General features: G+C 40.0%; 3 protein-coding genes and 1 non-coding gene across 10 annotated transcripts; 2 read left to right on the top strand and 2 right to left on the bottom strand.

Annotated features, from left to right (window-relative positions):
• Nucleotides 1–13,623: 13,623 nt before the first annotated feature.
• RGCC (regulator of cell cycle) lies at nucleotides 13,624–27,053 on the bottom strand. 2 transcript variants are annotated; one of them, XM_054446843.2, is made up of 5 exons: nucleotides 26,809–27,053; nucleotides 26,098–26,282; nucleotides 17,508–17,616; nucleotides 15,612–15,674; nucleotides 13,624–14,017 (listed from the first exon to the last, which is right to left on the bottom strand). In XM_054446843.2, exons 1-5 carry the CDS (start codon nucleotides 26,855–26,857, stop codon nucleotides 14,010–14,012), a joined length of 414 nt encoding a protein of 137 aa, XP_054302818.1. In that variant the 5' UTR covers nucleotides 26,858–27,053; the 3' UTR covers nucleotides 13,624–14,009. The 2 variants fall into 2 exon arrangements, with proteins under 2 accessions (XP_054302818.1, XP_054302819.1); XM_054446844.2 differs by having other exon boundaries at nucleotides 17,508–17,609; nucleotides 26,097–26,282; nucleotides 26,809–27,050.
• A 40,582-nt stretch (nucleotides 27,054–67,635) lies between these two features.
• On the top strand, nucleotides 67,636–68,262 carry LOC129011634 (tubulin beta chain). Its single transcript, XM_054446781.2, has one exon. It carries the CDS (start codon nucleotides 67,642–67,644, stop codon nucleotides 68,080–68,082), a length of 441 nt encoding a protein of 146 aa, XP_054302756.1. The 5' UTR covers nucleotides 67,636–67,641; the 3' UTR covers nucleotides 68,083–68,262.
• A 7,496-nt stretch (nucleotides 68,263–75,758) lies between these two features.
• Nucleotides 75,759–142,188, bottom strand: NAA16 (N-alpha-acetyltransferase 16, NatA auxiliary subunit). 6 transcript variants are annotated; one of them, XM_054446575.2, is made up of 21 exons: nucleotides 141,208–142,188; nucleotides 135,850–135,934; nucleotides 133,892–133,996; nucleotides 131,990–132,147; nucleotides 129,601–129,735; nucleotides 127,257–127,410; nucleotides 123,704–123,823; nucleotides 122,626–122,652; nucleotides 121,207–121,302; nucleotides 115,794–115,900; nucleotides 97,722–97,794; nucleotides 94,557–94,726; nucleotides 94,077–94,229; nucleotides 90,880–91,008; nucleotides 85,379–85,592; nucleotides 83,750–83,943; nucleotides 80,718–80,826; nucleotides 80,199–80,297; nucleotides 79,267–79,410; nucleotides 78,206–78,303; nucleotides 75,759–77,373 (listed from the first exon to the last, which is right to left on the bottom strand). In XM_054446575.2, exons 1-21 carry the CDS (start codon nucleotides 141,259–141,261, stop codon nucleotides 77,176–77,178), a joined length of 2,622 nt encoding a protein of 873 aa, XP_054302550.1. In that variant the 5' UTR covers nucleotides 141,262–142,188; the 3' UTR covers nucleotides 75,759–77,175. The 6 variants fall into 6 exon arrangements, 4 of the variants coding, with proteins under 4 accessions (XP_054302550.1, XP_054302551.1, XP_063506852.1 ...); XR_008493346.2 differs by having other exon boundaries at nucleotides 77,327–77,373; nucleotides 79,167–79,410; nucleotides 141,208–141,529; XM_054446576.2 differs by lacking the exon at nucleotides 122,626–122,652.
• Nucleotides 98,283–98,385, top strand: LOC129011978 (U6 spliceosomal RNA). The gene has a single exon (XR_008493492.1). It is a non-coding gene; the product is annotated as a U6 spliceosomal RNA (small nuclear RNA).
• Nucleotides 142,189–144,179: the final 1,991 nt, after the last annotated feature.

Below are 144,179 nucleotides of genomic sequence, written 5' to 3'. Positions count from 1 at the left end.
AAATAATCTTAAAATTTCTTTGGAACCACCAAAGACCCAGAACAGTCAAAGCTATCCTGAGCAAAACGAACAAAACTGGGAATAGCGCTGGCAAGATGACCGAATAGGAACAGCTCCGGTCTGCAGCTCCCAGTGAGATTGATGCAGAAGGCGGGTGAATTCTACATTTCCAACTGAGGTACCTGGTTCATCTCATTGGTACTGGTTGGAGAGTGGGTGCAGCCCACGGAGGGTGAGCTGAAGCAGGGTGGGGTGTCATCTCACCCAGGAAGTGCAAGGGGTTGGGGAATTTTCTCCCCCACCCAAGGGAAGCCATGAGGGACTGAGCCTGCTCCTGCTTGTCCCACAGTTTTCGAACCCACAGACCAGGAGATTCCCTCCGGTGCCTACCCCACCAGGACGCTGGCTTTCAAGCACAAAAGTGGACAGCCATTTGGTCAGACACCAAACTAGCAGCAGGAGTTCTTGTTTTCCATACCCCAATGGTGCCTGGAACGCCAGCGAGACAGAACCGTTCACTCTCCTGGAAAGGGGTGCTGAAGCCAGGGAGCCAAGTGGTCTGGCTTGGTGGGTCCCCCCTCCATGGAGCCCAGCAAACTAAGATCCACTGGCTTGAAATTCTCACTGCCAGCACAGCAGCAGTCTGAGATGGACCCAGGACGCTCGAGCTTGGAGTGGGGAGGGACATCCACCATCGCTGAGGCTTGAGTAGGTGGTTTTATGCTCACAGTGTAAACAAAGCCACTGGGAAGTTCGAACAGGGCAGAGCCCCACTGCAGCTCAGCAAGGCTGCTGTGGCCAGACTTCCAGATTTCCCTTCTCTGGGCAGGGCATCACTGAAAAAAAGGCAGCAGTCCCAGTCAGGGACTTATAGATAAAACCCCCATCTTCCTGGGACAGAGCACCTGGGGAAAGGGGCAGCTGTGGGCACAGCTTCAGCAGACTTAAACATCCCTGCCTGATGGCTCTGAAGAGAGCAGTGGACCTCCCAGCACAGTGATCGAGCTCTGCTAAGGGTCAGACTGCCTCCTCAAGCAGGTCCCTGACCCCCATGTATCTTGACTGACAGACACCTCCCAGTAGGGGCCAACAGACACCTCATACAGGAGAGATCTGGCTGGCATCTGGCAGGTGCCCCTCTGGGATGAAGCTTCCAGAGGAAAGATCAGGCAGTAATCTTTGCTGTTCTGCAGCCTCTGCTGGTGATACCCAGGCAAATAGGGTCACAAGTGGACCTCCAGCAAACTCCAGCAGACCAGCAGCAGAGGGGCCTGACTGTCAGAAGGAAAACTAACAGAAAGGAATAGCACATCCACTCAAAGACCCCATCCGAAGGTCACCAACATCAAAGACAAAAGGTAGATAAATCCACAAAGATGGGGAGAAACCAGTGCAAAAAGGCTGAAAATTCCAAAAACCAGAATGCCTCTTCTCCTCCAAAGGATCACAACTCCTCACCAGCAAGGGAACAAAACTGGACAGAGAATGACTTTGACTAACTGACAGAAGTAAGCTTCAGAAGGTAGGTAATAACAAACTCCTCTGAGCTAAAGGAGCATGTTCTAACCCAATACAAGGAAGCTAAGAACCTTGAACAAAGGTTAGATGAATTGCTAACTAGAATAACTAGTGTAAAGAAGAACATAAATGACCTGATGGAGCTGAACAACACAGCACGAGAACTTCGTGAAGCATACACAAGTATCCATAGCCAAATCGATCAAGCAGAAGAAAGGGTATCAGTGATTGAAGATCAGCTTAAGGAAATAAAGAGAGAAAACAAGATTAGAGAAAAAAGAGTGAAAAGGAATGAACAAATCCTTCAAGAAATATGGGACTATGTGAAAAGACCAAATCTATGTTTGATTGGTGTACCTGAAAGTGACGAGGAGAATGGAACCAAGTTGGAAAACACTCTTCAGGATATTATCCAGGAGAACTTCCCCAACCTAGGAAGACAGGCCAACATTCAAATTCAGGAAACACAAAGAACATCACAAAGATACTCCTCAAGAAGAGCAACCCCAAGACACATAATTGTCAGATTCACCAAGGTTGAAATGAAGGAAAAAATGTTAAGGGCAGCCAGAAAGAAAGGTTGGGTTACCCACAAAGGGAAGCCCATCAGACTAACAACAGATCTCTCTGCAGAAACCCTATAAGCCAGAAGAGAGTGGGGGCCAATATTCAACATTCTTAAAGAAAAGAATTTTCAACCCAGAATTTCATATCCAGCCAAACTAAGCTTCATAAGTGAAGGAGAAATAAAATCCTATATAGATAAGCAAAGGCACCACCAGGCCTGCCTTACAAAAGCTCCTGAAGGAAGCACTAAACATGGAAAGGAACAACCAGTACCAACCACTGCAAAAACATACCAAATTGTAAAGAACATCAACACTATGAAGAAACTGCATCAACTAATGGGCAGAACAACCAGCCAGCATCATAATAACAGGATCAAATTCACACATAACAATAGGAACCTTAAATGTAAATGGGCTAAATGACCAATTAAAAGACCCGGACTGGCAAATTGGATAAGGAGTCAAGACCCATCAGTGTGCTGTATTCAGGAGACCCATCTCACATGCAAAGACACACATAGGCTCAAAATAAAGGATGGAAGAATATTTACAAAGCAAATGGAAAGCAAAAAAAGCAGGAGTTGCAATCCTAATCTTGGATAAAACAAACTGTAAACCAATAAAGATCAAAAGAGACAACAAAGGGTATTACATAATGGTAAGGGGATCAATGCAGCAAGAAGAGCTAACTAACCTAAATATATATGCACCCAATACAAGAGCACCCAGATTCATAAAGCAAGTTCTTAGAGACCTACAAAGAGACTTAGACTCCCAGACTTTGACTCCCACACATAATAGTGGGAGACTTTAACTTCCCACTGTCAATATTAGGCAGATCAATGAGACAGAAAATTAACAAGAATATTCCAGGCTTTAACTCAGCTCTGCACCAAGCAGACCTAATAGACATCTACAGAACTCTTCACCCCAAATCAACAGAATATACATTCTTCTCAGCAGCTCATTGCACTTATTCTAAAATTGACCACATAATTGGAAGTAAAACACTCCTCAGCAAATGCAAAAGAGTGGAAATCATAACAAACAGTCTCTCAGACCACAGTGCAATCAAACTAGAACTCAGATTTAAGAAACTCACTCAAAACTGCACAACTACATGGAAACTGAATGACTACTCCTAAATGACTACTGGGTAAATAACAAAATGAAAGCAGAAATAAAGATGTTCTTTGAAACCAATGAGAATGAAGACACAATGTATGAGAATCTCTGGGACACATTTAAAGCAGTTTGTAGAGGGAAATTTATAGCACTAAATGCCCACATGAGAAAGCAGGAAAGATCTAAAATTGACACCCTAACATCAAAATTAAAAGAACTGGAGAAGCAACAGCAAACAAATTCAAAATCTAGCAGAAGACTAAGATCAGAGCAGAACTGAAGGGGGTAGAAACACAAAAAGCCCTTCAAAAAAATCAATGAATCCAGGAGTTGTTTTTTTAAAAAAGATCAGCAAAATAGACCACTAGCCAGACTAATAAAGAAGAAAAGAGAGAAGAATCAAATAGACACAATAAAAAATTATATAGGGGATATCACCACTGATCCCACAGAAATACAAACTACCATGAGAGAATACTATAAACACCTTTGTACAAATAAACTAGAAAATCTAGAAGAAATGGATAAATTCCTGGACACATACACCCTTCCCAAGTCTAAACCAGGAAGAAGTCTAATGCCTGAATAAACTAATAACAAGTTCTGAAATTGAGGCAGTAATTAATAGCCTATCAACCAAAAAAAGTCCAGGACCAGATGGATTCACATCCTAATTCTACTAAAGGTACAAAAAGGAGCTGGTACCATTCCTTCTGAAACTATTCCAAACAATAGAAAAAGAGGGAATCCTCCCTAACTCATTTTATGAGGCCTGCATCATCCTGTTACCGAAACCTGGCAGAGACACGACAAAAAAAGAAAATTTCAGGCCAATATCCTTGATGAACATCGATATGAGAATTCTCAATAAAATACTGGCAAATTGAATCCAGCAGCACATCAAAAAGCATATCCACCACGATCAAGCCAGCTTCATACCTGGGATGCAAGGCTGGTTTAACATGTGCAAAACAATAAACGGAATCCATCACATAAACAGAACCAATGACAAAAACCACATGATTATCTCAACAGATGCAGAAAAGACCTTCGACAAAATTCAACACCCCTTCATGCTAAAAACTCTCAATAAACTGGGTATCGATGGAACATATCTCAAAATAATAAGAGCTATTTATGGCAAACCCACAGTCAATATCATACTGAATGGGCAAAAGCTGGAAACTTTCCCTTTGAAAACCAGCACAAGACAAGGACACCATCTCACACCACTCCTATTCAACATAGTACTGGAAGTTCTGGCCGGGGCAATCGGGCAAGAGAAAGAAATAAAGCGTATTCAAATAGGAAGAGAGGAAGTCAAATTGTCCCTGTTTGCAGATGACATGATTGTATATTTAGAAAACTCCATCGTCTCAGCCCAAAATCTCCTTAAGCTGATAAGCAACTTCAGCTAAGTCTCAGGATACAAAATCAATGTGCAAAAATCACAAGCCATCCTATCCACCAATAATAGACAAACAGAGAGCCAAATCATGAGTGAACTCCCATTCACAATTGCTACAAAGAGAATAAAATGCTTAGGAATACAACTTACAAGGGACGTGAAGGATCTCTTCAAGGAGAACTACAAACCACTGCTCAAGGAAATAAGAGAGGACACAAACAAATGGAAAAACATTCCATGCTCATGGGTAGGAAGAATCAATATCATGAAAATGGCCATACTGCCCAATGTAATTTATAGATTCAATGCTATCCCCATCAAGCTACCATTGACTTTCTTCACAGAACTGGAAAAAACTACTTTAAACTTCATGTGGAACCAAAAAAGAGCCTGCATAGCCAAGACAATCCTTGGCAAGAAGAACAAAGCTGGAAGCATCACGCTACATGGCTTCAAACTATACTACAAAGCTACAGTAACCAAAACAGCATGGTACTGGTACCAAAACAGATATATAGACCAATGGAACAGAACAGACGCCTCAGAAATAACACCACACATCTACAACCATCTGATCTTTGACAAACTTGACACAAAAAAGCAATTTGGAAAATGTTCCTATTTAATAAATGTTATTGGGAAAACTGGCTAGCCATATTCAGAAAACTGAAACTGGACTCCTTCCTTACACCTTATACAAAAATCAAGATGGATCAAAGACTTAAACATAAGACCTAGGGCCATAAAAATCCTAGAAGAAAACCTGGACAATACCATTCAGGACACAGGCATGGGCAAAGTCTTCATGTCTAAAACACCAAAAGCAATGGCAACAAAAGCCAAAATAGACAAATGGGATCTAATTAAACTAAAGGGCTTCTGCACAGCAAAAGAAACTATCATCAGAGTGAACAGGCAACCTATAGAATTGGAAAAAAGTTTTGCAATCTATCCATCTGACAAAGGGCTAATATCAAGAATCTACAAAGAACTTAAGCAAATTTACAAGAAAAAAAGACCCCATCAAAAAGTGGGCAAAGGATATAAACAGACACTTCTCAAAAGAAGACATTTATGTAGCCAACAGACTTGAAAAAATGCTCATCATCACTGGTCATCAAAGAAATGCAAATCAAAACCACAATGAGATACCATCTCTCAACAGTTAGAATGGCGATCATTAAAAAGTCAGTAAACAACAGGTGCTGGAGAGCATGTGAAGAAATAGGAACGCTTTTTTAAATTTTTTTATTTATTTTTATTTATTTATTAATTTATTATTATACTTTAGGTTTTAGGGTACATGTGCGCAATGTGCAGGTTAGTTACATATGTATACATATGCCATGCTGGTGCGCTGCACCCACTAACTCATCATCTAGCATTAGGTATATCTCCCAATGCTATCCCTCCCCACTCCCCTCATCCCACAACAGTCCCCAGAGTGTGATGTTCCCCTTCCTGTGTCCATGTGTTCTCATTGTTCAATTCCCACCTATGAGTGAGAATATGCGGTGTTTGGTTTTTTGTTCTTGTGATAGTTTACTGAGAATGATGATTTCCAATTTCATCCATGTCCCTACAAAGGACATGAACTCATCATTTTTTATGGCTGCATAGTATTCCATGGTGTATATGTGCCACATTTTCTTAATCCAGTCTATCATTGTTGGACATTTGGGTTGGTTCCAAGTCTTTGCTATTGTGAATAATGCCACAGTAAACATACGTGTGCATGTGTCTTTATAGCAGCATGATTTATAGTCCTTTGGGTATATACCCAGTAATGGGATGGCTGGGTCAAATGGAATTTCTAGTTCTAGATCCCTGAGGAATCACCACACTGACTTCCACAAGGGTTGAACTAGTTTACAGTCCCACCAACAGTGTAAAAGTGTTCCTATTTCTCCACATCCTCTCCAGCACCTGTTGTTTCCTGACTTTTGAATGATTGCCATTCTAACTGGTGTGAGATGGTATCTCATTGTGGTTTTGATTTGCATTTCTCTGATGGCCAGTAATGGTGAGCATTTTTTCATGTGTTTTTTGGCTGCATAAATGTCTTCTTTTGAGAAGTGTCTGTTCATATCCTTTGCCCTCTTTTTGATGGGGTTGTTTGTTTTTTTCTTGTAAATTTGTTTGAGTTCATTGTAGATTCTGGATATTAGCCCTTTGTCAGATGAGTAGGTTGCGAAAATTTTCTCCCATTTTGTAGGTTGCCTGTTCATTCTGATGGTAGTTTCTTTTGCTGTGCAGAAGCTCTTTAGTTTAATTAGATCCCATTTGTCAATTTTGGCTTTTGTTGCCATTGCTTTTGGTGTTTTAGACATGAAGTCCTTGCCCATGCCTATGTCCTGAATGGTAATGCCTAGGTTTTCTTCCAGGGTTTTTATGGTTTTAGGTCTAACATTTAAGTCTTTAATCCATCTTGAATTGATTTTTGTATAAGGTGTAAGGAAGGGATCCAGTTTCAGCTTTCTACATCTGGCTAGCCAGTTTTCCCAGCACCATTTGTTAAATAGGGAATCCTTTCCCCATTGCTTGTTTTTCTCAGGTTTGTCAAAGATCAGATAGTTGTAGATAAGCGGCGTTATTTCTGAGGGCTCTGTTCTGTTCCATTGATCTATATCTCTGTTTTGGTACCAGTACCATGCTGTTTTGGTTACTGTAGCCTTGTAGTATAGTTTGAAGTCAGGTAGTGTGATGCCTCCAGCTTTGTTCTTTTGGCTTAGGATTGACTTGGTGATGCGGGCTCTTTTTTGGTTCCATATGAACTTTGAAGTAGTTTTTTCCAATTCTGTGAAGAAAGTCATTGGTAGCTTGATAGGGATGGCATTGAATCTGTAAATTACCTTGGGCAGTATGGCCATTTTCATGATATTGATTCCTCCTACCCATGAGCATGGAATGTTCTTCCATTTGTTTGTATCCTCTTTGATTTCATTGAGCAGTGGTTTGTAGTTCTCCTTGAAGAGGTCCTTCATGTCCCTTGTAAGTTGGATTCCTAAGTATTTTATTCTCTTTGAAGCAATTGTGAATGGGAGTTCACTCATGATTTGGCTCTGTTTGTCTGTTATTGGTGTATAAGAATGCTTGTGATTTTTGTACATTGATTTTGTATCCTGAGACTTAGCTGAAGTTGCTTATCAGCTTAAGGAGATTTTGGGCTGAGACGATGGGGTTTTCTAGATATACAATCATGTCATCTGCAAACAGGGACGATTTGACTTCCTCTTTTCCTAATTGAATACCCTTTATTTCTTTCTCCTGTCTAATTGCCCTGGCCAGAACTTCCAACACGATGTTGAATAGGAGTGGTGAGAGAGGGCATCCCTGTCTTGTGCCAGTTTTCAAAGGGAATGCTTCCAGTTTTTGCCCATTCAGTATGATATTGGCTGTGGGTTTGTCATAGATAGCTCTTATTATTTTGAGATACGTCCCATCAATACCTAATTTATTGAGAGTTTTTAGCATGAAGGGTTGTTGAATGTTGTCAAAGACCTTTTCTGCATCTATTGAGATAATGATGTGGTTTTTGTCTTTGGTTCTGTTTATATGCTGGATTACATTTATTGATTTGTGTATTTTGAACAAGCCTCGCATCCCAGGGATGAAGCCCACTTGATCATGGTGGATAAGCTTTTTGATGTGCTGCTGGATTCAGTTTGCCAGTATTTTATTGAGGATTTTTGCATCAATGTTCATCAAGGATATTGCATTAATAATGGGAGACTTTAACACCCCACTGTCAACATTAGACAGATCAACGAGACAGAAAGTCAACAAGGATACCCACGAATTGAGCTCAGCTCTGCACCAAGTGGACCTAATAGACATCTACAGAACTCTCCACCCCAAATCAACAGAATATACATTTTTTTCAGCACCACACCACACCTATTCCAAAATTGACCACATACTTGGAAGTAAAGCTCTCCTCAGTAAATGTAAAAGAACAGAAATTATAACAAACTATCTCTCAGATCACAGTGCAATCAAGCTAGAACTCAGGAGTAAGAATCTCACTCAAAACCGCTCAACTACATGGAAACTGAACAACCTGCTCCTGAATGACTACTGGGTACATAACGAAATGAAGGCAAAAATAAAGATGTTCTTTGAAACCAACGAGAACCAAGACACAACATACCAGAATCTCTGGGATGCATTCAAAGCAGTGTGTAGAAGGAAATTTATAGCACTAAATGCCCACAAGAGAAAGCAGGAAAGATCCAAAATTGACACCCTAACGTCACAATTAAAAGAACTAGAAAAGCAAGAGCAAACACATTCAAAAGCTAGCAGAAGGCAAGAAATAACTAAAATCAGAGCAGAACTGAAGGAAATAGAGACACAAAAAACCCTTCAAAAAATTAATGAATCCAGGAGCTGGTTTTTTGAAAGGATCAACAAAATTGATAGACTGCTAGCAAGATTAATAAAGAAAAAAAGAGAGAAGAATCAAATAGATGCAATAAAAAATGATAAAGGGGATATCACCACCGATCCCACAGAAATACAAACTACCATCAGAGAATACTACAAACACCTCTACGCAAACAAACTAGAAAATCTAGAAGAAATGGATAAATTCCTCGACACATACACTCTCCCAAGACTAAACCAGGAAGAGGTTGAATCTCTGAATAGACCAATAACAGGAGCTGAAATTGTGGCAATAATCAATAGCTTACCAACCAAAAAAAGTCCAGGACCAGATGGATTCACAGCCGAATTCTACCAGAGGTACAAGGAGGAACTGGTACCATTCCTTCTGAAACTATTCCAATCAATAGAAAAAGAGGGAATCCTCCCTAACTCATTTTATGAGGCCAGCATCATCCTGATACCAAAGCCGGGCAGAGATACAACCAAAAAAGGAACGCTTTTACACTGTTGGTGGGTGTGTAAATTAGTTCAACCATTGTGGAAGACTGTGTGGCAATTCCTCAAGGATCTAGAACTAGAAATACCACTTGACCCAGCAATCCCATTACTGTGTATATACCCAAAGGATTATAAATCATTCTACTATAAAGACACAAGCACACGTATGTTTATTGCAGCACTACTCACAATAGCAAAGACTTGGAACCAACCCAAATGTCCATCAATAATAGACTGGATAAAGAAAATGTGGCACATATACACCATGTAATACTATGCAACCATAAAAAAGGATGAGTTCTTGTCCTTTGCAGGGACATGGATGAAGCCGGAAACCATCATTCTCAGCAAACTATCACAAGAACAGAAAACCAACACCACGTGTTCTCACTCATAAATGGGAGTTGAACAATGAGAACACGTGGACATAGGGAGGGGAACATCACACACCGGGGCCTATTGGGGGTTGGGGAGGGTAGGGGTAGGATAACATTAGGAGAAATACCTAATGTAGGTGATGAGTTGATGGGTGCAACAAACCAACGTGGCACATGTATACCTATGTAACAAAACTTCGTGTTCTGCACATGTACCCCAGAATTTAAAGTATAATAAAAAAATATTTTTAAAAGGACAAAACTGGAGAAATCACATTACCTGACTTCAAATTATACTACAGAGCTATAATAACCAAAACAGCATGGTCCTGGCATAACAACATACACATAGACCAATGGAACAGAACAGAGAACCTAGAAACAAATCCACACACCTACAGTAAACTCATTTTTAACAAAGGTGGCAAGAACATACACTGGGGAAAGGACAGTCTCTTCAATAAATGATGCTGGGAAAACTGGATATCCATATGCAAAGAATGAAACTAGACCCCCTTCTCTCACTATATACAAAAATCAAATCAAAATGGATTTAACACTTAAATCTAAGATCTCAAACTATGAAACTACAAAAAGAAAACATTGGAGAAACTCTCCAAGACATCAGTCTGGGCAAAGATTTCTTGAGTAATACCCCACAAGCACAGGAAACTAAAGCAAAAATGGACTAGATGGGGTCACGTCAAGTTAAAAAGCTTCTGCACAGCAAATGAAACAATCAATAAAGTGAAGAGACAACCCACAGAATGGGAGAAAATATTTGCAAATTACCCATCTGACAATGGATTAATAGTCAGAATATATAAAGAGCTCAAACAACTCTATAGGAAAAAAATCTAATAATCTGATTTAAAAATGGGCAAAAGATTGGAATAGACATTTCTCAAAAGAACACAGATGGCAGACATATGAAAAGTGCTCTACGTCATTGATTAGAGAAATGCAAATCAAAACTACAATGAGATATCATCCCACCCCAGTTAAAATGGCTTTCATCCAAAAGACAGGCAATGACAGATGTTGGCAAGGACGTAGAGAAAAGGGAATCCTTGTACACTGTTGGTGGGAATGTAAATTACTACAGCCACTATGCAGAGCAGTTTGGAGATTCCACAGAAAACTAAAAATAGAGCCTACCATATGATCCAGCAACCCCACTGCTGGGTATATGCCCCCCAAAAAAGGAAATCAGTGTATCAAAGAGATATCTGCACTCCCATATTTGTTGCAGCTCTATTCACAATAGCCAAGATTTGGAAGCAACCTAAGTGTCCGTCAACAGATACACAGATGAAGAAAATGTGGTACTTATGCACACTGGAGTACTATTTAGTCATAAGAATGAGATTTAGTCATTTGCAACAACATGGATTGAACTGGAGGCCATTATGTTAAGTGAAATAAGCCAGGCACAGAAAGACAAACATCGCATGTTCTCACTTATTTGTGGGATCTAAAAGTCAACAGTTAAACCCATGGAATTACAGAGTAGAGGGTTGGTTACCAGAGGCTGGGAAGGGTAGTAGGAGGTCAGGGGGAGGTAGGCATGGTTGATGGGCATAAAAAATAGCTGGAATGAATGAATAAGGCCTAGTATTTGATAGCACGACAGGGTGATTATAGTCAATAATAATTTAACTGTACATTCAAAAATAACTAAAATGGTATAATTGGATTGTGACACAGGATAAATGCTTGAGGGAGTGGACACCCCATTTTCCATGATGTGATTATTACACATTACATGCCCATATCAAAACATCTTATGTGCCCCATAAATACATACACCTACTATGTACCCACAAAAACTAAAAATAAAAAAAAGTTAAAAAGACGACCTAATTTTAAAATGGGCTAAGGATTTGAATAGACATTTCTCCAAAGAAGATATACAAATGGCCAGTAAGCACATGAAAAGACATCATTAGTCACAGAGAAATGCAAAATAGGCCGGACGTGGTGGCTCACACCTGTAATCTCAGCATTTTGGGAGGCCGAGGAGGGCGGATCACGAGGTCAGGAGATCGAGATCACCCTGGCCAACACGGTGAAACTCCGTCTCTACTAAAACTACAAAAAATTAGCCGGGCATCATGGTGGGCGCCTGTAGTCCAGCTACTTGGGAGGCTGAAGCAGGAGAATGGTGTGAACCTGGGAGGCAGAGCTTGCAGTGAGCCAAGATCGTGCCACTGCACCCAGCCTGGGCGACAGAGCGAGACTCCATCTCAAAAAAAAAAAAAAAAAGAAAGAAAGAAATGCAAAATAAAACCACAACGCAATACCACTTCCCACCTGCTAGAATGACAAGGCAGACAATAACAAGTTGGCAAGGATGTAGAGAAACTGGAATCCTCATGCATTGCTAGTGGGAATATAAAATGGTTTTCCAAACTGCTTTGGAAAAGTTTGACAGTTTCTCAAAAAGTTAAACAGAATTAACATATGACCCAGGAATTCCACTGCTAGTTATATACTCAAGAGAAATGAAAACATATGTCCCACACAAAAACTAATACATGGGTATTCATAACAATATTATGTTAGCTAAAAAGTGAAAACAACCCAAATCTTCACCACCCAATGAATGGATAAACAAATTGTGGCATATCCACACAGTGGAATATGATTTGACGGTGAAAAGAAATGAAGTACTGATTCATGCTACACATGGATGAACTATGAAAATACTATGCTAAGAAGCCAGACACAAAAGATTACATATTCCACTTATATGAAAGGTCCAGAATAGACAAATTTGTGGAGACAGAGAAGTACATAGACAGTGGTGATGGCTACAGTACCTGTGTATATGCTAAAAACCACTGAATTGGGTGCTACAGTATGTGAATTAGATCTCAATTTTTAAAAAAGAAATAAAATATTTGAGTTCAACCCAAAAGTTTTCCTGGAAGCTTGAGGAAAAAAGTTAAAGAAAAGCAATTTAGTTTCCCGATTCCCTAAAAAACAGATCAAATATAGTAGATAGCTTTTGAAGATACAAGTAAGATTATAAGTAGTTATGTTTCGGATTTATGTCCTTTAGGAATATAGGGATTCGAGTTTTAAAATAACTTTATTCTGATTATGAAAGTAATGCCCGGTTATTTTAGAGGAGGTTTTAAAGACAGAAAAGCACAGATAATTATGAGCTTTCTTATTTTTATGCCTCTCTCCAGCCCCCACAAAGGCAAGTGGGAGAAGCGGTCAGTGGCTTCTATGTGCAAAGCCCACCCGTCAAACTCTTCGCACCAGAGGTTGGCTGGACATTCCATGAAGACCAGCACCATCAATCTTCCTCCACACACAGATCTTAGAAAAGCACCATCGTTTTCAAGTCTTCCAGCTATCTCAACTTTCCCTCGTATTTAAGTCCTGGTACTTAAATTGTAAGAACTGGTACTTCCCTTAATTCAAAGAAAGAGTCCATGCCACCTGCAATGGTGCCAAGATATGAGAAGGAGGGCAGAGACAGAATAGAAACCTAACTTCCAATGAAATCACAATCCTCAAATTAAAATTTCCCAGCAGCCGTCTGCCAGCATTTCCTTCCAGAGCACTGAATGAGCTAAAGGAACACTTTAAGTTTACTGTCCTCTTGTCTAGTGCAATCAGACAGCACCCAGGGGCCTTGCTAAGGAAACAAGAGGCATGTTACTCCCACTAGAATATTATTTGAATGGAAATATATTTTAAAAAATAAAAAGAAAAGGAAGCAGACTCCAGTTCAAATTTTATTTGTATACAAAAATATATTATCACGGGAAAACTTACTGCTATTTCCAACTATATATAATTAATTACAAATATTTTCATAAAAGCACTTTAAATTACAGGAAAGCTATGTTTTAAGAGAAAATACAATATTAGCATGGATCATCTGTTCTAATACGCTGCAAGCAGGCAAACAAAGTCAGTTTCACTGTCTAAATTGCCCAGAAATGGGATCAAGGGCTGACTTTAAGGTGAGCCTGAGAGTGGCCTGGTAGAAGGTTGAGTGCACGTCTTCATCCCCTCTGGCAGCAGATTCTAGTAGCTGATTTTAGCAGGTCCTCGGAACTTTCTGAAGCTTCTCCCTTATGATGAAAGGACCCAGAACTTCTTGTTTCACATACCTGTAAATGAGAGATAGGTAAGGTTATCCACTCAGAGGCTCACAATTCCTATGCTTAACCACATCACACTGTCTCAGACGTGCATCAAAGCACCAAACTCCATGCCGGGCTTCCCACACGATGAGTGTCTGATTAACTGGAATGACTGGGCAACCCACTGCAATTTCCATGAAGTAGACAGGCTTGTTACATGGGTCTAATACAAATTATGCTGCAATTATAATAATCCCTGTCAAAACAAGCCCTGGTCTTCTGATGTAAGATGGTGCAGTACATAAGAAAAGAGGCAATAAAATCTTCAAGCAAATAGAGATGATACAAGGACTTTCTATCCGATATTTAGGTTTGTCTGCAAGAGTGTTAAGAACATAGTTATTTTTAAATAACCAGCTTTGGATTTAATTTTTCAGAGTTTACCCGGCTCTTTACCAAAGAAGAGCATTAAATACTTCTCATAGAAAATCAACCCTTCCACTGGAAAATTAAGGGGCTGGGACAAAATTTTCCTAGCCCACTCTGTGACTAAACAGGACCCCCCATAGCAGAGTTGCTGAACCTTCCATCCCAGAAGCTGGAGTTGGTCCTCCTGGCTTTTGCAATCTTATCCTTTGGAAATAGAGTGTATAGATAGATTGTGAGGGTCCCTTCTTCTGGGCCCCTATACTGCAGTTATAATTTGATGTCTTCAGTTCTCAACATTTTTGGTCACACAAAACAGGTAACCATTAGTGTAATTCCCAAATAAGAGGCTTGCAAGTATGCATACCTAATCCAGGTCATTCAGTCACTGGCATGGGTCTCTGGCGAAAGGCCCCACAAGCCAATTCTCTCTTTTGGCACCCACATCTTAAAGTTAAATTTCACCCAAACCCTGGATCTAACCTGGGAAAATTACCCTGGCCCATGGGATGAAAGCCTTTTGGCTTGTTGGAGTAATGCACTTGTGGTTAATCAGTTCATTTCTTCTCTGAAAAGCCTGACAGGCCATCATGATGGTAATGCTCCAGTCTTGCTTGCTCTCCATTTCTCAAACAAAATGCCGTTGTTTGCTAGTGAGCTGTTCTCACTGTTTGGAAATGCACATGGTCTACTTTAACACAAGCTTATCCCAGAATTTCATTCCTAGCCACTAGAGTCCTGTTTCTTCTTCTTCTTCTTCTTCTTATTACTATTTTGACAGAGTCTCGCTCTGTCACCAGCTGGAGTGCAGTGGCGCAATCTCAGCTCACTGCAACCTCCGCCTCCCAGGTTCAAGCAATTCTCCTACCTCAGCCTCCCAAGTAGCTGGGACTACAGGTGTGTGCCACCATGCCCAGCTAATTTTTGTTATTTTTTAGTAGAGATGGGGTTTCACCATGTTGGCCAGGCTGGACTTGAATTCCTGACCTCAGGTAATCCACCCACCTCAGCCTTCCAAAGTGCTGGGATTACAGGCATGAGTCACCACCCCATCCTAGGGCCCTGTTTCTAAACCTAAAGAAGCCTTAGGATGAAACTTTCTGCCCCACGGCAAGCTGGTTAACATTACAACACTTTATCAGAAGTGTCTGTTAGTTTTTTGTTTTTTTGTTTTTAATATCAGACATGTACTTACTTGCTAAAGTTTTGTCAAGATCAGCAATGAAGGCTTCTAGCTCTTTTGTGTCTCCTAATTTAGCTGTGAAACAGGAGAGAGAGAGAGAGTTCAGTTTCCATAACAAAGACAGCTGATGACTCCACATTGAGTTTTCCAGGAAGTTGGAACTTCCAGAGTTATAGAATGGATTATTTCTATTTTACATCTACCTCCTTATTTTCAGAGACTTAATTGAAGAGTGTCCTGGGCCAACCCTAAGTGTGTGCTCCAGTGTTTTGATACAGTAAACTCAGAAACTGATTCTGAAGACTAGCCTCAGTGTTTCTTTATTTTTTAGTTCATCACCACCCTCTCCAACCATCCCACCCCACTTCTCCCTCACATAGAAGAGGAATCTTCCTTCACTGTCTTAAATGTTTGCAGGAGAGTGAGGAGCAGGAAGGGAAGATAAAAGGAGTTTGGTTTTTGTATTGTGTAGAATATGAGTTATTAGTCAAAAAATTCAGTAAGCATAGCACTGTGCAGAGCAGACACCTAGATTGTGTCATTCCTGCGGCACTAGCCTTCTGATGCGTTCTTGCTTGTGCTGTCCCCCCAGGGCAACGCTGCAGCCCTCAGAGTTCCTCCAATATGAAATGAATGAAGAGTTCACTGTTTCTTATCAAAATGGTACAGGGAAGGCGCCATGAGTCTTCTGGGTCCAGGACAGCCTCATCCCCTCCAGGTACCCACACAAGGTAACGAGTCCTCATTCTGATTTGGTTCTCTCTAGAGCTTCAGATGTAGAGATTTTTTTCATATAGCTGACTTTATTTCTGTAGAGTTCATCACATCATTCATGCCTTCCCTGAAATGCAGTACTGGACAGTTTTATTAATTAACACCTGCTAGCTACAAATGGCTAATTGTTCTTAGCTTTTTAAGTCAATTTGCCACTACGGGCTTTTTTTCTCTCTTTAATTCCTACCTCTTGGGGATCAGGTAACAAATCTGAGCACGTTTTAAGCTACTTTTTATACTGCTCTGTCTCTGAATTCAACAGATCCATTACAGACTGAGGGCTGGATAGTGGCAGAATTCCCAGTGGGTGCTAATGTTGCTATGTTGAGAGGGGAATTTTAAAATGCCTCTTTTGAAAAAAGAGTGAAGTCCTGTCTTATTGCCAAAGTGAAAAGAGTGATGGAATTGTCATTTCTTTTTAACTATGTTCCATTTTTATTGCATTCTGCAACTATTTTCAGCAAGTATAACTTTTCTGAAGGAAAAAAACTCCTTTTGTTTTCAAAAAGGCACTTGTCCAATGTAACAGAACATTCAACTCTCTAGCTGAAGACATTTTACCAGTTCCAAAAAATAAGAAACTGCTTATGCATCTTTAAAGACATTTTAGGTCTATTAATACCACAGTAGAGACAGGCTGGAGCTGCTATTTTAAATCATGTTAGATCATAGCTTATCTAATAATGACAACCCCATTTAATTGCTAAATTGGTCATCTGAAAGCATTGGTTAAATAATTAATGCACTAAAAAGAATTCTACTATCTGCAAAGGCAAACTGCTGAGTTTTAAATTCTAGAACCAACAAGTCTGGGAGGAGACTCCTAAGAAACACTGTCATTTGCACAGTCTTGATTACATCACATGAGAGAGAAGAGTCTAGTCTCCAAATTTTCTTTTTCCCTGTGACTTCAGGTTTTCTGCCCCAAATTATCTGATTTCATGTTCACACTGATTAAAATCCTGAGAAATAAAAAAATCCACTGTATACTCTACAGTATTAAGACATTAGTCTTACCTATTTGTTTTGTACATTTGAGAAAGATTGTTTAGGGGATAAAAGGGACAGAGAAGGGATTGAGAAGGGGAGAGGAATAAAAAAGCAAAAAACTCAAATTCCAACTAATGACCTTACCTTTCTGAGGAGTGACAGTGGGAGAGAGAAGAGCTGGGGTAGAGTCTGTTGGAGAATTCAGTTTTTCATCACTGAAGCTGAAGCTGTTCCTATAAAGTGAATCTGCACTTTTCAGGAAGGAAAATATACTCATTAGAAATAGTACTCATGAGATTATAGACTTATCACTTTATAGTCTATTGATAACCAACAATTTGTCTTCAAAATAAGCCAAAGCTGCAAATCTATAATAAAGAAAACAGCCAGGCGTGGTGGCTCACGGCTGTAATCTCAGCACTTTGGGAGGCTGAAGCAGGTGGATCACCAGAGATCAGGAATTCAAGACCAGCCTGGCCAACATGGTGAAACCCCTCTCTACTAAAAATACAAAAATTAGCCAGGCATAGTGGTATGTGCCTGTAGCCCCAGCTACTTGGGAGGCTGAGGCAGGAAACTCGCTTGAATCTGGGAGGTGGAGTTTGCAGTGAGCCAAGATCACACCACTGCACTCCAGCCTGGGCGACAGAGTGAGACTCTGTCTCAAAAAAAAAAAGATTAGAAAACAGGTTTATTTCCAGGTTTTATGTTTATGCCCCCAAAATGATTCAAGACGGGGGAGAGAGAGAGTGTGTGTGTGTGTGAGAGAAAGTGTGTGTGTGAGAGTGTTTGGGTGAAAGAGTGTGTGTGTGTGTGCATGAGTGTGTGAGTGTGGGTGTGTGTGTGATAGTGTGTGTGTGAGAAAGTCAGTGGATGACTGTATGAGTGTGAGTGTGTGTGTGAGACTGTGTAAGAAAGTGTGAGAGTGTGTGTGAGATGTGTGCATGTGTGTGGAGTGTGTGTGAGAGTGTGTGTGAGAGAAAATGAGTGTGTGTGAGAATGTGAGTGAGAAGTGTGTGTGGGAGTGTATGTGAGTGTGTGTGGAGTGTGTGTGTGTGGAGTGTGTGTGAGTGTGTGTGTGTGAGAAAGTGAGAGTGTGTGAGAGTGTGAGTGAGAAGTGTGTGAGAGAGTGTGTTTGTGTGTCCAATCAAGTACACCAAAGGCCCTTGCTTCCCTAATACAGGAAGGGGGTGATAGGATCATCATGACCAGTGCTTGGTTGATGGTGGGGCTTGGTGCGGGGGGGTAAGGATTTTAGGCAAAAGGAATCATCTCAAGTGAAATATGTCCCTTCTGCCCTCTGAGCCTCCTAAAATACAAACATCTGGTATCCCATGACTTAAGCCTCTTTCCCTGCTCAAGAGAGATCTTTGCTCTCTTGCTGTCCTATAATTTAATAATCCTCTCTTTTACTTAAGAGAGGTTTTCCTAAGAGTCTGTACTCTTCAGATAAGCCAGAAGGTCAAAGATAAAGACATCTTCTCCTGGAAGTTCATCTATTAGACACTTGGAGTGACTTCATGGCTCCCTCTATTCTCATACCTCCAAAGACTTGAACGACAGCAAGATGAGGCCCCAGAAGTTCAAGGCTGAACTGGGAGTCAAGGAGACCATCCAGTCAACTACTAAGTACTAGGGTGCCTTTGATCAAGACGGTATCTCTGGGCCTAGCTTACTGATCAATAGAATGGGAAGGTGGACTAAACAATCCTTAAAGGCACTTCTAGCTCTAAAGTTCTGAGATTCTCTGAGTCCTGCTAAGGGGAAGGAAACCAACCCACGGTTGGCCCAGCTGTGTGGCTGTGACTCAGAAAGGGGCTGCTGGCTGAGCAGCACTGACTCAAAGGGTGCAAAGGAAAGGCAGGCAGCAGAAGCAGGATGTGGCCCCTGAGGTCACAGGGAACAGCCTTCCTGGTTAAAACAAAACACAAAGCCAGCCACAGCTGGAGCAGAGAAGTGGCTCTTCAGGTATGAGAGGGCAGCTGAATGATGGGGGCCTTACCAGGTCCCCGCCTCCTCGGGATTCTTCCACTTTAAGCCAATTACCCCCAGCTTAGGAGGAGGCAAAAACATCTCTGTTTGGTCCCATTAACTGAAAAGGAATTTGCCTAAGTGACAAGAGATAGGCCCGGTATACAAAAAGTATCAGAGTTTCCGGAAGAAGAGGTTTCTGGTCTCAGGGAAATTCGGCTTTGTCCCTAAGAGGCTGCCACAACTTCTCAGGTGCCTCACCTGGCTCCCTTTCCCCCCACCCTCTCCTGCCCAGGGGCCCACCTGCCCCCTGCTCTTTTTCGCTGACACCACCATCTTGTCCACTTTTCCAAACATGCCCAGAAGATCCTTGAGAGCAACCCTCACAATCTTTGCTTCCTTCAGAGGTCCAGCCCAGCTCACCTGAAACGACCACCATCACTGGGCTTTGAAGATGAACATGGACTGAGATCCAAAACCCTGGACCTGATACCTACATTTCCCCAAAAATACATTCCTCAGAAGGCTGGTCCTCCGAGGGCTGTGTGATCAAGTACACCTGAGAAACACCAAACAGCCTTGGTCATTCCCGTGGGTATGTCCACTTCCAACATCCTGAAAAGACTTGTGGTTAAACAAAACCAGACCCATTTCCCCAGTGTACCTGACCACGGGACACTTTTTTGTGGTGCTTCTGCTACTACTTCTCAGGACCCTTGGACTCTGTGGATCCTTTCTCGGGAAGCCCTCCTGCTGGCTCCCTCAAATGAGCCCACCTCCAAAGGAGCTCTCCAATTCTCCCAAGGGAAGCCCTTTCCCCTTCACACAGGAAGCTGGCCACACCCACTGCAGACCTGCAAGGGAGCCTTACTGTTGTCACCATGCAGTCACCAGGAGAATCGCCACAAATACAGCCTGAGAAACTCATGGGGAGAAGATAAGGCAAGATTTAGGGGCGAGAAAACCACAGAGGGTCCTGAGGAGGCAGGCCTCATGCCTAGACTCTGAGCCAGAAAATACGAGGCCCTTGGCACATTATCTGTGGCTATGAAGGATACCTGAGAGCTTCGCCCTCCTCCCTGGCCCAGAGGCTGGCTGGCCCAGATCACAGGGACCACACCTCCGCTCTCTATCTCCCACAAGCAGCTGGCCTGGGAGAGCAACTTTCCACGCCACTGTTCACTCCACCCACCCGGCATGCACCACAGGCCCTACCCTGACTTTGAACTTCAGCTCTCTTCTTCCCCTACTCTCTAGCAAGTTTCCATCCACGTACACTCCTCTGCAGGGGAGAAAGACACCACAATTTTTTCACCTCACAGGCAAGGAGGCCAAACACTATTGAATGTTGGGAGAAGGAACAATCTAGATATGGAAAGGCCATTACAAAAGAGGATGGTAGCAGGAGAAAAAAGGAATCCAGCAAAGATTCAGGAAAAGCTCAGCGTAACTCATGGGGCCTGGAGAGAATCTGTAGAGAATGAGCCATAGATCCGGAATATTGCCAGGACTGCCCTCTGATCCTTTAGGTTCACAGGCTAAATGCCTTCTTGACGTGAGAATTTTTCCTTAACTGAGAAAATATACAGACAAACTGACAGCCACTCCCACAGTGAGGGAGGAAGAGGAGGAAAAATACTAGTTACAATATCTACTTATATAGAAACACACACACACAGAGGCATGGCAGCACAGCTACACTCACTTCCTCCTGCCCGCCCCCGCCCTGGCCACCACACACACACACACACACACACACACACACAGACACACATTAGCTCACGCCCCAGCTCATTGCCACACCATGACTTCACTCCCTTTCCATGAGGTGTACAATCTGGGACAGACCCAACTCCAAGTTTTGAAATGTTCAACCTTCGACCATCAAGAAGAAGCTGACCGCCAGCATCCTTGAGCCAAACCTGCTGCAGCTGAGGCACACCCTGTGATGATATTTACACATTGTGTATGGCACAGATGAAAAGAGAGCCCTCAAGGCCTCAAAGCTACACCACTGGCGAGTGGGCATCTAGCATCTATGCCACTGTCGAATGGGTGTCTAGAGGCCATGTGAAAACCGCATGACCCTGTAGAGTCACTCCGTTTCTTCCTTGTTAGAAGAAGAACAATAACCTAGGTGCTCTGTGTATAATGCCTGTGGTTTTAATGATTGAATTCTAAAGTTCCTAGCAAAGTGTAGAATAGCACTCCTGAGAGGGAAAAGGTAATCACAGAGAATAAACAGAATCAAGATTCTCCCTCTTCTTGAGAGAGAGCAGCAACACTCTTAAGAGATCTTTCGCTTCGGTGGCATCCTAGAACAAACCTCCCAAGAACAAACCCTCAACACAGAAGTACCCCAAGCTCTAGACCTCTCTTTACCCTTAACCAATAAAATTTCTTTCCACAGAGTTTTATTAAGAATATACAATGGGCAAAATCTCACGCAAGACAGATTTCAAGGTAGGCAAAGTCGGACATCCTGTTCTTTTCCCTCCCCTGGAACTCTATTCCTTGCAAAAGTAATAGCCAGTTAGTCTGATTAAATGACAGCAATGTATTGCTGGCTGATCACATATTCATGTATTATTACCCTGCGTAGGTATCAGGTGCTGCTATTAATAGGGGCTCGAGGGACCTAGAACAGTGATGATTTGGGGAACCCTGACAGGTGGTAAGGCTGGATATTTGAGGGCCTTACAACATCGGCTTCAATCAGCTCCGAAGCACCATCTCACATGTATCTCAAATTCCCATTAGAAACATCCCTGGCAAGTCCAGTTAGTGTACTGAAGTCAGGAACCTCAAATTCCGGGACCGCGTTTTCTAAGGCACCATCAAAAGAAAGAAAAGCATACAAAATATACAACTAACAGAGTCTGAGAAACTCTGCTGCAAAATAGAGGCTTGTTTAAAAGGTAGGTGTGTTTTTTTAGCTCGGGGGGTTGGGAGAAAGGTAATTTAGGGTTAGCGCATGTCAACGTGCTGCTCCAGGGGGAAGTAAAACCACAGACAGTAAACCTTACCCAAGGCTCCTGTAAATATAGAACGATCCCACACACGTTTAAAGCAAGCAAACTATAGTAATTAACTGAGAAAAAGAAAGCTTTGGACCTACCTCCCTTTTGCCACAGGGAATGGCTGCGGGTGTGGGTTGAATTCTCCTCCTGAAAATCTAAATTCTGATAGCCTCGCCAAAGGGGGGCAAAATAAGAAAGAGCGTCTTTCCTCAACTTCTCCACCGTTGTCCCAGCTCCCTTTCTGGGACCGCACTGTCCCTCTATATGCCTTGCCAAGCATCACAAGACCTGTCACCCATGCAGAATTGCTAACACAGTACCAGGGAACCCTGAAGGCTCCTCACTGGCCTCATTCTCTCACAGCTTGAACAAGTTCAGGTTCTACCTCAGTGGCTTCTAAGCCACATAAGCCATCTGTCATGCTGGTTCTCCAGGGCCCACAAGGTCCCCTCTCCCAGGGCCAGGCCAGAATAGTCTAGGCAAAGATATGCAGGTGTTCTAAGTCTTGCTGATGATAAAGCAGCCAGTTCCTCATTTCCTAAATGGTCCTACAATATCATAATAACCCTAGCATACACAGTAGACTTCAGACCTTTTCTATTGAGCAGCAAAACACTTCCCACCTCAAAGGAAAAATTATGTGAAACCCCAATACATTAAAGATATAAGTGCATACCACCTTTTAAAGTTTAAGTTAATATTATAAACTTCTTATAAAGTCAACACACTGATTAAAACTTGAAACATAATGAGTTGAAATTTCATTTAACACATTTGAGAAATCATGGTGTACCTTTTACAGTTTTAAAAATACTGAAAAGAAGATATATTTCTAAAAATAAATTCAAACCAAAGGTAGTCAATTTCTAAAGCACCTCTGAGGATGAAGTTTGAGAAACACTACCCTCTTAATTGCATTGCCCTTTTCCTGCTGAAGTTAAAATCACTCCCACTAAAGTGCCTGATTTTTTTACATGTTGGAATCAAGTCTAAAGGAAAGTAACAACTCTATTTTGATCAACTACATTTGAATTCCACACCCCCCATCCCACCATGTGAAGTTATACTGCAATTGTTATTTTGGTCCTCTTCATGTCTTAAGAGGCCTCCCTGAAAGTGGGAACAGGAAGGAGTATTTCCTTATTAAATATCTGTTCTTCTTTCCTATCTGAGTAACTTTTTCTTTCAGTACAAGGAATGGCTATTTTTTGCCTTCGGGTGCAAGCAACCTAAATTTTTTTTTAATAATAATGAAAAAGTATTCTTCAAAGAACAGGATTGCTGTTTGATCTTCCTTGTAAGGTTCGTGCACCTTCAGACAGAGCTGTAAAAACTAGAGCAAAAAACAAAGGTAACATTGGTTTACAGCTTCATCCAAAATATTTTCATGCAAGACACTGGCTCCAATGTATCTATATGGTATGGCACAGCATGTACATTGTAATGATATCTTGAAAGCATTCAACAGAGCAAATATTTTCTCCCTAATAGCACTATTAAATAGCATCCTTTCAATTTCACAGCTAGAGAAAGTAAATCCCACTCATCACCCAGGGCCTTGACAAAGCTCAACCTAGGCTCCTGCCAGATGACCACCACCTCAAAGAGACACCTTCATAAACAGCCATCATTGACAAACAGGCACGTGATCTGGGCTCAAAAGGACTTCAGTCTATTCGTGAAGACACAGTTCCCATTCTAGCTAATAAATCATCATCATCATCATCATAGCAAGTGTTTGCTAAAAGTAAGCTGCTGTTATTATCCTTATCCTGGTGTGTCTCCCTCTTGATGAGCTAAATTTCAGTAGTATCTACCTCTCTTAAGCATTCTCTCCCATAGAAAAGCATTAAACAGACAAACGAGGATAACAAATGTCTGTACTCAATTCTTGGCAGCAATTAAGATACACATATTATGCTTCCTTAAGAAATTACTATTTAGATACACACAGCTTCTGCCAACAATATTTCTGACCAGCCTTGTGAGAGAAAAACTACACATTTAAAGCAAAGACAAATGTCATCTGAGCTTTCTTTATGTTCTTCCCATCACTTCTCTAACCACCAAACTAAGGGTTAGTCCGTTAACAACAAAAGCAGAAAACAGACACATATAACCTAAGCAAAACTACAAACTATCCCAGCTATCTCCCCTGAAACTGTTAAGAATGTGTTTCTATGTCTTCTCTTTAAGGCATCTGAAAACAGATCCTAGATCTGAAATCCCACCCAGTGGAAGTTGAAATCAGCCATGAATGGGCACGCTCAGACCTATTCTAGCAGAGTGAAGCTGTTGCTTAGAAAGGAGCTGTTCTTTGCCACAGAGCAGCAGTGACACACTGTCCTAGCTTTCTTTTCCATGGGAGAATCTGTATTTGATGAATAACTTGCTCCAATGCCCCAGTAGGAGGAGACATATTTAAGTTTGGCCTTAGGAATTGAGACAAATTTCAAAAATGTTAACACTTTGCTTTGAAATTGAAAATGAACCTATTCATTAAGAACAAAGTCCAAAAATTCTAAGTGGAAAAGTAACAGTACTTTCTTCCGTCCCCTTTCACCTCAAAAGCTGCAGCTTGGTCTAACTCTTTGGCAGTGCTACCAAGGAAACAAGCTGGAACTCAGCTTTCTGAGTCAAACCCTGACCAGGGTGGTGAGCGCATTCATCACTTTGCAGAAGCGCAGCTCATGTTCAAGTCTAGCCCTGAATCTTAGCCCAGGAACAAGGAAGAGCTCCAGGTTTCAAAATAAGAGAATCACAAGGAAAGGCCATTACTTTCACGTCCTGAGTCAAGGGCAGCAAAAGGAGTGACATTCATGCCTGTAACCCATCTAAGGATTAAAGCCTGAAGAATAACACAGAAGAGTTTAAAATTGGCTTCGCACTTTGAAAAACAATAAGTAATTCTGGATTTAAACCAACAATCATGTAATACTAAAAAGGCACCTAATTTGCTGTTTGAGGTACCTGTAATCCTCCCAGGACATGTGAGTTCCTGGAAAAAGCTGTCTCTTTTGTTGTTGTTGTTATTTTGTTGTTGTTGCTGTTGTTGACAAAGTTGTTCAGGACAAAGAGACCCTGGGGTAGTCTCCATTGTGAAAAAGGTCACCAGAAAGCACCTTCATGCCCATGTGCTCTCTGGCTCCCCCTCCAGCCTGGTGGAGGACCTGGCTGAAAAATACTTGAACTCAGCTGTGCCAAAGGTTTTCATAACTGCATGCAATGGAGCAACAAGTCTGAGAGCTAACGGCCAGAAGAAAATGCAAGCAGTTATTTCATAAATCCCAAGAACAGCAGTTTGGGCTTATGAAACCTTTCCTGGTTTCATGAATATTTCCGTTCTGCGCCCTCCCATGTCCCCACTGTACCCCCTCATTCCACTGGCGCTTGTGCCGCGTCTGCAAAGTTACAGCTGAGAGGGGAGAGGCACGGAAAGGAGGAGGGAAACTGTGGAAAGGCCTGCTGCAGGTCCAGGGAGTTCTGTCTGGCTGAGTCAGGACAAGCTGCTTAAACTCGCCTGCCTGGTGACACACCTGTGGGCGGCAGGTGAACCAACCTGCCCTCCAGCGACCTTTCCCGTGATTATCGTCAGGGGCCCCGCCACCACTCGGCCTACTGCGTTGAGCTTCAGGAAACCATTCCTCAGTTTACTGATAAGAAAACTGAGGCCGCAGTCTTCGCGGGCCAGGTCCTGGGAGCTGGGAGATCCCGGCGCCATCCTAGCGGGGGCCGCACTTACTCTCCGAGTCGCTGAAGCCACTGCTGTCGCTGACGCTGGCGCTGCTGCGCCGCTTCATGCGCTCCAGGTGCTCCTCGTAGTGGAAGTGGCGCTCGTGGAAGGGCGACGCGAAGTCGGCCAGCACCGCGTCAAACTCGCACAGCGCGTCCGACAGGTCCTCCGCGGCCGCCGAGTCCAGGGCCGGGGCTGCGGGCAGGGCCAGGGGCTCAGTGCACGGAAGTCAGAGGGGCAGCGGGACCACCTCCCAGGGCCAGGAGGGGCCGCCACGGTTGCCGAAAATAACTGACACTTGGCGCCTCTGCCAAGTGACAGCCACGCAGTCGCTGTTACCTTGTAATCTTCTCCACCACCCCCGAAGTGCGTTCTATTACCAACTCCGTTTTACAGACAAGAAAACTGAGCCTTCGCCAGGCCCAGCGTCACCCAGCGACTTGGCGCGGCCAGACTCCTCCCCAGGCGCTGCGGATTACCTGTGCCCCCCGCTCCCCCCAACTCCGGGCGCGCGCGGAGCTGGTGGTGGCGGGAAGGTGGGACATGGGGGCCAGCCCGGGCCAGGAAGGAGGCTGCAGCCACCAGCGCGGGAAGACCGGGGACAGGTTCCCACCGGGGAGGATGGAAGGGTGGGGGGTGAAGGGACGACATGGGGCCCCTCCTTTCTCACCCGACATCTGCAGAGCCGGGACTTCAAGGGGACCCCAGATCCCGCACTCACCTGCGGCCGCGGCGGCCGCGGGGCTGCCCTGCGCCGCGGGCGGCTTCATGAGGCGGCTCAGCTGGGTCCGGCGCGCGTGGCCTTGGGTCCTGCGAGGTGGCAGCCGGGGCTATTCGGGGGCTTGCTGTCCCGCACACTCCCGCCCTGCCAGTCCCTTTGGTGCTGCGCTCCAGCCGCGCCGCTCCCAGCACGGTCCGCGCCCGCCCTCCCACCGGCTCCGGCTCCGGCTCTGGCTCCTAGATCTTATAGCCTTCCGCGGCCGGAGCGGAGGCGGGGCCGGGGCGGGGCGGCGGAGGCGGGGCCGGGGCGGGGCGGCGGAGGCGGGGCCGGGGCGGGGCGGCGGAGGCGGGGCCGGGGCGGGGCGGCGGAGGCGGGGCCGGGGCGGGGCGGCGGAGGCGGGGCCGGGGCGGGGCGGCGGAGGCGGGGCCGGGGCGGGGCGGCGGAGGCGGGGCCGGGGCGGGGCGGCGGAGCCGGGGCGACGGGTCTGTCCCCGCCGCCCTCCGAGGAGGCCCCTTCCCCCAGGCACCGCCCTCGCCACGCGCCCGCCCTGGAACCGCGGTGACGAGGAGTCGCCGGAGCCCCGGTTACAGCCCCAAATATTTACCCGCCTCTGGCCCGCGCGCCCTGACAACCCGGCCCACGCGGTGTCCTCGGCGTCACCAGAGCTGACTGCTGGGCGCGAGCTCCGCGGCTTCCCGCCTCGTGCCAGGCACCTCCGCCGGCCGCAGTTCCCTCGGCTGTGAAGTGGACGTGGGCATGCAGAGCCTCCCTGGATGGCGGCGAGGGACGAAGGAGCCCTCGGCCGTGTCCCAGTCGGGTGTCGGGGACGCGGAGGTCCCCTCCGCATTGTCCCAAGGGGACTTCCGAGATGGTGGGCGGGCGGAGTGGAGAGGGTCGGGGGCGAGAGGTGCAGGAGTTGGGGGAGTCCTGAACTGTTCCCACCGCGGAGCGCGGGAGCCTGAACTACGGTCCAGGGCGCTCCCGCCAGCCTGACTTTATCTAGAAGGGGTTTATTATGGGAAGAAACTACCGCGTCCACGCAGAGCGAACAGGACGCCTTGCAGTGTTCACGGAGTAACGAGCCACCCTGCCCCGCGGCCTGCGGGGGCGAACGCCCTGGACTGTGTGCTGAGCTAGGCGCTAGCCTCTCGCCTCTCGCCACAGACGGCTAATTAAATGTAGAGCAATTAACATGCAACGGAGTGAAACATTCAGCCTCCACTCCCAGCTAGTTTTTGTATTTTTAGCAGAGACGGGGTTTGTCCGTGTTGGCCCGGCTGGTCTCGAACTCCCGACCTCAGGTGATCTGCCCACCTCAGCCTCCCAAAGTGCTGGGATTACAGGCGTGAGCCACCGCACCCAGCCAGGACTTGTTTTCAGAATATAGAAAGACCCAAAATAGGCAATGAGCAAAACATTGAAACATACACCTCACAAAAGAGTATATATTAATGGCCAATGATCATATGAATAGTCCTCCTCTCTTGTCTGCTCTGGGTGGCCTAGGGATATGCTTGTCTTGCGGAGGCGCAAGCACTGTGGGCTCAAGAGTGGGGAGCCTCTTTCCCTGGTAAGGGGAGGACACCACTGGGATCTCTGGTGCCATCTCCTGCAATGGATCTTCTGATGTTGGGTCCAACAGAACTTCAGGAGTTGATTTCCCTGGGTGGGTGGAGCGGGATCTTTCCTTAGCTATCTGTCCCTTTGCAACTAGTATTGCTGCTGCCTGCCCTCTTAGCCACTGTGGGGGGGGGGGGGTCTAGCACCAGCTGTCACCAAGTGTCTGTGTATGGGAACTGGTCTAGGTATCCTTTACCAGTTACCTTGTGCCACACCTTAGAAGCAAGGGACCCGTCCAGGCTTCCTTCTGATGGCCAACCCACTTCTAATGGTGGGCAATCTATTTCCCACAAGGTTCTAAGTTCCCCTGGTGGTCTGGTGCTTAGGATTTGGCGCTCTCACCGCCACTGCCGCGTTCGATTCCCGGTCAGGGAACCAAGAAATGGAGCAGGACGAGCTGCGGACAATACTCCTCAGACAGCGGATTAACGAAAGGAGGTTTTTTTATTCTGCTGGGAGCTTCGGCAGACTCGTGTCTTAAGAGCCCAGCTCCCTGAAGGAAGACAGAGTTCCTGGCCCGTTTAAGGGCTTACAACTCTAAGGGGTTCCACGTGAAAGGGTCATGATGGATTGAGAGCACATGTGCTTAGAGTGGGGGGGGAGTTAATCTTTTCACCTCAGGCCGGCTCATCAGTGCCACCGGCTGGTCTTGACACTGACTTCATTCCTGTTGTTTTCCAACTTTTACTTCCTCCTCTTCAGAGACAGGAGACGTTAGTGAAATGGCTTCTCTCCTCAGGGCGACAGGATAATATTACTCCCAATATCGCAGGGGGTGTACACACCCCTATGAAACTCTTCTACTATCCAGAGGGAGTGAGGATGATATTACTCCCAATAGCACAGGGGGTGTACACAGCCCTGTGATACTCTTCCTAATATCCGCAGGGAGAGAGAATGATATTACTCCCAATATCGCAGGGGGTGATACACAACCCTGTGATATTGTTCCTAATATCCAGAGCAAAAGAGGATGATATGACTCTCAATGTCGCAGGGGGTGTACACCCTTCCTGTAATATCGTTCTTAATACCCTGGGAGGGAGAGGATAAGATTACATTGAATATCGCAGGGAATGTACACCCTCCCCCTCTGATACCCTGCCTAATATCCAGAGGAAGAGAGGATAATTTACCTCCCAATATCGCAGAGGCAGTACACCGCCCCCCCCCCCCCCCGCCGGTGATATTGTTCCTAATATCCAAGGGAGGAGAGGATGATGCTTCTCCCAATAAAGCAGTGGGTGTACCTTACCCTTGTGTTATTGTCTCTAATATCAGGGGCGCGGCGGGGGGGAGAGAGGATAAGATTCCCTCAAATTTGGCAGGTGGTTTGACGCCCCTTGTGGTATTGTTTTTAATATCCAGCGGGGAAGACAATAATACTACTCTCAATAGCACAAGAAATGTACATCCCCCTGTGATATTGCTACTAATATCCAGGGATAGAGAGAATGATGTTACTCCCAATATCGTCAAAGTGTCCACCCCCCCCTTTGATATTGTTCTTAATATATGGAAGGCAAGTATGATATGACTCCCAATAAGAAAGGGGGAATACACGCCCCTGTGATATTGTTCGCAGTATGCTGTGGAGGAGAGAATGATATTACCCCCAATATCGCAGGAGGTGTACACCCCTCTGTGATCTTGTTCCTAAGGTTCAATAGAAAAGATAATCTTACTGGAAATATGGTAAATACACTGTGTATCCACAGTGGCTGCTAATATGCAGGGAGGGACGGGGGTTGATAGTACTCTGCGCATCAGCGGGGGGTGTCCATGCGCCTGTGATGTGGCTCCTAATATCCATGGGGAAGGGGAGTAGATATTACTCCCCGCATCACTGGGGGTGTCCACCCCCCTGCGATGTGGCTTGTAATATCGGGGGTCGGGGGGTGATATTTCTCCCCGCATCACGGGGGTCGCCCTCTCCCCTGCGATGTGTATCGTAATATCCAGGGAAGGAGAGGGGCGTGATATTACTCCCCGCATCGTGGCGGAGTCTATCACAGGTCGGGATACTATACACCCCCTGGGATATTGGGAGTAATATCATACTCTTCCCCCCTGAATATTAGGAACAATATCATGGAGGGAGTGTTCACCCCCTGCCATATTGTGAGTCATGTCATTTTCTCTACCCCTGGACATTGGGAACAGTATCACAGAGGTGGTATACAACCCCTGCGAAATTGGGAGATATATCTTCCTCTCCACTTTTGGATATTAGGGACAACATCACAGGGGAAGTCTACATCTTCCGGATAATTGGGATTAATACCGTCGTCTCCCAGCCTGGATATTAGCAACAAGATCACAGAAGGGATGTACACCCAGTTCGATATTTGGAGTAATGTCATCGTCTACCCCTGGCTATCAGGAACAACATCACAGGGGGCTGTACATTTTCTGCGATATTGTGAGGAATGTTGCAATATTACTTATCGCAATTAATAATATCAACTATTAATTGATACTAATAATCATCAATATTAATAACTGATAATATAATTTTTAAAATCAATACTGATAATAATCATAATTAATATTAGTTATACTAGCGATAACAATAAATGATTAATATTAATGATTAATGCCTGATATTGTGATATTGATCTTATTCATTAGAAAACAGTAATAATAGCTCCTAATAATTAATATTATTAGTAATCTGAAAACTTTTTATTAGCAATTATTTAATATTAATATTGGTAATTCATATTCATGTTAATAATCAAGGTGTAATAATTCATACTAATATTACTCCTAATACCACAGTGGGTGTACACCCACCTGTGATAGTGTTCCTAATGTCCAGGGAGGGAGAGAGCATGATATTACGTTCAATATCGCAGTAGGTGTACACCCACCCGGTGATATTGATCCGAATATAACATCCAGGGGGTGGAGTATGACGTTACTCCCAATATAGCAGTGGGTGTACATCCACCCGGTGATATTGCTCCTAATATTCACGGAAGAAGAGAATGCTATTCTCCCAGTATCGCAGGAAGTGTACACCCCTTCTGTGATATTGTTCCTAATATCCGGAGGGGGGAGAGGGTGATATGAGTCCTAATATCCCAGGCTGTGGACACCCACCCTGTGATATTTTTCCTAATTGCCAGGATGGGAGAGCACGATATGACTCCCCATACAGCAGGAGGTGTACACCCACCCTGGTATATTACTCCCAATATCCATGGAGAGGAGAGGCTGATATGACTCTCAATATCGCAGGGGGTGTACATCCATTCTGTGATATTGTTCTTCATATTCAAAGGCGGAGAGGTTGATATTACTCCCAATGTCACAGAAAGTGTACAAACCCATGTGATATTGTTGCTACTATCCAGAAGAAGAGAAGATGATATTACCTCCCATATCGCAGGAGGTGTACACCCACTCTGTGACATTTTTCCTAATATGCAGGGCGGAACAGGATAATATTCTTCTTAATAGCACAGGGTGTGTACAGCCACCCTGTGATATTGTCCTTAATATTCCAAGTCGGAGAGGATGATCTTACTCCCAATACCGCAGAAAGTGTACACCACCCCAGTGATATTTTTTCCATCATCCAGGAGAGAAGAGGATGACATTACTTTCAATAGCGCATGGGGTGGACACGCTCCCAGTGATATTGTTCCTAATTTCAACGTGGGAGAGGATGATACTACACCCAATGGCGCTGGGGGTAGAAACACTCCTGTGATATTGTTCTTCATATCCAGGGGGAAGAGGATGATATTACTGCAAATAGTGCAGAGGACGTACACCCGTCTGAGATATGGCTGGTAATTTCCAGAGGCGGAGGAGATATTACTGACAATAAAGTAAAGAGGCTGTGTGACCACCGTGGCTCGTAATACCCGGGGGGGACAGGGGGGTGATATTACTCCCCACATCGCGGGGGGTGTCCGCCCCCCTGCGATGTGGCTCGTAATATCCAGGGGAGACGGGGGTGATATTACTCAATTACTCCTAGGATGTTGTCTCTACTGCCACACTTGGTTAACACCCTGGGACATTATTTTCCGTATTCTAGCAAGATGCCACTACTAAAGTCACAGCGGGTATACACCCTATGATATTATTCGTAATATTGTAGGGGAATGTTAATCCTGATGTCACAGGACTCTACACACTGTGTTATTATTCCCAATATCCTAGCGGGACATTAATAATAATGTCACAATGTGTGTACACCTTGTGGTGTTATTCTTAATCTCCTAAGGGGAGGTTACTTTTATTGTCACACGGGGTATGTTCCCTTTGATATTATTCATAATATCCTAGAGGGATGTCACTCCTTATGTCACAGGGTTTGTACACCTTGTCAAATTACTCGCATTATCCTTATAAGATGTCATTCCTCATGTCACAGAGGGTGTACACTCTGTGATATTATCATCATATTCTAGTTAAATGTGACTTTTAATGTCACAGAGGGTGTACACCTTGTGAAATTATTCGTTATACTTTTGTTAATGTCACACGAGTGTACACACAGTGATATTACATGCAATATTCAATAGAAATGTTACTCATAAATCACAGGTCCTGTACACCCTTTAATATTCTTCGTAATCTTCTAGGAAAATGTTACTACTAATGTCACAGGGCGTGTAGACCCTGTCATAAAATTCCTAATATCCTAGCGGGAGATCACTACTAATTTCACAATGCGTGTACACCCTTTGATATTATTCGTATTATCCTAAAGAGATGTTACTGCTGATGTCCCAATGCAGGTACATTCTCTGATATTCTTCATTATATCCTTGGGGGATGTTACTTCTAATGTCACACAGGGTGTATTCCCTGTGTTCTATTTCGTAGTATCCTACGGCAGTTTTACTTTTAATGACACAGAGGGTGTACACATTGTGATATTATTCGTGATATTCTAGAAAGATGTTACTCCTTATGTCACAGGGGTGTACACCCTGTGATAGTATTCATAATTTCCCAGGGGTCTATACTCCTATTGTCACAGAAGATAACACCCAGTGACATTATTCGTAATATTCTAGCGAGATGATACTCCTAATGTCACAGGGGGTGTACACCCTGTGATATTATTCTTCCTATTCTAGGGGGATGTTACTCTTAATGTCACAGGTGTGTTCCTTCTGTGATATTATTGAAAATATGCTAGCAGGATATTACTACTAATGTCACAAAGCGTGTACACTTTGTGATATTATTAGTAATATTCAGGGGGGATGTTACTCCTAACGTTACAGGGGTGTACACCATGTGATATTGTTCTCAATATTGTAGGGGGATGTTACTCCTAATGTCACAGGGGGTGTACACCCTTCGATATTATTTGTAATCTTATAGAGAGATATTACTTTAAATATCACAGTGGGTGTACACACATGGGGTACACCCACTGGGATATTATTTGTAATATCTTCAAAAGATACAACTCCTAATATCACAGTGGGTGTACCCCATGTGTGTACACCCACTGTGATATTATTTGTAATACCCATGGTAAACATTACTTCTAGTAACCCACAGAGGGTACACCCTGTGATATTTTTCATAATATCATAGGGAGATATTGCTTCTAGTAACACAGTGGGTGTACACCATGTGTGTACACTCTGTGATATGATAGCTTATATCCTAGGGAGATATTCCTTCTAATATCACAGTGAGTTTGCACCCTGTGATATCATTCATAATATTCTAGAAAGATGTTGCTGCTAATATCACAGAGGGTGTGCCCCCAGTGACATTATTCGTAATATCCTAGGGAGATGTTACTCCTAATGTCACAGGGGGTGTACACCCTGTTATATTATTCGTAATATTCTAGGAGGGTGTTACTTTTAAATCTCTGAGTTTCTGCAAGGTGGACAGCTGGGCAGCCAGGAGGAGGAGGAAATAAAGCAGAGAACCCAGGTCCTGGAAGCAACACGGCAAGTCATCTGCAGCTTTCATTTTGTCTTTTCCTTCCCTTTTTCTTTATCCCCTTTTACATTCTTTTTTTCTCTCTCTCCATCCCTCATTCTCTTCGACCTGCCCCTGGCACCCACTGGTGATGCCTCGAGCTAATAGACCAGCAGCCAATCTGGGAGCTGAGGCCATGAGGCTACCTTCAAATGCAGCTCTCCCTCTGGCCAGAGCTGGGGTGCAGGGAAGTAGATATCCAACCCAGATCTTGCATGATGGCTCAGGGTCCCTGTCAGCTAAAGAATCAGTCGAGCTGATCTTCAGAGGAGCCTACAAAACAGTCCCATCTTTAACAGCTGCTATAATTTACCAAACAAATGAAGAAGGTCTTTACCCAGGAGAGATTGGTTGGCTGCTGTCAGCTGCACCCCACTGTAAGGGAACGTGCCCACACACTGGGGAGATGGCTGGGCAAGGGGCCCGGACTCAAATGGAGTGTCACCACCTCTAGAATGAGTGTCACTTTGATTCCAAAGGACTAGTACCCTCTCTCTTTCCTAATTATAAATATATTTTAATATATACGAAAACATAGAGATTGAGTAATACTGTGTGTACCCACCACCAAGAATTAACATGTTAACAATTTGTCATGCTTGCTTCCGATATTTTTGAGACCTAACTTAAACATACAATAAAGTACACAAATCTTGAGTGTAGAGTTTAATAAATGTTTACTTGTGTAAACACCTGTGTAATTACCATTCAGATGAAGATGTAATATATCATCATCACCCCAGAAGGGTCTCTATGCTATTTTCTAATCAGTAGCACCCCATAATGAACCCTTATTCTGAATCCTGTCACTAGGAATTAGTTTTGCCTATTGTAGAGCTCCTTAAAACAAAATTACATTGCATGTAATCGTTTATGCCCGGCTTCTTCTGCTTAACATAATGTCTATGAGATTCATCTGTGTTATTGCAGAATTAATGCATCCTCCTGAGGGTGGACATTTGAGTTGTTATTTTGTTGTTGTTGTTGTTGCTGCTGTTGTAAATAGTGTTGCAATTAATAATCTTGCACCTGTGTTCTTGGGTACATGATTAAGACTATCTAACATCTATATCTAGAAGTAGAATAACCAAATTGGTTTGATTAGTCACTGGCTAGTATAAAGCTGCTATGAACATCCTTGTACATTTATTTTGGTGCTCATGTATACTCACTTCTCTTGGGTTTCTATCTAGGGGCAGAATTTCAGAATCACGGGATAGGCATATGTTTCACTTCCACAGATACTGCCAAACCGTTTTCCAAAGTGCTTGAATGAATATACGCTCCCACCAATGTCTAAGAGTTCCAGCTGCTCCATATTTGTGCCAACATATGATGTGTTAGACTCATTAATATTAGCCATTCTGGTGAGCGTGTACTGGTATCTTACTAGGATTTTTCTTCTTCTCCTCCTTCCCCTCCTATATTTATGTTTCCATAAAAAACCTACAGAATTTCTTTCTGTGGTTTTTCTAGTTTACATAACTGCTTTCATGCTGCAACATGCTTTATTTTCATTCAGTATTGCTTTTGCACCTATTGAGATACACACAGATCTAGTTTATTCATTATCTGCCAAATAGAAGTCCATTGAATGCCTACAGCATGATTTATTCATCTACTCTCCAGTTGATAGGCACTTGGGTTATTTCCAGTGTTTCTCTCTCACAGATAATGCTACAGTTACCATCCTTGTACATATCTCCTGTGCCTGCATGTGAGTCCCCTTCTGTATGCATCTTGATTCCTTCCCTAGAAGCAGATAAAAGGCAAAGCTTAAACTCAGCCCCTTTTCTGTCCCAGGGCCTCCTCTGGTCCTCAGCCACCTGACCATAGTGACAGAGATGATGAGTGACCATCTCATCCCTCACTGAGAAGGGACAGGGAGTTTTCATCAGCCCTGAGCCTAAATCTTTCATTAGCCCTGAGCCTAAATCTTTTATTAATTTTTATTTATAATTAACATATAATAACTGTATATATGTATGGGTTACAGTGTGATGTTTCAATATATGTTTACATTGTATAATGATCAAATCAGGGTAGTTATCATAGCCATCACTTTAAACATTTATCATTTCTTTGTTGTGACATTCAAAACCTTCTCTTCTAGGTTCTTGAAATGTATACTGCGTTGTTATTTACTATAGTCACCCAGCTGTGTGATAAAACACCAGAACTTACTCTTCCTGTCTAACTGTAACTTTGTACCCATTGACCAGCCTCTCCCTGTTCTCCCCTCCTCCCTACCCTCCCAGCCTCTGGTAACCACTATTCCCCTCTACTTCTATGAAATCAACTTTTTTAGATTCCACGTATGAGTGAGACCATGTGGTGTTTGTCTTTCTGTGTCTGGCCCTAGGCCCAAATCAACCATCACATCCTTATAGTGGGATTTACACACATTCTAAGTTCCAGAAGGTCATTCGGTCACACAGATCTCCTTCCAGAGAAAGATGAGTTAGACTTTGATTTGAAACAGGACAACCACAGCTTCTTGTATTTTTAAAGACCAGTTCTTTTTCTTAATTGGCATCTGTGTTAGTCCACTTGTGCTGCTATAAAAAAATACTGCAAACTGGGTAATTTATAAAGAACACAAATGTCCTTGGGTGTGGTGGCTGATGCCTGTAATCCCAACACTTTGAGAGGCCGAGGCAGGAGGATCATTTGAGGCCAGGAGTTCGAGATTAGCCCGGACAACATAGCAAGATGCCATCTCTACCAAAAATTTTTTTAAGAAAATAAATTTTAAAAAAGAGATGTATTTCTCACCGTTCTGGAGGCTGGGAAATCCAAGAACAAGGCACCAGCATCCAGGGTCTGGTGAGGGCCGTCTTGCTTTGTTCTCACGTGGTAGAACAGACAGAAGGGAATGAACCCACCCCCTAAGGCTATTACACTGGCAATTAAGTTTTAACATAAGAATTTTGGAGGACAGTGGAGACAATAGCAGCATCTCTTCCCCCGCACACTCCTGACCACTCTCTCCTTGAAACCTGTCCTGAGTATCCAGCTCCTGGCCTCATCATTCTTCTTGGGCCCCTGCTGAGTCCTCCTTCTTTGTGTGATCATTAATGTCAGTGGTTCCCTACTTGTCCTTTTCTTCCCACTCTACACTCTCTTCAGGCCATCTCCTCCCCTCTCAAAATCTTACCTAACATGCAAGAGCTTTCAAGTCTCTATTTCCAGAACTGACTTTTTTTAACTTTCAAGTCTCTTATACCCAATCACCCGATGTTCCTCCACAGACACTCTGTGGGAAAACTTCTAGTTGTTTCCTAATATCAGGTCTCTCCATCCTGTTTAGTAATGAATAGGTGGACCCATGAATTCCTGAAATAAAGACTATATTCCCAGCCTGTTTTGCAGTTAGCTGTGGTAATGACTCAATTTTGGACAGCAGGCTGTAAGCAGAAGTATCCTGTGAAACCTCTGGAATGCCTCCTTACGGGAAGGGGACAGGCACCCTCATCCTTGCTTCTTCTTGTTCCATGAAAGACAGACCTGAAGCTAGATTTCTCATCATGGGATGGAAGTCACTTATTGAGGATGGCAACAAAAGGCAAGAGAATCTTGGATCCCTGATGCCGTGAAGTTGCTATACCCACTGTTCCTGGATTACCAACAAGAGAAAGGTAAAATAAAATGTCCACCTTGTGGGCTGGGCACAGTGGCTCACACCTATAATCCCAGCACTTTGGGAGGCTGAGGCAGGCGGATCACCTGAAGTCAGGAGTTCAAGACCAGCCTGGCCAACATGGTGAAACCGTGTTGCTACTAAAAATACAAAAAATTAGCCAGGCGTGGTGGGGTGTGCCTCTAATCCCAGCTACTTGGGAGGCTGAGGCAGGAGAATCGCTTGAATCCTGGAGGCAGAGATTGCAGTGAGCTGAGATCATGCCATTGCACTCCAGCTTGGGCAACAAGAGTGAAATTCCGTCTTAAAAAAAAAGTCCATCTTGTGTAAGCCACTATTTAGGGGATTTCTGATCTTTACAACTGAACCGAACCCTGATACCGAATGCCTCAAACAAATCCCATCTGGAATCTCTCAACCCTGGAATTGTGAGTTTAATAGACAGTCGTTTCTTTATGGCTTAAGCAAGGATGAGTCCTGTTTCAGTGACTGTATTCTTTTGCTAGGGCTGCCATAGCAAAGAGTCACAAACTGGGTAGCTTAAAACAATAGAAAGGTTTTCTCTTACCAACTTTTGAAGGTTAGAAGTTCAAAATCTAGGTGTTGGCAGGGTTGGTTCCCACTGAAGTCTCTAAGGGAGAATCTGTTCCAGGCCTCTCTGATAGGGTTTGGCTGTGTCCCCACCCAAATCTCATCTTGAGTTGTAGCTCCCATAATTCCCACATGTTGTGGGAGGGACCCACTGGGAGATAACTGAATCGTGGGGGCAGTTTCTCCCATACCATTCTCGTGGTAGTGAGTAAGTCTCACGAGATCTGATGGTTTTATAAGGGGAAACTCCTTTCACTTGGCTCTCATTCTCTCTCTTTACTGCCGCCATGTAAGACAGCCTTTTGCCTTCCACCATGATTTGAGGCCTCCCCAGCCACGTGGAACTGAGTCCATTAAACCTCTTTTTCTTTATAAATTACCCAGTCTTGGGTATGTCTTTATCAGCAGCATGAGAACAGACTAACACACTTTCCTAGCTCCCGGTGGTCTGCTGGCAGTCTTTGGCATTCCTTGGCTTGTAGATGCATCACTGCCATCTCTGCCTCCAGCTTCACATGGTGTTCCCCATGTGTCTTTAGCTGTGTCTTTTCTCCTCATTTTAGGAGGACACCAATCATATTATATTAGGCCCACCCTAATTCAGTATGACCTCATCCTAACTTGATTACATCTGAAAAGACGCTATTTCCAGGTAAGGTCACATTCACAGGTACAGGGGTTAGGATTTGAACATGTCTTGTGGAGTGGGACACAATTTATCCACAATAGTGAAATAAACCCCAAATTGACCTATAGTAACTAAAATCATATTAAAGAAGGATAAAGTTACCCTACGTGGTTTCAAGACATACTATAAAGTTACAATAATTAAAACAGTGTGGTATTTGCCAAGGACTGGCCAATGGACCATTGGAACAGAATAAAGTCCAAAAATAGTTATATACATATTTGATTAATTGATAAATAAAACTGTCCATGAAATTCAATAAGAAAAGAAAAGTGTTTTTAAAAAGTGGTGCTGGAATAACTGGCCATCTGTACAGAAAACGTTTTACTGTAACATCTACTATATACCCCCCACAAAAATTAATTTAAAATAGATCATAGACCTACATGTGAAAGCTAAAACTATAAAACTTTCAAAATAAAACAGAAGAATATCTTCATGACCTTGATGTAGTAAAACATTTTTTTAGACAGGTTACAAAAAGCACTAATTATTTTTTAAAATTTGAGAAACTAGACCTTATCAATATTAAAAACTTTCATTGATCCAAGACACCAATAGAAAAAGACAAGCCACAGACTGGAAGAAAATATTGCAATACATATATCTGACAAATTATTCATTTATTTATTTATTTTGAGACAGAGTCTCACTCTGTTGCCCAGGCTAGAGTATAGTGACACGATCTTGGCTCACTGCAACCTCTACCTCCCAGGTTCGAGTGATTCTTACGCCTCAGCCATCCAAGTAGCTGGGATTACAGGCATGAGCCACCACTCCCAGCTAGTTTTTGTATTTTTAGCAGAGACGGGGTTTCTCCATGTTGGCCAGGCTGGTCTCAAACTCCCGACCTCAGGTGATCTGCCCACCTCAGCCTCCCAAAGTGCTGGGATTACAGGCGTGAGTCACCACACCCAGCCAGGATTTGTTTTCAGAATATAGAAAGACCCATCTACAAAGTAATCACAAATAGACAACCTGGTAAAAATTAAAAATGGGCAAAACATTGAAACATACAACTCACAAAAGAATATATATTAATGACCAATAATCACATGAATAGTCAAATATACAATTACCCTATAAGCTAGCAATTCTCCTACATATTTATCCTCAAAGAAATGAAAAACAATATAAAAAGGAATATTTATTCATAATAGCCAAAAGCTGGTAACAACGCAGATGTTCATCAAAGGAAGAATGAACTCACAACGGTGGTGTATTCATGCAATAGAATACTGCTCGGCAATAGAACGAACTACTGACACACACAGGGATAAATCTTAGAAACAGTATGTTTGCAAGAGTGCTGCGGTAGGTGGAATAATGTCCTCTCAAAGATGACTATCCTAATCCCTGCAATCAGTACGTTATCTTATCTGGCAAAAGGGACTTCATATGATGAAGATTAAGGATCTTGAAATAGGGCAGTATGCGTGGGTTATCCACGTGGGCCCAGTCTAATCACATGAGTTCTTAGAAGTAGAAAACCTTTCCTGGCTGTGGTCGGAGAGAGAGATGGCTACAGAGGAATGGTAGAGATGCAACATTGCTGGCTTTGAAGAGAGGGGAAGGGGCCATGGGCCAAGAAATTCAGGTGGCCTCTAAAAGCTGGAAAAGACAAGAAAATAAATTCTCCCCTAGAGCCTCCAGAAAAGGACACAGATCAGCAGCTACCTTGACTTTGGTCCACCAAAGTCCAACTCTGTTGGACTTCTAATATAAAAAACTTTACTGTTTATTAAATAATATGTATTTAAATGTGTGTTATTTTAAGCCACTAAATTTGTGCTAATTTGTTACAGCAATAACTAGAAAACTAACAGAAGTGCATACTATATAGTTCCATTTATATGGATCCAAAGTCCAGATCAGTAAAATTGATCTGTGGAGCTATGTGTCAGATCAACGGCTGCTTCTAGGGAAAGGTGCTCCCCAGTGGAAAAGGGCACAAGGGAAATTTCAGAAGTTCCACCTTGATTTGGGTAATTGTTATATGGTGGTGTGCCTTTGTCAGAATCCATTGAACTGTACAGTTAAGATTTATTATGCACATAACTGTATATAAATATACCTCAGTAATACTTTTTTTAAAAGAGGGGCAGCTATGCAGTTTGCCTCCCCTGATTATCAGGATTTTCTACCCATAAGCTCTATTCTGTTTCCCTTTTCAAAAGCAAGCACATCTGAGTCTTTGCATCGAGACCCACGAAATCACCATCTTCAAGCCAAAATGCCACCGCTCTAACCATCCTAAAAAGTCCCAGAAAGCCTAGGATTTCTCTGGCAAATGGGTGTCCCTGGCACAGTCTGTAGGAAGGAGAAGCCATCCTGGCACCTGACACATATCAGACCCTTCACATTCACCCTCTGTCCATCTGACGAACCCATGATATCAGTATTAGGGTCTCCACTTTACAGGGAAGAAAATTGAGTTATATTTCAAAAATAGCTAGAAGAGAGGACTTAAAATGTTCCCAACACATAGAAACAAATACACAAGGTGACAGATACCCTAAATCCCCTGACTTGATCATTATACATCCTATGCACGTAACAAAATATCACATGTACCCATAAATCTGTATAACTATTATGTATCAATTAAAACTTTTTTAATTACAAAAAAATGAAGAAAACTGAGGTTCAAACAGCAAAGAACCCACCTGACATGATCCAGCTAATGGGATACCATGCTTTGCACCCCATCTGTCTGACTCCTTAGTTGACCTCTTTCCATGACCCCAAGTGACCTTCCTCCTACACTGCCTCCCTAACTCCTGCTAATTGCCTGCTTCCTAGCAGGGACCACCAGTGATTTATAATAAATGAGGGACAAATGTAAGCAGAATGTTCCAGAGGTAAGAGCCCTCCTTAAAGAAAGCCTAGCATGGCTGAGAAGACGGGACTTTTTAGAGAATGAAAAATATCTGTAATTTTTTTTACAGATTTCTGTGAATATAACTGACTACAACAAACATAATTGGATACATTCACAAGGTAGTGAACGTAACCAACTCCCTGCTCTATTCCCTTCTCACTCTTTCCTGTCCCCTCCCCATTCCCAGGCAACCGATGATCCATTCTCTGTCACTATGGATTGATTTGCAATTTTTAGAATTTTATGTAAATGGAATCATGCAGTATGTACTCTTTCTATAATTAGTGTTTGAGATTTCTCCATGTTGCTGTATATATCAATAGTTCACTCCTTTTTTATTGCAGAATAATATTCCATTGAATGAATACATCACAATTTGTTTATCTACTCACCTGCTGATGGACATTTGGGCTGTTTCAACTTTGAGCTATTACAAATACAAGGACAGGCAGATGCTATTGTTTTCTCCTGGGTAAATACTTAAGATTGGAAAGGCTGGTCGACGTTTTAACTCTTAGAGAAAGAAGAGCACTTTATTTTATTTTATTTTTTTTTGAGATGGAGTCTCACTCTGTCGCACCCAGGCTGAAGTGCAGTGGTGTGATCTCGGCTCACCGCAACCTCTGCCTCCGGGGTTCAAGCAATTCCCCTGCCTCAGCCTCCCAAGTAGCTGAGACTACAGGCATGTGCCACCACGCCCGGCTAATTTTTTTGTATTTTTAGTAGAGATGGGGTTTCCCCATGTTCACCAGACTTGTCTCAAACTCCTGACCTCAGGTAACTCAGGTATCTCAAACTCCTGACCTCGGCTTCCCAAAGTGCTGGGATTACAGGTGTGAGCCACCATGCCCAGCCTAAGAAAAGCACTTTCATGTGATTTTAAGCCAAAGCAACCACAGCACTTCTTGAGCAGCCTCAAAACAGGAGTTTCCCCAGAGCTGGGTTTTACAACTTTCTGCTGCCACCATCTGGGAATCAAAAAGACAAGTGGTGTCCTCAGGATCCACTCCCTGGACCCAAGGTCTACTCTGCCCTCTCTGCTCTCTCCAGCAGTGCTGCCCCCACCCCACCACACCCACAGCCTGCAACCCAAGCCTGCAACCCACTCAAAGACCATTTAGCTGACTTGGTTACTGGTGATGAATTTCTGAGTGGTTCAGCCACACCCATAATCAATGGGAAGAAGGAGAATACGACTTAAACCTTTTTAGTCCTAATGTGACAGAGGAAAAAAAATATTCCAAATGCTAGAAATAAGCTAGCACTACCTTTGCAACCCAAACCAGCTTTGCAAATTGTGATCTATGTCACTGGTGTTTTTGTACCCTGGTGCCTGCCACTTGGTAAGTATTTAATTTACATTTGTTGAATGGATGAATGAGTGAACGATCACCACACACATGTCTCTAATTAGCAACAGTAAAGGTGCAGTTGGTTCCTAATAAGAGCACTCTGAACTAAGGGTCAGAAGACCTGGACTCTGATATTTGCCTGGCCCATAAACTAGCTATGTGCCAGGACGTGCAACCTTTCTGAGCCTTGGCTTCCTCACATGTAAAATTAGAAAACAACCTGGCGACTTTAGCTTTTGGGAACATTTAAATAAGAGCCACAAGCAAAAATCCTTTATTAACTATCAGTGTGTCACAAATGTACAATATCAACATTTACAAATGTATTTACAAATGTATTCACAAATAAAAATAACTATACAACATGTCTTTTTACATTGTCTTCTGAAAACACAAATCTGTCTCATACATTTAAGGCTGTGTTGTTCATGAGTTAAGGAAGAGCAAATTTATGCCACCTCTAGTAAACCAAGACATGGATGCAGAGAGGTTAATTGAGTCTCTGAAGATCACCCAGGGAGTCATTTTTTGGGCAAATTTGACTCTGTCTCTCCCTTCTGAAGATACACATTCCTCTTTCTCTCCACATTTCCAGTAGCATTTCTCTGTACTGATGTCTCTGACACTGCTAAATGTGGAGATAGACTTTGTAAGACTAAGTGGAAAGCAAATGCGAATTTCTTCCTTGCACCAATGAGGATGGTTCATTAATTTTATAAATGGTGTTAATTAAACTTTCTCAGATAAAGACCACCTAGTTCCAATACATAGTCCAGCACTATTAGACTACAATAAAGCTAACAGACTGTCAGGCCTCTGAGCCCAAGCTAAACCATCATATCCCCAGTGACCTGCACGTATACATCCAGATGTCCTGAAGCAACTGAAGACCCACAAAAGAAGTGAAAATAGCCTTAACTGATGACATTCCACCATTGTGATTTGTTTCTGCCCCACCCTAACTGATCAGTGTACTTTGTAATCTCCCCCACCCTTAAGAAGGTTCTTTGTAATTCTCCCCACCCTTGAGAATGTACTTTGTGAGATCCACCCCCTGCCCCCAAAACATTGCTCTTAACTCCACCGCCTATCCCAAAACCTATAAGAACTAATGAGAATCCCACCACCCTTTGCTGACTCTCTTTTCGGACTCAGCCCGCCTGCACCCAGGTGAAATCAACAGCCATGTTGCTCACACAAAGCCTGTTTGGTGATCTCTTCACACGGACACGTGAGACACAAACTATTAATGCAAGAGATTATTTTCACCACTGTCAGAAAAAAAAAATGATATACAGAAATCCAAAATTCTTCAGAATGGGCCAAATTCTCATCTGACCCTTATTTGTCCTCGTCTGCTCGCACCCCCACATTGCCCATCTGCTCTACGCAGAGCTTATTTTAGATGAACATCTGCTTTGGTTTGGAGTCGAGGTTGGGAATGGAGCAGTAAATCATGACTTTGTAAGGACCAGGCAGTGGAGTCTCCATCTTCTGCTATCTCACAGCCCTGTTTTGTACATTCCAGTGTGATTACTTTACTCTTCCCTGTGTTCTAACACAGGTGCTCACGGGGTAGAAATGATTAAATGAACACACACATAAACTAGGCTGACACACTGCCAGCATCGTGTGAGTGGGGAGAAGTAGAAGAATGCAATATTCCTTGCTAAGTAGCATCTTTTTCCAGATTCTTCTGGTAGAGAAAACTTCAAGATGATCACACTAATTGCAATGAAATATGAATAGGGTAATGATCATGTTTTCAATAATAAGAAACAGACCAGCTACAGGGGGTCCCAGGGCTGTGGAAGCAGCACCCCTCATGACCCCATCCTGTCAGGCTTAGAGTGGGGGAGAGGAACCCACTCATTGTACAGCTAGCCTCATGGCTTTCTGAATGAGGTGTTTATCCTCTTGATTTGCTCTTCAGAAAGATGACCTTCTTGAGAAGGAAACATAGTTAACTTACTAACTTCTTAAACATTTAGAGTTTGGGTAACTTTGCATGAAAAAGAAACAATGAAATATTAACCTCTATGTTGTCAAGGTAGTAGAAAATCTTAGTGTTGAATAAAATCTACCATAAGTAAAGTTGAATATGGTAACTTATGTTAAATGCAAGGGGGAGGTCAGTGTGAGTATAGAACTTTTAAGCTCTCATTAAATGTGGCCCAACATGAGCAGCTGTTCTTTGGATCATCCCTAATACATGTGAGCATCACTAGCACCAGGAATTTGTTCTCTAATTTCACTAAAAGGAAAAAAGACTCCCTGGAGAGTAGCAGCTGATTGAATGTCTTAGAGAAGGAAAAAAGATTACTTTGAAACTGGAATATCCTATTGTTTCCAGAAAGCAAAGATGTTTTTTGAAAATGTCTGGAGTACAGCAACTTGGGGTAGGCTCCATCTGCCATGTAATGACAATTTAAGTATCATCATCTTTATATGCAGTGGAAATCAGTGATTCTTAAACCTGAGAGAGTGTCAGAATCCCCTGGAGGGGTTAAAACACACACGTGGCTGGGTCCACTGCCGGTTTCTGATTCTGTGGGTCTGGAGTGGGGCCCAGGAATCTGTATTTCTAACATGTTCCCAGGTGAAGCTGCAGCTGCTGATCCAGGGTCCACATTTTGAGAACTGGTATCCTAATTGAATTGAATGAGTATAAAGTATCCTAATTGAACTGAATGAGTCTGTGAGCACCTGTAAGTTCATTATGATACTCAACAGAGAAGAGTCTATATAAAAGTTACAGAAAGATAGCTATAAAAACATTATTACATATGTTAATATATTTGGAGGTTTGTGTCTCCTCTTAAGTACATGTTGGCTTATAAAGCATAGTTCTTCTGGAATCTGTGTAAGCAATAAATGAACACACACACACACACACACACACATATAAATCCACAAGTTAATGAAACAATTCCAGGAAAAGCAGAAATTTTACCAAAAACAGAAATCTAATCAGCACCAGCTGTACACTTATAATAAGGTAGAAAGGGATCCAGTTGTCAATCAACACATATTGCATAATAACCAATCAAAATCTTTGTATTCCAAAATGATTAACTAGCCAAATGGCCCAAAGAAGAGAGCTAACTGAGTTCCTCTTCTCCTGGAAAAGAAAACCTCCAAATGATTCATTGTAATGAGATACTCACAAGGCAGTAAAGTGTTTTCAATTAAAACATCAAACAAGGTGAATACATCATAATGGCAGAACAATGAGTTTGTCAAAGCCATTTGAAACCCAAACCAACATAATTTCTGAGAAATATACCAAATTTCAACAAACCAAAATCTGTGAGAAAGTCATCGACTTAAAATTCCCATTGATTAAACAAGGGGCAACTTAAGTATAAAAGGCACTTGGCTAATGACTCAGGTTTTGCCTTAACACTGGACTATGAAATCAAATTGAGGTCTCAACCAAGAACCTCACAGATCTTGAAACTGCAGAAGATCTAATTTTTGTTTTGTTTTATTTTTACCTTTATAATCTGATAAGATTATTGCAACTTTAGGGGGAGAAACAAATAAAATTGGATCAAATTGCTGTAATTTCAAATATGTAACTGAGAAGGCATAAGGATAAGAATAAGAACAGAGTAAGAATAAAAGCCTGTATATCTGCACAAAGCTAGCTAGCACATGAATGCCAACAGTCGCTATTTATAATAACCAAAAATTGGAAACTACCCAAATGTTCATCAACAAGTGAATGAATAAGAAACTTGGGGTATATCCATAGTATAGAATACCACTGAGCAATAAAAAGGAATGAAGTGTTGATACATGCAGAAACACAGATGAATCACAAAAATATAATAAGCAAAAGAAGCTAGACATAAAAGAGTATTGTAAGATCTTTGTGCTATTTAGTATCTGATTAAGTAGTTTTTTAGGTGTTTAAAACATTTATGAGAAGCTTGTCTGCTGGACTGATGACTTAATCAAATATTTAGAAACATTTATAAGGTGACTTTTAGTCAATATTGATAAGTATGAGGGATTATAATTGGTAAAAATTCAAACATTTTTATTTATTATTGTGGAAGTCCTGTATACATATGTAAGGGAGTATAAACTTTAATGAATAGAGGAATGCTAATTGTTTAAAGTGTTTATAGGAATATGCATTGTTACATTAAATAAGGCATAATAGAAGAGAGTGGTCCTCGCTTGCACAAAAGCCTCTTACACATTCAATAATGCATCAACATACATCAGTACAATTCACCCCCAGTCTTTGTCAGTATAGGCACATGCATATGGCAGGGCTGTAATCAGTGTTTATAGACCATCTGTGGTCTGTTGTGTCCACTTAATGATTCTTCACATATATAATTTGACCTGTAGCATCGCCCACAGCATTGTCAATTTTTGAGATATTGATAAGGCATTCCTAGTATACCACAGTTTGACAGGCTTTTTCTCCACCATGGGGCTTAAGTTCAAAAGCATGGAAGATTTTTGTTACCAACCGTTTCTTTCTTGCATTGTGCACTAGTGACAGCCAGACCCAGCTCAGAATCCCAGCTTCACCCTGTCATAGCCATGTGACCTTGCCCACCTGGCCTTTCCCAGCTTCACTTATCCCAGGGTTATGGAGAGGATTACAGAGGCACTGCAGCGCCAGGCACATAGTAGCCAGATGTGTTGAACCCTAGATCTAACATAGTTTTCAGATGTTCTTCATTCTCACTGAATATGCTCTTAAGGGCAGCGAAGCCTTTCAATTTGAGTGTAATATTAACATAGCTTCTGTTTAGGTTGCTTTTTATATTCTAGACGTAATCTGCTTTTCTTCTTTGGGAGTTCATTCAAGCTTACATTTTTCATTCCTCAAACCAGTATTTTCCCCACTTTTTTGTTTTTGTTTTTGTTTCTTCACTCCTATGCTTGCCACCTCTGCTACTCCTTCCTGTGGACCTTCTAATCATTTGTGCTGTCTTTTCTATTGGGTACATATCTTTTCAATGTTTTCTTTAGGCATAGATTAGTGTATGTGTTTTAAACAGAGTTGTATTTTATATACTGTTTATAACCTGTAACCACATGATCAGTTTCCATGTCTTTAAATATTATTTCTCATCATTTTAATAGGTATGTGGATAAACTGCAATTTAATCAGTTCTCCATTTTTTAACATTTAGATTTTTACTTTTTCACTATTGTAGATATACTCTGATAAATATTTTAAGAGCTATATTTTTAGACTCATCTATGATTGTTTCCTTAGAATAAATTTATAGATATTAAATGGCTGGGTCAGAGAAAAATATAAAATTGTAAGTCTTTGAGTGTGTATTTTCACATTACCTACAGAAAAATTATACCAAATTATGTTATAGCTTTCCACAGAAAACATAAGGCAATCTTACCATGTTGATGAATTTTGTGTGTACACTCTTATACTGATCAATCTTTAGAAATATTAATATTTTCAGTAAAATATTAACATTATTTCCTGAATACAAATAAAATGCTGAGCTCACATTTTACCAATCTGATACAAAAAGAAGTGAATACTGTCTGAAACGTCACCTTTATTAAACCAGTGCTCTGTAAGGGCACCTTACAATGTGGTACCTGGTGTTTGTTTTTTTAACTTTTTAAATTGATACATAATATTTACACATATTTATGGGGAGACATGTTTCATAAAAGCTCATTCAGTTGATTCGGAGATCAGTGTGTGCAGTGACCTGGGGGCATTCCTATCCCCTTGTTGCTCTGATTTGCCTGAGCAATGCCGAATAAGCACTTTGTTTCAACCACAAGGGTCTGGGCTCTGCATAGCTATACCATGCCTTTTAGATTAAATCTGATTTCTTCCTTCAAGTGAATGCTTTACTCTTACAGCCAACAGGGCACAGAGTTCAGAGAAAGAAGATCATGTTCTATAGTGTTTATTAATACCTTAAAAGCATGTACCCATCTGTTTCCAGTTTGAAAGAAATCAAAGGCTTATAGAAAATCAGGCACTGTGAATCAATCAATTAATTATTGTTGAGTGTTGACAATGTGCAATAATAAAATTCTTGTTATTACATAAACAAAATCAGAGGGTAAACTTAAAATACATTGGTAAATATTCTACTTTCTTTTAGGTTTACTTACTTTTTCTGGAATATTGGATGAATGCTGGTTGAATTTTTTTTCCTAGATGCTTATTTTCCCTTAACCTGGAGTAAGAAGACCATAAAATATCCTGTTTTTCCTCAAAAGATACTTTTTAAAATGATGAAATTAAGTGTCTCATCATATAAGTATTGGCCTTATGTGCTTCTTCTGTGAAATACCAATTTATGTATTTTGCGTATTTTCCGGTTGAGTTGTGTTCTTATTGATTTATAGGAGTTCTTAAAATTATTTTGATATAGAATTTTTGTTAAATGTGATACATCCTCTCTGTTTGTAGCTTATCTTTTGACCTTATTTAACACGTTGTTGATGAACACAAGTTTTTAATCGTTACGTAATGAAATTCATCACACTTCCATTTTACAGTGGGCTTTTTTGGTGTCTGATGTTTAAGAAAGCCTTCCCTACCCTCAAGATCTAAAGATATTCACCACTTTTTCCTTCTGAAAGTTTTAATTGCTTTTGATATTTGAATGGTTAACCCATCCAGAGTTGATTTGCATGTCTGATGTAAGATAGAAATCTAATTTACTCTTCATACGGATAGTAACTTTCTCCAGTGCCATTTATTGAACTCCTGATAAATAACTCTGGAAATGCAAATCAAGACCATAAAAAGATACCAATTTACATCCATTTGATTGGCAAAAATTAAGTCTGGCAACACCAAGTACTAGAGTGGATAGATGAATAAGATAGCTTAAACATTGCTGGCAAGAGTATAAATTGCTACAACCGCTTTGGAAAACAGTCTGGCATTATCTTGTGAAGTTTTCATTCACACATCCTACTACTAACCCAGCATTTCATTCCTTGGTAGAAACCAAGGAAGACTCTGGCATGTGTGCACAAGGAGAGAGAGCCCCTTATGAGAATGTTCACCACAGTGATGTTGATTACAGCAACACATGGTAAAGCCTACATTCTGGAGTCAAGAAGGCCAGATTAATAAATTATGGTATATTCACACTGTGGAATACTATGTAGCAGTGAAGACGAATGAATCACAGCTAACCACAACAATATGAATGACACTTCGTAACAAAAAAACATTAAGTGGGGAAAAAGTCCCAGAAGATTATATATGGCATGATATCTGCAATGGACTAAATTTTTGTGCTTCCCCTGCTGCACCAAGAATTCATATGTTGAAACGCTAATCCCAATGTGGGCCTGTGGGAGATAATCAGATCATGAAGGTAGAGCCCCCTTGGATGGGATTAGTGCCCTTATAAGAAGAGGCCTGAGAGCTAGATAGTGCTCCTTTCACCTTTTGAGGATACAACAGGAAGATGGCAGTCTGCAACTCAGAAGAGGGTCCTCCCCAGGGCCCCACCAGGCTGGCACTCTGATCTTGGGCTTCCAGCCTCCAGAACTGTAAGAAATAAATTTCTATTGTTTATAAGCCACTCAGTCTACAGTACTTTGTTATATCAGCCCACACTGACTTTAAAAAATCTTTTTTATAAAAGTCAAAAGCAATTAAAATTAATCATTATGTTATTGACATGCCTATATGTGTGCTAGAAATATATTTTAAATCAGCAAGTAATAAAACCACAAAACTCAGAATACACTATGTCAGGTGGGCAGAGGTGGAGGGAGCCCAGAACTTGGGGCTCCCAAGCAAGGGCTGTGACGTGCTATAACGCTCTCTTTGGGGCTCTGCAGTTCCTGGCGTCTCCAAGCTTTCAGGCACCACTGCTTTCCACCTTGTCCAGACACTAGTCTGGAAGCAGAAGCCGCTTGTAGTATGTCTGGTCCAGCCGTAGCCTCGCACGAAGCCATTGCCTGTGCCGGTGCCTGGAGCTGCCCACCTTGCTGCAGATGGCACACCTGGCTGTGGGCAGTGGCCAGACCCCGTGATTGCTCATTCACATACTCCCTGCCTCTCTGTGCTTGGCTTGACTTTGGCAGGAGTGGGATCCAGGCTGGTAGCACAAGCCAAGCTCAGCCTGACGGGCCGAGTCAGCAGAACAAACCCAGTGGGTGCAAGCAAAACCCAAGCAGAGGTGCCACTGGCCACAGAGGTTTCCGGCTGGTGAAGCAACATCCTAAGGATCCTGTGATAATCCCAGGAGGCACCAGAGGGGAGCCGGAAGTGACTGTGAAGAGAAGGAAGCTGGTACAGAGCGCCTTACTGAGCACATTACCACTGTGAGAGGCTGGGCCTGAGCTCAGGTAGGAGACTCTGGGAGCTGCTGTGGAGCACTCAAGGCTATCCCACCTGACAGGCTGGGAAGCTGGGGTGTTCATCCTCCAGATCTCCTTTGTCATCCACCGAGGGCTGGTCCCAGGGCATTACCTCCCTGTCCCTCGTCTCCCTCACACTCAGGCAAAGGGGAAGCTCTCTCGGGGACAGACGTGTATTTACAGTCAGACACCCACCAGCATGTCCTGATATGAGCACTGCCCATAGGAGGTGGGTGGGGCACTGAAGCCTCTCCGCTACCAGGCAAGTCAGGACACGTCCACTTCATTGCTTCTGTCAAAATTGAAGAAGGCGCTACTCAAGTTGTCCACAGATAGATGATTAAAAAGGCGTTTGATGGACATCACTCCATAATTTTTGGCATAAAATTAAGAAAAGTTTTAAATTATTGAATGATGTTGATATACAAATTCTAATCTTCTCTGCCTTTTTATTGATTGATTGATTTTAATATATACTTAAAAATTTTTTTACTGCAGATATTTAAGGTTGACAACATGGGATGTTTTGATATAATGAAGTGGTTACTACAGTCAAGTAAATTAACATAGTCATCATCTCATATAGTTACCTTTTTTGCATATTTATTGGAATTAAGTTAATTAATATATATTGATTACAGCTATATCTCTGTAAAAATAGAGATAATAGGAATAAGTGATAGTCATCAGTATGTAATATTTAATCATTGGATACATGAACTAAAGGTTTAAAAGGCCAATAAAATTGTACTTTTATGTTGAATATTTATGAAAATATGTGGTATATTTAACTTGTTTTTAACATGCTTAGAGTCTTATGGTCACTGAAAATTTTTAAATTTCTAATTTCAGTTTACATGGGAATTTTCATTCTGGAGAACCATGTAATTGGCATCAATTAAACAAATGGAGAATTTGGAGTGGAACTATAGGTTTAAGGAGAAACCTATAATTATGTATTATAATTATGTAACCTATAATTATGTAACCTATAATTATGTATTATATATTATATAATTATGTATTATATATAATATATAATATGTATTATATATTATATATATAATTATGTATTATATATTATATATTATATATAATTATGTATTATATATAATATATAATACATAATTATGTATTATATATAATATATAATATATAATTATATATTATATATTATATATAATACATAATTATATATTATATATTATATATTATACATAATTATGTATTATATATTATATATAATATATAATTATGTATTATATATTATATATTATATATAATTATGTATTATATATTATATATATTCAATATATATAATACAGCTGTTAAAATAAAAGTACTAAGCAGATATAATGAAGCTCATAGAGTACAGAAGTGCCCAACTAATATAATATTCAATATATTATATTGAATATTATATACAATATAATATAATATATTATATTGAATATTATATACAATATAATATAATATATGTAATGTATATTATAAATGAGATATGTATTATATATAATATATAAAATATAAATATCAGCCTGGCATGATGGTGCACACCTGTAGTCCCAGCTACTCAGGAGGCTGAGGTAGAAGAATCGCTTGAGCCTGGGAGGTCAAGGCTGTAGTAAGTTGTGACGGTGGCACTGTACTCCAGGCTGGGTGACAGAGCGATATCCTGTCTCAAAAATAAATAAAATAAAATAAAACTAGATTATGGTGATGGTTGCAGAACCCTGTGAATATGCTAAAAAACATTGAATTGTGCACTTTAAATGGGTGAGTTCTATCTTAATACAGCTGTTAAAATAAAAGTACTAAGCAGATATAATGAAGCTCATAAAGAGAGTACAGAAGTGCCCAAAATGCTGGGAAACTCTGAATTGGAGCATGACATTCCTCAGGGCATCTCGTGTACCTCTCTGGAGACAAACTGTCTGTATGTGTTTCCTTTCTATTCTCTGTTGTGTTACTCACAGTCACAAGCCTGATCAACATGGTGAAACCCCATCTCTACTAAAAATACAAAAATTAGCCAGCCGTGGTGGAGTGCGCCTGTAATCCCAGCTATTCAGGAGGCTGAGACAGGAAAATTGCTTGAACCTGGGAGGTGGAGGTTGCAGTGAGCTGAGTTCATGCCACTGCACTCTAGCCTGGACCACAGAACGAGACTTCATCTCAAGAAAAAAAAAAAAACAACTCTCTTAGGCACATTGATTTGCAGAGATACTTGAGGGTGCCAGCCATGAGGCCAGCCCGCACTGCTTCTGTTTTTCTCTGCGCACGGTGAGAAGCAGATCAGGCTCTGTATTTACAGATGGGAACACTCAGAGCATGAAGTGGCACATGATCCTCTCTCATAACATAAATTTCCTCCTTCCATTCAGGCACTGGTCCAGCGTGTATTTTAGATTCCTTCTTTTGCATCCATCAGCACCTCTACCACTCATTTCATAAGCCAACCTATATTTTGCTCTTATATTTTTGATCTGATTGAGTAATACAGCTACTAGTCTAGGCCAAAATTGGATTGATTTACTTGTGACTATGAGTAACACAACAGAGAATAGAAAGGAAACACATACAGACAGTTTGTCTCCAGAGAGGTACACGAGATGCCCTGAGGAATGTCATGCTCCAGTTCAGAGTTTCCCAGCATTTTGGGCACTTCTGTACTCTCTTTATGAGCTTCATTATATCTGCTTAGTACTTTTATTTTAACAGCTGTATTAAGAAGAACTCACCCATTTAAAGTGCACAATTCAATGTTTTTTTAGCATATTCACAGGGTTCTGCAACCATCACCATAATCTAGTTTTATTTTGTTTTATTTTTGAGACAGGATATTGCTCTGTCACCCAGCCTGGAGTACAGTGGCACCATCACAACTTACTACAGCCTTGACCTCCTGGGCTCAAGCGATTCTTCCACCTCAGCCTCCTGAGTAGCTGGGACCACAGGCATACACCATCATGCCAGGCTGATATTTATATTTTTTGTAGAAACAGGGTTTTGCCACATTGCCCAAGCTGGTCTTGAACTCCTGGACTCAAGCCATCCACCCGACTCAGCCTCCCAAAGTACAGGCGTGAGCCACCTTGCCCAGACCATAATCTAATTTTAGAACATATTTATTCCGCACAGAAGAAAGTTCGGATCATTAGTAGCTGCTCCCGATTCTTCACACCCCGTTCTATACACACACCCCTCAACTCTGAGGAATAATTAATCCACTTTTGTCTCCATAGATTTGCCTATTGCAGATATTTCATACAAATGATTCATATGATTTGTAACAGGCTTCTTTCACTTAAATAATGTTCTCAAGATTCATCCGTATTTTAGCATGTATCAGAACTTCATTCCTTTTTATTGCCAAATAATATTCTATTATATGGATATATCACATTTTATTTATCCATCCATCAGGTGTTGGAAACTTGTGTTATTTCCACTATGCGGTTATTATGAATAATGCTGCTATGAACATTTGTGTTCAAGTTTTTCTGTGGACATATGTTTCATTTCACTAAGAGTGCATTTACTAGGTTAAATGATCACTCTTTGACTAACATTTTGTGGAAGTGCCAAACTGTTTGTCAAAGTGGCTGCACCGTTTTACATTCCCACCAGCAATGTATAAGGGTTCCAGTTCCTCCACAGCTTTGCCAATACTTATTATTTGTCTTTTTTATTACAGCCATCCCAGTTGTTATGAGGTGGCATCTCATTGTGGTTTTCATTTATTTCCTTGAAGACTGGTGACATCAAGCATCTTTTAATATGATTATTGATTAGCCTTTTGTATATCTATCTTCTTTGGAGAAACATCTATTCAGATCCTTTGTCCATTTGTTTTGTTTTTTGTTGTTGTTGTTGTTTGTTTGTTTGTCTGTTTTTTGAGATGGAGTCTCGCTCTGTCACCCAGGCTGGAGTGCAATGGCACTATCTTGGCTCACTGCAACCTCTGCCTCCCGGGTTCAAGTGATTTCTCCTGCCTCAACCTCCGGAGTAGCTGGGATTACAGGTGCATGCCACCATGCCCAGCTAATTTTTTGTATTTTTAGTGAAGACGGGGTTTCACCATGCTGGCCAGGCTGGTTTCGAACTCCTGACCACGTGATCCGCCCACCTCGGCCTCCCAAAGTGCTGGGATTACAGGCATGAGCCACCATGCCTGGCCTTTGAACCCATTTGTTAATTGAGTTATTTTTCTTTTTATTATTGAGTTGTAAGAATTATTTATATATTTGGAGTACAGGTCCCATATTAGATACATAGCTTGCAAATATTTTATCCCATCTTATGGGTTGTCTTTTCATTTTCTTGATGGCATCTAATAAGGTTTGGCTCTGTGTCTCCACCCAAATCTCATCTCAAATTGTAATCCCCATGTGTCAGGAGAGGGACCTGGTGGGAAGTGATTGGATCATGGTAGTGCTGTTCTCATGATAATGAATGGGTTCTCACAAGATCTGATGGTTTAAAAGTGTATGGCAGTTCCCTCCTTGCTTTCTCTCTTTCTCTTTCTCTCTCTCTTTCTCCTGCTGCCACGTGATATGTGCCTTGCTTCTCCTTTGCCTTCCCTTATGATTGTAAGTTTCCTGAGGCCTCCCCAGCTCTGCGGAACTGTGAGTCAATTAAACTGTTTTCTATATAAATTACCCAGTCTCAGGTAGTTCTTTATAGCAGTATAAGAATGGACTAAAACAGGATCATTTGCACCACAAAAGTCTTACTTTTATTTATTTATTTATTTTGAAACAGAGTCTCGCTCTGCTGCCCAGGCTGGAGTGCAGTGGTGCGATCTCGGCTCACTGCAAGCTCCGCCTTCCGAGTTCACGCCATTCTCCTGCCTCAGCCTCCCAAGTAGCCGGGACTACAAGCGCCTGCCACCACGCCCAGCTAATTTTTTGTATTTTCAGTAGAGACGGGGTTTCACTGTGTTAGCCAGGATGGAAAAGTCTTACTTTTGATGAAATCCGATGTATACATTTTTGTTGCTTGTGCTTCATATATAAGAAACTGTTGCCTAACCCAAGTTCTCGAAATTTACTCCTATGTTTTCTTCTATGAGTCCTAATAGTTTTAGCTTATATATTTGGATCTAATTTTGAGTTAATTTTTGTGTGTGATATGAGGAAAGAATCTAACTTCATTCCTTTACATGTGGTTATCTAGTTAACCCAGTACTATTGGTTGAACTTATACTTTTATATACCTAATTTTTCCTTAATTCAACTAATCTTTTTTATGTAAGAAATATTTTGAAGAAAACTTTGTAGCACTACTATAAATGTAAATGAATATAATATGCCATAAAAAGAAGAGAATATAAATACTAAAAGACAACAACAACACTCTGGCCTGGGATGGTGGTTCATGCCTGTAATCCCAGCACTTTGGGAGACCAAGGTGGGCAGATCACTTGAGCCCAGGAGTTCAACACCAGCCTGGGCAACATGGCAAAACCCTGTCTCTACCAACAAAATACAAAAATTAGCCAGGCGTGGTGGCGTGCGCTTGTGGTCCCAGCTAATTGGGAGGTCGAAATGGGATGATTGCTTGAGACTGGGAGGTGCAGGTTGCAGTGAGAAGAACAAAAAAACCACTTTAAGATTTTAGTTAGAGTTGCAAATGTGGAAGGCCTACTTTCTTTGTTAAAAAGGGGGATCAACAACAGTTAGGGAGGCATTAGGGATATACTATCACCAAACTAAGATATTTCCAGTGAGAAGGATTGAAAGAGGGGATTAGAAAGGATGCTTGTCTCACTAAATGATTTCATGTGAATTAGGGCCAGGTCCCCATGGCACTAAGCATGGGTCCCTCCTTTTGGGAAACAATTCTCTGTAACACTGGCATGTGCACTAAAGGAAAGAGCCTGGGCTGGAGAGGGGGCCCAGCATGGGTTTGAATCTCAGGCTCGCCACTTATTGTCTGAATCTAGGCAAGTTTCTCAGCCTCGTTGATGTTTGCTCAGCATAGACAATTGTTTCCTAATGGGTGGTGTGAGGATTCTGTGCTACAGTAGACAGAAGGCAGGCCAACATGGGGTAAGCATACGGAAAAGTCAGTGCCCTCTGGGTGTTCTTGCTACTTCAAGAGAATCTGATGCACAAGCAGTGCTCCCCAGAATATGGATGGAGGCCTGAGCCACATAAGAATACCCTGGGGGAGATACCCCCTTCCAATTTGGTGACTACGTTGCACACAGTTTGGCAACCACTCCCATACACCTGCTGTGGGTCTCAATGGCTGTCCTGACAGATCGGCCTTGGCAAATTTTCCCAGCAGAATCTGAATCAATTCCACTCCTGAAGACACCACCTCTGACAACCACTTCCAAATTTCTCTCAAAGCTTGGAGAATTTGGTTTTATCCATAATAGGAGAAAAAAGCTAAAAGCACAGAAAATCCAAACAAAAAAGCTGAAAGCATGGAAATCCAAACACATCACTAAATGATCAGCCTTCCCAGAGGCAGTATGGCGGCTTCAGCCTGTCCCACTGTCTTCCCCTCCCCAGCCTCTGCTGGTAGATACTTTCTGCAACCAAGGCCATCCTGGGCTGCAGAAAGGAGGGAATGGGAAATCCTCACCAAGAGTAATCTCCCTGAAAAATCACAAGCCCACTCATGACATGAAGAACTACTGAGCCCCTCCCATGGCCACAGTGAGGATGTTGAGGGGTATAGATGCATGAGGGGATCCAAGAAACTGCATCTAGAACCTCACTGCCTGGCAAGGGAGAGGAAGCACACATCAAGCTAAGCATTTCATGAGAGAGGCTTCCTGAGGCATGACATCTGATATGGTTTGACTCTGTGTCCCCACCCAAATCACATCTTGAATTGTACTCACATAATTTCCATGTGTTGTAGGAGGGGCCCAGAGGGAGATAATTTGAATCATGTGGGTGTTTTCCTCCATAATGTTCTCGTGGTAGTGAGCAAATCTCACGAGATCTTATGGTATTGTAAGGGGTTTCTTCTTTTGTATCTTCTTCATTTTTCTCTTGCTGCTACCATGTAAGAAGTGCCTTTCACGTTCCATCATGATTCTGAGGCCTCCCCAGCCATGTGGAACTGTAAGTCTAATTAAACCTCTTTTTCTTCCCGGTTGTTATATATAAAGTTTCAGTGCCACAAAGAAATAGCACTCAAATATAAAATTTTCTTTTAATTCTCAGCAGGGCAAGGTACTTCTATAGAAGGATGTGCCCTTACAGATGGAGCAATGGTGAGCACATACCTGGACAAGGAAGGGGAAGGGGTTCTTATCCCTGATGCACGTGGCTCCTGCCGCTGTGTCGTTCCTCTATTGGCTAGGGTTAGACCGCACAGGCTAAACTAATTCCAGCTGGCTAATTTAAAGAGAATGACGAGGTGAGTGCTTTGGCGGGAGTCAGGGCAGCGCAGGTAGCAATTGGAATGAGTTAGGGTGGAGCTGGTGATCTGAATGAGTTAGGATGGAGCTGGTGATAGGAATGAGTTAGGGTGGAGCAGGTGATCAGAATGAGTCAAGGTGGAGCAGGTGATCGGAATGAGTCAGGGTGGAGCAGGTGATCAGAATGAGTCAGGGTGGAGCAGGTAATCAAAAAAGCTTGTTTCACGAGGAAGTAGAGATAGTAAAACCCCATCTCTACTAAAAATACAAAAACTAGCTGGTAGTCCCGCTACTTGGGAGGCTGAGGCACAAGAATTGCTTGAATCTCGGAGGCAGAGGTTGCAGTGAACTGAGATCACACCACTGCACTCCAGCCTGGGCGACAGAGTGAGACTCTGTCTCAAAAAAAAAAAAAAGAGAGAGAGAGACGGCTCCATAGCCCATCACCAAAGTCCCCAACCCTCTAGCTTCAAATATCTCAAATGTGGGTGTTCACCATTATAAGTATTCTGTACTGTTCCTTCCCACCCTGACCCCTTTTCCTGTGGGAAATTAATGGAGATCTCTCATGTGTTCAGCCAAGAGTCAACATACCCATTTGCTGCTGGCAGCTGGAAATCAGCCAGGTGTGCGGTATTTATAGCACAAAACCAGCAAATTCTCCCTAGCAGGGCTTTCTCACCTCCCATCCCCTACACACCCCCAGAGTCAGTTATTAAACATTTACCAGGCTGGGCATGGTGGCTCATGCCTGTAATCCCAACACTTTAGGAGGCTGGGGCAGAAGGATTGCTTGAGCCCAGGAGTTTGAGATAAGCCTGGACAGCATAGCAAGACCCCATCTCTACAAAAAAAAATTTGTTTTAATTAGCTGAGAGTGGTGGCATGCGCCTATAGTCTCAGCTACTCTGTAAGCTGAGGCAGGAAGATTGCTTGAGTCCAGGAGGTCGAGGCTGCAGTGAGCTAGGATCACGCCACTGTGCTCCAGCCTGGGTGACAGAGCAAGACTCTGTCACAAAAAATAAAATAAAAAATTACCAGTATATGAAACTGGATCCCTTCCTTACACCTTATACAAGAATTAATTCAAGATGGATTAAAGACTTAAATTTTAGACCAAAAACCATAAAAACCCTAGAAGAAAAGCTAGCCAATACCATTCAGGACATAGGCATGGGCAAAGACTTCATGACTAAAACACTAAGAGCAATGGCAACAAAAGCCAAAATTGACAAATGGAATCTACTTAAACTAAAGAGCTTCTGCATGGCAAAAGAAACTATCAATCAGATTGAACAGGCAACCTACAGATTGGGAGAAAATTTTGCAATCTACCCATCTGACAAAGGGCTAATATCCATAATCTATGAAGAACTTAAACAAATTTACAAGAAAAAAACAAAAAACTCCATCAAAAAGTGGGCAAAGGATATGAACAGACGCTTTTCAAAAGAAGACATTTATGCAGCCAACAGACACATGGAAAAATGCTCACCATCACTGGTCATCAGAGAAATGCAAATCAAAACCACAATGAGATAGCATCTCACACCAGTTAGAATGGTAATCATTAAAAAGTCAGGAAACAACGGATGCTGGAGAGGATGTGGAGAAATAGGAACACTTTTACACTGTTGGTAGGAGTGTAAATTAGTTCAACCACTGTGGAAGACAGTGTGGCGATTCCTCAAGGATCTAGAATGAGAAATACCATTTGACCCAGCGATCCCATTACTGGGTATATACCCAAAGGATTATAAATCATGCTACACTAAAGACACATGCACACGTATGTTTGTTGCGGCACTATTCACAATAGCAAAGACTTGGAACCAACCCAAATGTCCATCAATGATAGACTGGATTAAGAAAATGTGGCACATATACACCATGGAATACTATGCAGCCATAAAAAAGATGAGTTCATGTCCTTTGCAGGGACATGGATGAAGCTGGAAACCATCATTCTGAGCAAATTATCACAAGGACAGGAAACCAAATACTGCATGTTCTCACTCATAAGTGGGAATTGAACAATGAGAACACATGGACACAGGGAGGGGAACATCACACACAGGGGCCTGTCGTGGGGTGGGGGCCTGGGGGAGGGGTAGCATTAGGAGAAATACCTAATGTAGGTGACAGGTTGCTGGGTGCAGCAAACCAACATGGCACATGTATACCTATGTAACAAACCTGCACATTGTGCACATGTACCCTAGAACTTAAAGTATAATAATAAAAAAAATTACCAGCATATACTTCTTCTTGTATATACTTCTCTACATTTTTTCTCTACACTGCCCTTTACCATGAACATTTTACTCGTGAGAAATGCCAAGCAAAGACACTAAGTGATTATACAAGACTGAGTGTAAGTCACAGCCTTGCTCTTGTGACTTCTTTCCTCTACACCGCATGCCCTGACTTAAGCCGCCTCCCCCCACCCACACCCCTAGTTGTGATCGGCGCTCCTACACTACTTCTCACCTTTCCCCTTCACCTCTTCCAACTAGATTTTTTTAATCTTTTAAAAAAATAATTTAATTTGTAATTATTATGAGTACATAATAGTTGTACATATTTATGGGGTGCATGTGATGTTTTGATACAGGCATACAATGTGTAACTAGATTTTAAGGGCAAGAAAGCACGGCACAAGAGATGAGGTAGGTACAGCTACCTACAGCTACAGCTAGCTACCTCATCTTTTGTGCCATGCTTTCTTGCCCTTAAAATCTAGTTACACATTGTACACCTGTATCAGTGCAGCAGTGGAAGTGGAGCTAGCTACACCATTTTAAAAATATACTTTTTAAAAAGTAGAGAGCAAAAGTAGCCTATGTCCTGCGGAGCCACACTTGTAATGGTCCCCATTATGAATCAGGACCCTCCAAGCTCATTTTGAGGATTTCATAGTATGTACTGAACAGGGTGAATTTGGACAGTGGTAATGACAATTCTGAAGACTAGCAGGAAATGAGAAACGAGACCGAGCGCAGTGGCTCCTGCCTGCAATCCCAGCACTTTGGGAGGCCAAGGCGGGCGGATCCCTTGAGCCCAGCCTAGGCAACATAGCAAAACCCCATCTCTACAAAAAATGAGCCAAGCATGGTGGCGTGCACCTGTGGTCCCAGCTCCTTGAGAGGCTGAGACAGAACGACTGCTTCAGTCCAGGAGGTCGAGGCTACAGTGAGCTGTGATTGTGCCACTGCACTGCAGCCTGGGTGGCAGAAGGAGACCCTGTCTCAAATAAATAAATAAATAAATAAATAAATAAATAAATAAATAAATAAGAAAGGAAAGAAGTATTATAGTAGCAATAGATCATTTATATTTCATATTTCAAACAACAGAGACTATAGGTATGAGAGAGCAACAGACTAGATTTTTACCTATTTCCCCATATCTCTGAATCTGATTTCTTTTTTTTTATTTTCTGAGCACCTAAGTGCTATGAGAAATCTAAAGATACAAAAGCTTAGAATGCCTGGCTTGAAGTTTCCAGACTGCCTCTAGTTTTAGGTGATCAAATTTTGTGTCAAAATATGAAATATGCACATCTTTGCATTAAAATAAAATTATGGTCAGGCACAGTGGCTCACACCTGTAATCTCAGCATTTTGGGGGGCTGAGGTGGGTGGATCACTTGAGTCCATGAGTTTGAGACTAGCCTGGGCAACACAGTGAAACCTCATGTCTGTAGTCCCAGCTACTCCAGAGGCTGAGGTGGGAGGATCACCTGAGCCCAGGAAGTCGAGGCTGCAGTGAGCTGCAATCGTGCCACTGCACTCTGGCCTGGGCTACAGGAGTGAGATCCTGTCTAAAAAAGAAAGAAAGAAAGAAAAATTATGAAATGTTACCTAAAGCCATTGAATTTTTATCTTTATCTTTTTATATAAACACTTACAATTTTTTTTAGAGATGGAGGTCTTGCTATGTTGCCCAGGCTGGCCTTGAACTCTTGAGCTCAAGGCTTCCTCTCACCTCAGTCTCCTGAGTAGCTGGGACTACAGGTATACACTACCGCACCCAGCTTAAACATTCATGATTTTTCATATGCTTTTTGAGGTTTAGTCTGGCTCTTTGGTCTTTGGTTCAGGAAACACTGTCAGGGGTCTTTGGGGCTGTGGGAGGACCCATCTGGAGCCTCTGATTGCAACATCCAGCCCATAAACAAATTGCTTGTAAGATGCAATTGCCTCCTTGGGCTCAGAAGGTTCTAACCAGCTACCTTTCAAATAAATAAATAAATAAATAAATAAAAATTTTTAAAAAGAGGCTCAAATGCTTACTAAACTAAGGAGAACAGCTCCTAAGTACAGAGTGCTGCCAGATGGACTACAATCAGACCAAATTCTAACTGCATCACCCAGGAGACACAGTAGATAAATGACTTGCCCAAAGTTATCCAACTTGAAGGGCAGCACCAAACCCATCTTACTCCAAAACCCATGTTCTTTCCTCCATGCCCTAGTCTCAGATCATGTGCTGGGAAGAGATTCAAGAACTAGGAAGATGCTGCTTTCAAATACAGCAGTGAACGGTCTCCCTTGATCCTCCCGCTACTAACCCCCAACCCAACACAGCCTCTCCACCCTCTGCAAGCTCTTCATCTCCTATCTTGTCACCTCCCAGAGAAGAGAGTCTCAGTCCCAGCTGCACATTAGAATCCCGGAGGAGCTTTAAACACAAACTACACCCAGGTCCCACCCTGGTCAGATCAATTGAATCAGAATATCTGGAGGGAGAGTCCTGAGCATGATGTATATTTTTTAACTCACTTCAAGAGATTAGAATGTGCAGCCAGCATGGAGAATCACTGTCCCAGAGCCAAACATTTGTTCTCTGCCAGGGCCACACTGGTTTTTAAAAGAAATGTCATTGCCCAGTTTCTATCCCAGGCCAAGTAAATCCAAACCTCTGATCATCATCTTTTAGAGTATTTCTCTCTACAGTTTAATGTAGGGTGTTGGTAGAATTGCCAGACTTTGTAAACCTGTTTTCTTTAGTTGGCTTATGGAATATAGTTAGACCATTACTACACACTGATAATTAAGAAAAAAAAAATAATCTCTGTGAAGGGCCCGGTTATGGGTTTCTTAAGCTCCCGGAGATGTTCTCACAGCATTCAGTTTCCTTCCAGGTATTAGAGCCCTGGAGGCCTCAGAGGTCCCAGGAGAGGGGCTAGCCACGGAGTTCCTATTGTCTAAAATAATAATAATAACTCAAGGAACAATGGAAAGCCACCTTGATCTGTAGAATCCATTAGGATCCCAAGTCCTTGTAGGATGCCAGAGCCCTGGCAAGGTGAGGTGGAGATACAAAAAGAATAATAACAATGATGATGGCAATTGAAGTGCTTTACATACGTTTAGTCCTCACTGCAGTCCTATGAAGAAGGTACCACTGCCCTATTTTGTAGATAAGGAAACTGAGGCATAGAGATGTTAGAGGCGTTTGAACCAGAGCGACTCCATCTTGAGCAGGGGCTGGGTAAAATAAGGCTAAGAGCTGCTGGGCTGTATTCCCAACCAGTTTGGCATTCTGAGTCACAGGATGAGATTGGAGGTTGGCACAAGATACAAGTCATAAAGACCTTGCTGATAAAACAGGTTGCAGTAAAGAAGCCAGCTAAGACCCACCAAAACCAAGATAGTGACGAGACTGAACTCTGGTCATCCTCACTGCTACACTCTCACCAGCACCATGACAGTTTACAAATGCCATGGCAACATCAGGAAGTTACCCTATATAGTCTGAAAAAGGGAGGCATGAATAATTCACCCCTTGTTTAGCATATAATCAAGAAATAACTATAAAAATGGGCAACCAGGATCTCTCAGGTCTCCTCTATCTATGGAGTAGCCATTCTCTATTTCTTTACTTTCTTAATAAACTTGCTTTCACTTTACTCTGTGGACTTTCCTCAAATTCTTTCTTGTGGAAGATCCAAGAACCCTCTCTTGCGGTCTGGACCCGGAACCCTTTCCGGTAACAGAGAGATTCACTAACATGCCAAAATCACACCTCTGCTAAGTGGCAGAAAAGGAATCCAAAGCCAGGCAGTGTCGCTCACCCTGGCTCAAGGAGCTTACAGTCCAGTCGCAGTGATAAGACATGAATCCAGATAATGCCCCAGCAAGTTAGTGTGCGGGAAATGAGGTATATAAGTGCTGTAAGGTAGCTCAACACATATGTGAAGCAGATTAACTCCATCAGAGGCAGCAGACCAGCCTTGAAGGTTTAATGCAGTGGTCCTCAATCTCTGCTCCTGGAGGGTCTGGGGAGGTTTTCAGCTAGATACAAATGTTTGCCAGTGAAATGGAATAATGGCAGCCTTACTCTATTGGTGGGAAATAAGCAACTAATGATGTTTTTTTCCATTTCGACTTTTTCTGCCACAAAATATTCCTGAAGCTTTTATTCCTGCTACAGTGTATGTGCTCATAAATGAGGGGAGAAAAAAGTACAAATTAATATTACTGGAAGTCACCAACAGACAATCTTGCTTAGTTCTCTTGTTTGTTGTCAATGGTTGCCATTTCACATTATGTAGATAAGGTAGTTATCATTTTTTCTTTTTTAAAAAAACTTCTTTTTTATTTCCCTGTTTGGAAAATACAGTTATCATTTCTGCTAACGAAATGACGCCTCTTGTAAGTAGAGATAAACAGGGGAAACCTAGAACCCCCATGTGCAGGATAACTGTTGGAAGCTAAATTCACATATACAGGGTTGCCATATTCTTCTATGTGGAACAAGTCACACTGCTGCATTAAAAGGCTTGGTTCCCGTTGTCCCATATTCAAAACTCCCATTGTCTAAACACAGGAGCCCAGGATGAGGGCTGAGATGACTAAACGGTGCCCAGAACCATGACTGGTCCTACTCCTTCAGTTAGGAGATGGCTGCTCAGGCGTAACTCTCGGGGATTGTGATTTTGTGAAATATAAATATAAATAGTGTTCTTTGTTCTGTTTCCTGGCACACAGTCCCTAAAACTCTTGAAATCTCTGAAGTGTTGTGTCAGTGTCTTCTTTATGCTAATGACATGTCTGGTGGGTGGGGAACACTGGTTATCAGCCATGTGATTAGAGGGCTGGAACTTTCAGCCACCCTCCACCTCCAGGGATGGGGGAGGACTGAAGATTGAGTTAATCGGTAATGCCAAGGATGTGATCAATGATGCCTAGTAAAGCAGCCTCCAAAAAACCTAAAATGACAGGGTTTGGAGAGCTCTCAGGTTGCTGAACACTTGGAAGTGTTGAGTGAGGCACCCAGAGACGACAGGGAAACTCATGCTCCTTCCCGCACAATTCACTCTGTGCATCTCTTCATCTGTATCTTTTGTAATATCCTTTATGATAAATGGGAAATATAACTGTTTCCCTGAGTTCTGTAAGCCATTCAAGCAAATGATGGAACCCAAAGAAGGAGTCATGGGAAGCCGTGATTTATAGCTGGTCGGTCAGAAGGAGCAGAGGCCCGGACTTGCGACCGGCATCTGAAGAGGGGGCGGTCTTGTGGGACTGAGCCCTTCACCTGCGGGGTCGGATGCTGACTTCAGTTAAACAGTGTCAGGATTCAGTTGAATTGTAGGACACCCAGCTGGTGTTGGAGAATTGGTTCGTGTGTGGAAAACACCTGCACATCTGGTCACAGGACTGTTCTGTGTTGGCTCAGTGAACTGTGGCAGGGCAGGGACTTGTGGGGTAACCAAAATGGGTCTGACACAGTCTTTGACTCTCAGAGCCTTCTGGTTTGTGGGTCCAGAATCATGGGATGCTGTTACCTAGATAACCCTCCTCACGCTACAGGCGAGGAACAGGGGGCCAGGGAGGGCGTGACTTGCCTGCGACCAGTCCCCATTCTTTCCGCTCTTGTATCAGGGCCCTCTCCCACACAAAACTGCACTCAGACACATTGGCCAGATCATGGGCTTTACACATAGCAAAGGCTGTATCTGGGATTTTTAACCTCTGCAGAAGGCAATGATCAGGACATATTGGATTAGAAATCTATATATTACACAAGGAGGAAATACAGACACTTCCAACACACGGCAACAATCTCATTTCCCTGAGACAATTAAAACAAAAAACAACTCTGGCCAATGTACAGTCCTTCTTTTCATTCTCAAGAAATCAGAAAAGTAAAATTTGAGTTGGAAAGTTGCCCTCCAGTGGAGAAATAATGAATTAACCACACACTTCAAAGTTTCAGAAAAACAATTACCATATGCTAACCAAGTGTTAACTGGAAAATAAAAAAAGTATAAATAAAAGCCAAGGAAAGAATATGAGTACCTGCTGTGAGCTTAGCCTGGACCCTGCCTTTAGAGAATCTCTTTTTGAGAACATGATGGCTGCCTGTGACCCCCGCCACGGCCGATACCTCACCGTGGCTGCTGTCTTCCATGGTCGGATGTCCATGAAGGAGGTCGATGAGCAGATGCTTAATGTGCAGAACAAGAACAGCAGCTACTTTGTGGAATGGATCCCCAACAACATCAAGACAGCTGTCTGTGACATCCCACCTCGCGGCCTCAAGATGGCAGTCATCTTCATCGGCAATAGCAAGGCCATTCAGAAGCTCTTCAAGCGCATCTCAGAGCAGTTCACTGCCATGTTCTGCCGGAAGGCCTTCCTCCACTGGTACACAGGCGAGGTCATGGACGAGATGGAGTTCACCGAGGCTGAGAGCAACGTGAACGACCTCGTCTCTGAGTATCAGCAGTACCAGGATGCCACCGCAGAAGCGGAGGAGGATTTCAGTGAGGAGGCCGAAGAGGAGGCCTAAGACAGAGCCCCCATCACCTCAGGCTTCTCAGTTCCCTTAGCCATCTTACTCAACTGCCCCTTTCCTCTCCCTCAGAATTTGTGTTTGCTGCCTCTATCTTGTTTTTTGTTTTTTCTTCTGGGGGGGTCTAGAACAGTGCCTGGCACATAGTAGGCGCTCAATAAATACTTGTTTGTTGAATGTCTCCTCTCTCTTTCCACTCTGGGAAACCTAGGTTTCTGCCATTCTGGGTGACCCTGTATTTCCTTCTGGTGCCCATTCCTTCCATCTGTCCAGTTAATATTTCCCTCTTAAAAATCTCCAAGAAGCTGGGTCTCATCCAGATGCCATTTAGAACAAACCAGGTGCTGAAAACCCATGTAGATAATGGCCACCATCCTAAGCCCAAAGTAGAAAATGGTAGAAAGTAGTGGGTAGAAGACTCTATATAAAGAAGGGGATGTGATTTTCCATTCTAAAAGTTTTGGAGAGGGAAATCCAGGCTATTAAAGTCACTAATTTCCAAGTATGTCCATTTCCCATCCCAACTTCAAGAGAGGTGTCAGCAGTATTATCTCCACTTTCAATCTCCCTCCAAGCTCTACTCTTTGGAGGGGTCTGTCCCACTCTGTCAAGTGGAATCCTTCCCTTTCCAACTCTACCTCCCTCACTCAAGCTCCTTTCCCCTGATCAGAGAAAGGGATCAAGGAGGCGGGGGAAAGAGTCCAGCCTTGGTCCCTAAGCCTCCAGAAATGTCCTCTTAATCCCCACTTTTTCTTACCCCCTAAAAAGAATGAACATCCCTGACTGTGGAATGGTGTATACTGCCACATCAGTGTTTGAGTCAATCCCCAGAGGACAGGGGAACCCTCCTCCATCTTTTTCGCAACATCTCATTTCTTCCTTTTGCTGTTGCTTCCTCCCCCACACACACTTGGTTTTGTTCTATCCTACATTTGAGATTTCTATTTTGTGTTGAACTTGCTGCTTTTTTTCATATTGAAAAGATGACATCGCCCCAAGAGCCAAAAATAAATGGGAATTGAAAAAAAAAAAAGAGAACCTCTTGTTGAAGAAACAAGACTTTAAACACACACAAGGCCAGGAAAATGAGTAAGACACAGCATGATTACTGAGCATCTGACAGACAGGAAGGAACACTCAATTCAAAATTAGAAGGAGTGAGTTTGGATCCTGCTTTGTACTAAGAAACTGTGTGGCCCTGAGAGAAGCTTACATCCTATCAGCTGAGTGTCATGGAAAATGGAGATGATAATACGACCTCTTTCACAGGGTAATGGTGAAGGCAAATGAGAGATCAGAGAAAATACTTAGTGAGTGTGAGTGTTCATCAATGACATTTATGAATATTTATTTTGCGCTGAGCTCTGTGATTCATACTCAAGATAGACATGGTTGGAGACTTTACAGAACTTACAATCAAGCTAAGTAAGTGGTCATCACAGGGCACCCAAATAGCAGGCAACTGCTAGCCCACATAAGTCCTTGCAAGATTTGAAAACAAACTGCAAAACGATGCCCTTTCTGAACATGCTTAAAATGCTCATGGAAAGAAACCAGTAGAGAGGAAGAGACTGAAATGGTACAGGACGTGATCAAGCCAAGTAAGTACCCTAAGACCTGAGGGAAAGAAATTCAGAACACAGGGAAAATTACCCTTTTGGGGAAGAAAAATGTGACAAGATGGAAGGAGGAAAAAATTCTGCAATCGGAAATAAGTTTATAGATTTAGTACAAGGAAGATTAAGAATTTGTATCTGACGGCTTCTATTTTTTGTTTAAATGGGAAGTAAGGTTATAATTTCCTTATCAATTACCCAGTCTGTGGTATTCCATCACAGCAACAAAAGAACAGACTAAAACAGATGGAGATGAAAAGTATTGATACCAGGGAGATCAAGAAACTGAGAGGCCAGAGTGTTGAGTGGGTGCACTAAATAGTTGCTGAAACCACCTGGAATTTCAGCATGATTGGAGAGAAGGGAAAGTCTGTGAGTCAGAGAGGTGTATAAATGACAGCAACAAAGAGGTGTCAAGAGTAGAGCCCAATAGCATTATCCTCAAAGGAGCATGGATTTGTTTGTACAATGGTGGAAGAGTGATGGGCTAGAAATGGTGGAGAGTGAAATGCTCTGAATGCTCTTTCCAGGGAGATGGTGAGAGAATCAACAGTCTCCACTTGAAAGGGCTGCATAATGGATAGAGATCTGTTACAATTTTCAGTTAAAATTAAAAGATAAGGGGAAATGGTGAAGGCAGAGAAAGAAGATGTATGGAACTGTGAAAACATAGATTTAGTACAAGGAAGATTAAGAATGTGCATCTGCCAAAGCCATGCAGTAGAATATTTTTAGAGGGTAAATTGCAAAGAACACAAGGAAAGAGTATAGAGAGGGGCTGACCTAAGGAAGAGAAAACAACAGATGGGGATGAGAGGATGGGAGAGGAAAGAGAACCAGAGAGCGCTTACGCCTTGAGTGGAACTCAGAGATGGTTACAGGTCTGCCAGAAGTATGAGTCCCTACAGATCCCTGGTGGATTAGGAATAGGGGGTAGAGGATAAGGGATAGGGGAGTAGTCCTGAATAAGCTACGGGGTGGGTTGATCATATGGCTGTAGGTTCACAGGCTCCCAGAGGCTGGGATTGAGCCAAAGCCAATATATGATCCCGTTCAGGGGCTATGAAGCCACTTTAGCTACTTTAAGATAAAGAACTTTCACTTATCACAACGGCTATCCTAAAGATATAAAGTCACAAAGTGCTGCTAAAATATTAACAGACACCTGTGTTCTAGAACTAACATCTACACATTCTGGGAAAGAAGAAAGGGCTAGTAGCCTTTTCCTACCATCAGGGATTAAAGTAATTTTCTTTAACAAGCTGTTAACCAAATCTATTAATGAGACTATCCTCAATAGAAAAACTCAGATCTCATGACTATCCTCTCAGAGAACAGGAGCCAGGAGGCACTGAAATCCATTGTAATTCTTATACTAAGCTTCTTAGTTACTTAAATTTACTGTCCAAATGTTTTCATTCTACTGCCTATTAAGGAACTTAAAAAGACACACTGCAGGCCAGGCGTGGTGGCTCATGCCTGTAATCCCAGCACTTTGGGAGGCCCAGGAGGGAGGATCACGAGGTCAGGAGATCAAGACCATCCTGGCTAACACAGTGAAACCCCGTTTCTGCTAAAAAATACAAAAAAATTAGCCGGGCATGGTGGTGGGTGCCTGTAGTCCCAGCTACTCGGGAGGCTGAGGCAGGAGAATGGCGTGAACCTGGGAGGCGGAGCTTGCAGTGAACTGAGACCGTGCCACTGCACTCCAGCCTGGGCGACAGAGCAAGACTCCGTCACAAAAAAAAAAAAAAAAAAGACACATTGCAATAGTAGATATGGAAACAACCCAAGTGTGCATCAACAGATAAATGAATGAAGAATATGTGGCATATATATCAATGGAATATCAGCCTTAAAAAAGAATGAAATCCTGCCATTTATGCCAACATGGATGAATATGGAGGACATTATTCTAAGTGAAATAAGCCAGTCACAGGACAAATTCTACATAATTCCACTTACATGATGTTATCTGTAATAGTCAAGCTCATAGAAGCAGAGAATACAATGGTTGCCAGGGGTTGGGAGTGGGGGAAGTGGGGAGTTGTTCAATGGGTTAAAGTTTCATTTATGCTATTGATGAATAAATTTGAGAGATCTGCTGAAAAACATAGTGCCTACAGTGAACAATACTATATTATGCACTTCAAATTTTTTAAGTGTTAAGAACACTTCATGTTGTGTTGTTACCACAACGAAAAGGACACAAGGGAACTTTGGGAGGTGCTGCATGTGTCTATTTCTTTGACTGTGGTGATGGCATCGCAGTGTTTGCATATGTCCAAACTTAACAAATTGCATACACTTAATACGTGCAGTTATTTGAATATGAATTATACCTCAATAAAGCTGTAAAAAAAAAGTGACACATTGCCACCAGGTCACCTATTCTCATCTCAAGACCTTTGCCCCTCCTAGTCCTTCTGGAACACTCTTCCCCTAAATATCTGATCTGCAAAGCTGGCTTCATTTAGATATCTGTTCAAATTTCATTTCATTAGACAGGCCTTTTTGGACCATCCTACTGAAAAACAGTAAATTCTTTCAATCACTCTATTTTGTGTAGAGGTTTTAGTATTTTATTATTTTTATTTTTAATTATGATTAAACAGATGGGGTCTTTTTAGATTTGAACTGTTGGGGCTCAAGCGATCCTCCCCCATCAGCCTCCTGAGTAGCTGGGACTCCAGGTGCGTGTGCCCACATCCAGCTTGTGTAGACTTCTATATAAATACTAGCTCAAGCTAATTGTACTGTCTTCAGCAACTCTACTCTCTGCTTCGTTGTTGTCTGCTTTATCTTTCAGTTGAGAGGGAAAGGGGCGTATTAAGATCCTCAACTACATTGTTGGCATTTCTATTTTTGTCTTCAGTTGTCTGTTTTTGCTTGATATACTTAACTTTGTGAAACATGGTCTCATTCTGTCACCCAGGTTGGAGTGCAGTGGCACGATCACAACTCACTGCAGTTTCAACTTTGTGAGCTCAAGTGATCCTCCAATCTCAGCCTCCCAAGTAGCTGGGAGTACAGGCATGAGCTACCGTGCTCAGCTAATTTTTATTTTTTGTAGAGACAGGATCTTGGTATGTTGCCCAGGCTGGTGCTTGATATACTTTGAGGCTGCAAGTGCATGTAAGTTAATGATGGTTTGTATCTTTTGGTTTTTGTTGTATTTTTTAAAACCAATGTATAATGTGTCATATTTTGCATTAAATTCTATTTGGACTATTACCTCAGCTTTATTCTAGTTCGTATCAGCCTTGTGTTGCCACCCTTTTATTTCAATTTTTGCTTTCAAGTATGCATCTTGTAAAGAATTTTTAATACAGCTTGAGAATCTTGAGTCTTAACTGGCTAACGTCTAATTAACATTTATTGTAACTAGTGCTACATCAGAATTTTTGCCATCTTATTTTCTAATTGTTGTATTTAACATTGCTCCAAAAGTATTTTCCATGAAGATCTTGGTATGTCAAATCTTCTGAGACTTACATGCATAAGAGTATTTTTAACGTGCTGTCACAGTCTAAAGCTAATTTAATTGGATTTAAATCTTATTTTTCTTCAATGCTTTTTAAAAACCTTCCATTTTCTTTTCTTTTTTTCTTTTGAGATGTATTTTCACTCTTGTTGTCCAGGCTGAGTGCAATAGTGCAATCTCGGCTCACTGCAACCTCCGCCTTCCGGGTTCAAGCGATTTTCCTGCCTCAGCCTCCCGAGTAGCTGGGATTACAGGCATGTGCCACCATGCCTGGCTAATTTTTTGTATTTTCAGTAGAAATGGGGTTTCTCCATGTTGGTCAGGCTGGTCTCAAACTCCCAACCTCAGGTGATCTGCTGGCCTCAGCCTCCCAAAGTGCTGGGATTAGAAGTGTGAGCCACCGCTCCCAGCCTGAAACCTTCCATTTCCTTACGTTCAATGCTTTAGATAAATCTCATGTCACTGATTCTCTTAGAGAGTAATCTTCTGTTACATTTTTAGACGGTTGATATTCTTGAATTTCACTATAACCACATTACTATCTATACTCATACTCTGCTTATCTTCACAGAAATGATTACTGCTTGATATTATATATTTGTTTCCCTCTCACCCAACTGGAATATAAACCCCAGGAAAATAAGGGCCTAATTTTGTTCATTACTGTATCTGTCATACCTAGAACAATGTCTGAAATATAAGTACTCAACAAATACAGACTGAGTGAATGATTCTTTCCCTCTTATCACAATAGAATGTGAGCAATTCCAGTGATTTTGTCAAATTTTTCACTGTTATCCTCGACATATAGGAAACCACCTGGCATGTAAAAGGCACTCAGCAAAACACCTGTAATCCTTATCATATAGAAAAGTACCTGGCACATGAAAGATACTTTGTTAGGATGAACATACTGAATAAAAGGAGAGTTCTATAACCTAGCAAAAGTGTGAAGATGCTTGGATTAAAATATATACATAAAATTCATCCTGGCTTTAGGCAGGAAAAAAATGGAATTCACAGGTTATTTCTAATATTTCACTTTGCACAAACTTTTGTAGCTTTAGGGCCCACAAACTACAGCCTAGCCTGAAAGTCAAATCTGGCCCATACCTTATGTTTCTAAATGAAATTTTATTGGTAAACAGTCATACCCATTAGTTCTGGCTAGGCTGCTTTTACAACAGCAGAGTTGAATTGTGACAGAGACCAGCATGAGAGCTTCAAAGCCTACATATTTACTGCCTGGTCTCTTACTGAAAGTCTGCTGGCCCTTGTTCTAGCTAACAACTCAATCCAAGATCTACTATGGTTCTTGACTCTGTAGACTCTTGCCCATTAAATTCACTCAGTTCCTCAAAAACAAATCACAGGAAACCTGAAGCCAAATTCTTAAATTATTACCCTATGCCTGGAATCTTTGTGCCTTCTCCTATCTGTTCTGGTAAACTTGACTGGATCACCTGTAACAAACTTTTGTTTTTCTCGTGAGACTAAAGACTTCTCTAAGTGTCTGGCTTTCAGATGCTTCTCCTTTGGGGTTGGCCTATTCTCCTTTAACTTTCTGGAGACTAAAAAGGCCTCTCCCAAGGTTGGGGGAATGGTAAAGGTACAGGGTGGAGAGACACGACACAACCCGCCTTCCTTATCCTAACGAAGATTCCTGCCCATGTCCCAGGTCTAGGATGTTTATTTTATACTGGAAGTGGAATGCAGACAGGAAGGAGAATGGAACCAGTATATACTGACCAATACACTACTGTTTTCACTAATTTCAGTGTCCCTTTACCTTGCCTCCCATACATGTACCTCAAATTTTATTACTCACATCTCAACTGCATCTGCCCCAGAACTCTCAAACTCTAAATGACTCCAGTAAAATACTTTTTAAAAGGCTGTTGCTGAAAGCACAATTTCCACATTATGAGTGGCATATTTTATGCAAATGTCATTTTGCTGAAAGTAACATGAATTATGTATGTGTCAGGATACTTCATGACAAAGATGAACTACAGATGTTCCTCGACTTATGCTAGGGTTATGTCTCAATAAACCTGTTGTGAGTTGACAATTTCATAAATCAAAAATGCATTTAATATACCTAACCTGCTGAACGTCATAGCTTAGCCTCGCCTACCTTAAATGTGCTTACAACACTTACATTAGCCTACAATTGGGCAAAATCTTCTAACACAAAGCCTATTTTATAATAAAATATTGAGTATCTTATGTAAAAGTACTGTATTGTACATCTTAGTCCAGGAAAAGACCAAAATCCAATACTCGAAGTACAGTTTCTACTAAAGCATATCACTTTCGCACCATGGTAGAGTTGAAAAATCCTAACTCAAACTATCCTAAGCCAGTGATCATCTGTAGTTACAAAATTATTAAAATACTAAAAGACAAGCTACTGCAGCACAAAAATATACTTTGTAGGTGGTTACTGAGAATTACATTTTTATAAAACTTGAAAAGATTAAGGTGATTAAGTTTTTACTTCCTCAAAGAACATTTTGCAGAAAATACTGGTAGTGTAAAACAGTAACAAAACACAAACATAAATAAGCAACTGTGTACAAAATAATTTATTATAGCATTATCTACGTTGGCATTATTTTACAGTGAGTTTTTCCCGTCTCAATAAGTATGAATCTAAATACATTAGGGTGAAAAGAAAATGTGTGTCTAAATAAAATCTCCCTTTTTGAATGTATATTTGTCTTAATAAAGGGAAGCATTAATATTACAGACATATTTACAAGGTTCTGAACATGAATGATTCCATTACTGTTTTCTGTACAAGATAGAACAAAAAGCTACCCACCCGCCCCCCAAAAAATACTGTTTAACAACACTATGTTTTAAGAGTTAAACTAACGAGTTTCAAATCTCATTTTGCTGAGATACAAAAATGCATTTAATGGTCAATGCATGGCTATAAGAATAACAATGTTTCATTTTAATTTGTTTTCTGCCCTATAATGCTCCCTTGAAGCACACCTCAGTATAAGCTACTTCTTAACACTCGAAGTAACTTAGTTAAGAAAGCATTAATTCTTGCCTGTGGGCTTTTAAGACTGGGAGAGAGAGATATGCAACAATTTTACCAGTGAATTTCCATGACTGAGAGGCAAACCAGCCTTCACATTCTGAAATCATCTACATAAAACTAGAGTACCCTTATTCAACCAGAAAATACCATTTTCATGAATACTACAAAGGAAACAGTAAACCATGAAATATTACAATGAAAAAAGGAGGAATTAAATTTTAAAATAAACTTCAATATCTGCCAAGAGGAATTCCTTTTTTTCGAGATGGAGTCTTGCTCTGTCGCCCAGGCTGGAGTGCAGTGGCGTGATCTCGGCTCACTGCAACCTCCACCTCCCAGCCTCAGCTCCTGAGTAGCTGGGATTACAGGTGCATGCCATCACGTCTGGCTAATTTTTGTATTTTCAGTAGAGAAGGGGTTTCACCATGTTGGCCAGGCTGATCTCGATCTCTTGACCTCAGGTGATCCGCCAGTCTGGGCCTCCCAAAGTGCTGGGATTACAGGTGTGAGCCACCACGCCCAGCCTCCATATTGTTTTTAACATATAGTTAACACTTTAAAACTGATGTGCTTTAATTAAAAAGCAAGCAAATAAGCAATAAAACAAACAGACAAGGAATCAAAGCACAGATCCTGAAATCAGAATCTAAAGAAAATAATACAGTGGGGTTGTATACAACTTAGCTTAGTAAGAAACTGTAATTATACAGAAGCAATAGGAGCTACCACAAAACTATAAGAATAAACAGGTAATTTTAACAGATGGTTATGTAAACTGGCAGGTCAGGTAAAGAACAAAATAAGCTTACAGAATATGCCATTTAAAAATCCTAACCAAATATTTCATTTCATACGTATATTAAAATGCACCCTGGAAAAGAAACCCTGATCTCAATTCAGCTTTGAGTCTATAGGAGTCTACTTTGTAGAAGATTTCAAATTTCATTTGCCAAGACATCATAATTAGCTGTATGGTTCAGTGCCACATTAGGATTGTTGACTTCATTCACAGCAGGCAAGAAGGCAGATGTAAAAGGAAGCAGGTTATGACAGGCCATCCTATATTCTTCATATTGGGAACTACAGTTCCCAAAGCCGCCATCAAGCAGTGCTTCAGAAACCTTTATTAATGTCTAGTGAAACAAAACGAAAACACAAATTATTTAAAAATAATAAGCTCGCAGTTAATAACCACTTTAATCAAAAGATGCAATGTGTTAATCAAATTGAGAAAGCTGCCTCGGTCTAAAATAACGCCTTACAATCTACACAGTAAGCAATCACCTCAAAAAAGGCACATTAAAAAATCAACCCCGAAAAAGGCAGTAAAATTCTAATAACTGAAAAAGAGAACATTTTAAAACTGTGATCACTAAAAATCAAAGTGTCCTTTACTAACAACAATAGCCCACATTTACTGAGTACCTAACAATGTGCCAGGCACTAAGCACTTCACGTTTTATTATTTCAGTTAACTCTCACATGGATTCTGTGAGAGCAGTAGTATTTTCATCCTCATCTTAAAAATGAGGAAAAAGAAGCTAAGAGACATAACTTGCCTAAAGTTACATATCTCATAATTGATAGAGGTGGGATTAACATCCAGGCGTAATTCTGAAGGCCTATTTAAGAATTATGCTGTATATTCTCACTCATAGGTGGGAATTGAACAATGAGAACACATGGACACAGGAAGGGGAACATCACACTTCGGGGACTGTTGTGGGGTGGGGGTAGGGGGGAGGGATGGCATTGGGAGATATACCTAATGCTAGATGACGAGTTAGTGGGTGCAGCGCACCAGCATGGCACATGTATACATATGTAACTTACCTGCACATTGCGCACATGTACCATAAAACGTAAAGTATAACAATAATAATAAGAAGAAGAAGAATTATGCTGTAAAGACAAGTTTTGTTAGATCACTGTGTAAGCATAAATCAGCCAAAGAAAAAAACTTACCTTTACATCTTTATCTTTTATAGTTTCATCTAGTCTAGTGGCTATAGCAATTGCTTTCTCCTGCCTTGACTTGTCCAGAAAATACATCATTTTAGCACCTGAAATACCAAGGCATTTCAAAATGAATAAACACCTATACTTTACATTTTATGTGGTATCAACTGGCCAGTGACTTAAAATATGGTTTTAAGTGTTTAATCAGTGGTAAGCTGGAGCTGGCTCCTACCAGCTCAAGAGAGCCAAGTGTGACATTTCTTCCCTGCCTCCTATTCAGTAGCATCCCATTGACAGGCCATGATCAGAGTATTTATATCATGAAAATACACTATAAATCAGAGCTTTTTCCTTCACAAAAAGATGGTTATTAAACATTTATCAGATGAACAGTGACTTAACAACTTCCTCCCCTTAGAAATAAAATTCAGAATGTAAATATGGACTGCCCTGTGGCATCAATCAGTATTTCAGCCAAAACTATAAAAAAAGATATTCTAAAATAAAACATCTAAGGAATAAATTACTGTCACAGAGGAGGAGAGTAGGGGCAGGGAAAACAGGAAAATGTTTGCATATTCAAAAAGAAAGTAAAATTTTAAAAAATGAAACACAGTTTATATTTCTCCTATAAATTAGAAGAAAAAACATACTCCAGCCTGGGCGACAGAGTGAGGCTCCATTTCAAAGAAAAAAAAAAGAAAAAAGAAATCATTTATAACCACACACCCCAAATCAACATTAAAGCTTTCGTAGACACTTCCCTTCAGTCTTTTTCCCATGCATAGTTGAGATTATAATGTATGTTCAATCCCGCACATTTATTATAAAAGTATTTGCCCCGTTATTACAAACCCTCTGAATAAACATCACTTTAAATCTGGTATTACATCCTATGAATCCATCCCTGTTTCCCCTATTATTGAACATAACTTAAATTTGTCCACATTTCTCTCCCCATACTTACACACAGTACTGTTCATTTGCTTTACATTTTGGGGGTGTCAAAGCTTTCTCTTTGTTCGCTTTTTCCGTAAGTATTTTAACCCTGGGGGCTACAAACAAACCTGAAAGTAGATGCTGAAGAGAGGTAGCGTTACGTTTCAGAAAATCCTCATTAAAACTTTCCAAATCCTTGTTGACAAATATTTTCTGCATTTCTTGAGATAGAACTTTGCTCACAATGTCTGGAAGATTACTATGATTAGACACTATAAAAACAAAAACATTTGGATTTTTTGTTTTTGATCTGTCCTTTGAAAAAAAACCTATTGAAAACCCTTTATGGCTGGGCGCGGTGGCTCACGCCTGTAATCCCAGCACTTTGGGAGGCTGAGGCAGGCAGATCACTTGAGGTCAGGAGTTTGAGACCAGCCTGGCCAACATGGTAAAACCCCATCTCTACTAAAAATACAAAAATTAGCCGGGCGTGGTGGTACACAACTGTAGTCCCAGCTACTCAAGAGGCTGAGTCAGGAGAATTGCTTGAACCCGGGAGGTGGAGGTTGCAGTGAGCCAAGATCGTGCCATTGCACTCCATAGCCTAGACAACAGAGCAAGACTGTCTCAAAACAACAACAACAAAAACCTTTATTATTAAACTTGATTTTACATAGTACAATTATTCTTCTTCTTTTGGAATATAAATACATCCTAGCCTAAAAATGCACTAATTTCTACCATCTCTTGGCTAACATGTTTATTTTATAGACACATGTTCATTTAACTACTATGTAAATTATTATTATTTTGCTTTACATTATTGCAAATCTCTTTAATGTCCACCAGCTTAATGTAAGACAACTTATATTTGCTTCTCTCAGTGGCATCCCACTGACAGCTTGGGCCATGATCAGAGGATCTGTATCATGAAAATACAAATCAGGGCTTTTTACTTCACAAAGAGAGGGTTATTAAATATCAGATCAACAGAGATTTAACAACCTCCTCCCCTTAGAAATAATTCACAAATGTAAATATGGTCCTTTTTTATACTTACCAGATTTAGAAAATCTAATTAAACATTCATGTAACCATGGGTTATTACTGTTGATGGCAAAAGCTCGTTTGACAGACTGCAGCATTAACAGAAACTTTCCTGTGTCAGAAAAAATACAAAAGTAATAGCATTAATACTTACACAGTATTTTCTTCACTTTATTTTAGTCTCACTTAAGTTCAACAACAAAACACTACCTTTTTTATAACACTCGTAAGCAAAATTAAAGTTGACTCTGGCTATCAAAGTCAACTATGGCTTTCTAAAGGAAAGCTTGAAAAATCAAAAAAATTGCTTCAGGTAGACAATCTGTATGGTTGTTCAAACTATTCTTATACTGGATTTGATAGTACTAAATTTATTACCCACCTAAGTTTTGAGTAGCCAAGGAAAAGAGCCTTTGTAGAAGGCTAAAATGAAAATCTAAGAAATAAAAATAGATCTAACTGACAAAGATTACACGGAATATGGTCACAAATATAATTAAAGATTAAAAACTGAACTCAAACTATTTATTACCTTTTCTAAAATATATTTCAAATGCTAACAGATGAGTGTCAATGTTATCAGCAACAAGGTTCTTAAGAGGTATAAGGAACTTAACGGCTTCCTCTAATGGATTTTCTACCTATTTTGAAACAGAAAGGAAAATTATTTAAAAAACATCAGCACAAGTCAAATTTCCCCTAAAATTTTATATTAACATATGTCTAAAGTAATTTAGACAGCTTTATAAAACCAAATAACAAGAAAACATTTAAAAATCATCTGTAAATAAATTCAAAGTACACAATCAATACTTTTCAAAACAGAAATAGCTTTTTTTCTGGTTACAAAATCAAGATCATTTTATTAAAAACAAAAAAATACATAAAGTTATTCCACAGACTTAAAGAGATGGTACATCATGTACTGACAATCCCCTATCTACTATAAACATTTAAAGTAAGGAGACAAATAAAATGGCATCAAATAGTAAGGAGATGGTAATAAAATTTAAAATGCTTATAATACAGTTGACCCATGAACAACATGAGCATTAGGGGAGCTAACCCACCCCCTGTGCAGTTGAAATCTATGTGTAACTTCTGACTCTCCCAACTTCACTACTAATAGCCTACTGTTGACTGGAAGCCTTACCAATAACATGAACAGCTGATTAACACATATTGTGTATGTTACATGTATTATATACTGTATTCTTACAATAAAGTAAGCTATAGAAAATAAAATGTTATTAAGAAAGTCATAAGGAAGAGAAAATATATTTGCTACTCATTAAGTAGAAGTGGATCATCATCCTTATCTTCATGTTGGGTAGGCTGAAGAGTGAGGGGCTGGTTTTGCCACCTCAAGGATGGCAGGGGTGAAGGAGGTGGAAAGGGAGGCAGAAGAGGCAGGCACATTCCATCTAACTTTATGTAAGTACAATTTTTTTGCTTTTTCATTTATTTAAAAATGTTTCTGTCCAGTACCAATCTTTCCACTGTTTGCTTTGGTTTCAATGCCTGTATCATAGAAGGGTCCATGTCATAAAAGTCAAAAAATAGTCGTGAATAATCGGAACCCTTCTGCCAGAATGTCTAATGTCCATCTGTTTTCTGGCACTACTGCTTCTATGTCTTCTTCCTCATCATCTGGCAATGGTTTGGAAGCACTCATCTCCATCAAGTTGCCTTCTATTAATTCCTCTGGTGTGGCATCTATTAGCTCTTGAATTTCTCCAGGTTCCCTAATCTTGAAGCCCTTTATCGCCATCTCCACTTTTTTTTGTTTGTTTGCCATATCCACAATCTCTTTTATGATTTCCTTGATTGGCTCTGTCATAAATCCTGTGAAGTTGTACACAACATCTGGGCACCAGCAGGGATTGTTTCAGGCTTGATGGCTTTCAGGGCTTTTTCTGTTAACAATGATGGCATCCTCGATGATGTAATCCTTCCAGACTTTCATAATGTTCTACTGGGGTTCTCTTCCATAGCGTTGAAAATCCTTTCCATAGAGTACCAGGCGTAATGAGCCTTAAAGGTCCTTATCACCCCTGATCTAATCTAGAGGCTGAATTAGAGACATGTTTGGGATCAGGTAGGCCACTTCTACACTTTTGGAGTTGAACTCATGAGGTTCTGGATGGCCAGGGGTTCTGTCCAGTATCAAAAGAACTTTAAAAGGCAGTCCCTTACTGGCAAGGTACTTCCTCACTTCAGAGACAAAGCATTGATGGAACCAATCCAGAAAAAGTTTTCTCAGTGTCCAAGCCTTCTTGTTGTAAAACCAAAAGACTGGCAGCTGTTATCTTCTCCCTTCAAGGCTCAGGGGTTAGTAGCTTTATAGATAAAGGCAGCCATGGTCATAATCCCAACTGTATTTGCACAAAATGGTACAGTTAGCCTATCCCTTCCTGTCTTAAATCCTGGTGTTCGCTTATTTTCCTTACTAATAGATGTCCTTTGTGGCTTTTATTTTTTCCTGTGATAGAGCACTTTTTTTCTACATTAAAAACCTGTTCAGGCAAATACCTCTTCTCCTCAATGATTTTCTCAATGGCATCTGGAACTTCTCTGCCAGCTCTTGGTGAGAAGTTGATTCTTCTGTTAAATGGACATTTTTTAACCCAAACATCTTTCTAAAATTATCAAACCATCCTTTGCTGGACCCTCAAAATTCAAATCTATGTTGTTCAAAGGCCAACTGTACTAGACTTACAGTGAATAAACCAGAAAACTAAATATTTCCTTAAATCTGATCCCAAAACAACTATTAACACTTGAGAAAATCCTGGAGGTGCTATCTCTTTGTAGCTAAAACATTTCTAGTAAGACATATAAGGTAAAATGATTCCATATGTAATGGACGATTGTACTGCTGCTGTAACAAATTACCAAATAGTTATTGACTTAAAACAACACACTTATTATGTTATAGTTCTTATAGGTTAAAAGCCCAACACAGTCTCACTGGGCTTACAATCAAGGTGTCAGCAGGACTGCATTCTCCTTTGGAGATTCGAAGGGGGAATCCGTTCAATGCCTTTTTCAGCTTCTCTAGACTGCCCACATTCCTTAGCTTGTGGCACCCCCCTTCCATCTTCAAAGCCAGCAACAGCAGGTTGAGTCCTCCTCACATTGCATCATTCTGACCTCTGCTGCTGGCATCCTCAACTTTTAAGGCCCCTTTTGATGATATTAGGACCACATGGACAATCCAGGCTAATCTCTCTATCTTGAGGTCAATTCATTACAACCATAAATTCCATCTCCCACCTTAATTCTCCCTTGCCATGTAAGGTTACATATTCACAGGCTGGGGGGATCAGAACACAGAAACCTTTGCAGGGCCATTATTCTGCCTACCACAATTGCAATTCTATGTATAACTTGCATTAGCCAAAATTTGTATATTGTCTCTCAAAGATAATTGACAGCTATTGTAAAAACCTTGAAATATTTCAAATGGCTTCTTACAGATTTAAATAAATCACGTTAACTGTCAGAACAGAACCAAATAGCATAAATTTTACCAAATAACAAAGATAGTAAAACCCATCTCACCCTTTCTAATTTTTCAGGTATAAGTTCTTCCTTAAGGCCACTGGCTTCTTCTTCTTCTTCATCTCTTTTTTTCTTTTGATTTTTCTGTTGACGTTCTCTTTCTGCATGCTTTCTTTCTTCTTCTAGTTTAGCCTTTTTCTGAGCTCTTCTCTGCTTGCTAAGCATTTTCTTCAATTCTTTGGCTGACAGGTTTTCTATAAATATTCAAATGAACAAAATTCTGAGTCAATGTTTGCATTTTCCTCTTATTCTTCTGTGATACATACTGTTAGTATGGTTGTCCCTTGGTATGAGTAGGGGATTGGTTCATGACCCCCACCCCCCCAAAGTCCACTGATACTCAAGCCTGTGATATAAAATGACACAGTATTTGCATACAACCTATGCACATCCTCCTGTATACTTTTAATTAGATCAGCTTTAAATCTTTCACCTTTCTTTTGCTTTAAGTTGCATATAATGACTTCACTTTTTCATAAATTATATTATGGTCTATAGGTATGCCTAAAATAATGTAAATGCTATGTAAATAGTTGTTACACTGCATTGTTCAGGAAATACTATAATGACAAGAAAAAAAGTCTGGACATGTTCAGTACAGATGCAATTTAAAAAAACATATTTTTGATTTGTTCCACCCATGTGGAACCCACAAAAATGGAGGGCCAGCTGTATACTTTTTTTTTCTGTTTTTTGGCTGGGCAAGGAGGGATGCAGGGGCAACCCATATGAAAGTTTTTAGAAAGTGTATCCCCAGTGACTAGCACAAAATTGGGCACACAAAGGACAGCCAGTAAATGTTGCATTAACTAAAATTGACCAACTGTAGCCCAGTTCTGCCTCCTACATAATACATGACTCTAGGCAAATCACTTTGTCCTTCTCAGTATCAAGTCTTTCAAGAATAAGTGAGATAATACATATAAACACCTGTGATCTCTAAACACTATATAAATATTAGAAATGAACAGTTACCTAGGAATATCTGAGATAGTTATCTAGGCCCATTTCATGATAACTATTTCTCAAATATTCCTAGATATTAACATTCTAGTGAATAAAAACCTGTACAGATATTCTCACTGATAATCTTATTTTTAATAAAGTAGGAACTAGAAATTTTAAGATTATATATTTTTCCCTAAGGAGCGCAAAGCTATTTTCAGTTATAATTTTTTTAAAAAGAAAGAAAAAAACTAGTCTACAGACATTTCTGTTTCCTAAACTCGTCTTTTTAAAATTTTTGTAGCAACAGGGGTCATGCTATGTTGCCCAGACTGGACTTGAACTCCTGGCCTCAAATGATCTGCCTGCCTTGGCTTCCCAAAGTGCTGTGATTACAGGCGTGAACCACCATACCTGGTTCTTAAATTGGTCTTTCTGAAGATAAAAATAAAAAAAAATTCTAAGTTGTTCCATTAAAGTAATTTAGAACCATCAGCTACAGAATATCATCCCACTTTTTTTAACTCTCTCTGCAACATTTTTGTTTTTTGGCATATGAGTTATCTAATGTTTGTCTTCAACTCCAACAGACAATATATTAATATTTTTCTATGTATTGTTTACACTAATGGCATTCTGAAATTTAGTGTTCTTTTAAAATCTTTTAAGTTCCTATTCAGTTACCTGAGTTTATTTCTTGTTGTTTGCTTTCATTGGTTAAGGGATTATCATACAATTTCAAGTATATTTCAATCGCTGATCTAGCAGCCTTGAAATAAAAGGCATGTCTTCTGAGTATATCTTCTAATCTCAAAAGGTCAACATAGGCACGAAGGGTCATCTTTCTCATGCAGTATGTATGGAAGTCGAATTGGTCATCAGTTATCTCAAAAAAATGCTTAAAAACAAAAATCACAAAATTAACCTTTACATTTATGTCAATAATGTCTACCTTTTGAAAAAAAAAATTGTAAAAAGCCCAAAAAACAATTTAAACAGTCACAATTTTCACTTAGCTGCCCTCTCCAATGTTTTACACTATAAAGGATATGAATTTTTTTTGGCTTTCAACTTGAACTTTCTCTTCCTACAAACCATGCCCATTCCCTACAAATCATGTTTTGTGATGATACTCAACTTCTATATAAGTCAAAAGATCAGGTTATTTTTTAAACCTGAAAATTAGTATATATTAATATTTTAGTTTTAATGAAATATTCTTCCTCCATATTCCCTAAAAACCAGCATGGCACAGTTAAACAGAGCTCTGAATGAAGACTAAATATGTGTAGGTTCACACTAAATATTTACAAATCTGACTGCTCTACTCAACTCAAGGGCAATCCTTACCCACTGCCTGCCACAGGGCCTAATACATAGCAGACATTCAATAAGCACAGTATTTGCCCACTCAAGAGATAAGCTTCTTATTAGGGATGTGACCTTGAATAAGCCTTTTAATTTCCTAGACAATTATTTAATCTAAGTTAAGAATAAAGAAATCCATACAGCCAATTTCTTAAGGTTGTTAAAGGATCAAATAATATATTTTAAAGTTCATTTTCAACGGTAAACTGTTATATAAATACAGAACTTTATGGTTTTCTCTTACTCTATCTACATTCCATTTTAGCAGAAGTTCTGAAACTGGAGTCTTATGTATAAACAAGCATAAAAACTTCTTCCTAAGGAGAGAGCTCAAAGCTTTCATCCAATTTTCAATGGATCCATGGCCAAAAGAGGTTAAGAACTAATCCCTTCCATGAAAGGTGAACACTAACTCTCTGCCCCTCCCCCAACAAAACAATCTTGTACTTATACTGTTTCCCCTGCATGCATTTCCATCTCTGACTTCTCTTTTTTCATACTTTAGTTTTTCTAAAATCATATAGAAAAATGAGTGATTCTATATTTACACCAATATCGATCAAGCTTTCCTACTAGTTCATGTTCCCTCTGTCCTGGGGATAGTTAAGTCACTCTGCAGAGGACATATTAGTAATTGTCCATAATCATCTGATAATTATCTTGGTAATTAGAAACACACTATATACAGAATTATATTAAGTACCTGAGACTTTAAAAGAAAAATTATAAGAATAAAAGTACATAGTATGGAGGGCAAGAAACAGAAAAAGTGAACATTTCACATTAGTTTATGACTAAAAAGCCATGCTTTAATGATGTTATATTTGAAAACTGCATCTTTCCCACCAATAAAATCAAATCGTGAATATTAACATGAACTTTTTTTTTTAAATCAAAGGATTACATATTTCATAAAGTTGTTAGTGGTTTCTCTTAATGTAAATCAAGTTATAACTAGCACAAGAATATTTTAAAAATTCAATACAGTTAACTAAGGAAAAATGGCGGCGCTAAAAGTGCTGGAACACATAATCAGATGAAAACATCTAAGAGATGACAGGACATTCTTTTAGGTTGAGAAACATCTGAAAAAAGGCAGATGACAAACTTCAAAAAATATTCCTAGCAGCATTAATAGAGATTTTAAGTCTTGGAGGGGGCCGTATGTAACCACAAATATTTAAGCCACCACTTTATCAGTAACAGCCCATAGGCTGCCTCTCTCCAGTTAATGTCTTCCGTAAATTGGGTGACCAACTTACCCTAGTTTGCCAGAGGCTCTCTCAGTTTTTCCACTGAAAACACTGTGTCTTGCGAACCCACTCAGCCTCAAGCAAACCTGGCTTGTTAATCACTCCATAATAAACTAATGGTGATAGACAGAATATGGCTAAATTAAAAACAAGTGGGATACTGCAGCTACAGCTGATTGTAATATTTGCTTTTGGAAAAAACAGTGTATTGCACAATACTATATAGAAACAACTAAATAATCTTGGGTTGAATTTTTTTTTAACTTTTTGTTTTGGGTTATAGATACAGAGGAAGTAGCAAAGGTCCTGTATACCCTTCCCTCAGTTTCCCCCAAAGGTTACAGCCTACATAACTACAATACAGTATCAAAACCAAGAAACTGACATTGGTACAATGTGTATATAGTTCTATGTGATTTATCATTTGTAGATTCATTTAACCACTACCATAAGAAACACAGAACTACTCCATCACCATGAAGCTCCCCCTTGGGTTGATTTTTTAGTCTCTAAATTTGTAAAACACAAAAATATGCTACACAACACCAACAGATAAAGTTAGTTCCCCTGTACCTTTTGGCCAAACATGAAGGGCATGACAAAAATCACTTAGCTCACTGCAGAAAACTACGTATTCAAATCTTAACATACAGCTCATGCCCTTAACTCTCTCCCCGTAAGCAAGAATTAAGAAAAGCCGTTCACAGCTTTAGATTGTAGTGTTTTTATTTTTTTAAGGAACTCCTTATTAGGCCCTCTCTTCTAGACCAGATTCTCCTTCCCACTACCTCTGAGTTCCCGGATGTGACTAGTAAGAGCTTATACAGAGAAAGGCAACAAAAACCTCTGGATTTAAAAAATAATAACTAGGTCAACTAGGAAAATAAGCAACTCAATTTACTTAATAGAGAATCTGTTGTTATAAAGCATGTTATCAATTTGATAAAGATTAAGATACAATAGAAGATAAAGTTATGATCTTCCTATAGTTTAGATCTATCAGAAGTCCTAGGTCTTATCAAAGAGTTAGAAATATATATATCGTTTCCCTGTTTCATATCTAAGTCAGTATTCTAAAATAATGATAACCCAATCACCAGAAGTCTAATAGTAAAAGAAAAAAATGGAAAGAAAGAAAACTCAATTCTTGAAAGATAAAATAGATTAAAATGTTATTCTGAACACAGGTTTAAATCTAATATTTTGAAGAAGGTTGTTCTGTTTGTTTTAATAAAAGTCAAGTTTCAAACATCAGATTGGGTTGGACTACAAAATCTTAAAATATAAACCCTAAAATCTTATGGGGGGGGGGGGCAAGATGAAAACAGAAAAGATACTACACTAGCTTATTCCAGAATTCTAACTTTTCAAATCCAATTACTAAGAGCTCAAAGCAGTATGTATCCTGACTGAAACTGCCTTCAACAAAAGAACTCTTGAATGACTTCTTCAAAGCAGAATAAAGACCTAACCCTTATTTGAACTTATTTCGCAATTCACTAACCTTCTATTTAGAAGGTAAACTGCAAAGTTTTATTTCTGAGAGGTGTCCGTGTCCTTATTAAAATATTTAAAACCCAGGCATAAGGTAACTCATGTAGATACCTATTATAATAAGTCTGAAGCTTGTAATTACTCCTAAATCCTTCCAATGATATCATTAAGAATTTTAGATATTAGAAAATTTAGATATTAAAAATTAAGAAGCATTAATCATTCCATCAACCTAGTCACCCTATTTATACGAAACACATTTCTACATATAACCACACATGTAGAATATACATAATAACTATAAAAGAGTTGTCTTATTTGCTTTTAGTATAGATATATTCATTTTAGACTAGCATACAATTGGCATAAGAGTAGGTTCTTTTCTTGTTTATGTTTCTACTTCTTTCTAATCTCAAATGTTAACAGTAAACCCTAAAGTTTCTAGTGATAGTAATTATGTAACATGACCAGAGGGTGATGATTTCTGCCATTTTAATCTGTGACAACCAATGATTTTCCTGTAATTTCTTTCTTCAAAAATGCTTTTTACCAATTAATTTCTTGAACTATGTCAGTAGATTTTCTGACATTACAGATTTTTTTTCCATGCAACTCAGCCAAAATCACTAAAAATTTAAGGGAAAGCATAATCTAAATGAAACTTAGTAACGGAAGATCCACTTATCATATTCTAAAAATTCTCAAAAATTATTTTAAAAAATAAAGCAATATAGTCATCAATGTTAGAAGAAATGGAATTTTAAGTTCAAGAAGTTCACAACTATAATGATCCTTAGGATATTCAAATTTCATTTAAACAGAAAATTTGGTAAGTTTCTAGTTATGGTCTTGCTCAAATTACTAATTCGTAAGTGCCTAGCAGCCTCTTCATAAGGGAAACAATTTACCTCTCACTGAGAATGTCCTAGTTAATGAAAATGTATCTTTCCTTAATAACAAGCAGAATGCTCTTAAAATAATGGTCCTCTAGGGAGTGTAACAAGCTAGTGATCTGTGGTTTTATGAAGGAAACAAGAGCCTGATTTAAACTAGAACGCTTGGGCATTTCACCTATCATCCCAAGGGCTTTATATTTTTCAAGGAGAAGATGAGGAGGATTTTCCCCAGAGATAAAGCCATCAAGCCCAGGCTTAAAAGGGCATGAAAAACAAACAAACAAAAAACAAAAACAGAGCAAAAATTAGGTTATTTCTAAAAATGCTTGGGTATAATCCTAATTCCAGTCCCCATCAAAAGCCACCCCCTAAAATTTAGCCTTCCTTGTGGGTAATCTCAGAAGTTTCACATGGGAAAAAGGCCAAAGTGACTGCCACGGTGCAGACATCAGGCTCACCTGACTACGATGCCTGTGGTTCTATACTGCGTCAGGATGGGAACAGTGGTGCCGACTGCCCCCACAACTGAGGGCTGCTGAGGACTGCCTCAGGGGTGCATTTGCGGCTCTTTTCCTCCTGTGGTCCATGTGGAAGGAGAGTGCTTCAGAGATGACAAAGAACAGGAAAACAAAAATTCACACAAAGGAAAAGAAAAGTCCCCTCACTAAGGCACATCACACACATAATCCTAAAAGCAAGCAATAAAATAAGCCTGCAAACTGGCCATAGATTGTTATACAGAATACTGAATGTGAGAGCAAATATCCTGGGAAGACAAACTGGAGAGAGGCTGACTGCGGACCAGATCCTGATGTTTTAAAGGGAAAAGAGGTTGCCATCAGCTGTGTGTCCTCTTAGGGTGGTGATGAATATCAAATAATGGCCTAATTAGGGAACAGAAATTTTCAATTTATGTTAATAGCAATAACCATTTACTAACAATCTTTTTCCTTCAGACAAAAATATATAGACATGTCAAAAGCATGATCACTTGAGGATCAATAAAGCAATCCATTGTTTACAACTTCTGAATGTAAAGAAGGTTAAAGATCAAGAATTTTTTTCACAATGAAGCTCCCAGAGAAGTTAGAAGAGGCAGATGATCCTGTGTAGAAATCTACCTGCTTTTTATCACCTTACAGAGAAAACTGAAGTCGAAATTCTAACAACTTACCCTTTCTACTTCATGACATTTTTTCAAGGCATCCCCGTATCTCCCCAGACGCTGATAAGCTGAAATGCATTCTGTCTGAAACCACATACACTGCATTTCATTTAGATTTTCCATGGCAGATGTTCCTTCCTGAAATGGAAGCATTCAAAACTATAGAGAGCAAACAATGAAACAGATCCTAAAAATCATTTCCTCTTTACAACTAGGGCTACAGTACTATTATGACAATAGCAGCAATTAGCAAATATATCAGTATGTTTCCAAACATGGTTTTATATTACAATAGTCTCTCCTTATCCAAGGTTTCACCTTCCATGGTTTCAGTTACCACAGTCGACCATGGTCTAAAAATATTAAAGGGAAAATTGCAGAAATAAACAATTCATACATTTTCAACTGCATGCCATTCTGAATATTGTGATAAAATCTTGCACCATCCCACTCTATCCCACCCGGAATGTGAATCATCCCTTTGTCTAGTACATCCACACTGTCTGCTACCTAACTGTCACTTAGGAGCCATCTCAGTTATCAGATGGAAAACACACATATACATAACGTCTTATTTACCCAGCTCTGCTGGGGTATTCAATACTCTTCACAAAAAAGACTCCAAATTACTAAATCTTAGTTTTTAAACACCAAAGTTTTTATTTCAACTATTTAAGAAAGCAGTCATACGAAGTATTGTCTATCTTCTGCCTTTCAAGCAAAAGCTATTTCAGCCTTCCTTGCTGACTCGGGGTCACTGTTATGTATATTCAGTATTTGTCAAATCTGTTAGTAATAGTTGCAGGTCTGTTTTTTGGTTTCCCAGTGTCCCTCCTCCATTGTCACTTTCTTTGTGCCCACATGTCTGCTTCTATCAGCATCACCTGTTTCATGCCGACTCTTCTACTTTAATATTTCTCCTTTGCAGTCGGCTGACAAAACCAAATAACTGAATTTGTTAATTCAGGCTCAATAAAAATTCTGAGAGGAGTGTGAGACATAAATTAACGAATTTTAAGTGCAAGGATACTCAAGTTTTGTCACAGTTTAGAAGAGACATTTAAAATATATTTTATATGACCCCAGGAAAGGATGGCAAAGGTACACTTACATAAATGATTTCAGTCTACAGTTTTTACTCACATTTTGTGTATCAGTTCAATTTTCAGAACACATTAAAAGTCTAAAAACTAGTTAACTCTGGGTGAACAGAATTATTGATATATTTTCTGTCTTCATTATGGTTGTGTTATATTTTCCATTTTGTTAATGGTCACACATTTTTATAAGAGGAAATCTGTATTACTTTTCATTTCAAAAAGTTTATCAACTAGAACTATCCCACATGCATCAGCAACTTTGTACAACAGTTCTAAACTGAAAAATCTGCGAGAAGGAAATATGCGCCCTACACTCATTTATTAGCAAGCAGATATATCCTGATTATTCAGGGTCATTTGCAGTTTTCCTCCCCTGCCTCATTATGTTGTTCACCACATATTATGGATTTGCCTGGCCAACAAACTAGTGTGGATAAAGTGAACAAGCTTGCCATACAACATGGCAACTTGTCAAAAGTGGATGATCAGAGGCAGTTATGATGAGCAAGCCGAGCCACAGATTTTGGTGACTACTCTCCTTAAATAACCAACTCCTCTCACCTTCTTTCTCATTCTCCTGTGCCTTTAAAGACGCATTCCAGTGTCACTGGGTTTTTTGTTTTCTTAAAAATCACTGAACTTCTTTAAGTTTTGCATAGATTTAGTATCGCTTATCAGAAATGTCTGGAACCAGAAATGTTGCAACGCTTCTCAATTTTGGAATATTTGCATTATACTTACTGGTTGAGCATCCCAAACCCAAAAATCCAAAATCCAAAATGCTCCAATGAGCATTTCCTTTGACCATCATACCAGTGCTCAAAAAGTTTCAAGTTTTGGAGCATTTTGGAATTTGGATTTTAGATTTGGGATGCTCAACCTGCATACTTCATATTTAATTGCATTTTATTTCCTATCGCTACCTTGGCCTTCCATGTGGTACTTTTCTCTGAAAACATAATTGGTTTTATGTTTATTCCTTATACTCTCTTCTTAATTTCAAACCTGTGATATAGTGGAAAGGGCATTGAAGACTTTGAACCTAGTGCTATTTACTATGTGGTAGCTGGGACTATAGGCACATGCCACCATGCCCACCTCAGTTTTTCTTTTATACTTTATGCTTTTGGTTTCAAGAAATGCTTCCTACCTCAAGCATAAAGAATGCTTCTTCATCCTAAAGATAAACTCCTATATATTTTCTTCTATAAGTGTAAGGTTTGCTTTCCATATTTGATCTTTAATCCACTTGGAACTGATTCGTGTACAGTGAAATTTTCTATTATATTAGATTATATTATAATTAGTTGATCCTAAAGATAAACTCCTTTATATTTTCTTGTATAAGTGTGAAAGGTTTGCTTTCCATATTTGATCTTTAATCCACCTGGAACTGATTCGTGTACAGTGACAGAGAGGGATATTGGCAGCTTTTTCCCCAACAGGAGTAACTAATTGTCCCAGCAATACATTTTCATCTCTGATTTTTACAGTTATCTCTGGGTATATCCCATTTTCCAAATATGTGTGAAATCTGTTTCTGAGCTTTCTACTCTGTTTCATTAGTCTACTTATATTTTTAACCATAAACATGTATTATAACAGAAAGTCTGTGGAAAAGGATATAAAGGGATGGTGACGGAGGGAAAAGGGATGGATGTGTAGCCCATCTCAGGAAACTTAAATTCCTGAATGTCACAGAGACTAGTTCTGAGCAATTAGTTCTACAAAGAAAGAACTCTATGAGCAAGTTAAAAGTAAGACAGAATTAAAAAGCAGTCACAAATTATTAGGGGGACAAAGGATTTGAGATATAAATCAAATTTTACACGTAAGTGCTAAAGTATAGCATACTGTTTATATATGTACCAAGATATTTTGCTCTTGCTATTGTTTTTTAACTATCCCCTACCAGAAACACATACACAGATACACAACCACAGTAAGAAACCATTCTTAGGATATGGGTTAAATGGGATTTAAAAAATAATAAAATGAATTTTTATGAACTTCCACTGAAGTTCTTCACAAACTGTCTTAATTTAGACAAACTTCACAAATTGTCTTAATTTAGACAATTACATGCTCATGCATGCTATTTCCTACCCTTGTGAACTTGGAGCACATTTCCTCTGCTTCTTTTATCATATTTGCTCGAAGCATGTATTTTGCACATTTGGAATTGATGAATCTATCAGCTGTGTCCAAAGACTGTGCTTCATCCATCCACTTGGCAGCTTCTTTGAGATTACCTATATGCTATAAAAGATAATTAAAGGAACCACAATTTATAATCAAGAGAATATGAGTACAATAAAATGGAAAATAATTTACACTGACAAAAAAGAAATCTGTCACCATTTGTCAAATTTATTTAGAAGTCAAAATTACAGTTCACATTTACTAAGACCTCAATCAAATGATTACACATCTAATTACACATTGATTATAACATGAAACTACACAGAATTACTAGAAAAAGATTATCAGGGTGCCCTAGAACTTGTTTCCACAAAGAAAAAACTCCAAGGATTCTTAAAGTAGCTGAATTCTTCAACTACTCAAAAAACAGGATTCAGATTTTACCTTGTAAATTTTTGCTTTCATATAGAATAATTCTATTAGAGTTGGAGTACTAGCAATTGCAGCATTAATATAATCCAAAGCCAAAGAATACTGTCCAAGTTTATCAAAGTGCTGTGCCAGGAAATACTGAACCCAGAGTAGTGTTGTCGGGGGTTCCTTCTCCCCATTCTCTGCAATCAAACAAATATTAAATTATTATAGGAAGAATGTAAAGCAAATCACATATTTTCTCTCTCCTAATTCATAATGAAATGACTATTGCAATAATAATAAGCAAGAAAAACTCAGCAAAAACTACTAATTTCAAAAGAAAAAGGTATGTCTTCATGAAGTTCAAAAAGTGGCAGCCATGTAGAGAAATAAGATTGTACTTTGACGGGCTTCTAACCCCAATCTCACTCCAAAGAAACAATGCTGGGGAAAGGACATACATCAAACTAATTCTGTGAACTCTCAGCCTGAAAGCAAAAGGGCAGCAAGACCAGGAAAAGTCAAGGAAAATAACTTGGCAAAGAGATTTCCTAACTACCACTGCAAGATTTCGGCAGAGGCAAGAACTGCCAAACCGTTGTGGCTTACCATTTTCCAGGCCTCAATACTAAATCAGGGATACCCAAAGTTGAAGACTATGACCTATAGGAAGAAGATACACCTGACAAAGTAGAAACAACCCTACCATCTGACAAAAACCTAAGTAGAAAAAACACAGCCCAGTCCTCTTAAAAAAGCAGTCACATATATACACTTACCTGAGTTCTATCCTGTTCCCCATCCTGTACCCTCTAACTACAGAGGAGTAGAAAAGAAATACCAAGCTCTCAAAATGGATTTCAGAAGGGAAGACATACTGGTGTAAAAATGAGGAGGAAAGAGTGAATATACCCACACTACATCAAAACAAACAGGTTTCCTAGCGTAGCTGATCAAATGACATGCAAACATACTATAGCACACATTAAAACACAAATAATAAAATAAAGGCAATGAGTTAAGCATCTATTCTGTTCCTCTTATATAAACTATATTTCAAGGGAACCAAGTATTTCATGAAGGAAAGTTCTTTATAAGAAAAATTCCAGCTAACAAATGCAGAAGAAATTATTAGAATCAACAAGGGATCTAGGCAATGATCTTCAATTGCTGAGAGGCCAATGAGGAATTTTTGTCTTGTTCTGTCACCAATGCTGGAGTGCAGTGTGGCATGATCATAACTAACTGTAGCCTGGAACTCCTAGGCTCCAGTGATCCTCATGCCTCAGCTTCACAAGTAGCTGGGACTACAGGTGAGAACCACCGAATCTGGCTAATATTTTAATTTTTTGTAGAGACAGGGTCTCACTTTGTTGCCCAGGCTGGCCTCCAAATCCTGGCTTCAAGAGATCTTTCTGCCTCAGCATCCCCTACAGTGTTGGGATCACAGGTGTGGAGCCACCGTGCCCCCATGCCATCATGGACCTTTTTAATGAGTATAACAGGCTGACAACATCTGAATCTTTATCAATCTTAACATCAAAAAAGAGAGACAACCAGAATGTCTCAAGCTTCCTGATATGACACAACACGAAGCACAAAGCACCACCCGTATTTAAACAGAACCTGAACCTAATCCAGCAGGTAAACCTAACTATAACCTAAAAGAAGTATGAATGACAGTGAAATACAGCAAATGATACCATGAGAAAGGCAATCAACCAAATCTAGAATATGGGATATGTAAGACAAATGACCTTTCAACAAATGACTGTTTTTTTGAAAGGGAGGGGAGAGTTATTGTTCTAGATTAAAATAATGAGACATAACCATCAAATTATGGAGATATAACAACCAAATATTTTGTGTGAACCTTAACTGGATCTATACTCAAATAAACCAAACACAAAGACTTCTTTTGGATAATGGGGGAAATCTGAATGCGGACTGGGTATCAGATATTATGTTATGAGGTTTTGTGTGACATGGCACTGCGATGACTTCTTCTGTTTAAGTGTTTTAAATAGAGATGCACACTAAGATATTTACAGATGAAACAGTAAGTCTGGAATGTGCCTTAAAAAAACTCATAGAGGGTGTGGCAGCTGATATCTGTAATCCCAGCACTTTGGGAGGCTGAGACAGGCAGATCGCTAGAGCTCAGGAGTTCAAGACCAGCCTGGGCAACATGGCAAAATCCCATCTCTACAAACCTCCCCCAACCCCCCACGCGCGTGCACACACACACACACACGCACACACAATTAGCCAGGCATGATGGCACACGTCTGTAGTCCTTGCCACTCAGCAGGCTGAGGTGGGAGGATCACTTGAGCCCAGAAGTTCAGCTTGGGCAACACAGTGAGATCCCATCTCTTAAAAAACATCAGAAAAATACTCAGAGTAATGACATGTAAGAGACACATAAGGAACCCGCAAGTTACTACGTGCACAACTGAAAACATTCTAGTGTTTTCTAAAGTAAGTTGCCTTGATTTAAATATGCTCCTACAAATATAGAAACAAAGGACCAAACTAAAAAGGATTAAAAGTAATAAGAGGGTAGAAAAAGCAGAGAATTTAGGGATTCAGGAAAAATAGGTTCCAATATAAACTAACTACATGGTCTTAGGCAACCCATTCAACCTCTCAAGTCTGTTTCCTTATGTTAAAACAAGGTTAAGCCCAGGTGTGGTGGCTCACGCGTGTAATCCCAGCACTTTGGGAGGCCGAGGCGGGTGGATCACGAGGTCAGGCATTCGAGACCAGCCTGGCCAACATGGTGAAACCCCATCTCTACTAAAAATGCAACACTTAGCCAGGAGTGGTGGCAGGCACCTGTAATCCCAGCTACTCAGGAGGCTGAGGCAGGAGAATCAGTTGAACCCAGGAGGCGGAGGTTGCAGTGAGCCAAGACTGTGCCACTGTACTCCAGCCTGGGTGACAGGACGAGACTTCGTCTCAAAAAACAAACAAACAAACAAAAAAAACCGCACAAGGTTAACTCCCATCTCACAGGATTATGGAAAATTTAAATTAAGTAAGATTGAAAGTGCTCTCATTTCATTCACCAATTTGAAAGCCATTTATTAAGTAGCCATTAGGTAGCACACACATAATATACATAAAAGAGCATTACTGTGATTAAAAATGAAATGAGTAATCAAATTCCAATTCAATCTAATTTAAACTTACCATATGGGCTAAAAAAGTCACACGTTTTAAGAGAGGCTTCATAATTAGTAACAAGTTCCTGGATTATAGAAACCTGTTAAAGAAACATATTTTTAAAATTTAAAAATATCTTATTGAAGGTATTTTTACCTATTATGGTTTAAATTACATTTGGAAAATATACAGCTTATTTCAGAACTATAAATTAATTAAAATACTAGGGTATCTACTTTGTCCCCATTCCTAACATGAATATTTCTCCCCTTTGGAGAAGGGGTGGAAAAAAAAAATAATGGACATTGCTATATATATGGACCACTCACAAGACAAAAAAAAAAAAAAAAAAAAAGGACCACTGCTATAAGGGACAAATTATCCATTATATAAATATTCAGATTTTCTAAAATGTCATGCATTACAAAAAAGTGAAATGATTCAAGGTTTGAAAATAAGTGAAATTAAAAATGACTCTTTTGCTTATTATTGTTAGCAATTCTACAATATAATAATTGTATTGTACTTGCTATAATTACGGGGTTTCTTAACCAATTTACTTATCTACCTACTACAAAATAAGGTCTGGTGCTCACTTCAGCAGCACATATACCAAAATTGGAACAATAAGAGATTGGCATGGCACCTGTGAAAGGATGACACACACATTCATGAAGCGTTCTGTATTTTAAAAGGAATATTTCTTCACTGTTTTGTGAAAACTGCGGCTTTGACATCTTTATTTTCAGAAAAACAATTATATTTCTCTTATCTCCCTACACCTCTTTACAAACTAACCAAAATTCACTATGGTTCCCCTGACACTGAAGTGGTCATGTGTCACAAACTCAACAGATTTTTGAATATATGGCTACAAAAGAAACCTCTTCACGCACACCATTTAATATCAGAAGGTATAATTTAATTAGCTTTATTTTGAATCCAGATTACTCCTCATGCCACAAAGACACAGGACAGTGATCATCCTAGACACTAGTCAAAACACAAGGCCAAATTGTAACACTTTTCAGGCCTATATGATAGCTTTCTCACATGATGCTGCAGTATACGGCAGGATCTCTAGTAGAGTTCAATGGACAGACAATGCGGAAATAAGGTAGGACTATACATTAACAGTAAGGAACATGTGTAAATAACAGAAAAAGCAGAATGTGAAAAAAATTTACACATACTATGACTTCACTAAAACATGTATGTACAGATACCACATACTCAATGAAAATATGACCAAAGACATTAGGGTAGTGGAAAATGGGTATATTCTTTTTTTAAAAAAAACAAAGATTGTTTAATTTAAAAACAGTGGTTCTGAAAGTGTTATCTTCAGATCATTAATAATACTGTCAAACATTAGTGTCACCATCACGTGGCAATCTGTTAGAAATATTCTGTACAATCTGTTTTGGGGTGTGTGTGTGTGTGTGTGTGTGTGTGTGTGTGTGTGTGTAAGAGACAGGGTCGCCCTCTGTCACCTAGGCTGGAGTGCAGTGGTGTGATAGTCGCTCACTGTAGCCTTGAACTCCTGTGCTCAAGCAATTGTCCTACCTCAGCCTCCCAAGCAACTAAGACTACAGGCATGTATTACCATGCCCTGATAAATTTTTTTTTTTTTTAAGAGACAAAGTCTCACTATATTGCCTAGGCTTGTCTGGAACTTCTGGGCTCAAGCGATCCTCCCGCCTCCACCTACCAAAGTGCTGGGATTACAGGTGTGAGCCACCATGCCTGGCCTGTACAGTCTGTTTTTAACAAGCCGTCTGTAAATTCTGATACACAATTAAGAGTTTGAGAACCACTGATAAAAAAAATTGCAAAAAGACTTTTATTATAAAGCAAAATTAAAGTTAACAGACATTTTTAACCCACCATAACCTCCCAACCAATCTCACCTAGAATATCTCAAACTTAAAAACCTTTTCTACAAACTTAGAAATTTAGTACTCAAGTTGTTAAACTTATAAAGGCAAAGTATTTTTTCAGGAACTTGCGCCATCTACTGGTAGTTGCTAAAACTGCAACCAGAGGTGGCTTTTAAAAGGGCGGACCTTTATGCATCTCTAGGGTGAAACCTATGTGGGTTTTTTTTTTTTTTTTTTTTTTTGAGATGGAGTCTTGCTCTGTCACCAGGCTGGAATGCAGTGGCGCAATCTCTGCTCACTGCAACCTCCGCCTCTCGGGTTCAAGCAATTCTCTGCCTCAGCCTCCTGAGTAGCTGGGATTATGGGCACCCGCCACCACACCCGGCTAATTTTTCTATTTTTAGTAGAGATGAAGGGGTGAAACCTATTTTTAAAGAAGTCAATTTTAACAGTAAAGGGTACCACAAAACATACACTGAAGTTACATATAATCCTTCATAAAAGAACATAAATACTTCTGAATAAAACAGATCTCCAGATTCAGAACTTCAAAACAAGATCTGATTACAGGTGAAAAAAGATAATGGAAAATTCATAGGAAATCTCCTACATTTAAAAAAATAACAAAGGGGACTGACCATTCTGGTTCATTAGGCATACTTCTTGAATATATTTTATATATATATAAATTTTTGTTTTTTTGAGACCAAGTCTCACTCTGTTGCCTAGGCTGGAGTGCAGTGGTGTGATCTCAGCTCACTGCAACCTCTGCCTCCCAGGTTCAAGCAATTCTCCTGCCTCAGCCTCCTGAGTAGCTGGAACTAAAGGTGTGCACCACCATGCCCGGCTAATTTTTGTATTTTTAGTAGAGAGGGGGTTTCGCCATGTTGGCCAGGCTGGTCTCCAACTCCTGACCTCAGGTGACCCACCCACCTCGGCCTCCCAAAGTGCTGGGATTACAGGCGTGAGCCACTGTGCCAAGCCAAAATTTATAGTTACTTTATTTCTTGAGACGGGGTCTCACTCTCTCACCCAAGCTGGAGTGCAGTGGTGTGAACTCAGCTCCCTGCAACCTCCACCTTCCAGGCTCAAGCCATCCTCCTGCCTCAGCCTCCTGAGTAGCTGGGACTACAGGCATGCACCACCACACCTGGCTAATTTTTGCATTTTTTGTAGAGACGGGGTTTTGCCCTGTTGCCCGGGCTGGTCTCAAACTCCTGAGCGCAAGCGATCTGCCCACCCTGGCCTCCCAAAGTGCTAGGATTACAGGCATGAGCCACCACCCCCGGCCTTATGGTTACTTCTCATTCAGTAATTAAGTGAACAATTTTCTAAATTTTCTATGAAAGTTAATCTAAGAAGTTTTACTCAAGTATAAGACTTATTTTGCTCAAGTTTATTTACCATTTATATTTAATTAGGTAGTGTGTAATATGACGAATTAATATGTAATAGCTATTCTTCTTTAAAATGGTGTTTTGCCTCCATTATTTTAAAATCAAGAAAGCCAATCCACTTAAGTACCTGAGATCGCAACAAAAACATAAATGGCCACCTTAAATTTTATGGCCCACATTTTTCTTACAATGTGAAAAATTTTCCAAGTTCAGCCACCTTCTCCTGGTTTACTTTCTTCTAACAGCTACATTAGGTCAGGATGGAAGAAGCTTTTTATCTTTGTTAACAAAATCTAACCTAAGATAATACTGTAACTGTTATAATTTCCTAAAGTATGTCCTTGGTGACCAGCTTTGCTTATGTAAGAGTTAAAAGAACTCTTTATTAAAACCTTAAAGACAAAGTCCCACAACATCATATCCGATACACATTTTTTTCACAATAGAGACAAATCACAGGTTTAAAATGTCACTGCAATATGAAAGTTACTAAATTAAGTACACTAGTTTATCAACAAGAACCAAAATTGCTGAATTAGGTTCTGATATAAGCGCAATTACTAGTGATAATTTTGGTACTAAAGGGGCTAGTTACAGAGGTAAACTGTCCAAGAACAATGACAATAAAATAAAAGTAACTACAGAGATGAGGTGTGAGAAGGGTGGGACTTACCATCTAATTTAGAGAGTAAGGGAAAATTACCATTTCTTGAACATATTCAAACCAAGTACTTTACAAACTTTATCATTTAATTAAAACACACACCAATGCTTTATGTATTATTTTCCCCAACTTTATGAAAATACAAATATTCATATTCAAAGCACATGAGCACTGATGTCCAACTTCAATGGAATCAAAGTGTACCAACCTAGGCAAACCTGGATGTTGACTCATTGAACGTCTTCACTTAAGAGCCTGACACTCACAAACGAATGGCTAAAAAACAAGTACTTTCTAACAGTGAATATGGAAGTCCCAAATTAATGTACACCTCTTCTTAGAGCCTTTAAACATTTTGGGGCTGGGTGCGGTGGCTCATGCCTATAATAATCCCACAGCACTTTCGGGGGCTGAGGCAGGCAGATCACTTAAGCCCAGGAGTCCAAGACCAGCCTGGGCAACATGGTAAAACCCCATCTCTACAAAAAAATACAACAAAAAGTTAGCTGGGTGTAGTGGCCCGTGCCTGGAGTCCCAGCTACTTGGGAGGCTAAGGCAGGAAAATCCCTTGAGTCCAGGAGGTGGAGGTTGCAGTGAGCCAAGATCGTGCCATTGCGCTCCAGCCTGGGCAATGGGAGTGAAACTCTTATCTTAAAAAAAAAAACAAAACTGGCCTGGCGCGGTGGCTCAAGCCTGTAATCCCAGCACTTTGGGAGGCCGAGGCGGGTGGATTACGAGGTCAGGAGATCGAGACCATCCTGGCTAACATGGTGAAACCCCGTCTCTACTAAAAAATACAAAAAAACTTAGCTGGGTGTGGTGGCGGGCGCCTGTAGTCCCAGCTACTCGGGAGGCTGAGGCAGGAGAATGGCGTGAATCTGGGAGGCGGAGCTTGCACTGAGCCAAGATTGCGCCACTGCACTCCAGCCTGGGGGACAGAGAGAGACTCCATCTCAAAAAAAAAAAAAAAAAAACTGATTTCCTTTTTTGGCCAGGGAAGCGGGGAGACAGGGTCTCGCTCTGTTACCCAGGCTGGAGTGCAGTGATGCAGTCTAAGTTCACTGCAGCCTTCACCTTCCAGGCTCAAGTGGTTCTCCCACCTCAGCCTTCCAAGTATCTAGAATGCGCCACTGTACTTGGTTGATTTTTGTATTTTTTTGTAGAGACACTGCCTCACTACATTGCCCAGGCTGAGCTCCTGAGCTCAAGAAATCCTCCTGCGTTGGCCTCCCAAAGTGCTGGGATAACAGACATGAGCCACCACGGTGGCCTGGCACATTTTGGTTTCATGTTTGACTTTTTTTTTTTTTTTTTTTTTGAGATGGAGTCTCGCTCTGTCACCCAGCTGGAATGCAATGGTGTGATCTCAGCTCACTGCAACTGCCCCCTCCTGGGTTCAAGCGATTCTCCCGCCTCAGCCTCCCAAGTAGCTGGGATTATTCCACCACGCCCAGCTAATTTTTTTGTATTTTTAGTAGAGATGGGGTTTCACCATGTTGGTCAGGCTGGTCATGAACTCCTGACCTCAGGTGATCCACCCACCTCAGCCTCCCCAAGTGTTGGGATTACAGGCATGAGCCACCACAACCGGCCATGTATGACATTTTAAAAAGTATACAGACTGTTACCTTTAGTTGGAACAAAAATTAAACCAAATTAAACTAATTTTACTAATTATCTTTTTGAATAAATACACATTTTGATCCTTCAAGAAAACCTGTTTTTCCTCACTAAATCAGCAAAATAAAAGACAAACATATGTAACACATAGCACACATAAGAAAAAAAAAAAAAAGGACCAGGCACAGTGGCTCGTGCCCATAATCCCAGCACTTTGGGAAGCCTAGGTGAGAGGATCACTTGGGCCATGAGTTTGAGATCAGCCTGGGCAACATAGCAAGATCCATCTCTATAAAATAAAAAACTTAGCCAGGCGTGGTGGTACATGCCTATAGTCCCAGTTACTTGGGAGGCTGAGGTAGTAGGATCACTTGAGCCTAAGGGTTTGATGCTACAATGAGTTACAATCTCGCCACTACACTCCAGCCTGGGTGATAGAGCAAGACCCAATCTCTAAACAAAGATTTAAAAAAGAAAAAGAAAAAAAAATTAGAAAAAAGACCAAACTAAACCTAAAACAAGCAAAAGGACACAATAAAGTGAAAATTAATGAAATAGAGGAGGAAAGTCAACAAACCCAAAACTTGGCTCTTTAGATCAAGAAAATTGGCAAACCTTTAGCTAGACTGACAAAGTAAAAAACAGAGAACACTCAAAATATTAAAACCAAAAATGGTAAGAGGGGATATTACCACTGACTTTATAACAATAACAGACTATGACACACATATGCCAATACTGTATAACATAGATGAAGTAGACAAATATCTAAAACCATGAATTTCCAAAAGCCAGTCAAGAAGAAATAGAAAATCTGAATAAACCAGTGATGAAGAGTTTGAATACATAATAAAAACTACCCACGAAGAAAAGTCCAGGCCCATATGACTTCACTGGTAAATGGTAAGTTCTACCACACATTTAAAAAAGTAATAATACCAATTCTCACAAACTCTTCCCAAAAAAAAAAGGAGAGAACACTTCCCAATTCATTATGAGGCCAGTATCACCCTGATAGCAAAATCTGATAAAGACATGAAAAGAAAACTAGACCTTTATCTCTTAGGAATATAAATGCAATATCCTAAACAAAACACTAGCAAATCGAACCCATCAATATAGAAAAAGAATTACCCATCATGACCAAGTAGGCTTTCACCCAGCAATGCAAGACTGGTTTAACATCAGCCAGGAGTGGCAGCTCACGCCTGTAATCCCAGCACTTTGAAAGGCAGGTGCATCACCTGAGGTCAGGAGTTCAAGACCAGCCTGTCCAACATGGTGAAATCCCGTTTCTACTAAAAAATAGGAAAACTGGCCGGGTATGGTGGTGCACGCCGGTAGTCCCAGCTACTTGGGAGACTGAGGCAGGAGAATAGCTTGAACCCGCGAGGTGGAGGTTGCAGTGATCCGAGATCGTGCCACTGCACTCCAGCCCGGGTGACAGAGTGAGATTCAGTCTTGAAAAAAAATAAAAAATTGGTTTAACATCTGAAATCAATTAATGTAAATATACCATATATCAATAGATTTGTTTTTTAAAAAAAACCTACATAATCTTCTTAACACAGAAAAAGCAAGTGACAGAACTCAGTAACAGACTTTCATGATAAAAATGCACAATAAACTAGGAGTTGAAGGGATCTTCCTTGACATTACAAAGGACATATATGAAAAACCCACAGCTAACACAATACTTAATGGTGAAAAATCTAGATGCTTTTCCTCTAAGAGCAGGAACAAGACAAAGAACTCTCACCACTTCTAGTCAATATCGTACTGAAGGTACCCAGGGCAATTAGTCAAGAGAATGAAATAAAAAGGGTATGGATTGGAAAGAAAGAAGTAAAACTTTCTATTTGCAGATGACATGATCTTGCACATAGAAAATCCTAAGGAATCTATTAAAACATCTATAACAACGAATAAACAAGTTCAGCAAGGTTTCAGAAGACAAAATCAACATATAAAAATCAACTGTATTTCCATATACTAGCAAAGAATAATCCAAAAATGAAATTATAAAAACAATTTCATCTAGACTGCCATCAAAAAGAATGGCATGCTTAGGAACAAATTTAACATAAGATGCACAAGACTTGTACAATAAAAATTACAAAATACTGGTTGAAAGAAATCAAAGACCTAAATACAAAGAAAGACATCCCATGTTCAAAGATTGACTTAATATTGTTGAGGATACTTCCAAAATGATCTGCAGATTCAACAAAATCCCCATCAAAATCCCAGATGGCTGCTTTGCAGAAATAGAAAAGCCAATCCTAAAATTCAAATGGAAATAAAAGGAACCCCGAATAACCAAAATAGTCTTGAAAAACAAACATAATAAAAAAATAGTCTTGAAAAACAAAGTAGGAGGAGTCACACTTCCTGATTTCTTTTTATTTTTTTTTTTATTTTTTGAGATGGAGTCTCGCTCTGTTGCCACGCTGGAGTGTAGTGGCTCAATCTCGGCTCACTGCAACCTCCGCCTCCTGGGTTCAAGTGATTCTCCTGCCTCAGCCTCCCGAGCAGCTGGGACTGTAGGCGCTCACCACCACGCCAGCTGATTTTTGTATTTTTAGTAGAGGTGGGGGTTTCACCATGTTGGCCAGGATGGTCTTGATCTCTTGACCTCGTGATCCACCCACCTCAGCCTCCCAAAGTGCTGGGATTACAGGCGTGAGCCACCGCGCCCGGCTCACACTTCCTAATTTCAAAACTTACCACACTGCTACAGTAAGCAAGACAGTATGGCACTGGCACAGATGGACTTTCAGCTTTTCTTGTATACTGATGTTTAACATGTTAAAGAACATTTGTAGCTATTTGAGAAACTGTCCCTCCAGGGTCTAGCCAATTCTTAAAGATAACAAAGGGCCCAGCTAGGAGTATGTCTTTAATATGCAAGCTATTCAAAATCCAGAGCCATATCTCCTCTATCTGGCCCTTATACCCCAAGAGGCACTATTCCTCTGCCTAATCATCCCAGGGCCAGGTGACAGGCAACGAGACCACCCCGCCAGTCTAAAGTATGCCAAAATTATTCAAACTAAACTGTTCACCCTGCCCTACCCTAAGGAAACCTCGATGAAGGCAGTAGCCTAATCCTTCCCTCCCTCCTAACCACCCTAGTGTCTTCCCCAAGTGGCCCAGCATGGCATGGCACAGCATGCCTCTTGTCTCTAGGACCTGTATGATAAACTTTGTTTTTTCCTGAGCCTCTCCAGTGTCTCCTATTGTGGTTGAACCTGAATAACAATCTCATAAAAGAATAATACAAAACAATAAAGACAGTCATACACATCAGTGGAACAGACTTGAGAGTTCAGAGGTGAACCCTCGCATTTATGGTTAATCTTTTTTAGACAAGGCTGCCAAGATCGTTCAACAGGGAAAGAACAGTCCCTTCAACGAATGGTGCTGGAAAACTGGATAGTCACACACAAAAGAATGAATTTGGTCTCCTACCACACCATACACAAAATGAACTCAAAATAGAGTGAATGCCTCAATGCAAACTCTTAGAAGTAAACATGTTTATAAATCTTCATGACGTTAGACTTGGAAATGGTTTTTAGATAAAACACAGAAAGCATGAGCAACAAAAGGAAAAAAAAGATAAGCTGGACTTCATCCAAATTAAAAATTTTTGTGCATCAAATGACACCATTAAGAAAATGAAAAGACAACCCGTAGCAGAACAGAAAATATTTTCACATAATATATCTGATGAGAGATTTGTATCTGGAATATATTTTTAAAACTTCTGGCCCGGCGTGTTGGCTCACGCCTGTAATCCCAACACTTTGGAAGAGTGAGACGTGCAGATTGCTTGAGTCCAGGATTTTAAGACCAGGGTCAGCAAATGGTGAAACCCTGTCTCTACAAAAAATGAGCCAGGCATGGTAGCGCATGCCTGTAGTCCCAGATACTCAGGAAGTGGAGGTGGGAGGATCACCTGAGCCCAGGAGGTCAAGGTTGCAGTGAGGTGAGATCACACCACTGTACTCCAGCCTGGGTGACAGAGTGAGACCCTGCCTCAAAAAAACGAACAACAAAAAAACCTAAAAAAACCCCACAAAAACAAAACTTCCTTAAACTGAACAGTAAAAAGAGAAATAACCCAATTTAAAAATAGGCAAAGAAAATGAATGACATTTCCCCAAAGAACAGATACAAAGGCCAATAAGCACATAAAAGATAATACCAACGGTAACCAGGAAATGCAAAGCAAAACCTCAAGAAATTACCATTTCACACCCACTATGATGGCTATCATCAATAATAACAAGTGTTAATGAGGATGTGCAGAAATCAGAACCCTCGTATACTGCTTGTGGGAATGTAAAATGGTGGAAGAACTTTGGAAAAAGAGTCTGACAGTTCCTTAAAAGTTTAAACATAGAGTTACCATTTGACTCAGCAATTCCATTCCCAGATACACACCTAAGAGAAATGGAAGCATGTCTACACAAAAACTTGTACACCAAAGTTCACAGCAGCACTATTCAAAATAACCAAAAGGTAGAAACAATCAATGTGGTATATCCATACAATGGAATGTTACTTGGTCATAAAAGGGAATGAAGTACTGATTCATGCTACAATTGCAGATAAAAATATTAAATAAAAGAAGCCAGACCCAAAAAGACTATACATTAGGTAAGTCCATTTATATAAAAGGTCCAGACTGGGAAATCCATAGACAGAAAGTAGGCTAATGGTTGCCTATAGCTGAGAGGGACATGAAGGTTGTGAGAGAATTACAGCTAAAGGATATGGAGTCTCTTTGGGGGATGACAAAATATTACATTGCAGTGATGACTGCACAACTCTGTGAATATACATTGAACTGTATACTTTTAATAGGTAAATGTTATGATATATTAATTATATCTCAATAAAGCTGTTACCAAAACAAAAATACTGGTGGGGAAGCTACTGACATCTTGATAGTAGAGGCCAGGGAGTTTGCTAAACATCCTACAATGCACAGGACAGCCCTACATTACAAAGAATTATCTAGCCCAACATGTCAACAGTAGAATTATTTGTTAGGAAGGCTGTCCCGTACCTTGTGGAATATTTAGCAGCATCCCTGCCTCCACACACTGGATGCCAGTAGCACACCTCACCTCACTGCAGTGACAATCAAAAACCTCTCCAGACATTGTAAAATGTCCCAAAGGGAAAAAATCCACTCCCCAACACCCTCATTAAAAAGTGCTGCTCTAAAGAGGACTTTCCAAGATGGTTTTAAAACAAGAGATGAACTTCCATAACAGAAATAAAAATCACCAAATCTGGTTCCACTAAATTTTTAACATTTCCATGTTAAAACAAAAACAGAAAAACAAACACAAGACAGGAAATATTTCAGGCACACTGCTAGTGGGAATACAAATTGATATTTACAACCTTGTGAAAAACTAATTTATCTGTGTTTATCAAGAACCACAAAAATGTTCATGTCCTTTACCCACTGAATGACTCTGAGAGAAGAAAACATGAGAAGAAAATAATGCTAAGCAAAGCTAGTATAAAGATATTTAATAATAATAATAATAACTTGAAAAACCAAATTCAACAATGGAGGGATGGTTCTAAAAGGTTATGTAATAACTAAAAAGGATAATGAAGATTATATAACAACACAGTAAAAGCTTACGAAACTGCGGGGGCAGGGAGGTGTGTGTAGGTTCACACCTACAATTCTCAGCACTTTGGGAGGCCAAGGCAGGCAAATCTCTCGAGTCCAAGATTTTGAGACCAGCCTGGGCAACACAGTAAGACCCCATCTCTATAAAAAAAATTTCTAGGCCGGGTGCAGTGGCTCACGCCTGTAATCCTAGCACTTTGGGAGGCCAAGGTGGGCAGATTGCCTGAGCTCAGGAGTTCGAGACCAGCCTGGGCAACATGGTGAAACCCTGTCTCTACTAAAATACAAAAAATAAAATAAAATTAGCCGGGCGTGGCGGTGTATGCCTGTAGTCCCAGCTACTCGGGAGGCTGAGGCAGGAGAATCACTTGAACCCAGGAGGCGGAGGTTGCAGTGAGCCGAGATGGTGTCACTGCACTCCAGCCTGGTGACAGAGCGAGATTCCAAAAAAAAAAAACCCAAAAACAAAAACAAATTTTTAAAAAGAAACTGCTAGGGGGAAAACGAAGAACAAAATTTATGGTCAAAATGACTACATACACCACAATTAAATTCACAGTAAAAAAAAAACTGTAAAAGGAATTACATTTAAAATGCTCTTAGAGCTAGGCGTGGTGGCTCACACCTGTAATCGCAGTGCATTGGGATTCTAAGGCAGGAGAATCACTTGAGCCCAGAAGTTTGAGATCAGCGTGAACAATACAGCAAGATCCCATCTCTACAAATTAAAAAATTAACCAGGCATTGTGGCACGCATCTACTCAAGAGGCTGAGATGGAAGGATCACTTGAACCCAGGAAGTCAAGGCTACAGTGAGCTATGATTGGGCCATTCATTGCTCTCCAGCCTGGGAGACAGAGCAAGATGCTATTTCATTTATTTATAAAATAAATAAATAAATGTGTAAATGCTCTTAAATTGTATAGTCACGTGGCAGTTTATAATTGGGTTTTGTTTGGGCTTCCCTCCCATTTTTTAAGATCTTTCCTCTGTTTTCCAAATTTTCTATATTGTAATTATAGCACTTTTTTGATGAAAAATTACTTCTAAACTTTTGTGCCAAGTTACTCAGCACTTTTACTATTTGAGAACATGGAAACTGATGGAAGAGTGCTACAAACTTACACAAATGCCAATAGAAAAGTGAGGAGGTAAGATTCCTTATAAATATCATCAATGTGAAAAGGTAATACACAACACACATTAGTTGTGTACCATATGAAATGGCTGGTCAAACATCTAACTCACTGTCCCACTGGACAACTTATCTATGGGCGTTATAGAAATAATTTGTTGGCATGACGACTCAGACCACCAGCAGACTATGATACATGTAAAATCTTCTCATTAAACTGCTACAGATGTTGTGAATACTGTTAGTTGTTTGTTTCTAGTTTTGATTTTTTATTATTGCTGTTATGCCAACTCGGGAACAGAATGATTCTGAGACCCAATCAAAAAGATTACTAGGCAAGGTTCTTTATTCACACTTCGAAGAAATGGACACTAATTTATAGAGCCAGTAAGCAATTATTCATAATAAAATTTGGCCTGGGCCGGGCGCGATGGTTCACGTCTGTTAACCCTGGCACTTTGGGAGGCCAAGGATGGCGGATTGCCTGAGCTCAGGAGTTCAAGACCAACCTGGGCAACACGATGAAACCCTGTCTCTATTAAACTACAAAAAATTAGCCAGGCATGGCAGTGTGTGCCTGTAGTCCCAGCTACTCGGGAGGCTGAGGCAGGAGGCTCGCTTGAACCTGGGAGGCGGAAGTTGCAGTGAGCCGAGAGCGCGCCACTGCACTCCAGCCTGGACGGCAGGGCAAGACTCTGTCTCCAAAAAAAAAAGAGAGAGAAAGGCCGGGTGTGGTGGCTCACGCGTGTAATCCCAGCACTTTGGGAGGCCAAGGCGGGCAGTTCACGAGGTCAGGAGATCGAGACCATCTCAACGAACACAGTGAAACCCCGTCTCTACTAAAAGTACAAATAAACTACCCGGGCATGGTGGCAGGCGCCTGTAGTCCCAGCTACTCGGGAGGCTGAGGCAGGAGAATGGCGCGAACCCAGGAGGCGGAGCTTGCAGTGAGCGGAGATTGCGCCACTGCACTGCAGCCTAGGCAACAGAGTGAGACTCTGTCTCCAAAAAAATAAATAAATAAATAAATTTTTTAAAAAAAAGTTTGGTCTGATACAATATGTGAGAGACTACAATACAAAGTGACAGATGAAAACATCTGTGCACTTCAAGGTCTTAACAGTTATTCTCTAAAAGTAGGAGGTGTTCTTATTTTTTTCTTAGACAGGGTCTCAAGTCTGTGGCACAGGCTGGAGTGCAGTGGCCTGATCACAGGTCACTGCAACCTTGACCTCCAAGGCTCAAGAGATCCTTCCACCTCAGCCTCCCAAGCAGCTGGGAGTGCAGGTACATGCCACTATGACCAATTGTCTTCATTTTTTGCAGAGACGGAGTCTTGTTATGTTGTCAGGCTTGTCTTGAACTCCTGATCTCAAGCGATCCTCCCACCTCAGCCTCCCAAAGTGCTGGATTACAGGCATGAGCCACCACGGCTGGCAAGTTGTCCCCTTTTTCTTGTAATCACTCATAAGAAGAAAACAGTACATATTACCAGAACATTTAAAGGTGGTTATTACCTATAAATACACAACTGATATTTTCAACGAGATGATATCCACAAAAAATTAAGTTAGAAATATTCTTACCATTATCTTCATTAAAAATGATACTATTTCAGTGAAGCATGAAAGATACTGGAATCCCTATGATATATATAGCAATCTAAATATCCAGGAGTTGAACTCATCTCTGTACCAAGCAGACCTAACAGACATCTACAGAACTCTCCACCCCAAATCAACAGAATATACACTCTTCTCAGCACCACATCGCACTTATTCTAAAATTGACCACATAACTGGAAGTAAAGCACTCTTCAGCATTTTGTAAAAGAAAACATATCACAACAAACTGTCTCTCAGACCACAGTGCAATCAAATTAGAACTCAGGATTAAGAAACTCACTCAAGCTGGGCGCGGTGGCTCACGCCTGTAATCCCAGCACTTTGGGAGGCCGAGGCGGGTGTATCACGAGGTCAGGAGATCGAGACCACGGTGAAACCCCGTCTCTACTAAAAAATACAAAAAAAATTAGCTGGGCACGGTGGCGGGCGCCTGCAGTCCCAGCTGATCTGGAGGCTGAGGCAGGAGAATGGTGTGAACCCGGGAGACAGAGCTTGCAGTGAGCCAAGATCGCGCCACTGCACTCCAGCCTGGGCGTGATAAGAGAGACTCCATCTCAGAAAAAAAAAAAAAAAAAAACTCACTCAAAACCGCACAACTACATGGAAACTGAACAACCTGCTCCTGAATGACTACTGGGTAAATAACAAAATGAAGGCAGAAATAAAGATGTTCTTTCAAACCAATGAGAACAAAGACAAGACATACCAGAATCTCTGGGACACATTCAAAGCAGTGTGTAGAGGGAAATTTATAGCACTAAATGCCCACAAGAAAAGCAGGAAAGATCTAAAATCAACACCCTAACATCACAATTAAAAGAACTAGAGAAGCAAGGGCAAACAAATTCAAAAGCTAGCAGAAAGCAAGAAATAACTAAGATCAGAGCAGAACTGAAGGAGATACAGACACAAAAAACCCTTCAAAAAAATCAATGAATCCAAGAGCTGGTTTTTTGAAAAGATCAACAAAATGGACAGACCCCAAAGCCTCACTCAAAGACTGGCAATTTTTTTTAAGTACTTTTCAAAACAAGTAAGCAAATGTATATCATCTCAGCAAGTTATCTGTTATGGACAGGACACCTATATTCGAATGGTTAATAAGAAACAAAACAATATTAACTTTAACAAAATCTAACTTAAAAGGGATATAAATATATTTTTAGTAACATTTTGTTCTTATTTACAAAAGACAAGAACACCTTGATATCAGAGTTTATAGAAGATTCTATTTCAACATTAAAGAAAGCTGGGAAAATGAGAATTTCTCGAAACTTTTCTTCACCAAAGATTTCTCCAAAACCTCACTGACAAAAGTAAAATGAGTGCCATTTCAAATACCTACCTATGTTTTTAAAAACCTTATGGAACTTAATCGGGCGCAGTGGCTCACGCCTGTAATCCCAGCACTTTAGGAAGCCAAAGTGGGTGAATCACCTAAGGCTAAAGTTCAAGACCAGCCTCGTCAACATCATGAAACCCTGTCTCTACTAAAAATACAAAAAATTAGCTGGGCATGGTGACAGGCACCTGTATTCCCATGCTACTTGGGAGACTGAGGCAGGAGAATCGTTTGAACCCGGGGGGCGGAGGTTGCAGTGAGCCGAGATCGCGCCACTGCACTCCAGCCTGGGCAACAGAGTGGGACTTCATCTCAAAAAAACAAAAACAAAACAAACAAACAAAAAAAAGTTATGGAATTTGTCTGACAACCACTCATTGCCTTCCACTCTACCCAAACTCTAGTTTGCCAAGAAAATTTAAATGCTGGAGACATTTAAGAAATACATTTTTTGCAGCTGTACTACATTCTAAACTAACTTCAAAAGACAATTTCATTTTCATGCTACCAACATGAATTACTCTTTAATATTTGGAAACTTACAAACAATAGCTGTTTATCATACTTCACCTCCTTGAAATCCTTCCTCGAAAGTTAAAAATCCAGCTAACTACTAAAAACAGGTCTCACTGCTAGTTAGAAATGTGCAGTTTTTAAAATGGTTTCGGGGTGCAGTACACACTGCTCAGGTGATGGGTGTACCAAAAATCTCAGAAATCACCGCTAAAGAACTTGTCCGTGTAACCAACCACCACCCACTCCCCAAACACTATTGAAATAGTTTTTTTGAAACCACAAAAAAAGTCAAACACAAAACTTACAAAATTTAATTGAAAAATAATTAAAAAATAAAATAAATAAAATGGTCTCATGAGCAATCACAGATACATGTGGCCACAATTATTTGAGAAACAGTTCTTAGACTTGCAAAGTTTTTCTCACTATACTAAATTCAGATAACTTGAGCTCAATTTTCTGCAGTTTAATTCATTTTGCAAACACACTTGGTCTTCTGGCATTTCTAATAAAATAGCATTCCTGTTGCTTGCTTTAAAATTAACACTAAAGAGATGGTTCCTATATGAATTAGTGTATTCTCAGTGCCTTATTCAAAAATATAATTTTCATGCTTTATATAAAATACCAAAAAAAGTTTAGCATTTTTGTAATGGCAACTTTGGATCAATATTAGAAGAATTTTTAAAAAGTAAAAAGCCTATGCCTGTGAACAACACCCTGTGAAAGCCCCATGATGGCTTAAGAGACACAAATCCTTTAATGTCCACTGTAGTCAGTAGCTGCTGCAAGACTGTTATAAAAGAAGTATTCTAATTCACATACATAAGATCTCTTTTTATTTCTGACATTTCATCTAACCTTTCTTCTCTGTCACCCTCACCAAAAAGAACAAAACAATTTTACCCAATGTTAAATAATCTAGATAAATTATTGGCAGGCACCGGGTACACGTTTACACAGAAATCAATCACTATCTCTCAAAAAACTGACAGCAGAAACACTGCAGTCAAATAGACCATACAATAGACATTAAAGAATTGTAAGGTTTTTTTTTTTGGTTGTTTTTTTTAACATAAATGATGTTTTTTTCTAACTGGGTACTAGATATCATCAGTTGTTTCTTTTGTTTATGAAACCTGCTGCCACAGGTAGGAAAATGCCAATCAACTATAACTGATGTTTCCAACATTGTATTATTCACAATTACTGCAAATTTACAAATTATTATGAATCAAAGCTAAATAAATACGACAGAAGCTTAACTAAAAATTTTTTGGCATTTCTAATAAAATATTTTCCTTATCCAGTAGTAACTTTAAAAAACTGACTATAGAAAAAACAAGATTTTAGACTTTAATAAGAAGCAACACTTGGAAATACAAGTATAACTTGCTTTCTATTAACTTTTAATTATCTTTCTAATTGAAGACCAAGATTTAAGTGCCTATTTTCTAAAAAAAATTTTTTTTTGAGACGGAGTCTCGCTCTGTCACTCAGGCTGGAGTGCAGTGGCATGATCTTGGCTCACTTCAAGCTCTGCCTCCCGGCTTCACGCCATTCTCCTGCCTCAAGCTCCCGGGTAGCTGGGACTACAGGCGCCCGCCACCACGCCCGGCTAATTTTTTGTATTCTTAGTAGAGACGGGGTTTCACCATGTTCGCCAGGATAGTCTCAATCTCCTGACCTCGTGATCTGCCCACCTCGGCCTCCCAAAGTGCTAGGATTACAGGCGTGAGCCACCACACCTGGCCTATTTTCTAATTTTAAAAAGCAGAAAGACAATTCTTTATTCAAGAACTAGCTAAACCTGTATTTATTAAAATGTAGCCTACTGATTAAAACTAGTAATTTGTACCAGTAATTTGACCAAATTGCATTTTACTGTTGCACTAACTCAATTATCCAAGCTCTAACTTTAAAATCATGCATAACTAATTTAAAAATCCATAATTGTACCATAAAATAATAATCACAGAATAAATATATACCTTTGGTAACAATGTCAAATTTAAAATCCTACTAAAAAAAGTATACCCATTAAAAATAAACAACCTTTATAATCTTAGTGCTTTCATAAACGCTTTACTTTGATATTACTTATACTACAGGCATGTAATTTCAGTAATTAGACTGAAAGTAAAGTAACATTACTGAAACAGAGAAAATGATTAAGTAATAACACATTATTTACATGGACATCTTTCTACAATTTAGTAAAAAGACTATAGCAAATCTGAATAAATACCAAATTTTACCTTTTCTGTATTGTAATATAAAGATTTCAAAGTAGTAAACAAGGGTGGGCAGCCTTTACTGAAGTTAACCCTCAGGAACTTATCCATTAGTTCTCTAAATCTTTCACCTAGAAACAAAAGCATACTTTGTTATTCTTTGGTTCACGCAAACAATTCTTAAAATGATTTTCTAAATAAAAATAAAGCTCCCTCAGAAACAATTATGCTCCTATCCAATTTATAAATCCAAAAAGTCATACAGTTTTAAGTAAAAGTTATCAACTATCCATTCTGAATTTAGCACAATATCAAATATCTTTCCTAATCTCTCACTGACTAGCACACTCAGTCTACAGCTCAAAACCCTGCAGACATGCATAAAGCACTCTGCAGCAGACTACTGTAACCAGCACTATATTCAAGTGATAGCCAAAAGATCTTTTTAAACACTAAGCTGGTGTTTACAAATGTTTTCCCAAATCAACTTGTCATTTACTTCAACACTCATTCATTCATTCATTCCACAATAATGTGTCAAGCACTTACTACGTGCCAGGTACTGTTCTAGGTATTGGGGATAGAGCAGTGATTAAAATAAAATAAAATAAAAAAATTTTTTACTAGAACTTAACATCTCAGTGAGTGAGACCAACAATAAAAATAAGGTAAATTTATGTTAGACATTAGACTGAGCCATGGGCATTCTAACATTACAACTAAAATAAATACCCTATTTGCAACATCAAGTAAATAATTCTTTCATTGCTAAACCCCTACAAATGATTTTTGTCGTCACCTTTTGAAAGCAGAGAATATTCAAAGAATTTTAACTTTAAATACAAAGATACAAGAACTTTTTGACAGTATGGACTAATACATAAGGACATGGATTTACCTAATCATTTGGAAAGAAAAAACAAAAACACATGTATGTCATGAATGATTTAGCCTCAAGTAAGATGACTGAAATGACCTCCTATGGTTTCTTAATGAATCACAACACTGCAAAACAAAATCTAACAACCCAAAATGGTTATTTTTATTTGTTGTGACTGACCATGTTGAACAAAACATGCATGCATACTCAATATAATTAGATGTCATAAAAAATTTAACTCCATTAACTATAAAGATTGTATTTTGATAATCTCTAATCTCTTATTAGATCATACACAAAATACTGGTCTTTTGAAAAATCACAGATTACGAAGACAACATAAAACTTCATCCTGGGTTAAATTATACACCATTGCTTCTTTAAAAATCAAAAATAGTTTCAGAGACCGAATCTTTCCAGTAATTCCTCTGGTATACAACGAAATTAACAATACTGTGGTAGACAATAACAGATGCTGTTTTTTAGAGGAATGCAGACTTCTCCACTTATTTGTGTGCAACCTTGGGCAAATAACTTGTCCATTAAAAACCTCAGTTTTATCACTGTAAAATGAAGGCAATACCATCACTGACCTCAAGAGTACATTTGTATGGCTCAAACGAGATAAGAATATAACAGTAAACAATGTCTTCCACATAGTAATCACTCAATAAATGTCTCTTATCTTCTCTGATATCTGACAGTTTTTATATTTTAGAGTTAATATTCTGTTTTCTATTCTTGCAATCACCCGCTGAGAAAACAAGCCTTTTATCTTCATGGCAGAAGCCACTCTGAACTCCTCGGTCAACTTTCTCAGTCTATTCAGATCATATTGACAAATTTGATTAGATTGTGCAGGTATGAAAAAGAATGAGGAAGCTCTTTAAGTGCTGATCCAGGACTAATCTCCAAATACGAGGTTAAGTGAAAAGAAAACCCAGGTGTGCAGCAATCCATCAATCCATGTTACTGAACTTTTGCAAAAAGCACAGTGGGTGGGTGACCTTAAACAAATCTCCCACACATATTTTGGCTCACACATGCACAATGTATTTGTAGAAGAACACACCATCAGCTGATCACAATGGATGTCTTCAGGAAAGTAAACTTAGTTGCCAGGGGACAGACAAGAAAAAGACTTCACTTATAAACTCTTTTTACCTAATTTGCAACTGTGTGAATGCATCACCTAAACAAGAAGCCTACACAGCTACCCAACTGCTCAGTCACACACCACATCCCCAGATTACTTATGATTTATATATCTCATTTTTTCCATCAATTATTATGTGCCTGTTTAGCATTACTGCTCACAAAACAGGTTACCTGAATAATTCTCATCTAGATACATTAGCATGATGTCCCCAAAACATGATGTCCGTATTTACATGAATTCCTAAAATAATCAGTGTAAACAGCAAGAATAGACTGTTTCTTATTCACTGGAAATCCGTTCTAAATAATGGAGCAAAATTTAATTAGTATTCTATGTTTAATACTCTGGATTATTTCCTTCCCTCTCTCTACCCTTCAGCCGGTGCATAACAGAACATGATGAACTGAACTGATTATTTTGAAAAGTAGCTTTATCCGTTCATTATTTTTAGAGTGCTTAATATTTTCGGGTGTTAGAAAATTTCCTTATTGTTCTGTAGCTATGAAGCCCTTTTATCTAAAAAATGGAAAGGCTTTTTCAAAACTTTCACCTTGCATTCTCAAGATGTATCATGTTTCTTGAGGAAGATCTTACTGCTTTTGATAATGCCAAGATGGCTTTCTAACTGCACATAAAAGCACTTCTAGACAGGCAAAAAAATCATGAAATATTCGGCTTTGCACAGAGAAAATTAAGTATTTGCATAATTATATATATATTCACTGGAGCTTTGTAAATACACATTTGTCAGAACCTCAAAGCGATGATGACCTTGAAAGCCTATGCCATCAGACCCCTCCATTGAGACCTGTTTTGTAAAAAGATTTTTATGGCATTTCAAAGACAGCATGTCCTAGAGAGTCTAGGATGGTTCCACTTTAACCTAAATCACACTTTACAATAAAAAATATATGTATATTTTTACTCTTCCAGTAAAAATATATTTCCTACCCTATACTGCCACATACTAAGGGCTTTTAGCAAACTTATATTGTCTATGGAAATAAATGTAGGCAGTACAAATCTGAAGCCCCATGTTCCAAATGAGAAAAAGAGAACAAAGAAGTCTTGTTTGTAATCTTAAAGCTAAGCAAGGTTTCTTTCTTTCCTAAGAAGCATATGAATGCATTTTAAAGCTCCTAAGGAAATATCCCCCCTACACACAATATATTGTGAAACACAAAATATACCTTGAGACCAATAAAAGGAGGAGAAGTCAGACACTAAAGACCACATATGGTATGATTCCATTTATTTGAAATGTCCAAAAACAGGCAAATCCATAGGTACAGAAAGTAGATTTGTGGTTGCCAGGTGCTGTGGTTGAGGGGTGACAGGGAGTGAAATAGGTATGGGGTTTCGTTTTGGGGTCATGAAAAATTTCTGAAAGCAGACAGAGATGATGGTTGCACAACATGATTAATATACTAAAACACTGAATTGCACACTTTAAAAGTGAGTTTTACGGTATATGAATTATATTTCAAAAAGCTATTATTTTTTAAAACAAAGAGAAGGAAGAAATACAGAAATGTAAGCCTAAGCATCTTCCACAAGACACTTTTACTGGGGAAAATACTCCTCACTTCACATATACTCCCATCTTTGAAATTCACAAAGTGTATATTAAAAGCTCTGAGAAGTCCTATAGAAACCTGATAGCTGTGTCTAACCCAGTTTCCCAAACTTACTTGGCTGAAGAACAGCAAAAGCACACTAACACCCTCCCTACCAAGCCTATTAATATCCACTTGGACTTAATGTTCCCTGGAAAACATTAGAGAAATCTGTTCTCTGTATTCTACAAAAACAAAACAAAAAAAAATGAAGGATCAGAAGAACACTACTCTTCATATGTGGAATTGAAATGCAACAGTATAAAATGAATTTTTAAAATCAATTTCTATCTACTGTCTAATCAAATACATTTCTACAAGGTATTTCACAAGTCAGTCAACTAAAAATGTTTAATTTTCATCAATATTTTGGTAAAAATAAACTTATAACCCAAGTATTTAAACAAATATTTGCCACTATGAGAATAGAAAATATACTCCTCGCCTCTCCAGAATACTTTTAAGTTATATTAGCTTTCCAGAGTCTGATTTGTGTCAAAAGAAATACCAGAAGTCCCAATATACAATTCATAATCTATAGCACTTACAACTAAAATTAAAGACTTCAACAAAAACACATAATTTTTTAAAAACTCAACAAAGATATTAGCTACCTGAAGAGCTAATATACTGTCTACCTCCTATGTAGCTCAAAAGCAAATGAGTTCAGCTACATACAATAACTTGACTCAAGGTCATGAATATACTATTGTACAATAAAAGCAAATCACAGAATACATACCGGAGTACTCCTATTTATATAAAGTACAAAAGCTGTTTTTGTTTTCAGGAATACAAAATACATGGAGCTCTAAAAATAAAAGTAATGGCAAGAGAAAAAGCAAAACTCGGGAAAGTGGTTAACTCTGAGGGAATGATGATGTTCTGTTCTTAAAACACCATGGTAGGTGCAAACAGCTCACAACTATTTCTTTGAATTTATGCTCAAAAAAGAAGATAAAAACTTCAAAACTATAGCTTGAGCCCAGGGGTTTGAGGCTACAGTGATTGCGCCACTGCACTCCAGCTCCAGCCTGGTAACAGAGCAAGATCTTGTCTCGGAAAAAAAAACAAAAACAAAAACTAAAAAACTTCAAAACTTTTACCACTCAAATCATGATACCACATGTAATTTGTCACTAATTATAGGGAATTTACCTTCTAAATACGGTGCTTTTTAAAAAGTCACATAAGAAAAAGCAGTTTTTCTACCAATACATATTATTTGTATATATTTAGGCAGTACATGATATTTTGTTACATACAGAGAACGTGTAATGATCAAGTCAGGGTATTTACGGTACCTATCGCCTCGATTACTTATCATTTCTATGTGTTGTGAACATTTCAAGTCCTCTCTTTTGCTATCCTGAAATATACAATATATTGTTGTTAACTACAGTCCCTTACTCTGCAAACACTGGAACTTATTCCTTCTAACTGCATGTTTGTACCCATTAACCAACCTCTCTTCATCTCTCCCCCACACCTCCCTTGCCAGCTCTGGTATCTATCATTCTACTTTCTACCTCTATGAGATCAACTTAAGAAAAGCAGTTTTATATTTATATAGATAACTTCAAATATTAAAATCAACATTTAACTACACATTGAAGTATCACACTCTTATTAACATATAAATAATACACTCATAACTGTTCACTCCCAACTCCAAGATTGCTGTAAACATAAACTCTATACCAGAAACACGTTTCTAAAATATAAATAACATTGAGTAATTCTGACAAATAATTAGTATTATAAAAGACATCTTAATATTACCTGGGACAAGAGTCAAAGGTAATCTTCTGGGTGTAATTGCTTTGGGGTGCTGTTTACTAATTTCTTCATAAATTTGAAGCCTCTCTTCTAAAGTGCCTATTATCAGTAAATATGGGTGAGATTCATAGCATCAAAACTTTTATCTATGGTAAAATGCTAACAAACTTCTAAAATTTTGTTATAAATAAAATTGCATTAACAATATTAAAGCTGCTTTCAATTTTGGTAAAAATGACATTTAAAACTCTGTGGTGGCAAAATACTATAATCAGTTAAGTCACTGTTTTAAACTCATCTCCAGAGAAATCCAAAACTTCTCTCATCGCAAGATTCTAAATACAACCCAAATCACATATACAAGCCATCACAGACTCAAGATATGCTGCACTTCTCTATATTCCTTTAGCATACAACTCATGGAAAAGAAAATCTTTTTATAACGTCATCTCTAATAACATATCCTACGTAAACACGCTGAATCAAAGAAACCTACATATATCCCCATAAAAGCCTATAATGTCTGTTGATTAGGCTCAAAGGAGCAACAGTTTTAGGATTACGATTGCAAATGTTTAAAATACAAAAAGATAAACTAAACTTCCATGTTAACTTTAACACTTAAAATCTTCAATGAAACTCCATTATCCTTCCAAAAGATATAAATTACACTTCTAACAGAAAGTTGTATCTTCCCAACCAAGAGCCACCTAATTTTATAGTACCACATAAAGGACGTATCTATACATAAACTACATGTTACTCTGAAACAACAATAAGCAAGCAAACAGGATCTGGGTATAGTTTATCTTTCTAAAATAATATCCTGCATAATTCACAAAGATTTATAAGCAATAAGATAATTTATAGTGGAATTTTAAGAAAAAGCAAACAAACCTGTTTTTGAACTATAAAGTTTTAAGTAGATTTTAATCCAAATTCTGTGGTCTAAACCACAGAAAAATAACTATCCTAAGAATAACCCTGGGTGCTAGCAGACAAGGTATCTCTGTAGTAAATGTAGTGTTTATAAGCATTGATATTCAAGATTAATATCAAGTATCAAGATTGTAAACACCACATTTGAAGGGGTGTGATCTTGTTTAGACACATTCCTTCCCCCAGTAATATGTTTTGGAGCTCCAATGTGGTTGGATTTTAAGACCAAGGATATGTGGGGGGGGGAAAAAAAAAACAAACCTTGCTCTCTGTTAATGATTTGGAGACTTCACAAAATATTAAAGACCCTGATACTAACACATAAATGAACTGCATATAAGTATTTTAAAAATACTCTCATGTTCGTGCCTAATCTTAGAGAATGACAAGCGCCAAGTATGAAAAAAAAATTCTCCACTACCCTAGATATAACAAGCCGTATAAATCCTACTTAAAGTCACAAGTTGGAGCTCCAGAACTTACCACGGGGAAGGAAAGGTCGTAAGTTACCTAAAACAATAAAGTAGTGTAATTAGTTTTGTAATCAATACATTTTATAGTAACCAAGAATCCTGACATATGGAACATATTATTCATTTTAGTAAAACATGAAAATATTTTTATAAATTGTAATGTTACTAGTTTAAAGAAAAATCATAGTTAACCCATGTTTTCAACCTTCACACGAGTTTTGCTGTTTTCTTCAGATTACTTTAATCAATATTGTGATTTTAATCATTTTCTTAAAATAAATTTTTAACAATTTGTAGTGTTAAATTTTAAACATAAAAAGAACACCAGAATTAATTAATACCAGTGAGGATACAACAATTAAACTTTTCTTGTAGCTTATACTACTATAAATGAATGTGGGTAGCTACCTATTTACCAAACTTTTTAAATTTAAAAATTCTAAAAAAAAAAAAAAATTCTGCTGTTTCAACATCTTTGAGCCAATTTCATAATTATTTCAGGAATATATTTATTCATGAGTAAATATGATTTTAGGAATATTAACAGTTCCTGCCAACAATTATGAAAATATACAAAAATCTTGGACTGACACTAGATTTCTGAAAAGGGCCAAAGTTACCAAATTTCAAAGGAAGATATGTAACATTTTGCTCTACACAAATTAGCCTAGTTTGAAATCAAAGCAAATATCCTCAACAATAATTATTTGGCCCAATTCTTATATTTAGAGGTTGAAGGTAATGAATCTCTACTGATTTTAAAATATTAAATAGTTACAACACTTCCCAGAAAGGGAATGCTCATTTTCTTTCCCATGTCTCTACTCTAAATTGGTATGGTTTTTTTTTGTCTCACCTTCCAATACCATCACAGGTAAGGGTCAAGGAACCTAACATATCTGCAACCACTTACACTTAAGTGTAACTATTTGAATTCATTTTTACTCCCATGTTTAACCTATAATTTTACTAAATGGAAAAATGAGTACTAATGCTAAAATTATTTGTTCCCAAGTATTATTACAACTTTACATTTTATTATACTTCAATCAGTAGTTACGAGAAAGAGGAGAAAAATCATTACATACTAATTTGTAGAGCTTTTTCCAAGCCTTCGTAATAACACCAATTTTCTGCATTCCGATCAATCAAGTTTTTGAACACTTCACTGGCTTCTTTTAATCTTCCCAATTTCAACAGTATTTCCCCTGAAATGAAGTTTAAAGACATATTCATTTTAAACATTAAATATCTATCTGACCCCAGGGACTTCACTAAACATTATCAGTGAACAGATGGTTAAAAAGACAGAACTCTGTATCCTTCCCCTTTGGGCATGTTGCAGTTTATGTAACTAAGCACAGCTTGCCTTCAGAAGTGAACCTTCATTTGTACCTTTATTTTTGGCTCCCTCTTACACTCCAAACAAATACATAGGACATTAATTTGTTAGTAAAAAAACTTTTGCATTACACACATCTTATACTCTTTGAAATAACTAAAGACACACACAAACACAACAAAATTAGACTGGCAAATAATTCTAGTGAAGCATTCCTATCTTCCTACTACAAGATTTAAATATATCTTTCCTATCAGTTCATATATTAATTCTCCACTCAATTCTCATTGTTTCCTTTCAAGGTCACTAAAACTGGAGAAGTTTAACTCAGTGAAATTACAACACTAAACACCACTTTATAACAGGAAACCACACAAGCCATGTTCACGTACAGGTCAGCTCAGCGGGTTGGTACAAGGTCAAATCCTTTTACTAAGCCACACAAATTAAGAGGAGGTGTGGAGAATGAGGACCCAGACCTCTCAAATACGATGGAAACACAACTAATCCAAGATAAAGGGGAGATTCTCAAAAAAGAACATACCTCAGCTTCCTGCCCTCAAGATTACCCATTCCCCAAACAATCTATTTCAAACAACCCTTTAAAATGTCTTCAAGTCATACTATTTCTCCTTTCATCATGTTGGAAGAGGCAGTATATTATAGCAGGTCTTATGAACTTTTTTTTTTTTACTATTTTTATATCATATATCACTCAAACTCTAGAATAAAACTGAAATAGGAATAATTACCAACTCCATCACTAACTAGCTTTGTGACGTGGAGAAAGTGGGTAGTCAGCACACTGCCTGTCACAAAATGAATACATATAAATGTCTGCTACTTAAAACTTTAAACATGCCCCATTCCTCCACGATTATCTTCTGGCCAATTTTTACCCTGCTTATCCCAGATATAATAGACAACAGCGTATTTTTCATTTTCAAAAAACATCTGTTATTTGCTACTACCATGAAGCAAAGGTTATTACTAGAGGAATGCATAGGACAAATATATATATATACCTACATATTCATAAATAAGTGGAAATCTCCAACTTTTAAAGCTTTTTAAAGGATCGTAAAAAGTTAATGACCACAAAGAAAACTGTGTGAATATCAAAGGTCTCTGGACCTACAAAGTTCAGTGAAAAACTAAAAGTAATACCATGATCTGTCTCTGTAGATAACAGAGCATGGGCTACGTATTCAAATTAACGGCCCCCAAATTAGCCTCACTAGCAATATAAGGATAAATGTGACTATGAGGCAATCTGCAGATTTATTTTTGTTTTTTGAGACAAGGTCTTGCTCTGTCATCCACTGAAGTGCAAGTGGCACAATCACAGCTCACTGCAGCCTCAACCTCCCAGGCTCAAGCAATCCTCTCTTCTCAGTCTCCCAAGTAGCTGGGACCACAGGCATGTACCACCACACCCAGAAAATTTTTTAATTTTTTGTAGAGATGGAGTCTGTGTTGCCCAGGCTGGTCTGAACTCCCGCACCTCAAGCAATCCTCCCGTCTCAGCCTCCCAGTGTTGGGATTACAGGTGTGAACCACCATTCACAGCCTATACTAACTTGAATTAATTTCACTGAACCATATTTACTTTTCAAAAACTGCATTCCCTATTTGTTTTTGTTTTGAAGATTAAATAGTATAACCTAACTGCATTCCCTATTTGTTTTTTTTTAAGATTAAATAATCTAACGTATGGATTATATTGAATGCACTTCCTATTGATGCTACAGGACAAATACCAAGAAAGAGAAACAGCAACCTGAGTTAAGATTTAATCAGGAAACGACAATAATATTTCAGAAAGGAAAAATAATTGCCTTTTTTCCTCTTTGCTACCATCAATAAGTAACAGAACAAGACAGAAACCAGAATATTTATTTACCCATATTTTATCAATAACTTTTAAAAGTGTCATTAATATGAATCACAATAAAAACTAAATCACTCATGTGCTATACATTAACCAGAAAGAGTATAGTAGTTAAAAGTAAGACGCTCATGAAAAGGTATGGAAAAAAGAACATACACTACTAAGTGAAAGAAGCCAATCTTTCTCAGGCAAGAGATGGTTTGGCAAAAATAAAGCCAATCTGAAAAGGCTACATACTGTATGATTCCAACTATATGATATTTTGGAAATGGCAAAACTATGTAGAGGGTAAAAAGATCAGTGGTTGCCAGGGGTTTGCAGGAGTGAGGGATGGAAAGGTGAAACAAAGTATGTTTAAGGCAGTGAAACTACTTTGTATAATACTACAGTGGTGAATACATGTCATTATACATTTGTCAAAACCCATAGAGCATGACAGTGGGAAAGGCTGTGGGTATACAGGGATATATGGGAACTCTCTGTACCTTTTTCTAGATTTCACTGTGAACCTAAAACTGTCCTGAGAATGTCTATTTTTTAGAAAAAAGTAAGGGCTCTGAAGTCAGAAGGACGTGTTGATGTGCTTGGAAACTGTAACTCTACCACTTAAAAAGCTGGATGACTTTGGGCAAGTCCTTAACCTCTCTAAGCCTCAGTCTCTTCCACTGTAAGATGGGGTTAGTAAATAGTATCCACCTTAAAAGTGCTAAAAAATTAAATGAAATAAAGCAATTTAAGCAATTACCATACTCAAATAGAAGAAGAGTTTTAAAATCTATATTAGCTATTATTTTTATTAAGCTTCAGACTTCAGAGGTCCTACAACTGTATGGAACTTTAGTTCTAAACTATTATTTTAGCTGGACATTCAATTTAATACAATATTGCTCAGGGAAAGGGAATTAATGAGCAAAGCTTTGTGAAAATTTTTGTTTGACCCCTTGTTGATGAATGCTGTTAAAACTATAGGGATCCTGTCTTCATAATTAGCCCATAATGAAAATAAATGACCTTCGTGTTCATGATGATCCCAGTGTCATCAGTTATGGTTCTCACTGTATTTAATTAACTATATATGGATATACAGAGATACATATTCAATATGAAGGCAGTGTAATATACTGCTTAAGAGAATGAAATCTGGATTCAAATCCAGCACTCTCCAGTTTACTGAACTGTATGATTTGGGGCTACTCAATCTCTCAGTTCCCCCATCTCCAAAACAGATATAATAACTACAACATAGGGTTGTTATGAGGATTAAACTAGTTAATAATGGCTTAATAATAAAGTGTCTGGAACCTTGCCGGATACATAACAACTGTTACATTAAGACTTAGGAAAGAATAAAATATATAGTTTTTTTGTTTTCTGTTTGAGGCCATTAAAAAAAGGCAAGCCAACTTACCTTTAATTTCTTCCACCAAAAGTTTATCACATATTTGTTTCTCATATGTTTCTATATGTTCCAAAGATTCCTGAAACAGATCTGCCTCTCTCATCACTTGATTCTGGTATAATATCAGTTCACTATATTCATAATCTATTTTGTTTGGAGGAACCTGAAAAAGAATGACCAAATTACTTTATTTCTATAATTATATAAAGCAGTTACAGACCTTTAATTAAACTGCCTTGCCTTCTCAGGAGTCATTCACACAAACAAGAAAGCAACCCACAAGCAGATACAAACAGAAGAGTGATTAACAACACCAAAAATGAATGCATTATTTAAAACAAATAATAGGGTGGTACTTCTGTCTATCCCCAAGTGGCACAGGTCAACAAATCCTACATACAAATATAAAAATGGTTGAAATACTACAGAATCTACAAAAAAAAAAAAAAAAAAAACCTACTAGAGTTAATAAAAGTGTTTACCAAGGTCACAGAATAAAAGATCAATGAAGAAAAATCAATTACAGGTATACCTTGGAGATATTGTGGGTTTGGTTCCAGACCACCATAATAAAGTGAGTGACACAATTTTATGGTTTCCCAGTGCATATAAGTTCCGTTGGCCAGGCATGGTGGCGCACATCTGTAACGCCAGGTCTTTGGGAGGCTGAGGTGGGTAGATTACCTGAGGTCAGGAATTCGAGACAACCTGTCCAACATGGTGAAACCCCGTCTCTACTAAAATACAAAATTAGCCTGGCGTGCTGGCGCATGCCTGTAATCCCAGCTACTCAGGAAGCTGAGGCAGAAGAATCGCTTCAGCCCGGAGGTGGAGGTTGCAGTGAGCTAAGATTGCGCCACTGCACTCCAGCCTGGGCAACAAGAGTGAAACTCAGTCTCAAAAAAAAAAAAAAAACTAAACTAAAAAAGTTATATTAACACTACACTATAGTCTATTAACAATGCAGCAGCATTATGTCTTAAAAAAAAAAACAACATTGTCAGGCACAGTGGTACACCTGTAGTCCCAGCTATCCTCCTGCCTCAGTCTCTGGAGCAGTCCTAGCTAGGAGTTCAAGTCCTAGTCATAGCCTAAGAGTTCAAGACTGTAGTGCATAGCCACAGCACTTCTGCCTGGGCAACACAGTCAGATCCTATCTCCAAAAAAAAGGTAAAGCAAAGAAAACAGAAATTGGCCGGGCACGGTGGCTCACACCTGTAATCCCAGCACTTTGGGAGGCAGAGGCAGGTGGATCACAAGGTCAGGAGTTTGAGACCAGCCTGGCCAACATGATGAAACCCAGTCTCTACTAAAAATACAAAACTTAGCCAGGCCCAGTGGTGGGGGCCTGTAATCCCAGCTACTCGGGAGGCTGAGGCAGGGTAACTGCTTGAACCTGGTAGACGGATGTTGCAGTGAACCGAGATTGCACCACTGAACTCTAGCCTGGGTGATAGATCAAGACTCTGTCTCAAACAAAAGAAAGAAAGAAATTGCAAACACCTAAATTTAACCATCAAAATGTCATAATTTTGTGTTTAAAGGAAAGTTTTTTAATCAAGTCCATCAAATGTGATACAGTACTATCTTTTGGTCAGAACTTGATTCTTGGATAAAAACAAAGAACCAGTCTAATCAATTCTCTGGTGTGAGGTAAAAAGCTAAAAACCTAAGTAAAGACGGTGGCCTTACTACAAAATTTATTTCCTCCCTTAAGAGAGTAAAAATAGCAGATTAAAAAATATAAAAACCCATAAATAGAGGATACTATTTAAGATTTCAACAAATTTCTAGAAAACAGAATGCAAAGGAGTAAGTGAAATAGGATGGAAGAAGCTCAAGTCTAGAGTATCCATAAAGAGGAAATTACTACAGAGAATGCCTATCTGTCCTAGAAAACTCCAGACAGGGTCAAGATTATGAAATGACAGATAAACAGAGGAGTGGAAAAGAGACTCAAGGTTGGGGGATTAACTCTAAGTGAAGTGACTCAATCCACACCATCTCCATCAACTTGCAGCTGAATCCACATGTAGAATATTCTCCATTGAAACGTGGAGGCAGGCGTGGTGGCTCATGCCTGTAATCCCAGCACTTTAGGAAGACGAGGCAGGATGATCATTTGAGCCCAGGAGTTCGAGACCAGCCTGGACAACATAGCAAGACCCCGTCTCTTAAAAAAAAAAAAAAACAGAGAGAAAACATTCCTACATTTTAACTGTTTCCAATTACGTCAAAAAGTTTTCCAGTTTTCCATAGGTTTCAAATACTTTAATTCCCATTTGAGAGCAGGGACAATTTAGAAGTCAACTACTCCGTTTGTGAAGGTAGAAGGAAACATTAAAATTCTTACTTGCTGAGTTTGTCTAAATTCTTCCAACAGTTTTAGGGCCATATCATAATCTTTCAGCAAATGGTATGCAATAGCATATCCAATCCAGGAGGCACGCTGTGTGGGGCGCAACTGAAGAAGCTGGTATCTTGTCTCCTAAAAAAAAACGTTTTAACTTGCTAAACATTCTCTAAAACATTATTTCATCAGTTTTAGGAAAACAATCTAACCTTTAACACATTTCTAATGAACTATATCAACAAAGATCAGTTTCAGAATAAAACAGAAGTACTTTTTATGTTTCTTACCTAAATTACTAAAGTTCTAGAATATCCTGTAATACTCACTGTGAGGCTGTCACTGAAACATCATTGGGGCCCATGCCTTTGGACTGCCTTATTAAATTACTTTTAAATAATGAGAATTTTTTTTTTTTTTTTGGTAACTAAATATTCTGTAAGAAGACTAAGATGGTTTTTTATTAAACTAGATTTTGCTACTTATAAAACTATTATATGAATTACATGTATTTACAGTGTAAATACATTGTAATAACTGGCCAGACACAGGACAGACACAGCCAGGGGAAACACCCAAACATCTGATTATCCCTTATTTTTACTGTTGCTTCTCTGTCATTCCCAAATCCTTTATTAAAGTCTAGGTCAGTATTATTTTCTCTGTCAACTCTTGGTGTTATCCTGGGCAAATGCAACACTAATGTGTATCACCCATCCCACAACCTATCCTCTAAGCCCCAAGATTTTCTAATCTTTAATGATTTTCTCCTCCACTCCATTCAGAGGCCCACTCCCACAGCCATAGCCTAGATGTTACTGCCACCCAGAAATCATAAATTTAGGTGTCTCACTCTCTATCCACAGCTCCCATGCTGCCAACACTATCATTTGATGACATTCCTACCCCTGTTCTTTTGTTCTTTGACACCACCAGTGTCTGTACTTCCTGGGCCCTTCACACTTTCACCACCAGCTCTCCTTTTTTTCTTTCAGAGACAGAGTCTCCCCATGTTGCCCAGACTGGACTAAACTCCTGAGCTCAAGCGATCCTCTTACATCAGCCTCTCAAGTAGCCAGGACTAAGACACATAAATACCAAGCCTAGCTCTCTTTTAACTTTATTTACTTCACAATCCACTTTAGCAACCACTGTTTTGCCAATATTCTTAATTTCTATGCCTCATTCATAAAGATAACTGATTTTAACTCCAACTGCATCTAAGCTGCTAAACACAGCTGAAGAAAAAAAATACACGCTTTGAAGAGTGGTGCCATTATTATTATAATAAGTTCAGCAGAGCCCTTAAAGTGGCTGCAAAAATCTAGGCATGGGGTATGAGGGCTTATATGGCAGTAGAGGGCAAAAGTAAGAAGTATATAAATAATGTATTTAAAGGAAACTGTTAGAACCTAGTGGCTTCCTTCTCATAAGAAAGTAAGAGAATTCCATGTTGGACATACTGATTCTAGGATACTAAGTGGAATAAGCACATGGAAATGTCCAGGAGAGAGTTGAAGATGCAAATCTGAAGAGGTCTCAACTACAGAAAGACTGATTTATGGCAACGCTTCTCACATTTTTAAAATATTTACTAACCAATAATTTTTAAAAGCTACTTTTATGTTTAGGTGTCAATTATAAAATCCTTATTAGTTTATCAAATTTGTAAATATCAAACCCACAAACAATCTAGTACAGCAGCTGCACATAGATATTCCAGTTAAACATTTATGGCCAGGCATAGTGGCTCATGCCTGTAATCCCAGAACTTTGGGAGGGTGAGGTGGGAAGATCACTGGAGCCTAGGAGTTCAAGACTAGCCTCGGTAACATAGCAAGACCTTGTCTCTATTTTTTAAATAATTAATGAATTAAGAATGTTTTAAAAACCAGTTTTTTTTGTTTTTGTTTTTTGAGAAAAAGTCTTGCTCTGTTGCCCAGGCTGGAGTGCAGTAGCATAATCACGGCTCACTGCAGCCTCAACTCTTAGGTTCAAGGGATCCTCCTGCCTCAACCTCCTGGATAGCTGGGACTGCAGGTGTGAACTACCACACCGGTCTAATTTTCTTATTTGTAGAGGCGGAGTCTGGCCTATGTCGCCCAGGCTGGTTTCTACCTCCTAGCCTCAAGTGATCCTCCCATCTCAACCTCCCAAACTGCTGAGACTATAGGCGTGGGCCACCTCACCCCACCAGTTATTCTTTTTGGATACTCAAGTAGAAATCTAGTGCCACAACTATGACTGAGGAGGAAGGTCCCAAGCGACATACACCTTCTAATGAACAATCAAATCTACCTGATCTTGGCTTATGCTCACCTCATTCTGAATTGACACGCTCTTAGATTTTATCTACTGTAAAATCATGTGCATTTAAGAATGAAGTACTTACTCGGTAACCTTCAAGGTCCCTCATTTGGATCTGCAACAGTGAGAGATCCCTCAAAATTTGCAGGTTATCTTTATCTAATTTGAGGGCATTTCGGTAACATTTTATAGCTTCATCATATTTTTTATCAGAACGTTGCAAGAGTCCATATACATGCCAACCTATTAAGTTAAGGAAACAAAGACATACACAGACACTAGAATATTCTATGCTACATATCTAATATAAAACTTACATTAAAGAAATGGTATTTTGCCTGGGATTTGTTTCAGAATGATCTGGAGTCTGAGGGAGGGGAATGGTGAGGGGAAGTTAAAGACGAAATCAAGGCAGGCTGGGCTGATAATTGTCAAACTGCTGAACCTGGGTAATGGCCACATGGGGAGGGGGTCATTATTCTGTTCTCTCTACTTGTGTACATGTTTGAAATTTTCTGTAATATTTTAAGTAACCTTAAAGAATGCTTGACAAAAATTCTTCACATTTTCTACCCTCTATCCCATCACTTTCCTACCCCAGCAACCTCAACATTCACCTATTCTTCATCAGGATGTCTTGAAACAGAATATATACAAAAACTGCAACTACTTTTTGAAACAAATTTAGTCAATCAATTCTAAAGTAAGTGTAACTATCACCTACTTCCCTAGTTATATTAAAGGTCACAAAAAATAAGTTGTATTTCTTATAAAATAAAGTCTTAGCATATCTTGGAGCCAAAAGCCCCACAAAACTATCATACTTACATGCCCTTCTCTTCACTCTGGGGTTAGCACTGGGATAAAGAAATAAGTACTCAGTAATTTGAGAAAACTCTAAGCTAAATATGTGAAAACACTACTAAGCTTATTCGTGTTCAATACCAGTATGTGGCTAAGTGAATTAAATGTAACAAATTAAAATGCAAGGGCAATATGTGAAAAAAAAAATGCAGATAAACATACAGATAAGCAAAACAAATGAAAATCAATTTCAATGCTCCATCCTTTAAAAAAAAATTTTTTTTTGGCCGGGCATGGTGGCTCACGCCTGTAATCCCAGCACTTTGGGAGGCTGAGGAGGGTGGATCATCTGAGGTCAGGAGTTCGAGACCAGCCTGACCAACATGGCGAAACCCCATCTCTACTAAAAATACAAAAAGTAGCCAGGCATGGTGGCGCACACCTGTAGTCCCAGCTACTCGGGAGGCTGAGGTGGGAGAATCGCTTGAACCCAAGAGGTGGAGGTTGCAGTGAGCCTAGATCATGCCACTGCACTCTAGCCTGGGTGACAGAGTGAGACTCCCTCCCCGCAAAAAAACAAAAAAATTTTTTTTTTTACACACTGGGATATTACCCAAAGAAAAACACAATTATAAAGATCAAATTAAGTAACAGCTATGTCTCTGTGTTAACAGAAACCAAGCTCAAGAACCAATATCATACTTAAGTAAAATGTTTTAAAGTAAGTTTAAGTTTTTCTTCTCAAATGTCTAAAAGAAAGTTTAAGACACACAAATTTTAACATATGATTAACTAAAAGTCAGTATTTGGAATAATAGGAAAGTATTACCCTGTTAATTATGTTTAAGAAAAAAATGGGTTTCAAGTCACATACAATTATCAAAGTAACTTTTCTCCAACACTAAGCACAACAGAAGTAAGCACATTTTATAGAGATTTCCTTTAAAATACTCCAATAAATAAACACGGGGTAGGGAACAAATGAAATTAATATAGGAGGAGGGGCACGAGCAAAAAAGAAACTAATATTACAAAATGTTGATAATGATTATGGTTGAGTAATGGATACACAGAGTTCATTAAATTCTCTCTTCTACGTAGGTTTGGAATTTTCATAGTACAAATTTAATTTGAATTAGGAAAAAACTAGCTAAAACATTATTTAACTACTGCAAAAGGATACAGACATGACTCTTGACATCATTACGAAGTCCTTTACGAACAAATTCATAAGCTTCTTCTTTTTTTCCTAAACAGTTCAGTGTTAATCCTTTCATAGCCAAAGTCTCTGAAAAATAATTTTTAAACTCTATTTACAAATGACAGAATACTATTCTCTTAATAGTACTTTAATAGTTGAGATCTGAAGGATTACTACGGCTCCAATTCATCTTTTTAATCTCACAGTTTGAACTTCTCTCCAAGTAGAAAAAGTAAAACTACATTTAAATATTTACTTAAAGCTTAGCAGCCCAAGTCCTTTTCTGAAATTCCTTAGTTTCAGAGTTGCTAAAATGGTTTCTGCCCTTCACAAGACTCTGTAAAAGTGGTTGATATTATTCTGCTGAAAAAATTAACAAAGCAGGCCAGGCGCAATGGCTCACGCCTGTAATCCCAGCACTCAGGGAGGCTGAGGCGGGTGGCTCTCCTGAGGTCAGGAGTTCGAGACCAGCCTGGCCAACACAGCAAAACCCCGTCTCTACTAAACAAAAATTAGCTAGGCATGGTGGCATGTGCCTGTAATCCCAGCTACTTGGGAGGCTGAGGCAGGAGCATTGCTTGAACCCAGGAGGCAGAGGTTGCAGTGAGGCAAGATTGTGCCACTGCACTCCAGCCTGGGCACCAAGAGTGAGACTCTGTCTTAAAAAAAAAAAAAAAAAAATTAATAAAGCAGACATGAGTCTTATGGAATTAAATCTACCACAGCAGTTCCACAGCTTTTACCTAAGGTCAATTCTAATCAATCATCAATCTGATTTACAACCACACAAAAACACTCAATCTACCTTAATAAAGACAAATACATAATTTAAAAATCACTTTATTCAATATTGGAACAGACTTCATTTTTGATAAGTTTATTCCAACAAATTCTACTTAGGCTAATTAACATAAGTTCACATTTCAACAGCACAACACTGGATGATGGTAGTGGCAACAAAAAACATGTAAGGAAGTTAATACAAGACGGTTTAGGATGAAATAATTCTCTGAATTATCCACAAGAATGGAATTACGCAAGAAGAATGATTTTCAAACTCTATGGTATTCAGAACATGGTGATCCTGTGGCCCAAACCCTGCTCCAACACCTTTTATCTGTTTTACATATTGAACTTTCCCACAGGCACCATTTGGATAAAGGTTCCACAGCTAAAAAGCTTGAAAACAAGCTTTAAAATTAATTCTATGAAATGAAGATTTCTTTCCATTTCCTTCAAAGAATCTTTGAAATGTTGTTAGAAAAGTGAGCAAGGTCAGCCTATTTTCCCAATAAGATGATCTCAACCATTATCCAAGTCTGATATTGAGTAATCTCAACCAGCTTTGCTATGCTACAGGATCGTAATTTTCATGTCTATCCTAATCCACCCTTCTAACACTGGCTGTTACTGAAAAAGGACACAACAAGAAAATACAAACTTCATTAACACCAGTGTTAGAAAAACAACTCAAAATATAAAATCTAATGGTAAATTAGTAATATCATATGTAAATGTCAGCACATACTAAAAAAAAAAAACACATCTACCAAAGAATAAAGTGCAGGTGACCATATCTTCACACTTTTATATTGCAAATTTTGTCCTAATTTTACACACAGGAAACCAAGGTATAAACTTTAAATTCTATTCAAAGTAATAAAGGAAATCAGGTGCATAAAAATACTGATACATACTTTCTCCAATTTTTTCCCCAATAGATAAACGAACCATCCTAATCTTATCCTTAAGTATACATACTTAAGGATAATACAGGTAATCTAGAAGACTCATATAAAGCATTAAAAAAATGCTGAACATTTATGCACTCTAATAGAGAACTGCAAGGCCTTGGAATCTGGGAAATACTCTTCTTTCACTGTTAATCCTTGGTTTTAGAATTTGATTTCCCTAAAGCAATCTCTCACATGAGACAATACCTCCATGTTCAGCAAATTTTGGGTTCGACAGAATCATCTTGCAAAACTTGAGGCCATTTTTGTACTGCTTCTGTTCATAACATTTCTGTAAAGAAATATGAACAACAGTTATTTTATCAAATGAATACACAATGGAGCAACTTTTCACAGCATCATATATTCTTAATTCAAGATCCAAAATCAGGTCTAAAACGTGATGGAAAAGATATCACTTACAAACATGCAGTGTACTTTTGTTACCTATTCTTGTCAAATTGTTCTAAAATCTACATATTTTCATTTTTATAAAAGACCATGAAAAAAGACATTTAAAAAACAGGAAATGTGGCTGAGCAAGGTGGCTCATGCTTGCAATCCCAGCACTTTGGGAGGCCAAGGTGGGCGGATCGCTTGAGCTCAGGAGTTCGAGACCAACCCGGCCAACATGGTGAAACCGTCTCTACTAAAAATACAAAAATTAGCTGGGCGTGGTGGCGCGTGCCTGTAACCCCAGCTACTCAAGAGGCTGAGGCAGCAGAATCGCTTGAACACAGGAGGTGGAGGTTGCAGTGAGCAGAGATCACACCACTGCACTCCAGCCTGGGCAACACAGCGAGACTCTGTCTCAAAAAAAAAAAAAAGAAATTACAAAAATTAGCCAGACGTGGTGGCGCATGCCTGTAATCCCAGCTACTCGGGTGGCTGAGGCAGGAGAACCACCTGAACCCAGGAGCTGGAAGCTGCAGTGAGCCGAGATCATGCCACTGCACTCCAGCCTGGGCGACTGAGTAAGACCCTGTCTCAAAACAAACAAACAGAAAAAAATGACAATTCATCAATCAATACTGCCACAGAATTTTTTATTTTGTTTCCCTTTCCTAGTACGCAGAATTTTTTAATTCAAAATAATTCCAATGCTTTGGGAGGCCAAGGCGAGAGGACTGCTTGAGCCCAGAAGTTCAAGACCAGCCTGGGGAATAAAGCAAGACCTCATCTCTACAAAAAAATTAAAAATTACTCAGGCGTGGTGGTGCACATCTGTGGTCCTAACTACTTGGGAGGCTGAGGTGGGAGGATCACTTCAGCCCGCGAGGCTGAGGCTGCAGTAAGGCATGACTGTGCCACTGCACTCAGCCTGGGCAGTAGAGCAAGACACTATCTCGAAAAAAAAAATTTAAGCAAAAACATATGTGGCAACAGAAAAATACCAGAAACTGCACTAAAAGCCTTTGCTACTGCAAGAATGAAACCAAAGTGCATGGATGTGCACACACACACACACACACACACACACACAAATACTACCACTTATTGAGCAGCTATGATATGTCTGTATAAAATTTGTAATCTCTTACTTAATACCAATTCTTTAATGTAGGTGTCATTACTTCCACTTCAGAGATGTGGAAACTGAAACTCCAGAGGTTCAAAAACTTGTTTATAAGCTGCTCAGCTTAGCTGCAAACTCTGGTCTTACTCCAAAGACCATCATTAGTCCAATGCAAAGATAAGCAACATCTTTATTTCCGAATGCCACCAGCCAGGGTACGCAATTAACATCTCTCCCTGGCAGCCACTGATGCGGAGAACACCCTATCGCTTTCCACTCTTCCCTGGCTTACGTTGTTCAGTCACACTGGGTGTTACATTACTCAACATGCCAAGCTTATCCCCACCTCAGGCCTCCTACACTTGTGTTCCTTCTGCCTGAAATGCTTTCCTAGATCTTCCCATGGATGGTTCCTCATTATCCAAGTCTCATATGTCCCCTACTTGCCCACTTTATCAAATACTCCCATCCTCCTTCCTTCCCCAACATATTCTCTACCATGTTACTCTATTCTCCACACAGTGCTATCATTTCCTGAAATCTTATTTATGCTATTATTTAGTGTCTGTCTTCCCCACCATCATATAATGGATCCTTAGAACAATGATCTCACCTATCTTTCTTATTTTTTAGAGACAGTCTCACTCTGTTGCCCAGGCTAGTGTGCAGTGACATAATCACCATAACCTCAAACTGCTGAGCTCAAGTGATCCTCCCACCTTAGCCTTCTGAGTGGATAGGAAGGACTACTTCCATCATGCCATCATGCCTGGCTAAAATTTTTTTTTTTTTTTTTTTTGGTAGAGATGAAGTCTCACTCTGTTGCTATGTTGGTCTTTTGCTCCTGGGCTCAAGTGATCCTAGCTCCCAACTCAGCCTCTCAAAGTGCTGGGATTACAGGCATGAGCCACTGCGCCGGCTTTAGCCTATTTTAAATACTGCTGCATTGCCATGGATAAACAAATAAGAAACTGCTCCATAAATACAGCCTACTAAGTTCAAAGCAAAATGCCACTAGCAATGGATGAGACCGTCATTAAGCCTTGCAGCACGGGCTGGATGTGAAAGGAATTAGAAAAGTCTTCATGGAAAAAAAGTTTATATTGAGGCCTCTTGACAGCCTCTGGGGAAGGGAACTAGGTGGTTCTGGGATAAGGATAGGAGAGAAACCTAAATTTTGAACCACGTGAATATAGAGCCTATTCCAAAAATATTTTAAAATAAAAAATGACAATCTGAGTTTGACTACAAGAGTCTGTCTCACAAATGACAAGAAAAAAACAAGTGGAAGGAACTACTGAGAAAGACAAATAGAAATACTAGTTTTTCTGACTTACCAAGTTATCTGAAAATAATAATAATCATACTGCCAATAACAGTAATAATAGTTAACACCTATTGGAAGCATTTACTATACATCCAGACACTGTTATTTTTTCCTTCATCCCATGACAGCTTATTTACTCTTTATTTAAATCCCAGGAAAGCCTATGAGATGCATGATATCCCCATTTAGATAGAGAAACTGAGGCATAGTTATAGAGTTTATATAACTATTAAGTGCCAGAGCCACAACTCTTAACCAGGTAGTCTGGCCCCAGAGTCCAAGTACTCAGGTAAAGACAGGTCTACCTGTAATCTCAGCTACTCGGGAGGCTGAGGCATGAGAATCGCTTGAATCTGGGAGGCAGAGGTTGCAGTGAGCTGAGATCTTGCCACTGCACTCCAGCCCGGGTGACAGAGCGCTACGCTCTCGCAAAAAAAAAAAAGACAAATCAACATTCACTCAGGAACCGTTATATACTAAGCAGAAACGATAGATTCTAGTCTCAACTTTGCTACTAACCAGACAGAGAACCTTAGCCACTTGGTCATTTACCATCCTTAGGTTTGTCTCTTTCTAAAACAGGGCATGGAATAGCTCCAAAATTCAACAAACTGTAACGCTAATTAATATCCAGTCTGGGGAATAAGACATGCAGATATAAGCCACGTAGAACATGTAAAAAACCAGCTGGTCAGTTTGTGTGGATGTGTTTGAGTTTTTTCAATAGAAAAAATTTTACTGTTGGTGGCAAAGCACTTTAATCCACTAAACTTTAAAGATAATTTAATTACAGAAACTTCTGTTTGCTATGGAATTTGTTGTAGCCAAATTTTACCCACATTTATTGCAATTGTGAAATGATAAAATCATTCGTTTATGCAGAATCCTCCTAAATTCACGCAACCTTATCAGAAACATTTCATACCTAGATTTAAAAATGTTTAGCTTGGCGGAGCACAGTAGCTCACATCTGTAATCCCAGCAATTTGTGAGGCTGAGGTGGGATGACCGCTTCAAGCCAGGAGTTCGACAGTAGCCTGGCCAACAAACCGAGACTTCCATCTCAAAATAATTGATTTTTTTTTTAGTGGTTACCATTTCCCAATTTATTTGGGGATAAACTCTACCTTTTTTGTAATTTGAGAATAATGTAACTTTTTCCTTATGACACTGACCCATAATTTGAACTACAAAAAACTCGTATAGAGAGAAAAGAAGTGCTATCATCTTTAAAGTATGATGCCAAATGTCCTGAAATCCAACTAGCGATTTATAAATGATATTATCATTAATGTTTCAGATTCCCGGGGCAAAAAAAAATTAAAAATTAAAATAAATAAGTTACTTCTCCAATTCCATGCTGTGTAAAATAAAAGGGCATGAGAAGTAAAATTAAAAAATACAAAGCCCAATGAAGCAACCTGCCACGTGCTTTAATTATTCGTATTTTTAATGTTCTCACATTTGTATCTTATTATTGGTTCAAAACTAAGCACCACATAATATTTAAAATTATTATCCCATCTACTATGTATCCTAATCTGAAGACTAAGTGTGAAGTTTCTATCGACTTGAAACAGAACAGCTACTATGAATTATCTGCCGCTGTTAATACTTAAAATTACTCTAAAGTTAGTATTTTATTTATAGTAAAGTTAAGCAACAACTAACAGCCATATAGCCAACCCAGCTTTCAATAAATTCACCTTTAAACCTAAATGCATGTTTAGCAAATAAAAGTTTTTTTTAGGTGAAAAGATAAACTAGAAAAGACAGTTACCTACTAACAACATTAGTTTAAAACCTAGGGTAGCCAGAGGATACTAAGGAAAGCAAAGGAATGCTGCCTCTTCTCCTTGGAAGAACAGAACCTGGAAAGCCACCAGGGACGCTGGCACACAGCCCACAGAAAACTGCCCACCCGGCTCCGCAGTGGTCATCACTACGGGGCCATTATTCAGGATTATGCTCCGCAATAAAGTAAAAATGCTCCCCTCAAATGCAAAACCAGCCAGTCCACGCGGCGTTAATTACTCAAGCAAGGCCTGTGCGACTAGAAAGCAAAGAGCTGTGTTGAAGTTGGTGACAACTCAGAAACGCACTTCAAGTCAACTATTCACTTCCAAAGAGGGTAAATAAGGTACATTACAAACAGGCAAACTTTTTCCCAAAGGGAGATGGTGCCAGACTTGGCTTCCTAGAGTTGCCGGTTTTATTTCCTCGTAACCAGGAAAAATTCCACCATCGCATCGATCCCGCTTTAATAGGTATGCGGGTGCGCTGTGCAATCTAATTAAACGCAAAGCAGAAAATGCAGAACGCAAAACACCTCGCCGAGGGGAGACTGGCAAAATAAACCAACCGGGGAGGATCCCTGAGGGGCTGCCGCGAGCCCGCCGCGGCAGAGAGCACGGCAGCCACTACCGGCCGAGGCGGCTGTGCCCGGGCACTGCGGAGGGCGGCGTGAAGTTTCTGGAAAGAGCGCGGCGGGTGTGAGGCGAGCGCCGCAGACTGAGGAAAGGAAGCGCGCGGAGGAGCGGCTCGGCGGCCCCCTTGGGCCGGCCGGAGCGGGAAAGTGGGGTCCCGCGAGCTCCGAGATAAACAAAGAGCGGTGGTCAGCGAAGGCCAAGCCTGGCCCGCGCCGGCCGCCACCAGACCGCTTGCCCTTAAGGCCCGAGGACCCGGGGACCGGGGGGCGGCAGCGCGGCCTACGGCCACTCACCAAGATGCGTTTGAAGAGGTTGCTCTCCTTGGGCGGCAGCAGCACGTTCGGCATCGTGGCCGGCGGGGAGGCTAGGTGCCGGGGCGCTCCGTTTCGCGGGGGTGGGCACCGGGACGAACCGCTGCTGAGAGTCGGGCTGCGGGCGATGGATTAGTTCATTGGTCTACAGTTGCAGTTGGGCAGCCTGGCTGTTCGGCACGGGTGGCAATGGAGAAGGAAGGCGGTCTGAGCAGGACACGCTTTCCCTGGACTCCGCTTTTTGGCCAGCGGCGGCGGCAGTTCCCGCGCGCTGCAAGATGGCAGCCAGGGTCCGCCTCCCGAGCCGGACTCTGTGCGCATGCACGGAGCGCCCTGCGGCGAGGGGCTGCGGGTGACTACGGGGGCGGGGACCAACTGCGTGGATTTGCCTTGGGCTGCGGCTCCCCTCGCCGCAATCTCGGCACCCCCTGGGGCTCAAGCGAGCTTTCACCAAAACCCTGGAGTCCCACGGGGTGGTGAGTCACCATCCTCATTCACCATTGCTCCTATGCATCAGAACGCCTCATAAGACTCCTACTTATTGTCTGCTTCTCCTTGCAATAAAGTAATAAATAAAAATGAGAATTTTCCTTTAAGTAGAAAAGAGAAGACACTGCCTTGTATTGCACTCTTGATAAGCTTGTGGCCCAAGATAATGTTAGTTATGACTCTGAAGAGTCAGAGTTTTTTGCATTTCTCCCCATTTAGGAATTTAAGTGTCCAACGCAAAGTAGACTTTTGATGTAAGATGAACTTGTTTTCCTTCCTTTTCCTCCTTGATTCAGACTCTAAGGAGAAGCCTTTTCTTTCCAGTGCAAACCAAACAAATATTTACAATCTTTGTTTTTGTTTGTTTGGTTGGTTGGTTTTGAGATGGAGTATCGCTCTTGTCGCCCAGGCTGCAGTGCAGTGGCGCTATCTCGGCTCACTGCAACCTCCGCCTCCCGAGTTCAAAGGATTCTCCTGCCTCAGCCTCCCTAATGGCTGGGATTACAGGCATGCGCCACCACGCCCGGCTAATTTTGTATTTTTAGTAGAGACAGGCTTTTACTACGTCGGCCAGGATGGTCTTGATCTCTTGACCTCGTGATCCGCCCGCCTCAACCTCCAAAAGTGCTGGGATTACAGGCGTGAGCCACTACGCCCGGCCGGAATTAGGGTTTTATAAGGCCACTGGTCTTCTGAGTCTACCTACCCTTTCTCTTCAGATGGTTCCCCTTCCTACAAGCCATATAATAATGGGAGAAACAGGCTTCAAATTCAGGATCTTCCAACTCTGGGATACTTTCTACAACAAATAAAAGGCAGCATATTGGTGGTAATGTGTGAATCTAGAAAGATACAACAGTGGCAAGAATAAACTGTACATTCAGTGTAGGGTTAGTATTAAGGTGTGTGTAAACATTAGGTACATAAGTTTATTCATACATGTGCTGAATCTTAATGGGTGCATATTTCTGAGACTATAAAGTAATTGATGAGTAACTGCATTTAGTCGGCTGTAATCAGAACTGGGCTGCCCTTTTTTATTTTCCTTTTTTTGAGACGATGTTTCACTCTTGTTGCCCAGGCTGGAATGCAATGGCGCTATCTCAGCTCGCTGTAACCTCCACCTCCCAGGTTTAAGCGATTCTCCTGCCTCAGCCTCCCGAGTAGCAGGGATTACAGGCATGCACCACCACACCCGGCTAATTTTGTATTTTTAGTAGAGACGGGGTTTCTCCATGTTGGTCAGGCTGGTCTCAAAATCCCGACCTCAGGTGATCTGCCCACCTCGGCCTTCCAAAGTGCTGGGATTACAGGTGTGAGCCACAGTGCCTGCCTATTTGATTTTCCTTCTTTCTAGCCTAAGTTGGTTGGAGATGAAAGAATCATAGGAGTCTTTTTTTTTTCTTTCAATCTCCTACGTTTCACACAGGATCATAAGAGTCCTTTAAAATAGGGAAAGTACTGTCATTAAAATTGGGGGTCCACAGCAATCCCATTGCTGGGTATATACCCAAAAGAATATAAATCGTTCTACCATAAAGACACATGCACGGCCAGGTGCAGTGACTCACGCCTGTAATGCCAGCACTTTGGGAGGCTGAGGCAGGTGGATCACCCTGAGCTCAGGAGTTGGAGACCAGCCGGGGCAACATGGCAAACACACACACACACACACACACACACACACACACACACACTAGCTGGGCATGGTGGCAAGTGCCTGTAGTCCCAGCTACTTGGGATGCTGAGGTGGGAGGATCAATTGAGCCTGAAAGACAGGTTGCAGTGAGCCAAGATCATGCCACTGCACTCCAGCCTGGGCAACAAAGTGAGACCCCTGCCTCAAAAAAAAAAAAAAAGACACATGCACGTGTATGTTCATCGCAGCACTATTCACAATAAAAGACATGGAAGTAACCTAGATGCCCGTCAGTGGACTGGATAAAGAAAATGTGGTACATATACACCATGGAATACTACACAGCCACAAAAAAGAATGAGCCCATGGCCTTTGCAGCAACACAGATAGATCTGGAGGCCATTATCCGAAATGAATTAATGCAGGAACAGAAAATCAAATACCACATGTTTTCACTTACAGGTGGAACTATAAACACTGAGTACTCATGGACACAAATAAGGGAACAATAGGTCCATTGAGGCCTACTTGAGGGTGGAGAGTAGGAGGAGGGTGAAGATTGAAAAACTACCTATAGGGCATTATGCTGATTACCTGGGTGACAAGACTATCTGTACACCAAACCCCCACAACATGCAATTTACCCGTGTAACAAATCTGCACATTACCCCTTGAGTCTAAAATAAAAAATGGAAAGAAAAAAATAAAAGTGGGGTTTCAAGGGCTTATGTGTACTCTGCAGAGCTCCCACGCTGCCCAAGCTGTTAGGAAGTGGGCAGGTATAGCTGCTTTGGAAGCTTGCCTGAGTCGCACCTGAACAAATGGC

The sequence above is a fragment of the Pongo pygmaeus genome, chromosome 14 (genome assembly GCF_028885625.2).
Source record: "Pongo pygmaeus isolate AG05252 chromosome 14, NHGRI_mPonPyg2-v2.0_pri, whole genome shotgun sequence".
Classification (NCBI taxonomy): Eukaryota; Metazoa; Chordata; class Mammalia; order Primates; family Hominidae; genus Pongo; species Pongo pygmaeus.
The sequence above is the reverse complement of the archived record's forward strand: the minus strand, read 5'-3'. Positions and strand labels throughout refer to the sequence as shown.

What these genes read in the sequence shown, in the direction of transcription:
- NAA16 (XM_054446575.2), bottom strand. Translation starts at nt 141,261, where the DNA reads ATGCCGAACGTGCTGCTGCCGCCCAAGGAGAGCAACCTCTTCAAACGC. An exon ending in ACGACCTTTCCTTCCCCGTG is followed by an intron (nt 121,303 to 122,625) that starts GTAAGTTCTGGA and finishes TACTGATAATAG; the next exon opens with GCACTTTAGAAGAGAGGCTT. An exon ending in TAAAAGATAAAGATGTAAAG is followed by an intron (nt 77,374 to 78,205) that starts GTAAGTTTTTTT and finishes TTGTTTCACTAG; the next exon opens with ACATTAATAAAGGTTTCTGA.
- RGCC (XM_054446843.2), bottom strand. Translation starts at nt 26,857, where the DNA reads ATGAAGCCGCCCGCGGCGCAGGGCAGCCCCGCGGCCGCCGCGGCCGCA. An exon ending in CGCGGCCGCCGCGGCCGCAG is followed by an intron (nt 26,283 to 26,808) that starts GTGAGTGCGGGA and finishes CCCTGCCCGCAG; the next exon opens with CCCCGGCCCTGGACTCGGCG. An exon ending in CACTGTCACTCCTCAGAAAG is followed by an intron (nt 15,675 to 17,507) that starts GTAAGGTCATTA and finishes CCTGTTTCACAG; the next exon opens with CTAAATTAGGAGACACAAAA.
- LOC129011634 (XM_054446781.2), top strand. Translation starts at nt 67,642, where the DNA reads ATGATGGCTGCCTGTGACCCCCGCCACGGCCGATACCTCACCGTGGCT.